Source organism: Marmota flaviventris, chromosome X, assembly GCF_047511675.1.
Source record: "Marmota flaviventris isolate mMarFla1 chromosome X, mMarFla1.hap1, whole genome shotgun sequence".
In the NCBI taxonomy this organism is placed as follows: domain Eukaryota; kingdom Metazoa; phylum Chordata; class Mammalia; order Rodentia; family Sciuridae; genus Marmota; species Marmota flaviventris.
In genome coordinates this window covers 14884273-15028451 of record NC_092518.1, presented here as the reverse complement: position 1 = coordinate 15028451, position 144179 = coordinate 14884273, and positions in this window count along the sequence as shown.

Sequence of the window (144179 nt, the reverse complement as noted above, 5' to 3'; positions counted from 1 at the left end):
GAAAGAGTGGGCCTCACACTTGCTTTGGGATGCCTGCTCTGAGATGCAGCTATTTCTAGGCCCTATTTTTTGTCAAAAAGGTAGGGGCTACTGAATGGGGAAGGCTATGGTGATGACTGCAGTGTCCCAAGATGGAATTTCACTAGACTTAGGCTCCCAGATGGGGCGTGCGGGGGTGGGGATGGAACTCGGACCTGCCCTGGACCTGAGTCCTGCTCAAGTCAATGTGGACAGTTATGGGCTGGGACTGGGCTCCTGCAGTAGTCTGCTGGTTGGAAGAGGCAGTCCTGTGCTGGAGGCTAGGCTGTGGTGGGTGTCTACCCTATGGGTGAAAGGGTGGACCCAGGCCTACTATGAGCTGATGTGGGCAGTCTGGACTGGGTCTGGGCTCCTGCAGTTGTCTGCTGGTCAGAAGAGGTGGTCCTGTGCCAGTGGCTGGGCTCCAGTGGATGCCTGCAGGTGGAGGGGTGGACCCGAGCCTACTGTGAGCCTTGGTCTTGCATAGGCAGATATGGGCTCATTTTCACATTCTCAAAGATTACTCAAAGGCATAGACTTGGGCAGAGGACCATCTAATAATCAAATAGCACATTAACTGATTTTAAAATTCAAATATAAATTTCCCACCTCTTATTCTCTATTAATCATATTTCCACAAGCTTCTTTCTAGTTCAGAAACAATTTTATGTGTATTAAGAGGATGCCTGGGACTGCGGTTGTAGATCAGTGGTAGACTGCAAGGTAAATAAACTGAATTTGAGCAACCTAAATGCCAATTGTGAGAAAAGCCACCCAGAGAAAGATATCTTTCATAATGTCCAAAACACATGTCAAACTGAAGTGTCTTTGGGGGTAAATATGTAGATGTAGTTTAACATTACAGCAGAAATAGGGGGTGTAAGAAGTGCAAAAGACTGTATCCATAGCCAAAATTCTCCCTGTATCCATATCCTTTACCATGTAACTTTGCAACCTTTTCCGATATGGGTGGAGTGCAATTCCTCACCCCTAGGCTTACCCATGTGATAGATTTTGATAATATATAGAAAATGTGATACATAATCTTTAAAATTACCTTCATGATTGGACTAACTCATTCTCTTTTTAAATATTTGTTAGTTGTAGATGGACACAATACCTTTATTTTACTTGTTTATTTTCTATGTGGTGCTGAGGATAAAACCCAGTGCCTCACACATGCGAGGCAAGTGCTCCACCACTGAGCCACAACCCCAGCCCCTGGAATCACTCATTCTTGTACTTATGCCTTCCCCATAAGAAAGACTTGCTAAACTTAGCCTGCTGTTCCCAGAAGGAGGATGAGAAATTTGTAGAGCAGGGCTCCCTCGGCTAATGTGCCCCAACCTGCCCAGCCTAGAATAATACCTGAGCCAACAGAGATGCATGTGGAATAATCAGTAATGACTGATATTTTAAGCCACTGTTTTTTTTGGGGGGGTAGTTTGTTATTCAACAATAGCTGCCTGATATAGAGTGGTTCCTCATAGTTTAGAGCTATCTATCAATTCACAGAAGTATGCTGAGGATCACAAAAGTAATCACAAAAGTGGCTGAGGATCTTGAAAAACAAGAATAACTCTTCTCATGGGGAAACTCACAAACCCTGAATGAGCTTCCTATCTAGCAAGAAAGGTGAATTTAGGGGTAGGAAGTAGAGAAGGGGGTTCCAGTAATGACACTAATTTGATTGGACAGCTTTATTAGAGCCAAGATTTCTCTCCTGAGATCACAGGGATTGGCACAGATGGTGGAATTAGATTTTGTAAGGCTTGGCATACAGAAGGTGCTTAATGTTTTTGTGTGAGTAAATGAATGAATGATTCAATGAAAGAAACTAACATCTAAAGTAAGGTCAGACTAGTGTTTGGCAAAAAAAAAAAAGAATTGAAGCAAGAAGATATGGAAGCTAAATTATGAGTGGGCCAGGGGTGTGCTGGGAGCTTTACAAAGCTCCTAACAAGAGTAGGCACAAGCAGGATGAAGTAGTATAACTAGGAACTTGCAGGTATCTGTTAGAAAAGCATTGGTGATAAGATTATGTGACAGAATGGCATGAGGGACTATTTGAGACACTTTTCTTCTAGAGATTATTGAATATACATTATAGAACACAATAGAGATTATAAATGAAATCAAATTTTATTTCAAAAAAAAGATAATGTCTCCTTGACTGATTTTAAATAAGACTTAGAATTTGGTCCATAGATTCCATGCCTCCTAGCATTTTCCAAAAAAAGAAAAACTTGAATTGTTGTTGGGGGTGAGAAAGATGGCTTCTTGAGGATTTACATAGGGTTCACCTGCAAATGGACATCCAACTACAAATCTTGAACACTGTTCCTATATCAGTGTTTCTATATTCTTATGTTATTCCTGTATTTCTAAAGAGAGATCATCCCTTCACTTTACCTTCCTGAAAGAGAGATACTCTCCCAATCTTGAGAAAACAAATCAGTCTTTGGACAGGTCTGCAATTAGGAGGAGATGGCTTTATCATTATACATATTGCTCTGCTTCTGAAGTTACTGAGGAGAAATGGAAGGAATAAGAGCCAAGGTTGCTTATAAAAAAAAAGTGCCAGACCACTCAAGTTCATAGGTTTCACTTGGAAAGATATGGAAAGATAATTCCTTCCTAAGTAGGGCTATTGGGATCATCTCCTGCCCACACTAAGTGTCTTGAGAATATAGTGGTCAGTCAATAAAACAATAAAGAATTGATTCAACCAACGTGCCATTTGTGGTGATATAAGGAGATAATTTTTTCCTCTCACTGTTCCTTGTTGAAACACCTGAGAATGTATAACTTGCTGAAAGTAGGAATATGGAATCAGGAAGACCATAGACCATGCCCCTCCCTCAAGTTTGCAGGGAAGTGGATCTCAACTCTATTATACTCAATGCCCTTTTCCCTGTTTTATTTTTTATATAAATCATGGTATAGCATACATTATACAAAATTTGCCATATTATCCAATTTTTAAATATTTTTTAGTTGTTGATGGACCTTTATTTTATTTGCTTATTTCTATATGGTGCTGGGAATTGAACACAATGCCTCACACATATGAGGCAAGCACTCTACCACTGAGCTACAAATCCAGCCCCCATATTATCCATTTTAAGTGTACTGTTCAATAATATTTTCAAGATTCATCCATATTATAGTATGTATCATAATTTCCTTCCATGTAAAGGCTCAATAATATTCAATTGAGTCTATATATTGCATTTTATTTATTCATTCATCTATTGATGGATGTTTGGGTTGCCTCCACCTTTTGGCTACAGTGAATAATGCTGCTTTCAACATGGGTCTAGAAATATCTCTTCAACTTTGAGGGGTATATGCCCAGAAGTTGAATTGCTAGATTATATGATAATTCTATTTTTAATATTTTGAGAAATATCCACTCTGTTTTCTTAAGAAATACTTTATGTTGTCCCTCTTACTATACCCAAATGAAATATATGGATAACATATTCTATTTTTCATAAGTAATTTTTAAATATCTATGTAACATTTTGTGATCTAAAGAACAAATAAAAATAAAGTTATTCATAATACAAACTGTATTTCAAATGGAAATATTTGGGCATGATTACACTAGAAAGCATCATATGCTTATTCCCATGCATAATAAATAAATTCAAATTTTAAAGAAATAAGAAAATTCAAATGTGTATCACTAGGTGAAAGAAGCTTATATGAAAAGGCCACATACTGTATGTATTATTCAGAGTTCTGATTTCAATTATACATCATTCTGGAAAGGGCAAAACTAGGGGGACAGTAAAAAGATCAGTAGTTGCTAGGGTTTTGGAGAAATGAACACAAGAGGCTTTTAGGGCAGTGAAAGAACTCTATGGTCTTGTAATGGCAGATACATGCCATTATAAATTTGACCAAACTCATAGAATATACAACACCATGAATCCTAATGTAAACTATGAACTTTGGGGAATAATTACGAGTCCTTGGTACATTCATTATAACAAATGTACTACTCTGGTACAGGGTATTGAAGGTAGGAGAGACTGTGTACAAGTGAAGTGTATGGGGACTCTCTGTACTTTCTGCTTAATTTTGTTGTGAATGTAAAGCTACTCCAAAAAAAAAAAATAAAGTCCACATTATTAAGAATTCCCAAAAAGTCAAGAGCCAAACAAGGTAATTTTCAATTTTTAAAAAAGAAATAAGGCATACTCAATTGAATATTATTGAAACTTTTAACATTTTGGACATTTTGAAATAAATACAATCTAAATAGTTGTATTCATGTATATTCCTGGGATATCCATAATGGGACAGGTACATATGCAGACTAAGTCAGGTATATTGTGTTGGCCACACAATAAATGTAAGTGGTATTACCATTAGTGGCATGATTTTCCATATTGCTAAACATTTCTTAATAAAAGTCCAAGTAAAATTCTTTTCTAGTGTATATTATAGCAGCATCTATATTCCTGGAAATATGGTGAGTATTAAATTATGCAAGATGCTTTTTATATTAAAACAATTGAATTATTAAAATAATTTCAACCTTATGAGTTACATAATTAGTATAAAAATTCCCATGTGCTTTTTATCCAATTCACCAATTGTTAACACTCTTCCCTATTTGTTTTATCATTTTATTAATAGATAGATATCAGTATATTTCTTCTGAATCATCTAAGAGTAAATTGCAGAAATTATACCCATTTGCTCTTAGATACCTTAGTATATATTTTATAAAATTAAAAATATCCTCTTACATAACCATATTACCAAAATCAGGAAATTTAACACTGATACAATACTATTATTTAATCCATAATTCATATTTCAATTTTACCAATTAAATAATGTCCTTTATAGCAGTTCTTTTAAGATCCAGAATCTAGTTTAGCCCCAAATATTACATTAAATTGTCAGATTGCTTTAGTCTCCTTTAGTCTGAAAACATCCTGCAGCTTTTTATATTTTACAACACTGTTATTTTTGAAGAATTATTGAATAAATCTCCATTTATATTTGTCTGTTTTTTTTTCTAATGATTGTATTCAGATTATGTGCTTTGGGCGGGAATACTACAAAATAATGGTGTACCCTTCTTAGTACATCCCATGAGAAAATAAATGATACTGTTTTGTTACTAGTGATGGATCATTTTTACTGAAGTTATTCTCTAGGAAAAGCAAACTCTCATCACCCATGCTGCTCAATTTTTGTGCTTGTTCATAAGTAAGCAAAAGCATAAATTCATTTGACCTAAACACAGTATTTTATTTGAAAAGAAAATCAATCCCCAGTCAACATAACCTGTTGAATATCACCTTTGACATGAGCTGAGAGTTTTGAATTCAGATTTAAATTATGTCAAAAATTAATGTGCCTGGTGACACATCCTGTCAAAGGCTTAGATGGAACTTAGCTGGTAGCCAAAGTATATTACTTTACAGTCAGTGCGCTAGGTGACTGCATGCATCAGAAGGAAAGGGGACCACCTCATGTGACTGCATATTGGGTCTTTGCGAAGGGTTAGCTGCAAAATGCTTTCCCACAGCTCAGTGAAATAAAAAGGATGAGATTCATTTTTCTCTCATTTTGCTTTCATCTGATTTTGTTCTGCTAGCAAAGTACTTGAAGTAAAGCATCTATTAATCTTGGAACAACCACTGAATTTAATTACCATGTCTAATGTTAGCTTGTACAAAGTGTTATAGGGATATGTTTTCTTCCATAAGAAGTACAGTACAATATGTTCTTGTATTTCAAATCCATTTCACTTAATTCCAGTGCTTTGACAGGAAAAAGCAATACTGCTGCCGACCTTCATATTCAGGCTGGTATCTCTCTCTGAACTGCACACCTGAGAAAAATCGCATCCCACTTGTCTTCATCTGAACATGCTGCTATGTAGAACTATTTCCATTTGCTACCCACCCTTCAACAATAAAAAAAGGATGAGGAGAGCATGAATAAATGTTGCATTCCAAGAGACTATGATGAATTTTATTAGTGTACAAAGCATATTGCATGAATTTACCAGGGGTCTTTATTCTGAGCTCACATATGTTCTGCAAAGCTGTCATTTTAAGCTGCTCAAAGAGTGGTGCTAAGTGGGATCATTGCATCTCCTTGTATGGCTATTCACCTTTTCTGGTGGGGTGGTGGGTGGGTATTAAACTTCAGATGCTGTGATGGGAATCTATGCAAAGTTTATGCATCCCTACATTTTTAGAAGTAAGTAGAGATAAAAACAGAAAGTTATCTCAATTCTCTCTGGGAGTCTCTTGGATTAAAATGCTATTTAAAACTGGAAGGATATTTGGTGGGATGTTGGGTAAGAGGTACAAGGGGAATATGCACATAGAAATCAACTCTACTGACATGTAAAATAATGGCTCTCCATTTTTCCAAATGAGTGAAGGAAAGAATTTAATAAACAGGTAGTTAGGTTACATATTTTTAAACACCACACTAACTTGTTAAGATCTGTCAAACAGGGTGGGTGCAGTGGTGCACACCTGTACTCTCAAAGGCTTGGAGGTTGAGGCAGGAGAATTACAGATTTTAAGCCAGCCTCAGCAACTTAGTGAGACCCTATCTCAAAATAAAATATAAAAAGGGCTGGGGATGTGGCTCAGTGGTTAGCATCCCTGGGTTCAATATCTGGTACAAAAACAAAAGATCCTATTTGACGGATTTTTTGTTTATCTAGAGAATCTAAAAGGGGGATGATGATATCCATGCATATTTGAGATCCTAGTCATGAAAATGGGGTAGAAAGCCTCTCGTTTTTTTAACCTTTGAGATTTTCATGCAAAGAAATGGTCTTATGAGATCAAATCAGAAACAATTATTTGAAACAAGTATAACAATCTTGTCTTCACCATCAAAAATATTCCTCTGGGTTTTATATCATACTTGAGTCTTATTCACTATTGAAATTTATTGTATATTATAATAAAATGTATCATGCTTCAGTTTCAGTCCTCTCTAAAAGAAACCAGTGCACACTTTTGAATAGAACTATACAAACTGAAACTTTCAAAATATGATAATAAACAATAACAAAGTAATGAATCATCATCTTAAATTTGAGCTATGATGATGTCAATCATACATATCAATGTTTATATTTTTATTACTTAAATTCTCAACCCTTCACTTATACATGTATTGATTCTACTGCCTTTTAGGCCCTATTTAGGCCTTCTCACTTTCATATCTTCTACTTTCCTGCCTAAGTAACCAAACCCTCCTTTCCCCATCATGTGCTTTTCCTGCCCCTGTTCCTTCTGTCTCCTTTTCCTGACTGCCACCATTCTTTTTCCATATACACCTTCAAGTCTCTAAATCTATCTCATCCTTCTGGACTTGGTTTACATACACCCTCCTGACTGAATATAGCCTCCCTCTTAATCTTTTAATCACATCTCTTGTTCTGTGTTTTGTACCTTTTATTCATTCATTTATGCAACAGTTATTTATTAAATTTCTTTTCAGTGCTAGGTGGCATGTGCCAGAGATAGCTATAAATAAGACCTTATCGATCTGGATTTTCAGGCAGATCACATTCTCTCATGAACTATAGACATTAAGGAAAGAATTATAAAATTTATGATTTTTTTAAAGAGGGAAGAGAGAATTTTTTAATATTTATTTTTCAGTTTTTGGTGGATGCAACATCTTTATTTTATTTGTATGTGGTGCTGAGGATCGAACCCAGTGCCCCACACATGCCAGGTGAGCGCGTTACCACTTGAGCCACATCCCCAGCCCAAATTTATGAATTTTGTAAAAGAAAAAACACAATAGGATGTGGGTGTGCCTAACAAGTTATGACCCTAACCTGGTCTAATGGGTCAGCAATGCTGTCCTTGGTTCAAATGGATCAAATTATTTGACATGAGAATTGAGTTACACTTTACTTGGTTTGAATCACATGAGATGCATTGCTCTGGAATTCCCAGATCAACCCACTCACATTCATACTTGGGCTACAGAAAGCAATTGCAAATAATGTTGATAAATAGTGGGTACACAGTGTGCACATGTAAGTATTCCCCAGGGATTTACAAAGATTTGAACCTGCCCATTTCATAAGGAAAACCTTTCCTAAGCCCTTTGAGCAGGCCTGACCTAGTGCCAAGTGCTTGGGGCTACAGTGGTGCTGATGACATACTCCCTCCTTCAAAGAGCTCATTATATAACAGGAAAACATGCCTGTGAACAAATAATTGGTTATTGATCTGTGTACCCATCCGTCTGGTTTAGTGCCTCTGGCTTTGTGCTCTTGTGCTGGATCCCTTCAGTCTCAGACTCTCTTTAAGTACTTCACTAGCAAGGGAGTCATCCCGTGTCATTTCCAGGCTGATTCTTATGTGATACTCAAAAATACTTTGTAAGCAAATCTTGATGTTTCTCAGACAGCTTCCTTATAATGTTTTAATGGGGTATCAAACTATGTCTACTGAGGCCCTAACTACTTTGTGAAATGGCAGAGAAAGGGATGACCTAATTATCTATTTTGTCTTCTTATATAGTTCCTAATTTTTAGTTTCAAAGACTCATTTACAATGAAAAAAAAAACCCATTTTTGTTTCAGAGGAATTTAAAGAGTAGATAGAGGGGTAGAACTCATAACTCTTTCTCTTTGGGGATTCTGTACACACATAAGAAATAGAGAATCCTCAATAACTATAATTGCATATTCTCACCCTTTATTTTATTCAAATAGGAAACAAAGTGGATCATAGAAGAATGATGTCATTCCATCATTTTTTAAAAATATTTTTAGTTGTTGATAGACCTTTATTTATTTTACATAGTGCTGAGAATCGAACCCAGTGCCTCACACATGCCAGGCAAGTGTGCTACCGCTGAGCCATGGCCACAGCCCCATTCCATCATTTTTATTACAATAAGACTGATTAATATTTGGCCAGTATGACCCCAATATTGTTATAATTAAGATCAGGTTTATGATTTAAACATAAAAAAATGATGACTTCCTTAGGGTCTTTCTGTATACAATGAGGAAAAGAAATCATGACTACTCAGAAAATAATGAATAAGACATAGAAACAATCTAAAAGCTTCTAGCTGATATCAAATCTAAAACGGCAATAATACAAAACTAAAACAGATGATGATAATTTCCCCAAATAGGAATGGAATATGTAAATTTATTTTTTTGCAAATAAATTATCAGTGAAGGGTATGGTAAATAAGTAGGGAAAGAGGGCTGGGGTTGTGGCTCAGTGATAGAGTACTTGACTCACACACATGGAGACACTCGATTCGATCCTCAGCAACATAAAAATAAATAAACAAAATAAAGATATTGTGTCCATCTATAACTAAAAAATATTTTAAAAAATAAGTAGAGAAGGAAGCATAAAGAATATTTCCTCCAAAGAAAATATTTCTTCCTACCTAACAAAATTTTCTGTATTCAAAACCATGTTACCACTATTCTTACCCTTCAGGGTTTCCTAGTCATTTTAAAACACATGAGCAGTCTTGTCCTACTTTGCTCCTAAAAATCATGGTTCCCCAAGATGTTTATTAAGAACAGGGCTGGAGTTGTAGCTCAGTGGTAGAGCAGTTGCCTAGCATGGGTTTGATCCTCAGCACACATAAAATAAATAAATTAAATAAAGGTGTATCTACATCTAAAAATATTTTTTTTAAAAAAGAACAAATGGAAAGATGGCAACTTTACAGAGAAGAAACCCAAAAGACACCACATTAACCAAATTATCAATGTTACCATTATTAATAATGGGGCAAACTGATATCATGAACCTCTTGATATGAAACACTGAGAAGGAAACATCAGTTCTGAAGCATTCTGCCAAATAAGCTCACCTCAGTTTAATCATGAGAAATCATCAGGCAAACACAAATTAAGAAACTTTCTATAAAATGACTGATTAGCACTCTTGAAAAGTATCAAGGTCATTAAAGACAAGAAAAGAATGAAGAACTGTCACATATTGAGGAGACTAAGGAGACATAACAATTTAAAGATATGTCGGATCCTAGCATTAATCTTAGACTAGTAAAAGGACTTTAGTGGAAAAAAAAATTAGCAACATTTGAATGATATCTAAAATTTAACTAATAATATTGTATCAATGTTAATTTCCTGTTTTTTAATAATTTTACTATGGTTATATAGCATATTAATTAGGTAAAGCTGAATACTATGTTTTGAATATGTCTCCAAAAATGTTGGAAAAATATGGTTTAGATATGAGGTGTCCCCCCCCAAACTCCTGTGTTAATGCAGGAATGTTCAGAGGTGAAATGATTAGATCAGAAGAGTTGTAACCTGATCAGTCCATTTTAGTTTGAATGGACTACTGGGTGGTAACTGTAGGTAGGTTGGGCATTGCTGGAGGAGATGAGTCACTTAGGGCATACCCTGTATGGGTTCATCTTTTTGGGAGTTCCTTCCCCTCCCTTTCTCTGCTTCCAGGCCAGCCATGAAGGGATCAATGTTACTCTATCACCGTGATGCCCTCCCTGCCTCACCTTGGACCCACAGCAATAGACTTGGCCTCCTGTGTATTGAACCTCTAAATCTAAACCCCAAATATTTTTTTTTTTCTCCTCTACGTTTTCTTATTGGGTATTTTGGTCACAGTGATGGAAATCTGACCAACACAACCCCTGATGCAAATATGTTGAGAGGTAGAATCTTTAAGAGTTGTTTAGGCCCTAAGGGATGTATCTTCATGAATGGATTAATGCCATTAAGGAGGAAGTGGGTCATTGTCATGCCACTGGGTTTGTTATAAAAGCAAGTTTGATACTCTCTTGCTCTCTTGAGTGTTCTCTTGCTCTTCCTCCTATCACCATGGACTGACACAGCAAGAAGGCTCATTCCTTGATCTTATATTCCCTGTCTCAAGAACTATAAGATATAAATCTCTGTTCTTTATAAATAACCTAGTCAGTGATATTCTGTTATAGCACCACAAAATGGACAAAAACACTGTGTAAAGGATATATGGGAATACTATACACTGTTTTTGCAAATTTTCTCTAAGTCTGAAATTATTTAAAAATAAAAAGATTTTAAGAATCACATGGCACATGAATGTTAATGGGTAACTTTCACAGTATAAGTGGAGATATATTATAATGTGACCAAAATAAGATTAGTCAGGATGATATTATTTCAAGGCTGTAATTATCTGTAATACCCCTTTATCCAGTCTTAATTAATGGGGTCCACCATTAGTATCATTATATATATATATATATATATATATATATATATATATATATATATATATATAATCAGTCTGCTAGGTGCTATAGTGCTCACTATCATTATATCATCTGATTTTGGTAATTTTAATTGGTTATATTACAATAGTTTGGAAAAAGCAAAGAAAATGCTTGAAAAGTTTTAAAGGCACTACCATCTGTTCCTTAAAGTATTATGAATAATTTCCTTTTTTCTGATTTTTACCATCTACCAGACGAAAAATATGTTTGCCATCATCATGTCATTTGAACTTAAGTGGTAAAATGCTTGTCAATTATTAATTTTAAAATGCTCCAATATTTCTGGTATTGAAGTGTGAGAAATCAGTTGATCTGACTCAAAATACAAATAAAGACAAAATACACCATCTAACTACCCTACACTCATTTTCTTATCTCCATTCTCTGGAAATAGAATTTTGGAAATAGTCCTCTCATAATGTAGAAAATACTTCTGCTTTCTAATTATCAGTTGCCAACAAGTTGAGGGCTTATTCTGTCAGAACTGCCTCAGTTTTTACAAAAGCAATTAAGATTTTACCAGCTTGAGGCTAACATTCTTCAAATTGAATCAGACACCAAAGCTGAAGTTAAATTCAAGCTAAGCAAGAAGTGTTTTCATATGGACTCTACTAAATGGAGTTAAATGTATATGAAAACTTTAAATATTTTTAAAACTATAAGATATTGGTTACAGTTCTTAGAATATTAATCTCCAGGATATACAATCTGAGGTGCAGGTGGCAAAGATTTTCTCCCATTCTGTAGGCTCTCTCTTCACATTCTTGTTTGTTTCCTTTGCTATGAAGAAGCATTTTAGTTTGACACCACTCCATTTATTGACTCTTGATTTGACTTCTTGCGCTTTAGGAGTCTTGTTGAGGAATTAAGTTCCTAAGCTGGAATGGAGAGTTGGGCCTACTTATTCTTCTTGTAGGTGCAGGGTCTCTGGTCTAATGCCTAGGTCCTTGATTCATGTTAAGTTGTTTTGTGCAGGGTGAAAGATAGGGATTCAATTTCATTCTGCTAATTATGGATTTCCAGTTTTCCCAGCGCCATTTATTGAAGAGGCTATCTTTTTTCCAATGTGTGTTTATGCACCTTTGTCTAGTATGAGATAACTGTATTTAGGGGATTTATCTCTGTGTCTTCTACTCTGTTTCATTGGTCTTTGTGTATGTTTTGGTGCCAATAGTATGCTGTTTTTGTTACTATAGCTCTGTAGTATACTTTAAGGTCTGGTATTGTGATGCCTCCTGCTTCACTTTTCTCACTAAGGATTGCTTTGGCTATTCTGTGCCTCTTGTTTTTCCAAATGAATTTCATAACTAATCTTTCTATTCCTATGAAGAACATTATTGGAATTTAAATGGCAATTGTATTGAATCTGTACAACATTTTCAGTAGTATGACCATTTTGACAATATTAATTCTGCCTATCTAAGAACATGGAAGATCTTTCCATCTTCTAAGGTCTTCTTTAATTTCTTTCTTTAGTGTTCTGTAATTTTCATTGTAGAGGTCCTTCATCTCTTTTGTTAGATTGATTCCCAAATATTTTAATTTTTGACACTATTGTGAATGGGATAGTTTTTCTTATTTCTAACTATATTCATTCATCATTGGTGTATAGTAATGCAATTGATTTATGGGTGGTAATTTTATGTCCTCCTGCCTTACTGAATTTGTTTATGAGTTCTAGAATTTTTCTGGTTGTTATGGTTTGGATGTGAGGTATACCCCAAAATCTCATGTGTAAGGCAATGCAAGAGGCTCAGAGGAGAAATGAATTGGTTGTAAGAGTTTTAACCCAATCAGTGAATTCATCCCCTCATAGAAATTAACTGAGTGGTAACCGAAGTGGTAGGGTGTGGCTGGAGGAGGTGGGAATTAGAGCGTGGCTTTGGGGTATATATTTGTATCTGGGCGGTGGAGTTTTCTCTCTCTCTCTCTCTCTCTCTCTCTCTCTCTCTCTCTCTCTCTCTCTCTGCTTTCTGATCATGATGTGAGCTGCTTCCCTGTGGCCACACGTTTCTGCCATGATATCTTCCCTCATCTTGAGCCCCAAGGATTGGAACCAGTCATTTATGGACTGAGACCTCTGAAACTGTGAGCCCCTAAAAAGACTCTTACTCCTCTACAGTTGTTATGGTTGGGTCCTTTTAGTCACAGAACTGAAAAAAGCTGACTAAAACACTGGTCAAGTTTTTGGGATCTTCTAATATGGAATCATGTCATCGGCAAATAGGGATAGTTTGAGCTCTTCTTTTCCTATTTGTATCCCTTTAATTTCTTTCTTTTGTCTAATTGCTGTGGCTAGAGTGTTAATGACTAAGTTAAATAGAAGTGGGGAAAAAGGACATCCCTGTCTTGTTCCAGTTGTTAAAGGGAATGCTTTTTTTTTTCAATTTAGAATGATGTTGGCCTTGGTTTTAGTATATATAGCTTTTATAATGTTGAGGTATTTTCTTACTATCCCTAGTTTTTCTAGTGTTTTGAACATGAATAGATTTGTATTTTGTCAAATACTTTTTCTGCATCTATTGAGATTATCATGTGATTCTTTAAGTCTGTTGATGTGATGAATTACATTTATTGATTTGTGTTATGTTGAACCAAATTTGCATCCCTGGAATGAACCGTACTTGATCATGATGAACTATATATTTTTAATATGTTTTTATATGCAATTTTCCAGCATTTTATTAAGAATTTTTGCATCTATGTTCATCAGGGATATTGGTCTGAAGTTTTCTTTCCTTGATGTGTCTTTGTCTGGTTTTGGTATTAGGGTAATACTAGCTTCATATAATAAGGATGGAACCCTTCCAAATTCTTCTATTTCATGGAATAATTTGAGGAGTATTGTTAATAATTCTTCTTGGAAGGTCTGGTAGAACTCAGCTAAGAATCCATTTGGTCCTTGGCTTTTCTTTGTTGGTAGATTTTTTATGACATCTTCAATTTCATTACATGAAATTGTTTTGTTTTAAATTTTGTAAGCCTTCCTGATTCAATTTGGGTTAGTCATATGTATCTAGAAATTTGCTGATGTCTTCAAGGTTTTCTATTTTATTGGAGTATAATTTTCAAAATAGTTTTTGATTATCTTCTGTATTTCAGTAGTGTCCATCATAATATCTTCTTTTTTGCATCACAAATTTTAGTAATTTGAATTTGTTCTTCTTCTCTTTTTTAGCTTGGCTAAGGGGTTTTCAATTTTACTTAATTTTTTAAAAGAACCAATTTTTTTTGATTTTTTAATTTTTTGTTTGATTGTTTTAAATTCATTGGTTTCACCTCTGATTTTAATTATTTCCTATCTTCTGCTTTTTGTGTTGATTTGTTCTTTATCTGGGGCTTTGAGATGTAATGTTAGTTTATTTATTTGATGACTTTCTATTCTTTTAATAAATGAGCTTAATGCAATGAACTTCCCTCTTAGAACTGCCTTCATAGTGTCCAAGAGATTTTGATAAGTTTTGCCACTATTCTCATTTACCAATATGTATTTTTTAAAATTTCATCCCTGATTTCTTCTACTATTCATTGGTCATTCAATAACATAGTATTTAGTCTCAAGGTATTAGAGTAGCTTCTATATTTTATTTTATCATTGGTTTCTAATTTCATTCCATTATGATCTGATAGAATGCATGGTATTATTTCTATATTTTTATATTTGCTAATCATTGCTTTATGGCCTAAAATATGATCTATTTTAGAGTAGGACCCATGTGCTGCTGAGAAGAAAGTGGATTCAGTTATTGATGAATGAAATATTCTATATATGTTTCTGAATTCTAAATCATTAATTATATCTTTTAGTTTTTTACCTTCTTTATTTAGTCTTTGTTTGGAGGCTCCAGCAGTGAGAGAGGTATAGTTAATGTCACCCAGTATTATTCTGTTGTGGTCTATTTGATTCTTGTTTGGGGCATAAATATTTGATTGCTATGTCTTATTGATGTATAATTCCCTTAAGTACTATGAAATGACATTTTTAGTTGCTGAGGGCCATTGCTAAGTAAGAATGACACATGGCAATTTATTTGTCAGCCTACCCAATGTTGCTTAGAGGAAGGACTCTCCATATTGACCCAGGTCATTTGCAGTGTCATTGCATGTAAGGTGACCTTGCTCAAGGACCAGGGCGGATCCGGGTTTAGGGCAGATCAGGGTTTAGGGCGTTCCCGGTTTAGGACAATCCGGGTTTAGGGTGGTTCCAGGTTTAAGGTGTACCCTGCTGGGAATAAGGCGTATCCTGCTGCCTCAGGCGCGCCTGCTCGTTGAGTTCCCGTTGAGTTCTCGTGGGATTCAGAGAGTATTTGGGATTTTGCCCGGAACGTGAATTCCCCCAGAACGTGTTTGTAGAGTGCCGGTGTGAGTTCGGGAATAAAGAGTTGCTGTTTGAATCTACAAGGTGTGTGGTGGCTCGTGATTTTGTGCCCAGCCAGACTGCAGCATTTAGTCCCTTCTGATTAGCTTTGGCCTGAAGTCTACTTTATCTGATATGAGGATAGAAATCCATACTTGTTTATGAGATCCATGTGAATGACATTTTTCCTCATCCTTTTCCCTTCAGTCTGTGGATGTCTTTGCTTATGAGGTAAATCTCTTTGAGACAGCATATTGTTGGGTCTTGTTTTTTTTTTTTTTTTTTTTTTTTTTTTAATTCAGTCAGCCTGTGTGTGTGTGTGTGTGTGTGTGTGTGTCTGTGTCTCTGTGTCTCTGTATGTGTGTGTGTGTGTATACACACACACACACATATGTATACATGTGTGTGTATGTGTGTGTGTGTATATATATATGTGTGTGTGTGTATATATATATATGTGTGTATATATATGTGTGTGTGTGTATATATATATATATATATATATATATATATATATGTGATAGAATTTTATTTTTATTTATTTATATGCAGTACTGAGAATCTAACCCAATGCCTCACACAGCTAGGCAAGTGTTACACCACTGAGCTACAGCCCCAGCTCCCAGTCTTTGTCTTTTGATTGATGAATTTGGGCCATTTACATTCAATGTTATTATTGAGAAATGTTTTTTATTCCCTGTCAAATTGGTGAAACCTCTCTGGAAAGCAGTATGGAGATTCGTCAGAAAACTTGGAACAGAACCACCATTTGACCTAGTCATCCCATTCCTCAGTATATACCCAAGGGACATAAAATCAGCATAGTACAGTGACACAGCCACATCAATGTTTGTGGCAGTTCAATTCACAATAGCTAAACTATGGAAATGACTTAGGTGCCTTTCAACAGAAAAATGGATATAGAAGAATATATAATGGAATATTACTCAGCCTTAAAGAAGAATGAAATTATGGCATTTGCTGTTAAATGGATGGAACTGGAGACTATCATCTAAGTGAAATAAACCAATCCCAAAAACCAAAGGGCAAATGTTGTTTCTGATATGCAGAATAGAAGTTCACTGGATTAGACAAAGGGGAATGAAAAGAAGGAAGAAGGATGGTAATAGCAAAGACAGTAGAATGAATTGGGCTTCACTTTTCTATGTTCATATATGAATGCATGAATAGTGTAACTCCACATCATGTACAACCACAAGAATGGGAAGCTAGACTCCATGTATGTATGATATGTCAAAATATATTCTACTTTCAAAGTATCTAAAAAGAACAAACTAAAAAGTAAAATAAAATAATACATTGGTTACAGTTGTAAGAAGGCTAACATCACCTTATTTTGAGGAAAATTAGTCTCTATATTTTTTAATGAATTATGCAAACTTCAAATATCAGTTAAGAATCTGTTAATTTCCCATTGTAAGACAAATTTCCTTGAGCTCTAACCTAATCTAGAGTTCTGCTGAACTTTTTCAGGTCTCCACAAGCTCTTTAAAATGTTTGAAAATATGGGCCCCAAAACTGAAAGTTTCTCACCAGTGAGAGGTATATTCATACTGTATTATTTTCTTATAAACAAATTTATTATGACAAATGAAACATGAAACAATCCCCAAGGACATATTTCTAAAAATATTGGCACTTCCTTAAGAAGAGCCTTAGGCGGGTTCCTCAGGAGGTATTCCAGAAGAAGGTGTTGTATCATAGAGGATGACAGCTCCCTGTATTTTATTGCTCAGGAAGACCTTTCATTGGGACAAGATGTAGAGATGGAGAATAGTGATATTGATCATTCTGAACATCTGTACACCTAGGCTAACATGTGCATGTGTCTTAATTTTCATTCAAAAAGTTAAAATGATCAAAAATAGGAAAAAGCTTACAGACTAAGCAGTAAAGAAAGAAAATGTTTTGGTACAGCTACAACATGTGTTTGTACTTTAGGCTAAGTGTTATTAAAAAAAAGTCAAAAGCTTAAAAAATTAAGTTTATAAAATAAAAAGTTAAAAGCAAGCCAAGGTGTCAATTTATTATTGAAGAAAGATTTTTTTTTAAAAAAAGTGTAGCCTAAGTGTACAGTGTTCATAAAGTCTACAGTAGTTTAAGATAATGTTATAGAGTTTCACATTCATATTCACTCACCACTCACTCACTGACTCATTCAGAGCAAGTTCCTTTCCTGTTAGAGCCATTCATGGTCAATGCCCTATGTAATTATACCATTTTTATTCACTTATAGTGTTTATACTATATTTTTACTGTATCTTTTCCATAATTAGATATGTTTAGATACAAAAATATTTACCATTGTGTTACAGTTACCTTCAGTATTCAGTACAGTTACATGTTGTATAGTTTTGTAGCCTAAATACAGTAAGTGTTACCACATTGGCTTAGGTGTATAGTTTATATGATCTAGGTTTGTGTAAGTATACTCTGTGATATTCACACAATGAAATAGTCATATATAATTAATTAGAATAAATTAAAAACAAAATAGTCCAATAATACATTTCTCAGAACATATCCCTATCATTAGGTAACAGGTGACTGTATATATTCAGAAGAAGAGAAAACATTTGCACAAAAACTTGTAAATGAATATCACGGCAACATTATTCATAATAACCTAAAAGTGGAAACAACATGAATATCTATCAGCTGATGAATGGGTAAATCAAATGTGGTATATCCATACAATGGATATTATTCAGCAATTAAATGAATAAATTACTGATACATTTTATAACGTAGATGAGCTTTGAAAACATTGTAATAAATGAAAGAGGCAAGTCATCAAAGACTATCTATTGTATCACTGTGCTTATATGAAATGTCCAGAATAGACAAATTTATAGCGATGGAAAATAGATTGGTTCTTAATTAGATCTAAGGAAAATGGTGACTGACTGCTAATAGATATAGGTTTTCTTTTAAGGGGAATAAAATTGTTCTAAAATTAGATTTTAGGCCAGTGCATTGGTACAGGCTTGTAGTTCCAGATACTGGGGGAGGCTGAGGCAGGTGGATCACTTGAGTCCATGAGTTTGGGGCCAACCTGAGCAACATAGCAAGACCCTGTCTCAAAAACAAATAGATCATACTGATAGTTCTATCACACTGTGGATATATTAAAAACCACTTGTAAGTATATTGTAAGTGGGTGACATGAACTGCATATTAGTTCTATGTCAATAAAACTACTTTTTCAAGTTGCATAGAGGTACCACCTCAAATTTTCAGGATATATTCATGCTTATCCTTCCTTTCACATCATCGTCTCATTACTAAATCCCTTTTGATACTGACATGTTTATTCATCAATCAACATATTTTTCCATTTTCCATTAGTGTACTTATCATGTAATTAGAATCTATCGTGAGCAAAACTGTTGGCAATTCAAACATGATTTAAATAAGACATGCACTCCAATAAATCTAATATAATATAAAATGTAGTATATGCTATATTTACAATCTTATGAATTTTCAGAGAAGAGAGTGATTATCTGGGGGTTTGGCAGAGGCACCAGTAAAGCTTCCCAAAGAATAGAAGGTTGGTTTAGGTTTGGATTCATAGCATTTAATTGGGATACAAGAGAGACATTCTGGTGGAGGTGTCTAGGGGAATAGTTGGAAATATAGAGTAAAACGCATTTAAGAGGTCAGAGCTGAAGCTGTACATTTAGGAAATTTCACTGAGGCAAGAGCAAAAGTAAGGTGTTGTATAAGAACTGGGAAAAAACTATAGATAAAAAAAGAAGAAAGTGAACTCTATTATTGGGGAGCAGCTTTATTTAGGAAGAAATTTTTAAAATATACATCAAATAGATGGTCTGAATAGAAGGTAGAAAATCAGGAGAAGATAGATTCTGGTAAGTCAGAGTAGGAAAATTTTAAAAACAAATCAAACAGAATAAAGATACATTAAAAAGTGTACTTCTTTGTCAAGAGATGCTTAGGAGTAACAGCCAAGAAAGTTGTTGCAGCAATGTGGTCAGGATCTTTACAGGAAACTGGGAAGTAAATGGATGGAGAAGAAATAGGATTGCTAGAAATAGAAGACACTTCAAGAGACTTTAATAGCATGAAAGGAATGATATGGCATAGGGAGTGATTGGTGGTTCTGGAATGAGGAACTTGCTTATGAATGTGGTGGAGACTTGAGGGGAAATAACAAGGACATATATGGAGGGGTGAACCTTAGATCACTTAGTACAAAACAATAAATCATTCTTTTAGGTGGAAAGGAGGGGAAAATCTAAAGGTGAGTGAGAATACCAAGAAAGTGTGCTGGGAGCCATTAGCCAAGTAGGTATGACAATTTCCTTGCCAGCGTACCCCATGTTGCAGTGACATTGAATGTAGGTGACCTTGTTCAAGGACCAAGGCGGATTAGGGCGTTCCGGTTTAGGTTCCAGGTTTAAGGTTTAAGATTATTCCTGCTGGGAATAGGGCGTATCCTGCTGCCTGAGTTCCCCTTGAGTTCTCACGGGATTCAGACAGTATATTTTGGGAGACAGAAGCCCAGTGGAGGTGGATTTGGGCAGAGAACGTGGATTTCCCCAGAACGTGATTGTAGACGGCTGGTGTGAGTTCGGGAATAAAGAGTTGCTGTTTGAATCTACAAGCTGTGTGGTGGCTCGTGATTGTGTGCCCAGCCAGACTGCGGCAAAAGTGTGGTAGAGTGGAAGACAGCTGAAGAAGCTAATGGCATATGATTTTTGTCCTATTCTAATGAAGTCAGATAGAATGGATATGTTGGAAAGAACAGGAAAGCAGATGATGAGGGATTCAGGTACTGAAGGAAAAAGGTCTGGGGACTATGGAGATTGTCACTGGTATTTGTAAAAGGGCATGCTGGAAAACAGAAGGTGACAGCTCACATTAATTTGAAGTAAAATCATTGTTGGGGTTTTAAGGTTTTTCTCTAGTCATCCTGAGCATATTATTTGTAGTTTTCCTATAATTCTATTATTTCTTTTCTTTTTTTCTTATTTTTTATTCATTCTAATTAGTTATACATGACAGCTGAATGCATTTTGACATTTTATACACAAATGGAGCACAACTTCTCATTCCTCTGGCTGTACATGGTGCAGACTCACACTGGTCATGCAATCATACATGTATATAGGGCAATAATGTCCATCTCATTCCACCATCTTTCACACCCTCACACCCATTACCCTCTGCCAAATCCAAAGTTTCTCCATTCTTCCCTAGCCTCCCCCCCATCATGAATCAGCATCCACTTATCAGAGAAAACATTCAGCCTTTGGTTTGGGGAATTGGCTTATTTCACTTAGCATGATAGTCTCCAGTTCCATCCATTTATCAGCAAATGCCATAATTTCATTCTTCTTTATGGCTGAGCAATATTTTGTATGTGTACCACATTTTCTATATCCATTCATCTATTGAAGGGTACCTATGTTGTTTCCATTAGTGTTTAGCTATTGTGAATTGAACTGCTACAAACGTTGACATGGCTGTGTCACTGTAGTCCACTGACTTTAAGTCCTTGGTTATAAACTGAGTAGTGGGATAGCTACTGTTTTCTTTCTGATGACAAGTGTACATTTACTCTAAGAAATAACTATCAGCACAGGTCAAATGAAAACATTCCAGCCTAGTATGCAACTTTCCCTACCCTTGTGCTTACCATAGCTTCATAGTTCCTACCTATTCCTCCCAATTTCCTTCCTGCCAAGATGTGTGTTAATGCACTGTCTCAAGGTGTGCTACTGATTGATTCATTCATTCATCCATGCACAAAAAGGAAAGTGTTCTTTTCTCTTATGAACAGGCTTTCCTATTATTTATTTATTTGGTGCCAAGAATTGAATCCAGGAGCACATAACCATGGAGCCACATCCCCAATCTTTTTTTTTTTTTTTTTTTACTTTGTGACATGATCTCACTAAGTTACCAAGTTGCTGAGACTGACTTTGAACTTGCGATCCTCCTGCCTCAACCTCCTGCACCACTGGGATTACAGTCATGCACCATACACCAGGCTCAGGATTTCCTATGATTTGAAAGACCGTGTTGAAGAGTACATTTTAAACATTTTGTTCGTGGAGGACCTGTAATCTGGCAATGAAAGGTGGGCATGTGGTAGAGTAGATCAGGTAGTTGGATGAACAGTCAGACATGAAGAAATTACATGTCTAATTTTGTCTTTTGTTCACTTCACTATAGTTTTCCTCTGGTCCTTTGCTTTATACTGTCCTTATTGAGCTCACCATCTTTGTTGATGACTGTATTATTATTCTGTCTCTTTCATACCAGTTCCCTAACCTCAGTGATTTCCATCTACACTGCATTTAGTCATTCACAATACTTCTGAAATAGCCATTTCTCAAAGTCTCTAAGAATCTGAACTCTCAAATTCCCCACATTCCTATAATTCCCATTTCAATATCATCACACATGATGAGCCTGAACTTTCATTTCCTCATGACTGCTTCCAGGCTTTCCATCCTTTCTACTTTTTCTATCTTATCTCCCTAGTTTTAGTTAACAACTTTAGTCAAGCAAGTCATAGGTGTAAAACCCCAAATGTAGAATGTCCTATCCCTTTAATCTTCCAGATTTCTCACTGCAGTGACTGTGTTACTAAAAGGCCCAACACTTTGTCAATTGGGTTCACTACAATTTGTGCTATCTAGTCTTAGATTTATTTTCTGTCCAAAGGAAAGCTTCTAAAGTACCTTCACAAAGTTTTCATTTTACCCATTTCTATTCTCATTAGAAATCATACCTTGAGACTATGAAGTTTACTCTCTTTGAGTACAGTATCTCAACCTCCCTTCTCTCCACTTTAAACCCTCTTCACACTTCAACTTCTCTTTTTTCCTTTTTATTATTAAAAAATCAGATTGTTGCCACCCTCCTCCAATCCATCATAGAAAAAGATTGCCTAAAAGGCAACACTAATCCCTTTTTCAAAAAATTTCAATGGAATGGAATAGATTCCAAACACATTAGCCAGCCATTCAAGGCCCTCCAAAGGTGGTCAAAATTTACCATCCATAAGAGTCTTCTATTATTTCTTATATAACATGTGCTGCTATCAAACTTAACTAGTTGTTCATATCCAAAAATGCCTTGCATTCCATGCCATTATATCTGGTAGAGTCAAGGTGTGATATTCCATTTATATAATATACACTTAAATTCTGTCACTTTCCAGCTGGGTAACTTTAGTTATGGATATAGAATTAGTGATACTCAGTATCTTCCCTTGTTACTTGTGAGACTCAAGTAGAAATGATTGTTCCAATACTGGAAAACTGCATAATGCCACCAAGATGTAAAGTGGGTTTTTTTTTGCCATTCAGCAAATATTCATTTATCACACATTACTTGCCAATTATTAGTACTGTTGTTCACTTTGCAAATGAACATTATACACACCCACACACACACTTATGGAGACAACCCATTTGCATCCACTGATCAACACAAAACAAAAACATCTGTGAGAATCAAGACATAAAGAAAACACATATAAGCTTTAGATTTGGCAAAAAAAAAAAATTAAAAGCATCATTTGTAGATGGGTTGATGGTCCATTTCAGCTCAGACCCATCTTTAAATTACACATCTTCATTGCTGCTTTTGTGAATCTATAAATTAATTCAGATCAATACCTTAAATAAAGGAATTCTGAAAACTTTTTAGGAATAGGAATAGAATCTTTCATTCCTCAGGATGTGAATTTAAGATTTAAAAAAAAAAGGATTGCCTTAAATAAGCCTATGTCTTGAATCTTTTCAATCCATGCCAGATGGGATGTTCAGGAGCAGATTGTACAAGTTAGCTTGCAAGAGAACATGGCCTTATAAATACAGCTTCTCTTGATGAAGGCTGTGACTCTATTAGATATAAGAGAAGACCTTACTGAGGTCTTAAAGGGTTTTTTTCACTATAGTCACCAATATAAAAAGCCTACACTGAAAAGTACATTATCTTCAGTACTAACAGACTTCTTGTGCTAGTACCAATAAAATGAAATGTTGATTCCCAGAGAATTTGGGGGTAGGGGAAGCGATGGGCAAAAAGCTACCCCATGAACAAACTGTTTCTTTTTCCTCTCACCCCACCCCTCTTTTTTAAAAAATCCAAAATAGAAATTTCAAAGCTTAAAAAACTTCAAGGCAATTTAATTTAAGTTGCTTCCCATGACTTTAAACACTGAATGTTCACACCTACGTCAGTACTACATTGAGAACCTCCCACTCAGAGACTGTATTTAGGAAAGAAAAGATGCTGTGGTCTGAGATGAGGCCTAGATTTGAGGGATCTTAAGTTCTTAGATGAATTCTTCAGAAAGACTCTAAAGTTCAGCGGATTTAATTCTCACTCCTCTGTGGAGAGTCAGGTCAACCTTTTCAGGAGGCTTCCCTTTAGAAATAATTATAGGAATTAAAAATGTTTATTATAAGATAAACCACAGTAAAGCCTCTGATAACTTACTTCACAATTCTCATATATCCTGGTTTATGCAATAAGGTTTGTTCCTAAGAATCTGGATATACATTGAGTTTCAGCCTCAGGACTTTCCTGATACAATGCTGAAGAACAGACACTGTGATTTTTCCCTACACTTATGCACTGACAACAACTCATGACCCATCATCTTTAACAGTGTTTGCACATTTATTAGTTTTTAATATATAGTGCAGTTTTACTGATTACCCCTTTTCTGGGAAAGTAAATCTTGGTTTTAATATTTAAGCCATAACACGGCCAAATTGCATATCTGGCATGTTAATTCACACCCCACCATTTTCATGTTTTTTTAGCTTAAGCCAAGCCAGGTGAGTAGGCGTCATCTAAGATAAAATCTTGCTGACTTTTTTTTCCCCAAAGAAAAGCTAGTGAACAGGAGGTGATAAATGCTATGCTTCCTACTCAGACTCTGTCACATAAGATGTCAGTTCTTTATTTTAATTATATTCTTTGCCAGCTCAAAGAGGCAAGTAATTTTGCTACATATTATCCTACCTTTGTTAGAGTTCCTTGCAAGTAGCAGTGGAAGGTCTTTCATTTATTGTGCAAGAGCTGGTCTTAATATCCAATTCCCAGCCAATCTATCGGTATTCTGGAGAAAGAAGCAGATTATTCATTGTCAAAAAAACAGACCAGACAATTACTGAAATGCAAGTCAGGTGTGAAAAATGAAATGCCTTTCTGAAACAATATAGTGATTGGAAAGAATTTTTAGTAATGTTTTTAAGAGCAAAATCTACATGCTACTGCACTCAAATAGAGGCATTGACCAAAAGGCTTAGCACAATGCAGACATCATCAGGAAGATTCTGAACACAAAGGAGAAACTAAGAATTCATATCTTGTTTGGCTTTCCAAGAGGATTAACACGAGGATTCTATTGCTAATTGTATATTTTGAAGGCACTGAGACCACCAATGGAGTAGGGCAGGAGGAATATAGGGGCGGAAAGGCAAAATGTTCAAAGAGAGGGTACATTATAAAGCCAACCACCACAGCAGCAATTGGAACTGAATCCTGAGAAAAAGCTCTGGGAAATGGTATGAATCATATGCCTCAGCCTCATCTCACCCAAGAAGCAAGGAAGTTATACCCCAGCTTCTGACAGTCATTGGTTAAGGGCTATTGAATTAGAGGGGCAGGGATTATTTCACCAATATTTCTCATCTGCTTCTCTGGACTCAGAAAAAAAATCCTAAGGCCCAAAATGTAGTCACTGGCATCTGTAAGGGTCTCATGCATGCTGTCAGGACAACAGGAGATAGCAGCACAATGATAGCAATCTGTTATAGTAGCTCCTCTTTGTACTGGTCTCTGAATGTTGTACTGGTCTCTAGTTATGGAAGGTCCAAACAGGGTTGCCAGATTTAGCAAATAAAAAATGTAGGATGCTGAGCTCAAACTCTATCTCCAGAAATACAGAGCAGAGAGAGACAACAAGGTCAAAATATCTAGGAGGGAACATTGGTCCACTTGACCTCTCCTTCTTCTATCCTTACCTGTATCTCCCACTTGTCATTTACTCAGGTGAAACACCTTTGCCTTCCATGTTAAAAGTGAAAGTGTTGGGAACCTGTTAACTTTATTCATGGAAGGATTCAGGATAGGCATTTACTCCTGGATACAGACTGAGCTGAGTATTTTTCCATGATCATGTATAGATTATAAGCACCTTCAAATAAAAATACATTCACACATTTATTGAAACTTATTTATGCAAGGCATTATTTTACATAATTTATATGAATTATTCAATTAATCCTCACAACATTACAAGGTGGATACTATTATTAACCCTTATTTCTAGGTAGGGAACCAAAGACATGGATTAAATAGCTTGCCTAAGACCACAAACCTAGAAACCATCTCTAGAAACCAAACTCTTAACCATCATGATAATGATTGGAAGAGTGAATAATTGATGGAAAACAGGATAAGAGAATCACATAGGAAGTGAAGGTGAAAAATGTTATAAGGAAGATGGAATTGGATCTCTGAGTAGTAGATTGGACCTGAGGATTCCAGATTCTTTGAATAAACTAAAGACAACAGCACATGATAATGGGGGAAATACCTTATAATGGTCTGATCCCTTTCCCTATCAACATAGGGAAAGAAAGACAAGTTCAGAAGAGAAGGAACCAGGCCAATGGGATTAAAATAATTTCTATATATGAGCTAATGCAGCTCCAACTAGCATTATAGCCACTGCAAAGATAAGCTCAGGATCATTATTATACATATAAATTTTCACTGTTCTACAGATATGTTAGAAAAACAACTGCAGAACATATGATTAAAAACTCTACAAGCCAGTTTTTACAGAATTATTATAATAAAACAGCTGTATAACTTAGGCACTTTTGAATGTATTTTCTGTAGAATAGTTGTAGGAATATTTTTCCAATCTGAAAGAGTTGTTTTAAACACATCTTTTATAGGGTTACCAATAAGTGTACACATTTTCAATAAGAGATGCTGTTTCTGTTAGGCATTTACAGAATACTGGTAGGGAAATGTCAGAATTCTGGATATAGGAAAACCTCATCCAGATTATGTGACAGATCATTTTATGAATACTTGGCTTACATGGAAGCTTCAAAAAGCTTTCATACAGCTTCAGATAACAGTTGGGTGCTAAATAATCCTTTCCAAGTAAATCAGTTCTGAAAAAAGTTAAAAAGTTAAGATTGTTTTCAGTACTTTCCTTTAAAACTTAATGTGATGGGTTCTCAGAGAAAAGTACCAATGAACATTAAATAACTATAGACTAATAATTATGTAACTATACAAATGTTCTGAGGACGATATGACTTAAAAATACTAACAAAAAATTTATATCAGCAATTTCCATCAAAAATAGGCTCTGCTTCCAGAAAAGATGGTGACATGAACCTATCTATTCTATTCTCTGTGTGTTTCTTTCACATTTTTTCTATCATTCTTGACTTCTTTTGAATTGAGTATTTTATTATTTGCTTTATTCTATTGCGTTTCAGCAATGCATTTTCTCCTAATTTTTTAGTATTTACCCTAGAAACTATAACATGCATCCTTGATTTACCAAAGACTGATGAAAAGTGATACTAATTGTCTGAAAATAAAAAGGTCATGGAATTTATTATACCATTATGTCTTTCCCATTTTGTGTTATTGTTCTGTATTCTAATTCAAATTATTTTGAATCATATCATTGTGCTTTCATGGTTCTTTGGTTTTCAACAATTTTACTACTTTATCTCTCAGTATAGATTATTTGTATTTCTCCCAATTTGGACTTTTATAATTTCTTGAATCTATAACATTTTGTCTTTCATCAGTTTTCAAAAATTATCTCTTCAAAATTATTTCTGCTCTATCTACCCTCTTCTCTCCTTTAACGTAGATCATTCTATTTTTTCATTTTGTTCCATACGATTCTTATGTTCTTACCTGTTTTCCATCCTTCTATTTCCATGTTTTCTCTGGATATTTTATTCTCATCTTCTTTCCAGTTTATTATTTTCTTTTAAGTGTTGTCTAATATGCTATTAAATCGGTTGAGTTCATAACTTCAGACATTGCATTTTCACTTCTTGCATTTCCATTTGATAATATTTTGTATTTTTCAGTAATTCATCTTGTCATTTAAATTCTTGAAAATAGTAATCACAGCTTTTTTAAAGTTTAGGCCTAATATCTACTTTCTCAGTTTCCCTGAGTTTTGTATTTCTATTTGTTTTTGGTCAATGCATGTTTTGTACATGATTGGTGGGTTTTCACTGAATGCTACACACATGTATGAAATTTTTAGAGGTAATTTGATGTTCTGGAAGAGGATTTATTCTTGTCTCTGGTGGTCAATTGATCAAAAATTACCACATTAGTCCAATCAAATTTCAACTGATTCAAAGTTTCATTAGCTTCTGATTTTGTGACAGCTGGTACATATCTCATTCACTCTAACTCACCGGTATTCTTTTCAAGTCAAAACTGAAGACCAAAAGCATTCAAACAAGCTAAGCCTCCATAGTATGTCCTAGAGTCTATATTGTTGTCACTGAAATTGCTACAATCTCTGTCCTTTCTGGGATTCTTTTTTCTCTGGGACATTGGCCTTGTATGACTTTGCTGTCTTGGTGACTCTGATACCTTCAAAAATGTTTCTCATATTTTATAGTTTTCCTGGCTCTTCTCTTAAGGGTTGTTTTATGAAACAATCCATTCAAACATTTCTAGAAACAGAACTCCTCTCAATTAGCTTTTTAGTCTCTCTTCCTGAAAATGGGTAGACAAGTTTAACCAAATATGGAAATAACTTGAATATGGAAGAAAGACAAAAATCAGCAAACAGAAAAAATACAACCTGAAACAGCATATACTATGCAAGCAGAATAAGTGTTCAATAAATTTTCGTATCCTTAGAGAAATAAGAGAAGATATTGAATCCATGAAACAAAAAAGAATGATATGAAAATTATTCATTAAAAAGTCTTTAACTTATAAAAGACCAATTTACAGAATGAAAAGATTTTTAAAAGAAAGGACATTTAAAAGAACTTTTCAAATCAAACATCTTGGAATCCCTAAAAAAAGTAAAATATATATAATATATATTCTGAAAGCCATCTGGCTCAAAGAAAATATTCACGTTGTTTGGGTTTTTATAGCCTTGGAGGGAAAATCAGGATAAAATTAAGCAATAGTTTCAGTAGTTAAAGAATATTGATAGAAATATAAAAAAGAAGATCAGATATAAACTTATACCATATCAATCCCTTATTATAATAATTTTTAATATTATCCCCATGCTATTTAAATTTTCAAAACTATATTTTCATAAAAGGCACAAATGTATGTAGTGTATGATCAAAGCTGACAATGGAAGATCCTTTTAATCTTGCTATCCTAGCTGTGTGTTGGTCAGGGTTCTCCAGAGAAATTGAGCCAATAGGAGATGTGTGTGTGTGTGTGTGTGTGTGTGTGAGAGAGAGAGAGAGAGACAGACAGACAGACAGACATAGGTTCTTTTCCTATATGGATATATGGAAATTATCTAAGAATCTAGGAAGAGAATTATTATAAGGTATTTGCTCACATGTGATTTTAGAGTTTAAGTGATCCCATGATCATCTGTGAGCTGGAGACCCAGTGGTATGTTTTAAGAGCCTGAGAGTCAGAGATCCAATGGTGTAGATTACTGTCTGGATCTGAAAGCCAGAGAACATGGAGTACTGAAGGCTAGAGAAGACTAATGTCCTGGTTCAAGCAGACAGGCTGAGTTAATTCAACCTTCATCTTTTTGTTCAACTTGGGCCCTCAATAGATTGAATGTTGCCCACTCATATTGGGGAGAACCATTTGCTTTATTCAGTCACCAATTCAAATGTTAATCTTCTCCAGAAATAACATCACATATATACTCAGGAATTATGCTGAATTGACGATCTGGGCATCTGTGAACTGGTCCAGTTGATATAAATGTATCCCACTGTGTGTCATTTCTTGTAATAACGTTTCCAAATTTTCATCATTCTGATGTCTAAGAAAATTTAACAGTAACACAAATATTAACCTTTAGATTCCAATCCTTTAAAATAAAGACAAACTATAGAAATTTTGCTAATCATTTATATTAAATCATATAGCTTTCAATCTAATACTGTTTTACTTAATGCTGTTGTGTCACAGATAAACAAAATGTAAGCTTCTAAAAACTCATAAGATCAATGTTTTGTTTTTCCATTTAGATTTGACTATTAATCATGGAACCTGAGGTGTTCAGAAACAATGAAAAGTACTATTTGAAATATACTTTTAATCTATAACTTTATGAAACCACATGAGAGAATGTGATAACTAGTAAATGTATATTCTGAAGTCTTTACCAAACCCATGTACAAGAATTGAATTATTTCAAATATACTTGCCATTTTGTATCATGTTTCTTTTCTCATAAATGGAAAAAGAGAAGAGGAATTGTGTTATCATCATTATCTACTGCCACCCTCAACAGCCTGTAATAAGCTTTAAGACTATCTTCCTTTACTACTGAACAATGACTCACCTAGAGTTACATAAAACTCTACCCCAGGAATTCAAATCTCTTTAATCTCAAAGGCTTATTTCTTGAAGCTTTAAAAAATACAGTTTTAAGGAAATATTTAAGAAACTGCAAATGAAGAGGGAAAATTACAAGAAACTGTCAGGCTGTGCTTACTATTATGATGGCCTACCCTCTATGCATTCACTTCTTGGTTCATTCAAGTGTGGACCCTACATTTACATAACTCTGAGAATGAGAGGCTGCTTAGTTGGCACCCTAGGTGTCTTGATTGCCTCACCCTTGTCCCTGTTCTATGTAGGACAGGGCCCAGAAAATGGTATTTAAGATATAAGCAAAGGGAGAGGTCCTCACAGGGGACATTGAGAAGTAGTCAAAGAGGAAGAAGGGGAAATGAACCAATGGTGTTTTAAAAGCCAAGAAAAAAAGAGCCCAGCCATAAGAAAGTAGTGTTCATCATCATCATCCAACTTTGATCAGGAATCCTGTCAGATAATGTTCAAAAATTGTTCATTGCTAAGAACTGCCAGCTCAAAGGAAACACATTACTATTAAATATACAAAGAAGATGCTCAACTTTATTTGAATTTTTAAAATGCTGATTAAAACTTTCAGCAGCCACTTTTAATACAACATTTTAGAGAGGACATTAGGAATTTTTCTCTCAAATATTGCTGGTGGGATTGTAAATTGGCATAACTGCTATATGGCAGCATCTATCAAGTTGCTTTGACCCAGCAATTAATTCCACCTCTGCAACTATCCAATATATTCTTGACTCAAGTCTGATGAAATGTATTGCAACCTTGATTGTAAATATTCATACAACATAAGTGCTATAGAAAATATGTTAAATAAATAATGATATTTTTCCATGTCATAGGATTGATAGAATAATACATAGTTAAGGGGAAAATTTGTGCTTTATAAGTACTGATATGTAAAGGTCGGTGTCATTAAGTAAGAGCAATAAGTAGTAAAACAATATTTTTAGTATATATCAATTTATATTTTTAAAATTAAAGACCATTTATATTTATTTTTCATTAAATACCTTTATAAGGAGGCACAAAAATGATGATAGCTATTGGGTACTTGAGGAGGAAACTAACTAAAAAACAAAATTTGAAGAGAGAGTTTTCCTTTTCACTCTACTCTTATACTTTTAAAACAACATGGCAGGCATAGGAACCATACTGTAACGGGGTAAGAAGTAATACTGAAGTAAATGTACACATTCTAGTGAGAATAATTTTCTAAGCTCCTTGTCCCTGGATGGGAGAAGAGTAATAGAATAACAGCCAGAAGTGGAGCTGATGTTATGGAATAAAGAGGCTAAACCACCACATGAGTGCTAAGGTCACCAAACAAAAAAGAGTGAAGTAGGTAACTTATGTAAATAATCTCTAACCTTTATGCTTCTGCATAAAGGTTTAATGGCAAAATCAGTGCTTTGCAAACTCTAAATACACTTTCAACTGTTTCTTCACTGGAATCTCCAACCTGATTTATAATTTTGCCGTTTACTCACTGTATAAGCTTAGGAAGATATTTCACTTCTCTGTGCCTCACTTTCCTCATCTGCCTACTTTATTGTGAAGTAGATGAGATGTTGTGAAGATTAGATGAGTTAATAGTGGTAAAACATTTAGAGCCATGCCTGGCACACAGTGGATACAGATATCCCACATTATCCATGTTTTCACTCTGAAGTTTTCAGTTATCCATGGTCAGCCATGGTCTAAAAATATTAAAAGGAAAATTCCAGAAATAAATATTTCATAAGTTTTAAATTATATGCATTCTTATTGTTGAAATCTCATTCTCTCCATTCATTAGGGCATGAATCATCCCTTTGCCCAGCTAATTTGTAATGTATAAACCACCTTTCCATTATTACTTAGTACCTATCTTGTCTCAATTAACAAGCTGCCTGTCCTGGTGTCTTCAGTACTTGTGTTGAAGTAGCCCTTATTTTGCTTAATAATGGCCCCAAAGCATAATAGTAGTAAAGCAAAGGAGGCTTCAAGGCATTAACTCAGGTAGTATATAGTAACACTGTAGGACGTGGTAAAAAGCATAATATAGGCAAGGTCTGGTCTTATCTGCAGTTTCAGGCATCCACTGGAGGTCTTGAAAGGTATCCTTTGCAGATAAGGGAGGACTACTGTAGTACATTTATTAGTTTTTTTAGGACTATCATAATAAAACACCACAGTCTGGTATTTATTTTCTCACAATTCCAAAGGCTAAATGTCTGAGCTCAAGATGTTGGCACTGTTGATTTCTTCTGAGGGTTCTCCTTTAGCTTGTAGATGGTCATCTTCTCCTTGTCTCTTCACATGTTCTTCCCTCTATATGTCCTAATCCCCCTTTTAAATAAGTGTACCAGAAATACTGGACTAAGCCCCCTCAATGATGGCATTTCATCTTAATTACTTCTTCAAAGACCCTAACTTCAAATACAGTTGCATTATGAAGTATTTTGGGCTAGAGATTCATGTTTATGATTGATCAGTGGACACAATTCATCACACAACATGCATATTTATGTCTGATATAATATCCAGGATAACAGCAGGTGTCTGAATGCAGAGGAAATTAGTGATACTTATATGATATCTTCAATGAATTGGGAGTAGGGCTAAGGATGTGGTAGATGATAGCATTAAGGAAGGGAAAAAAGTAATTTATCTCACAGAAATTAAAGTGAATATATTAAAATTATATGCTTACTAATTTATACTATGTAATATATAATATGTGCCTATTAACTTGATTCATTCTGTATTAAAATTATTCATGGACTCTAAGTCCTCAGAAGCTCTTTTTTTTGAGAGAGAGAGAGAATTTTTTAATATTTATTTTTCAGTTTTTCAGCGGACACAACATCTTTATTTTTATGTGGTGCTGAGAATCGAACCCAGCACCCCGTGCATGCCAGGCGAGTGTGTTACCACTTGAGCCACATCTCTAGAACCCCTCAGAAGCTCTTAATGTAAAACTTTAAGAAGTTTTGAGGCTGGGGTTCTGGCTCAGTTAAATAGAGCACTCACCTGGCACATGTGATGCACTGGGTTTGATCCTCAGCACCACATAAAAATAAATAAGTCCTTTGGGTATAGAGTGAGGAGTGGGATAGCTGGGTCAAATGGTGGTTCTATTCCAAGTTTTCTAAGGAATCTCCATGCTACTTTCCAATTTGCAGTCCCACCAGCAATGTATGATTGTGCTTTTCCCCCCACATCCTTGCCAACATTTATTGTCTCTGTATTCTTGATAGGTATCATTCTGACTGGTGTGAAATGAAATCTTAGAGTAGTTTCAATTTGCATTTCTCTAATTACTAGAGATGTTGAACATTTTTTCATATATTTATTGATCAAGTGTATATTTTCTTCCGAGAGTGTCTATTCAGCTCCTTAGCCCATGTATTGATTGGGGTTGTTTGTTTTTTGGTGTTAAGTTTTTTGAGTTCTTTTTATATTCTGGAGAAAGTGCTCTATCTGACTTGTGTGTGGCAAAAATTTGCTCCCAAAATGTAGGCTCTCTCTTCACCTCATTGTTTCTTTTTCTGAGAAGAAGCTTTTTAGTTTTTGTTCATCCCATTTATTAATTATTGATTTTATTTCTTACCCCTTAGGAGTCTTGCTAAGAATGTCAGGGCCTAATCTGACATAATGAAGATTTGGGCCTACTCTTTCCTCTATAAGGCACAGGGTCTCTGGACTAATTCCTAGGTCCTTGATCTGCTTTGAGTTGAGTTTTATGCATGGTGAGAGATAGGGGTTTATTTATTTTGTTGCATATGGATTTCCAGTTCTCTTAGCACCATTCTTTAAAGAGTCTGTCTTTTCTCCACTGTATGTTTTTGGCACCTTTGTCTAGTATGAGATAACTGTATTTATATGGGTTTGTCTTTGTGTCTTCTATTCTATATCATTGGTCTACAAGTCTATTTTGGTGCCAATACCATGCTGTTTTTGTTACTATAGCTTTGTAGTATAGTTTAAGGTCTGGTATTGTGATGCCTTCTACTTCATTCCTCTTGATAAGGATTGCTTTGGCTATTCTGGGTCTCTTATTTTTCCAGATGAACTTAATGATTGCTTTTTCTATTTCTATAAGGAAAGGACTTAAAATCAGCATACTATAGTAACAGCCATATCAATGTTCATAGCCGCTCAATTCACAATAGCTAAACTATGGAAGCAATCTAGATGCCCTTCAGTAGATGAATGGATAAAGAAACTGTGGTATGTATACACAATGGAATATTACACAGCATTAAAAGAGAATAAAATTATGGCATTTGCAGGTAAATGTATGGAGTTAGAGAATATCATCTAAATGAAGTAAGCCAATCCTCAAAAACTAAAGGCTGAATGTTCTCTCTGATAAGTGGATGCTGATCCATAACGGGGAGGGAGGAGACATGGGAAAATGGAGAAACTTTGGGCAAAGGGGAGAGAGGGTAGGGAGGGTTCATGGGGGCAGGAAAGATGGTGGAATGAGGTGGACATCATTACCCTAGGTACATGTATGACTGCACATATGGTGCGATGCTACATTGTGTACAACCATAGAAATGTAAAGTTGTGCTGAAATTGTATGCGATAAATCAAAATGCATTTTGCTGTCATATATACCAAATTAAAATAAATAAATTAATCTTTAAAAATATATGAAAACATGCTCCTTGCTGAAAGCAGCTTCTCTCTTCATTATTCTCCCCAAGTGCCAGCAGTTGTCACTGGCTATGAGAGGCTTCCTAACTGCAAAAGGGCTCTCCTTGCTATTAAAGGAACAACCCCCCCAAAATAAATAAATAAATAAATAGATAAATAAATGTATTGTTTCTATTTACAACTAAAACTATTTTTTAAAAGGAAGTTTTTATATAAGTAGCTTGTATAGACAATGCACTAGGTTAGCCATTAGGTTTTATTTACATGCAGAAGAAGAAAGGTAAAGGACGACTTAGACTAACAAGCAGAAAATTTGAGTAAAATCTATATTTATGCACTATATTTTCATGAAGTTAAATTTCCATCTAGTTTTAATTACAAAAACTGGCAGAGACATTTTTATAACACTGAGAGATGTTTTAAATAGTTCTAAGAACCATTGACTTGTAACCTTGATATTATCAATGTTTATCATCATAAACTTACATTTGATAAGGTGTTTGTGTAGAAAGCAAGGATTTCTTTCACCTAAAATTTTGAACAATGGAGGCTGAATTGCTGTGAACTCTGGAGTCTGTACTTAACTTTGAATAACCACTGGAGGTTAAATTTACTAATCATCCTGGGATGATTAACCTGCTTATTATGACCAAACTGATGTAGCTTTAATTACTGTTGTAAAGGACCATGCAGATTCCTTAGAACTAAAACCAAGTCTAAAGGCTCCTTGAGGAAAAGTTACTTTTCATGTAAAATAAATGAGCATATAAAATAACTGAAAACAAGGCTAAATTTCAGTTTTCCATAATAAGTCAATGACATGAACATCAGTAAGATGTTTTTCTCAAAGAACATGGAGAAACAATGTCCTGAAATCAGCAAAGAGAACTGAAGAAGTGTGGGAAAAAGAGTTTTCCCCCACTTGAGAGGGTTTTAGGTGAAGCTGAATCTTTGAGGAGAGCCCTGATTTTCAGTTTCCATAATGAGGTGGAAGTAATCTCAATAGCAAGAGGGCACAGAATATTTTGGAAATGTAAGTGTGGCAGAGCATTATCAGAACACTTGAGGCCTCATGTATTAGCAGTTGACCAAGGGTAATAGAGTTATGAAGTATGTGGGCTTAGTGATCCATAATTCTACCAAATTATTGATTCTACTGGTGGATGAGGTAGGCACTTAGGCAAAACATACATGGATTGAACTTTCAAGAAAGCTCAAATCAACAGGGAAGATTCCACCTTCTGGAGAAGGGGTAAGCTGAGTTCTGCATTGGTTGTGAAGCCCCATGGGAGATAATTGAGTCCCCAGGATATTGGAAATAGGCTCTTTGTAAATGGATAGAAGCCAGGAAGATGACTCAGAGGGCCTGGCCTCTGGGAGCTATGGTGTGATTATGATCTAACTCAAGTCTTGTAAGTTCTCATTAAATCTGACTACTCCTGGTATGCCACATAGAGATGAAGGACCTTATTTAGCAGTGTAGGGAGTAAGGTGTGATCAGTTGAAATTTTAAAATTAGGAAAAAGAATAAGTTTTGGAAAGAATGATTTGATTTCTGATTATGTGGAGTTTGGCTTGAGTAGACCACTGTTCAGGGTAACTGAACAGGGAGGAGGCAAAATGATAGAAATCTGTAGAATTAACACATGAGGACACTTAGTTTTGTGAATGTGATGTCATATTTCTAGTATTTAAAGGCTTTACACATTTTTTTCTAAACTCTCAAGCTTGGCTCAAGCTATCTGGTCTGAGATCCCTTAAGTGACACTGTGTTTAGCTCTCTTATTATCTCCAACTTGCCTTATTTTCTGAGGCCACCTAACCTTTATCTCTAGCTCTGATACCAATCCTGACCTCTCTCCTACATTCCATATCCATATCTCCAAGTGCTGGTTTGAAAACTCCACATGGATATACTGCAGGCAGTTTGATTTCATTTGTAACAATCTATTTCCTACCTCCTCACACTTCATCCCCCCTAAACAATAAAAGTACACCTATATTTTTTACCTTAACAAATGGTAAGCCATCCTCCACTCCCCCTTATCTCTCTCCAACCCCACCATATATTTCCATTGATATTAACTCTGTGATATTTCTTCATCTGTCAACTCCCTCACACCCACTTCCACTGCCATAGTTTCATGCCTCATCACTTCTTGCCTGGACTTGCAATAGCCTCCAGATACTCCCCTCTCCAATCTGTCTTTTACACTTTTCTCAGAAATGTGTTCCTTAAAAAAATAAACATATCCAGACCCTAGTTTAAAAATCTCAATTGAAGTTCTGCATACACCAAAAAGTCCCATGTTATTAACCTGGCTTGCAGAGTTCATCATTATATGCCCCCCAAATAAGTTTCCCTTAAAGATTTTTTAAACTGGGGTAAAACACACACATTAGAGGTACAATTTGATTATTTTTAACAAATGTATACACACGTGTATACAAAACCTCAATAAAAATCAGATTATTTCCATCACTTTACAAAAATCCCTACCACCTCTTTTTAATGTGTACATTTCCATAGACAGTCACTGTTCTGCTTTTCATTATCTTTGATTAGGTTCATCTGTTCTAAACATAAAGCATATACTCTTTTTCACTTAACATAATGGTTTTGAGAGCATTTGTACTTTTTAATTTACCAACATTTCACTAGACTTTCTTGTTGAGAAGTATTTCACTGTATTCTGATATCACTAATTTGGATTGTTTCCTATTTGGGACTGTGATGTATGAAGCAGCTATAAAATTTCTTATAAAATGCTCTTGTGAAGCTATACTTTCATTTCTCTCAGATAATTATATAGGAGTGGGATCTCTAGGCCATATAGATGTTTAATAAACTGTATAAAAGATTATGAAATCACTTTCCAAAATGAATGTATTGTTTTCCATTCTCACCAGTAATGTGAGCTCTTCCATACACTCAACAAAATTTGGTGTTGTCATATTAGCCATTCTTGTGGCTGAATATTTGTTTTTAATAGGTTATTGTAGCTTTAGTTTCCATTTTCTTGATAACCAATAACTTAACATTTTTCTGTGTACTTATTGGTCACTTTTGTATCATCCTTTTTTTTAAGTATCTGTTCTAGTATTGCCACCATTTTAATTGGGTTGATCACCTTTAAAATATGCATTATATGCATATTAAAAACATTTTGTATACATTTACAAGTGCTTTGTCAAATATATACATTGTGGATATTTTCAATTATGATATGGCTTGCTTTTACATTTTTTATTTCTGTCTGATGAACAGAAATTTTAAATTTTTATGAAGTCTAATTTATGAATTCTTTTATGTTTATTGATTTCCATGCCCTATATAAGAAATATTTGCCTTCCTCAAATAACAGAGATATTTTCTAGTAGCTTTCTTCTGAACATTTTATAATTTTATCTTTTGTATTCATATCTATGATACAACTTGAGTTGATGTTTATATATGGTATCAATGTTCATTATTTTCCATGTATATATCCATTTGGTGAAGAATCATATACTGAGGTTTGTTTCCCCATTGAATTGTTTCGGTGGTTTATTACCAATCAATAGACTTGTAAGTATGGATATGTTTCTGCATTCTTCATTTGCTTCCATCCATCTAGGTATTTGTCTATTATTTTGCTAATTGATTAATGTAGCTTTCTAAGTCTTAAAGTTAGCTGGTGCAAGTGGTCCAATTCTTCTTTTGTAGATTGTTTATACCATTCTGTCTCTTTGCATTTCCATATAAATTTTAAAATCAGCTTGTCAAATTCTATTTTTAAAAGCCTGCTAGAATTATGATTGGAGTTGCACCAGATTTATAGATCAAATTGTTGAGAAATGGCATCTTTACAATTTCGTTACTCAATTACTTGCTATAAGTATTTAGAAATAAAGTTGGATTTTTATGTTAACCATATACACTGTACCCTTGATAAATTCATTAATTATTTCTAGTACTTGTTTTTATATTCCTTAAGAATTTTAATGAAAAATCATATTGTTTATTTTGGGACTCATGGTTTCAGAGGTCTTAGTTCATAGACAGCTGACTCCATTCCTTGGGAACTGATGCAAGGTAGGGTTAGGGTGGCTAGTATTTTGTTGAGGTTTTTTGTATCTATGATCATAAAAAATATTGATCTATAGTTTTCAATTCTTGTTGTTGTATTCTTACCTGGTTTGGGTGTCAGGGCAATGCTGGCCTTATAGCATATGTTTGAAAGAATCCCTTCCCTTTCTATTTTTTATGAAGACTCTACACATGGTGATTTAAATGAAGAATCTGAGAATGATAGTTGAAAGCATCACAATTCCAAAAATTCTCTCTATGGATCCTGTCTTATTCAATATTAACTTAAGGAGAACCATGGACTATTTCTTAAGGAGTAACTAAGGAAGATTTGGTATTAGTTATTCTTTAAATGTTTTGTAGAATTCAACTGTGATGTCATCCTGTCCTGAGGTTTCCTTTGATGGGGGCTTTTTATTACTGATTCAATTCCATTCCTTGTGATTAAACTATTCAGGTTCCTACTTATTCATGATTCAATCTTAGTAAGGTGTCCATGGATTTGTCCATTTCTTCTACAATTATAAATTTGTTGTCATATTTAAGTTGTTCATAATAATCTCTAATAATGTTTTGTATTTCTTTGGTGTCGATTGTAATGTTTCTCTTTTCAGCTCTCAAAGACATTTGAGTCTTCTCTCTCTTTTCTTAGTCTAGTTAAGGGTTTCTCTATTTTGTTTATCTTTTCCAAGAATCAACTCTTTGTTTCATTAATGTTTTGTATTTTTATAGTGTCAGTTTCATTTATTTCTGCTCAGATCTGTATAATTTCTTTTGTTCTATTAGTTTTTGGTTTAACTTGTTCTTATTTTTTCTAGTTCCTTGAGATGCATTGATAGGTTTTTTTACCTAAGATCTTGCTGACTTTTCTGATATAGACATTTATTACTATAAAATTCCCTCTTAGTACTGCTTTTGATGTATCCCATAGCTTTTGGTAGGTTGTGTCTATTGTTTAAAGACTTCTTATTTCTTTCTTGAATTATTCTGTGATCCCTTGATTGCTCAAGTGCAAGATGTTTAATTCTCATATATTTGTACAGTTTCTAAAGTTTTTCTTTTTATTGATTCCTAACTTAATTATGATCATAAAAGATACTCAGAATGATTTAATTTTTTTGACTTTTTTATTATTAGTTGTTCAAAACATTACAAAAGCTCATGACATATCATATTTCATACATTTGATTCAAGTGGATTATGAACACCCATTTTTACCCATTTTTACCCCGTATACACATTGCAGAATCACATCGGTTACACATCCACTTTTTTACATATTGCCATACTAGTGTCTGTTGTATGCTGCTGCCCTTCCTATCCTCTACTATCACCCTCCCCTCCCCTCCCCTCTTCTCTCTCTACCCCATCTACGGTAATTCATTTCTCTCTCTAATTTTTTTCCCTTTCCTCTCACTTCCTCTTATATGTAATTTTGTATAACAATGAGGGTCTCCTTCCATTTCCATGTAATTTCCTTTCTCTCTCCCTTTCCCTCCCCTGTCTCATCCCTGTTTAATGTTAATCTTCTTCTCATGCTCTTCCTCCCTGTTCTGTTCTTTGTTGCCCTCCTTATATAAAGAAGACATTTGGCATTTGATTTTAGGGATTGGCTGGCTTCACATAGCATAATCTGCTCTAATGCCATCCATTTCCCTGCAAATGCCATGATTTTTTCATTTTTTAGAGCTGAGTAATACTCCATTGTGTATAAATGCCACATTTTTTTATCCATTCATCTACTGAAGGGCATCTAGGTTGGTTCCACAGTCTAGCTATTGTGAATTGTGCTGCTATGAACATCGATGTAGATGTATCCCTATAATACGCTCTTTTAAGGTCTTTGGGGAATAGTTTGAGAAGGGGGATAGCTAGGTCAAATGGTGGTTCCATTCCCAGCTTTCTGAGGTATCTCCATACTGCTTTCCAAATTGGCCGCACCAATTTGCAGTCCCACCAGCAATGTACAAGTGTACCCTTTTCCCCACATCCTTGCCAGCACTTGTTATTGTTTGACTTCATAATGGCTGCCAGTCTTACTGGAGTGAGATGGTATCTTAGGGTGGTTTTAATTTGCATTTCTCTGAATGCTAGAGATGGTGACCATTTTTTCATGTACTTGTTGATTGATTGTATGTCCTCCTCTGAGAGGTGTCTGTTCAGGTCCTTGGCCCATTTGTTGATTGGGTTATTTGTTATCTTATTGTTTAATTTTCTGAGTTCTTTGTATACTCTGGATATTAGGGCTCTATCTGAAGTGTGAGGAGTAAAAATTTGTTCCCAGGATGTAGGCTCCCCATTTACCTCTCTTATTGTTTCTCTTGCTGAGAAAAAACTTTTTAGTTTGAGTAAGTCCCATTTGTTGATTCTTGTTTTTAACTCTTGTGCTATGGGTGTCCTATTGAGGAATTTGGAGCCCGACCCCACAGTATGTAGATCATAGCCAACTTTTTCTTCTATCAGAGTCTCTGTTTTGATATCAATCTCCTTGATCCATTTTGAGTTAACTTTTGTGCATGGCGAGAGAAAGGGATTCAGATTCATTTTGTTGCATATGGATTTCCAGTTTTCCCAGCACCATTTGTTGAAGATGCTATCTTTTCTCCATTGCATGCTTTTAGCGCCTTTGTCAAATATAAGATAGTTGTAAATTTGTGGATTGGTCTCTGTGTCCTCTATTCTGTACCCTTGGTCCACCCACCTGTTTTGGTACCAGTACCATGCTGTTTTTGTTACTGTTGCTCTGTAGTATAGTTTGAAATCTGGTATTGCTATACCTCCTGGTTCACACTTCCTGCTTAGAATTACTTTTGCTATTCTGGGTCTTTTATTTTTCCAGATGAATTTCATGATTCCTTTATTTTTTCTATAAGAAATGCTGTTGGGATTTTGATTGGCATTGCATTAAACCTTTTGGTAATATTGCCATTTTGATGATGTTAGTTCTGCCTATCCATGAACAGGGTATATTTTTCCATCTTCTAAGATCTTCTATTTCTCTCTTTAGGGTTCTGTAGTTTTCATTGTATAAATCTTTCACCTCTTTTGTTAGGTTGATTCCCAAGTATTTTATTTTTTTCAGGATATTGTGAATGGGGTGGTTGTCCTCATTTACATTTCAGAAGATTTGTCGCTGATATACAGGAATGCCTTTGATTTATGCGTGTTGATTTTATATCCTGCCACTTTGCTGAATTCATTTATTAGCTCTAATAGTCTCTTTGTAGACCCTTTTGGGTCTGCTAGGTATAGGATCATGTCATCCACAAATAGTGATAATTTAAGTTCTTCTTTTCCTATCTTTATGCCTTTAATTTCTTTTGTCTGTCTAATTGCTCTGGCCAGTATTTCTAGAACTATATTGAATAGAAGTGGTGAGAGATGGCATCCCTGTCTTGTTCCAGATTTTAGAGGGAATGCCTTCAAGTTTTTCTCTGTTCAGAATGATGCTAGTCTGGGGCTTAGCATAGATAGCTTTTACAATGTTGAGGTAAGTTCCTGTTATCCCTAGTTTTTCTAATGTTTTGAACATAAAGGGATGCTGTACTTTGTCGAATGCTTTCTCTGCGTCTATCGAGATGATCATATGGTTGTTATCTTTAAGTCTATTGATGTGGTGAATAACATTTATTGATTTCCGTATATTGAACCATCCTTGCATCCCAGGGATGAATCCTACTTGATCATGGTGCACAATTTTTTTGATGTGTTTTTGTATCCGATTCGCCAGAATTTTATTGAGGATTTTTGCATCTAGGTTCATTAGAGATATTGGTCTGTAGTTTTCTTTCTTTGAGGTGTCTTTGTCCGGTTTCGGAATCAGGGTGATGTTGGCCTCATAGAATGAATTTGGAAGAGCTCCCTCTTTTTCTATTTCCTGAAATAACTTGTAAAGTAATGGTATTAATTCTTCTTTAAAGGTTTTGTAAAACTCCGCTGTATACCCATCCGGTCCTGGGCTTTTCTTGGTTGGTAGTCTTTTGATTGCTTCTTCTATTTCATCCATTGATATTGGTCTGTTCAAATTGTGTGTATCCTCCTGACTCAATCTGGGCAAATCATATGACTTAAGGAATTTATCGATGTCTTCACTACCTTCTATTTTATTGGAATATAGGGTTTCAAAATAATTTCTAATTATCTTCTGTATTTCTGTAGCATCTGTTATGATATTGCCTTTTTCATCCCGTATGTTAGTAATTTGAGTCCTCTCTCCTCTTCGTTAGCATGGCTAAGGGTCTGTCGATCTTATTTATTTTTTCGAAGAACCAACTTTTAGTTTTGTCAATTTTTTCAATAGTTTCTTTTGTTTCAGTTTCATTGATTTCTGCTCTGATTTTAATTATTTCTTGCCTTCTGCTACATTTGCTATTGTTTTGCTCTTCCTTTTCTAGGGTTTTGAGATGAAGTGTGAGCTCATTTATTTGTTGGTATTTCTTTTTTTGAGGAATGAACTCCAGGCAATGAATTTCCCTCTTAAAACTGCTTTCATTGTGTCCCATAGATTCTGATATGTTGTGTATTTTGATTTATCTCTAAGAATTTTTTTATTTCCTCCTTGATGTCTTCTGTAACCCACTGATCATTCAGTAACATATTTTTCATTTTCCAAGTGATGTAGGATTTTTCCTTCCTTCTTTTATCATTGATTTCCAGTTTCAATCCATTATGATCAGGTAAGATGCATGGTATTATCTCCACCCCTTTATATTTACTAAGGGTTGCCCTATGGCATAATATATGGTCTATTTTTGAGAAGGATCCATGTGCTGCTGAGAAAAAAGTATATCCACTTGATGATGGTTGATATATTCTATATATGTCGGTTAAGTCTAGGTTGTTGATTGTGTTATTGAGTTCTATAGTTTCTTTATTCAGCTTTTGTCTGGAGGATCTGTCCAATGGTGAGAGAGGTGTGTTGAAGTCACCCATAATTATTGTGTTGTGGTCTATTTGATTCTTGAACTTGAGGAGAGTTTGTTTTATGAACGTTGCAGCACCATTATTTGGTGCATAAATATTGATAAAAGAAACCACTCACCAACAAGACATAACAATTAACAGTATATAATGTCCTTCCTTATCCGTTTTGATTAACTTAGTCTTGAAGTCGATTTTATTCGATATGAGGATGGCCACCCCTGCTTGCTTCTGAGGACCGTGTGCATGGTATGATTTTTCCCAACCTTTCACCTTCAGCCTGTGTATGTCTTTTCCAATCAGATGTGTCTCCTAAAGGCAGCATATTGTTGGATTTGTTTTTTAATCCATGTTACCAGCCTATGTAGCTTTATTGGTGAGTTTAAGCCATTAACGTTTAGGGTTACTATTGATATATGGTTTGTACTTCCAGTCATGTTTGATTATTTATCTTTTTTTTAAATTTTGTTTGTTTCTCGATGATTAGCTTTTTTTCCCCCCCACTCTTGCTTTACTGAGGTACTTCCCACTCTTGGTTTTGGTTGTTGTTTTTCATTTCTTCCTCATGTAGTGTTTTGCTCAAGATGCTTTGCAATGCTGGTTTTCTGGCTGCAAATTCTTTTAACTTTTGTTTATCATGAAAGATTTTTATTTCGTTGTCATACCTGAAGCTTAATTTTGCTGGATACAAAATTCTTGGTTGGCATCCATTGTCTTTCAGTGTTTGAAATATGTTGTTCCAGGATCTTCTCGATTTCAACGTCTGTGATGAAAAATCAGTCGTTAACCTTATTGGTTTACCCCTAAATGTAATCTGCCTCCGTTCTCTTGTAGCTTTTAATATTTTCTCTTTGTTCTATATATTGGATATCTTCATAACAATGTGTCTTGGCGTTGGTCTACTGTGATTTTGTATGCTCAGTGTCCTGTATGCATCTAAAATTTGTACCTCCATTTCCTTTTTTATATCTGGAAAGTTTTCTATAATTATTTCATTCAGCAGGTTGCTCATTCCCTTGGTTTGAACCTCTATACCTTCCTCTATCCTAATGACTCTTAAGTTTGTTTGTTTTTTATGTTATCCCATATCTCTTGGATGTTTTTCTCGTGTTTTTCTTACCAGCCTTTCTGAGTTGGCTAGACTCTTCAAGATGATATATTTTGTCTTCATTGTCTGACGTTCTGACTTCTACTTGCTCCACTCTGTTAGTGATACTCTCGTTTGAGTTTTTAATTTGGTTTATAGTTTTCTTCATTTCTAGGATTACTGTTTGATTTTTTTTATAATCTCTATCTCCTGGTAGAGTTGCTTATTTACTTCTTTTATCTGTTTATGTTATTCATTTTCAATGTCTTCTTTCATTGTTTGAATTTGCTGTCTCATGTCCTCTTTAAGATTCCATTCCATCTGTATAAGGTATTCCTTGAGTTCTTTATTTGACCATTTTTCTGATGCCTCTAGGTTCTCCTGTAGATTTAGGCTGTCCTGCATTGTTTGTACTCCTTTTCTTCCTTGCTTTCTCATGATGCTCATGTTACTTCTGGTTCTGTTTGACTGCTGAATTACTGTTTACTCCTATAAATTTATTTTGGTTTTGTGTATCTCCGGAGTCTCTCTTTTGTGATGGGAGACTATGACCAGAGATGATAAATTGTGTTGCACTTTAAAGCAGATTCATTCGTTTCCTAAACTGTGTACAGATTCTGATGGCATATAGCAATCTGTGGTTTGGTCTTGGCACGCATGTTTAGGTCGAGTGATGTGATGGTATAGAGGTTGGTATATCTTGGCAACCTTGGAAGATTGCTCTACTGACGAGGGATATTAACAGGAGAATGGTCTGGAGTATTTGGGGGTAGCTAGGGGATTGGTAGCACTATATAACGCCTCAGAACATTTACCTATACACATTTAGTAAATTACACATAAACAGCGTGGTGATGCTGCAGACGCCGGTTTCAATGAAACTATCCCCTCCGCCGTATTCTGGTGATGACAGTTCTCTGCCATATTGGTGTCCCATGTGAAGGGCGGCCATTCGTTCCTTTTGCCGGGTGTCCAATGTGAAGGGTGGGTCCAGACCGGCTCTCCCAGGCCCTGTCTCAATCCTGTGCTCGCTGCCTATGAAGGCTTGGTTGGTATTACCTCAGAAGGTTCACGGAGGAACCGAAGAGTTGTTTCTCTATTCAGCGGGAGCATTTGTAGCACTGAGTCACGGCTGTTTGGCTGCAAGACACAGGCGATCAGCCAGAAAATGCGTACGGGAGCCTGAATTCACCCGCTCCAGGCTTGGTGTGGGTTCTGAGGGACACAAACTGCTCACCCCAGGTCCATGTCAGCCCAGCATTGCCTAGTGATCCTGAGCAAAGAGCATTCAGTCGGTTTATGACTCCCTTTGCCCGTGCAGCATTTCCTGGCTTTCAGGATGCTTAGTGTTCCCCATATAGTTTTTTTTTCAGCTCCAGTGTAGCACAGAGACCTTAAATAACTTTTCCAAGGTCACTGAGCTACTTCGCATTACTAACAGCACAGAGTATGTTTGAACCTTTTCTCAAGAGGGCCCCAAATGGGACCAAACCACAGTAAAAATATTTAATTATTTTCCTCCCTTACATTCTTTCTTATCACCTTCATTAGGAACCTCTCATGCTGCCTCCTGCGCTGCCACTACCGCTGGCCCGGTGAGCTTATTTAATTTTTTAAAAATTTCTTGAGTCTTGTGTTTTGGCCTATTATAAGATCTGTTCTGGAGAATGTTCCATGTGCTAGTGGTAAAAAAAAAAAAAAAAAAAAAAAAGTACCTTGGGCAGCTATCAGATGGAATGTTCTGTAGATGTATGTTAAGTCCATTTGGTCTAGGGTGCAATTTAACTCTGTTTTATTATTGATTTTCTGTCTGATCATCTGCCCATTGCCAAAAGTGGGGGTGTTTACTTTCCCAACTCTTATTTGAGTCTGTCTCTTCCATTAGGTCTAATAATATTTGCTTTATATATTTATGTGCTCTCTTTTGGATGCCTGTATATTTGTTATTGTTATTTTCTTTTGGGAAACTGACCCCTTCAACATTATTATAAAGACCTTTCTTGTCTCATTTTACTGCTTTTAATTTAAAGTCAATTTTGAGGGTGAGGGTATCAGGGATTGAACCCAGGGGTGCTTAACCACTGAGCCATATCCCCAGCCCTTTGTTATGTTTTATTTAGAGACAGGGTCTTACTGAGTTGCTTAGGGCTGCTGAGTTGCTTAGGACCTTGCTCAGTTGCTGAGGCTGGGCTTTGAACTGGTGATCCTCCTGCCTCAGCCTCCTGAGCCACTGAAATTACAGGCATATGTCACTGCTCCCAGCTGCTTAGACTATTTTTAATCTGATATTAATATAGTGACTCCTGTCTTTTTGTGGATTTCATTTGCATGGAATACCTTATTTCATCCCTTCATTTTCAATCTATGTATGCTTTTAAGGCAAAGTAAGTTTCTTTTAAGGAGGATATGGGTCTTGTTTTTTTGTTAATTCATCAGTCACTATAAGCTTTCAGTTGGAAAATAGTCTAGTTACATTAAAGGTTATTATTTATTGGTAAGGTCTTACTGTGGCCATTTGTTTTCTAGTTTTGTTGTACTTCCTTTCTCCTTTACTTTAGTCTTCCTTTGTGGCTAAGTGAATTATTCTAGTAGTGTGTTTTGGTCCCTTGTTTATTATTTTTGGTTTGTCTCATAGATTTTTGTTTTGTGATTGCCATGAGGCCTATGAAAAACCTCTTTTGATGATAACAAGCTATTTTGAAATGATAGCAAGTTAAAATGATTATGAGGATAAAATAGAAATGAACAAGAAAATGAACAAAAGAACAAGAGAAAATATAAGAAAACTCACTAGTTAAATTCCATTTCTCCTTACATTTTGAATTTTGATAGACCATTTTGTATCTTTCTGTATTGTCTATTGCTTAATATATTGTCATATTTTTATCACTGCAACCACAATACCTAATAAGAACAAGTTAGAGGAATAAATGTTTATTTTGGGCTCACAGTTTCAGAGGTCAGTCCATGGTCAGCTGACTCCATTGTTCTAGATCTAAGTAAAGCAGAACATCATGGCAGAAGTGCATGGTGGAGGAAAGCTGCTCAGCTCATGACAGCCAAGAAGCAGAGAAAGAGCTTGCGAAGAGTCAGGGACAAGATATATAATCCCCAAGTTCATTCCTTCAGTGACATACTTCCTTTAGCCACACCCTTCCTGCCTATAGTTACCACCCAGTACAATAGTCCTTTCAAATTATTAATCCATCAAATGGATTAGCCCACCAATTAAGTTATAGCTTTCATAATCTATCATTTCATATCTGAACATTTCTGCATTGTCTAACATGAGCTTTTGGGGGACACCTCATATCTCAACCCTAATACATATAAATGTAGTGATTATTTTAATTGTCTTAATTTTAGTCTCCATAATATAGATATGAATGCTTTGTGTACCATTAGAGCTATTCTGAATTTGCTTGTAAAATTACTCTTACCATCAAGTTTTATACTTCCTTGTTTTCTTCTTACTCATTAACAACTCACAGTTCAAAGAACTTCCTTTAGCATTTGTGATAGAATGGATCTAGTGGAGGCATATTCTCTCAGCCTTTGTTTGTCTGGGAAAGTCTTGATCTCTTTCATTTCTAAAGTATAGCTGTGCTAGGAACAGTATTCTCAATCAACAAGTTGTTTTTTCCTTTAGTAGTGTGCAAATCTCATGCTGCTCCCTTATGGCCTGTAATTTTTTGGCTGCTGAGAAGTTGGTGGTCAAATGAATTGGGACACCCCTATGTGTTCGTTCTTTCTTTTCTCTTACAGTCTTGCAAATATTTATCTTTTATCTGTGGTAGCTTTATTATAAGATGTCTTGGGTTAGATATGATTGAATTACAGGAAAGTTGACCTGTATTGATTGGGTATTTTTTCCAGTCTTTCTAATGTAGCTTTGTTTATGCTTCTCTTTCCATAAATTCTAAGCAGGCTTCTTATCTTCTCTGAGCCTGTAGTAACTTCTACTATTTCAGCTCTAGATGGCACCTAGGTCTGGATATACCAGGTATCTATTTATGGTGTGTTATCATTATTTCAGAACTAAAGGATGATACTTGCCCAAGTTTGTCCCAAATACTCCATCCTTGTCTGGTTCAGAAAGAAATAGGAGAGTATTAGAGGGAACATTCTCTCTCCATGAGTCTCTCTCTGGGGCCAGAGTAAGTCAGGATGCCTCATCCACTTATTGAGGGATCTTGCTTGGCTCTGGGAAGAGTCATCATGGTTGGATTGGTCCCAGGTTTCCACATCACACCTGTGGCCAGGCTTCCACATTATACCTGTGGTCAATAAAGCTGCCTAGCTGTGTCATATCCTAAGCCCATAACCCACCAAGAATAGTACCCCACTGGGTTAGGACCAATGCTCACATTTCTAATGGTGGCCTATTATTGATGTGCCCCCAAAATTCCTGAAAGTAGCCTCTGGTGATGTTAACCAGAATAGAAGTCCAGTAGCCTGGAGTCACTCCAGTGTCATTCCCTGACCCTGGAACTGTTACAGAGGCCATCCAAAGAGAGGCCTGGAGAGGGGGCCATTAGTGTCTACCCATGTTTTAGATTTTTTGAGCCTAGCATTAAGCTCCATGGCCAAGTCTTGTGCTTACTACCCTGTGTTACCCTCAGTGAAATCAGTCTTCCACCATGTTCTGCTACTCAAGGTTAGCATAGTATTGGTGAAGGCAAATCCTTAGCCACCTGGACTGATGCTAAGCAAGGTTATACCTGAATGTCACAGCTGCAAGGACCTGCTCAGTCTTATGGGTACCAAAGCCCATGTTGCAGCCAGTGGTGATACAGCTAAAACATTAATCTATCCTGCTGGGGCACAGGTCTCTGCCTGGTGCTAGGGTAGTTCCAGAACCCCATCTGTGAGCACTGGCATGGCTGGGGGTGGGGGGGTGGGCAGTGGAGACAGTTCCTTGGCCACCATGGCTGATGTTAATTTGGGTTGCACCTTCACAATTCCAAGAGAATGGCAAGTGTTCCCTAGGGCCATTCCAAGGCTGGACCTGATATAAACAAAATTCATGCCTGTTCTGTGGGCACAGAGGTTTCGGCCTGATGATGAAGCTGTTCTACAGCCTCTTTCTATAAGATCTGGCCTGCATGTGAGCCTTTAGTTTCTACAGTGCTTAGTCTTACTTTGATGGGCCTGGCACTGGGCTCTGAAACAAAGCCTTGTGCTACATTTTGTGCTCTGCTCCCTAGAAGGTAGACTCCTGTTCCCTGCTCTGTTGCCAGATATGGCAGGAGGAGTGATCTTTGACCTAAAGCAGTTCAGGGGCTCAGTCCTCAGGTACTGGTCTAATGGTAGCAGGTAGTGGGGCTTTGCTTTGCTCAGAACTGGGTCTTACCATGCCTAGCCTATTACTGAGTTTCGAGTCTCAGGCCTGGATTTAATTCTCTCTCAATCTCAAGCTGAAAATGGCTTCTCCATGCTGGGCTACTTAGATTTGGGTGAGAGCTTGATATGGACAAGTCTCTCCTTCCTACCTTCTTCAATGCATCTTTTCACTTTGTTATATCAAAAGAAGGCATCATGGTCTCTCATCTGATTTCCTTAGCTTTTGTGGTGGTAGTTTGGTACCTGACTAGCTGTTCAAGTTGGTGCATCTATGGGGAAAGATTATCAGTGGCTCTTACTCAACCACCATTGTGCTCTGCTTGTACTCTTCATGTTTTCAAAAACTGCTTTAAATTCCTTGTTTGTCAATTCCAATAACTGAATCCTATCATGGTGTGTTTCTATTAAGTGGTACTTTTCTTGATTACAGAATATTTTTTCCTGCATTTTGTATACTGAATATTAGGACTAGAAAGATTGTATAAAGTCTATAATATGTAATCTTTTATATGGCATTGAGTTTTGTTCTGAAAAAATCTTTTAATTGCTGGTGGAAATCTTAGGTCCTGTTGGCCTTGGTTTTATTCTGTTAAAATGGGTCTTTTTAACTTTCTCTCACTCTAGATCATGGTCATTATTCCTGAGGTGTGGGCTTCATGGTCTCTCAACTGAATACCTGAGGTGCTCAGTGAGTTCTCTCTTCTGTGACTTGGCTAGAACACCAACATCCTCTAACAGTGCATAACCTAAAATAAGCCTAGCAAATTCAAGCCCTAACTACCTGCAGCCCAGCTCTTAGCCAAGGATCATGCGAACTTCTGATGCTACCTTTTTTCTTAGATCCATTTTCTCTAGTATTCAGTTTCACAAATTCTAGTCTCTTCAGAGATCTAGAACTCCAAATTCTGCCTCGCTTGAGCTCCACCTCATAGTGTGAGGCAAGATAGTATTCATAAACAAAATTATAGGATGGTTGTGGGGTTTACCTCCCATGTTTTCCTTCTCTTAAGGAAACTGCACTGTTGATCATTGCCTGAAAATAGTTGCTGCATATATTTAGTCAATTTGTTGATGACAGATGAGTAAGCCAAAAGCCAGTTACTTTATAATGTCTTGAAGTAGAAGTTTTACCATTTTGCTGTTTATTATTTTTTTCCATTTTTGCTGTTTAATTAAAATAGAACATTGTTTCTCTCTTGATATTAGAAACTGAACTAGCCAGGTGTGGTGGTGCAACCCTGTAATCCCAGTGGCTTGGGAGGCTGAGACAGGAGGATCATGAGTTCAAAGCCAGCCTCAGCAAAAGCAAGGTGCTAAGCAACTCAGTGAGAGCCTGTCTCTAAATAAAGTACAAAATAGGGCTGGGGATGGGGCTCAGTAGTCAAGTGCCCCTGAGTTCAATCCCCCATACCCCCTACTCACACACCAGAAAAAAGAAACTGAACTAGATTCATTGTATTGTTGGGGAAATGGAGAGCATGATGAGATAACATTGGCAAGACTGATTTAATAGACAAATCTAATTCTGAACCTGAAGATTCTGGCTCCAAATGTGTGGCTACTTGGAATTTAATAGTCAAGACACAGCATTATCAGAGAGGGATTTTCTTATCTCCCTACCTTCAATCTCTTCTTACCTATTATACTTTTTGCCTTAAAACTACCAATGATTCTTTAAGACTCCCTGAATAAATGCAAAGATCAGGTAGTTGCATCCAACCTGCCCCAAGGAATTGCCTCATCAGGTGTCTGCTGTTCTGTAATGAAGCCTTTTTCCTTCCTGTTCCTGACCTCTACTTCACACCTTTCTCTGAACTTCTGCATGGGACATCAAGGTATAAAATAAGCATCCTTCCTGTTTGCATTTACAATGTTTCTTCAAGTATAACCCTCTAAAAAGGTTTATTTTCTGAACAATTCTATTGAAGCTATTTATGTCCTCTCCCCTTAGCCTCAGCTGCTGAAAAATCTGAGACCCAAATAATAAAGGTTTTTATTACATTTAATCCCCCTCCTGGATGTACTGGGACCCTGATTCTGTCAGGTCATCCACTTCTATGATTTTTATAGCTGTTTCTCCTCCATAGCTGTTTCTTCTGGGACGACCTATCTCAGGATGTACTCTGGGCCATTGCCCCTGGGAAATGTTGCCAAGGTCTGTTAATATACTTTTTTTAAAAAAAAAAGAAAATGTCCAAGTTCAAGTCAAACTTTTATTTTTGTAGCTGCTTCTTTTGAAGAAATTAAAGAATACACAGTTCAGTGTTAAGGAAGCTTTTAGCAGTGGCCCTACTCAGGAAGAAAAGTAAAATGACACTGAGTAAGTAGCAAATGCCCCAGCATTGTGAGTAAAGACCATTCAGACATTCCCAAGAGTCTCTCTGTAGGAACAACAACCCAGCCATGATTGCCTCCTGGAGAGTTTCTTGATCTAAATATGCTGGTGTGGGTAGAAAGGTAACTAACAAAACCCCCTTGTGACTCTAATTCTTAGGAAACTTCATGTAAATTAAACCCCTATATTATGCTTCAAGAACCCTAAGATTCCACAAAGTACAGATATAAACTGGACTTGAAAATGATATTAGCTTACATGCTTGCCTCTGTTTCAGTGGTTTTTGTATATGGATTTTGAAAATCACATTCTGTCTACTAGGTTGCAATTTCCTTGAGGGCAGCAATTGAATTTATTCTTTAACTAACAGGTGCCTGTCCTCCCTGTCAGCCCTCTAGGCCCCTGATGTAAAGTTATACACCCGAGGCAATGTAATTGCCCAGCTCTGAACTGAATGATTTCTGTACAATTACTGTAAACCATCAGAAAAGCAACACATCATTCAAATTGGATTTCTAAACCAAAAAAAAAAAATGGTTTTCAAAATGAAAACATGGCTTACAGAACTATATTCTTTAAGATGGCATTTCCTCACTGCCAATCATCATTGTTATAAAAGAGAATCTAAAAAAACTCTCATAAATATACATCCCAACAGCAAAAACACATTTCTAGTGATTATCTGACACTGGTATAGAAGTATTATTCAAGTATAGAGGTAGGATTTCACTATTTCCATCTGGGTTTAAATTCCAGGTTCGTGTCTTATGAGCTAGATGTTTATAGGAATAATAAGAATATCTGGAACACCTGTTTTTCCTACCCTCAAAATGAGGAGAATGCTACTTAATTTTTAGGTTTGTTTTGAGGATAAAATAACATGATGTGCCTCAAATATACATAATTTTCAGCTTTTGTTGCTCTATAAAGTACATCACCTATAATCGCCTGATTCAGCCAGAAATTGTGAACTAGAGCTATTATATTGGGTAAAAGTGGAGAGGATGGTATGATTTAGAGATTATGTTTAAAGATTGGTTTAATAGATACCACTTTTTCTGAACCCAAAGATTCTAGAAATTGGGCATATTTTTTATTTAAAATCATTCATGAAATTTAGTCTTTAAGAAGTCAATTAATAGAATAGTTAAATTGATTTAAAATGTAATTGTGGAAAACTGCTTCTCTCAGGTTTGTAAAGCTAAATTATTTTCTTTTTTAAAAATCTGATTTCAAGGTTAGGACTTACCTTCCTTATCAATTAGTGCTAGCAAGATCATTAAATGAATTCACCTACCATGAGGTATCACCATCACAGATGTATTGTGTGAAGTAATTCACAATTCTGGACTGAAATAAATTGCAAAACACCAAAGAAAACAAATCTCTGAAACCTTGATAGAGAAAATGCTCATTTTTAAATGTGTCTATGACTACATATTTTATTTTCCCACTCAAGTATAGCTGCAATCCTCAAAAGATGGCAAATTAACATGCAGAGGCTTCACTATAAAATGGGTTTCTCCCAGTTGAACTAAAACAATAAAAGTTATTTTAACTTCTGTCTACATTAGCATTTCTGAGCTGGAAGGAATGCATGAAATTTGACAAATTCTAAGTCCACTGCAGATATCCCATCTACTGAGTTCTTAATTTCAATGTATACATTTTTCAATTTTAGAATTTCCATTTGATTCTTACAGTGTTCAGTTTTCTGCTGAAATTGCTTATTTTAACATGAAATTTATTGAACATATTAAGTTTATTTTAAAGTATATGACCAATAACTCATTATCTGGGACACAAATATGTCTGCTTCTATTTCCTGCTTTTTTCTTTTTTTAAAAAAAAAAATAGTCTTTTGCCATGTTTAGTTGGAGTTTTACTAATAGAAGACAAACATTGTGTTTGAAAATTTTAGAAGATTATTTGAGTCTCTGGTGTTATTTTCCTCTACTGATGATCTATTTTTGCTTCCTGCAAGAAGTTAGGGTAGGGAAAGATTGTCCTCATTTTGTCTGGGATTGAACTTATTTGAGACTTGATTTCAGTCTTTGGGTCTTTGGGAGAGCTTGTCCATTACTAGTTCATTCTTTTACCTTAGATGCAAGGATGGTTCAATATACGGAAATCAATAAATGCTATTCACCACATCAATAGACTTAACAATAAGAACCACATGATCATCTCGATAGACGCAGGAAAAAGCATTCGACAAAGTACAGCATCCCTTTATGTTCAAAACATTAGAAAAACTAGGGGTAACAGGAACTTACCTTAACATTGTAAAAGCTATCTATGCTAAGCCTCAGGCTAGCATCATTCTGAAGGGAGAAAAACTGCAGACATTCCCTCTAAAATCTGGAACAAGACAGGGATGCCTTCAAATAAGTAAACACTTTCTGGGCTTCAGGTAAGTCCCCTAGCCTTTCCAAGCTTCGGTTTCCCTTCCTGTAGGATAGGGATAAAATTATAGATCTGACAGTGATATTGGGGCACTTGAATGAAATAACTTTTGTAAAGCAAATGATGTAATGTTTGGTACTTAATAGAGCTTCCATGCATGTCATTTTTCTCCCATCTTTTATGGATCTAATCTTTCCTTTTAAAATGTTCAAGGCAAAACTACAATGAATGCCATATGGCAGTTGTTCTAGACAGGATTTGAAGGGAAGAAAAGCATATTATTCCAACTGCATTTTCTCAGCATCTAAAGCCCAAGTACCTTCTGCCTATCTTATATGTGGAATCCAGCATCATAGTTTATCCTTTTTTTTCTTCAAAATAAGCCATTAAAAAGCACAAATTTTTAGAAGTAAAGTACCTAATTCAGGATGCAATATTTATGAGCTAATTTGAATTTCATATGAGGAAAAATGTAGCACTTTGCTTACCCTTCAAAAATAAAAATGTGTAGCATATGCATAAATATTATTAGAGGGCAAAAGGCACAAATGGGCTGAGGGACAATTGTAATCTGTCCTTATCCCCCTGATGCACAACAATGGTATAAAAATGCAAACAGTGGACACTATTTGACAGAACCATGGGTTACAACACAGAGAATGCCTCTTGTTTACTCATTTACTTCAAAAAATATACCTCGTCTCCTTCATCAAAAGCTAGGAACTTCTTGCAATAGGTATTTGAAAAGAAATGCCATAAAGCAGAGTACTTTTCTCTTTAATACCAGTAAAATTGGCAATCTTGGTCTGCTTGATAGTGGTAAAATTGTGGCAAGGCCATTCCTACTATCATGGATAGGCATACAAAGTCAATGCCAGGCTCTTGGAAATCCTTTTAAAAAAGAGTTGTATTGAATTATAATTTACTTACAATAAGCTGTAGCCATTTAAAGTGTAACTTTTCCATGAATTTTATTTATACAATTAAATCATCACAATAATTAAGACACAGAACATTTCTTCTTCCCCACTCAAAGATTCCTGTACCTCTTTGAAGTTCATCTCTCCTTCCATATTCAGTTCCAGGAACTCAATGATCTGCTTTCTGTCATTATAGGTCAATGATAATTTCTCTATTAGTTCACATCTTCTAGAATTTTATATAAATGTCATTGTGCAGTGTCTTTTTTTTTCTTTTGGTTAGTTTCTTTCACTCACCATTGTATTTGAAGTTTGCCATATTGTTATATGTGTCAGTAGTTCATCCCTTTTTATTGCTGATTTATATTCCATTATCTAGTAATCGTTTGTGTGTGTGTGTGTGTAAAATTTGTTTTTCTGCTCACCTATTAATGGACATTTGCATTCCTGCTAGTTGTTTTCTATTTAAAAATAAATCTGGGGGCTGGGGTTGTAGCTCAGCAGTAGAGTGCTCGCCTAGCACATGTGGGGCACTAGGTTTAATCCTAAGCACCACATAAAAATAAAATAATGATATTGTGTCCAACTACAACTAAAACAAAATATTTTTTTTTAAATATAAAGCTGTGGGGGATGGGGTTCTGGCTTAGTGGTAGAATGCTCGCCTGGTGCAAGTAAGGCCCTGGGTTTGATCCTTAACACCACATAAAAATAAATACGTAAAAATAAAGGCATTGTGTCCATCTACAACTAAAACAATATTTTTAAAAAGTAAAGCTGTGAATTATACTTTTGTGATCATGTCAAAATATACCCTAATGTTATACATAACTAAAACGAATAAAAAATAAAACTTTATGAACATTTACATACAAGTAATTTTATTTTCATTTCTTTTGAGCAAATATGCAGAAGTGGAAAGGCTGGGTCATATGATAGGTGTATATTTGACTTCATAAGAAACTGACAAATCTCTTTCTGAAGTGTTTGTACTATTTTACATTCCCACCAATTTATGAGTGTTCCAGTTGTGGGGACACTTCTTAACATATGTTTTATTTGCCTAAAGAAATTAACTCAAAGCAAACAGTTCACAGTAAATATATAGTAAATTTTGGCATTGGGTTCTTCATTTATTCTGTAGTCTGTTCCTACACCTGAAAAATAAGTATAAGAATGGAACCTACCTCTGGAGTTTTAGTGTTCAAATGAAATATTCATATAAAGACCTTAATACATGGTAAGTGCTCATTTAATGTTGTCTATTATTGCTATCTATATATTATTAAGGCTGTATGCCAGGGATTTACATTTGTTTTACATTTGTCATCTCACTTAATCTTCCTGACAACATTGAATTACTCAATATATATACTTAGTGGATTAAGTGACTATGATTGACTCAGAGAGGTTAAAAGTCTTGCTCTAAAATCACACAAATAAATGATGATCTGGAATTCAAATCTAGGCATATAATTACAAAAGTCCAAGCACTTTAAACATTATGTTTGCTGGTCTTACATTTTAATAAGATTGAGTGAATATAAGTACATTATTATCATCAATCCAACCAGCTTGTCACAGAATGTATTACTTGTTCTTTGTGAGGTCACCCAACCAAGAGAGCACTTCCCTTTAGCCTTGTATTTCAGGGGCTTAAGTTCCATTCTGTTTTGTAAATTATTAGCATCTAAATATGAACAGAGGAAAATAGCCTCATATGTCCAGTACCTCACCTGTCCCCTAATTTCCATTTGGAAATGACCCCACCCATTGATCATTCCATCCTAGGATATAAGCTTTCTCCAGAATAGCTTTCTACCTATAATGCTGCTCTAAGAAGAAGGTACCTACCAAACTGGAAAACTGCCAGTGCTAAAGTTGAACAAATGTCTATTCTAACACCTGGCAATTCTACTCCTAGGTATATGCCTAGCAGAATTGAATGCATATATTTACCAAAATAGATGTACTAAAATATTCATAGCAACAATACTTATAATAGCCTCAAATTGGCAGGTGGGGGGAGAACCAAAGAATCAGCAACAGTATATAAGTAACAATATATAAGGTGGGGAATGTGAGTAATTGGAAGGGGACATGAGCAAGTTCTCTGAGGATGATGGTAATGTTCTACTTATATGGATGTGGGTTACTTTGGTATTCAATTGTGAAAATTCACCAGGCTACTTGTTTATCCTTCTACTTTCTTATGTTATGCTTCAATTCAAAATTCAAAAGAAATTAACCCTTTACTCTGGTTCCACATCAAAATACAAAACCCTTCGCCAAGACTGCTGATAATGTTCCTTCTTTCATTGGCCCTTGTTCTAAGCATCCACTCAAAGATTACTTTGTGAGAAAGTTGGATAAAACCAGTTTTTCCAACAATAAAAACAAAATTCCCTTTCCTACAACCAAATGTGTATGTCCCTTCCTTACTTTTGCCTTATATAAAAAGAGAAAATAAAAATGTGAGACTTGCACTGAACTTTAGGTAGAAATGAGTACCTCTGGCAAATTTATCCTTAGGGGGTACTCTTAGAGAATGTGTCACTCAGCAAATTCTGCAGTCAGCATAAAGTAAAGCAGCAAACAATGCAGGTATTAAAAAGGTTTTGTTTTATAATTCAGTTCGCTAAGAAAAAAGAGTCATTGATCTTGGCCTGTTTCCATTAGTAAGTAATGGTCCCCATATTGAACTACAGCTTCCCTAAGCCAGAAGCCACCACATTTATTAGAACTACCTATAAATACAGATATATCGAAACCAGACTCTAGGAGGTTAAAATAACTTGAAATGTGTTGGTCTTTGGGTACACTTTCATATTCATTAATTAAGAAACTTAAATCATAAGAGAGTAGCCAGGGAAATTGTTCTCTTTAGATGCTTTAGGCAATTTTTATTTCTTTGACTTACTTGGCCAAACAGTTTCATGTGGGATTGAACCCCAACTATCATTGTTTATCATTCACTTTGCTATTTACTGAATGTTCCTGGGTATAGCAAAAGCTGTAAAAATCTACAAAATTCCTTTGGTTACTGCCTGTCAGAAAATACATTTGTTGTTGTTTTCCCTTAGACATACATGAATTCTATATCCAATTTGAACTGTCTGATCTGAAAGCAGAGAATAAGTGGATCTAAATGGAAGAAAGACCTAGAGCCCAGCTATGCAAAGAAGGGGTCCCAGACCAGTAGCACTGGCATCCTCTGGGAGCCTGTTAGAAAGGCAGACTGTTTGTCCCTGCCCACTTTTACTGAATTAAACTCAGCATCTTAACCAGTTTCCCAGATGATGCCCATATACATCCATGTTTGAGAAGCATTGCTGTGGAGCATACATATGTGAACTTTAAGAGAAACTAAATCTCCAGAAGGATCCCAAGTGACTATCTAGGCTGAAATTCAAATGCAGTCTGAAAGCCATTTGCTGACTGTGGGTCACACGCGTATTCTGTCTTCCCGGAAGAAACACAAATTACCTTTGTAGCCCTTACTTGGGCATGTTCCTGTTTCAACTACCAGGATAAACATCCTCCAGAAAGACCCATTTTTCTACCTGGACTTGACAAATGAGCTGACCTGAGGTCAAGTTTAAAATCAACCAATCGAGACTGAGAGCTTCCTGCCTTGCATGTTTGCATCCTTCATTTGCATAGCAGTTGGGAGTGGGAATCTGGAAAAGAATTTCTCAGTACAAGACAGCCCCTATCTTCTGCCTAAGTACATTTCCTTTTTGTACCAAAGGCTACAACTCCCCAGTTTTCAAACTGCTTCTTGGAAATAAAGACTCCCTTTGGTCTTATAAATTCTTTCCTAGTGAATTTTTGTTGACACAGGAAACATTGACTTCTCTGAGTAGTTGACAAAATTTTTTCCCATTTTATATTAAATACAGCATGTTCTTTCTTATAGCATGCAAAATAGGTACCAGTTTGAAGAGTATGTTTTAACCTTCTCCAACCATAGAAAAAAGAAACTCCCAGCCCTCATGAGGTTAGGAATAGAGGTAGCCTATTAAAATTTCCTAAGTGAGAGCTTAGGATGTAGCTCAGGGGTACAGTGTTTGCCTAACATGTTGAAGGACCTTTTGGTCACAGCAAAAAAGCTGACTAAAACACTGTGTAAGATAACTGACATTCTGGAACAACTCCAACATGACTGTGAGCAACCAAAACAAACACACCCCAAAGGGAATAGGACAGAAGAAAATTTTAAACAAAAACAATAATTAAAAAAAAAAAACCAATGGGAAAGGGTAAGAGAAAAGTTTGCATCTACGAGTCATTAATAGGATATAATAACAAAGGAATAATGTAAAAATACTTAAGAGCTCTGGGAAGTTAAAGTTATCATAGCTAAAAGAAAAATTATTCAACAGATGGGTTCAAAGATAAACATGAGAAAATATCTCATAGAGAAAGACAAAAAGACCTAGAAAGCAGGAGGGAGAGATGGAAGTTGGTTGATTAACTTGGGGATATCCAATTTCTGATTTATAAGAATCTCAAAATAAAAATAGATGAAAAGGAAGTGAAGAAATTATAAAGAGTTAATAATAGAAAATCTCCCCCAAAATTAAGGAAGTGAGTTTTCAGCATGCAAACACTCATGAAATGCTAAGTTCAAAATACAACACAAAGCCTATAATTTTAAATGCTAGATTAACCAGGATAAACAGAAGAACCCTCAAAATTCCAGAGACAAATGTACACAAAGAACCAGAAATCAATTTACAATCAGACTTCTCAGCAGCAATGCCCACAACATTTTGATGAAAACTTATTTCCATTCTGGAATTTTAGTCCCAGCTGAAATAATATTCATGAGTGAAAGAAGAAGAATATTTTTAGGCATGAAAGAATTCTAAAATGTATTTCCAAGAAATTACTCTAGGCCATGTCTCCCTAACATAAGGGAATACATGTGTAAAATGCAAGACATAGGATCCAGAAAATAGGGGATTCAACACAGAGGAGAGAATGGATAATTCCCTTGTGAACAGAATAAAGAACCAACATAGGTTGAACCAGAATAACAGAAGATGCCAGGACATCTGGGCAGAAGTGGAGGTGGGAGATGAAACTGATAGTTTGATAGTATTACAAGCATCTGAAACACTATGGGAGAATATGGAAAGAATTAGTGATTGGTTCCCAGAAAACTAAGTAAATAGAAAGAAAAGGCAATTACTACTTATAGGAAAAAAGTATACAATAAAAGAAATGGAATTATTGCATACTATCTGCCTTGATTGTGAATAATTTTACATTTTTTAGACATAATGTCTAACACAAGATACTCACTTAACCAGAACTTGAGATTTAACTATATTGGGAAGATGAGGAGAGGGAAAATATGAGGGTGTGTAAGAGTATTACATTCTGATCTCCTATTGTAAGAAGTTAATCTATAATGCAAAAAAAAAAATAGATACATAAAGAATCACACATAAAATTTTGTAGATAATTATGTAGGTAAGTGGAATATATAGTGAAAATAGTTGAATGTAGTTTTCTCCAAAGAATTGTTCTTGAGGGTAGGGAGGGGTGGAGTAGCAGCTATCTTTCTTACAAGCTTTGTAGTGCTAATTTGCTTTTTAAATTAAATTCATCATTTACTAAATCTATTAGTAAAAATTAAAAGTACAGACAAGTCAACAAATTACTTCTCTCCAATTATACTATAACTTGTATTCTTTCTCCCTCTTTTTCATAGCATGAAAAGAACTGTTTCTTATTAAGAAATTTGAGGCTTTAGGGAGCAAGTGATTACTATATATGTGTGGTCTGGCCAGTAGCTCAAAGATCACATCAAAGAATTGCACCTACATGAAGACTGGTCCCAGTGGACTATTTGTATGTGCATTTGGTGACATTGCAACTGTAATTTCTAAACAGGGCTGGCATTCTTGAGCAAACAGATATGACAGGATGCTTAAATGATGAAAATCAAACCCATGGGCATTTTATTAGGAGTCATAGTCCTAAAGGTAGAAGGAGGATCAGATATGAACTTGGGCCTCTGTCCTAATCATTCAGGAATCTTACTTTTCTAGCCAAGAAACATCATCAGTTTCATTTGACAGGAGAGGCAGTCTTCCTCCAGGCAGTGCCAGATAGATGAGGTAGAATGGCACAGATCCAGAGCAGAGCCACGTGGGGCCAACAGTCGCCTGGGCATAAGAGAAGCCAGGCTGAAAAGAGCCCTTCAGTTTTGATTACTCATTATCCTGACTTAGTGGCTCCTCAGCCGTCTTTGTGACAGCCCGGAGCAGTGACCAGCGGAGCATTCAGTCAACAAATGTTATCATCACTGCAATAATAATCATGTTACCATCCATCATAATAGTGTTTGTTATGAGAAAAGACTCACAAGGCTAAGGATTTCCATTTGGGAAAAACCAAGGGGAGAAAGGAAATGTGAGTTGGACAGGTATATCAGTAGAAGGTGGAAGAGAAAAGGGCATGTGGAATCAAGAGCAGGCTAAGGGATAAAAGAGAAGTAGCAGAGAGGAAAGTAGCATGGTCTATATGAGAAGAGCTAGAAGAAACTGGTATCACAATAGTGTTGAGAGCAGGAGATGGTCTTTCTGCCACAGTCACGTTATATCCATCCTACAATGTGTTGATTTGTTAGACACACCACTGGGAAGATTTTCAGTTATGTAACAGATGCTGTCAATGTTCCTCCCACATCCTCTCTGATCTCCTTACCCTGTTGGTGCATATCAGCTATAATTCCAATGGCAAGTGTATACATCTTTGCCAGAGGGCTGACTTGGGGCTACCAGAACCAACTTTACTTCCCTAAACAATGGGGCCTACAAACCCACATTCCTCTGGGGACAGTCTTGATCCAATGGCTGATGGATATGGAAGATATAAATATCTTGGATACAGAACCTGGAATGGATTATGCTGAGATGTGTGTTTTCCCCATTTCCAAAACTTTGTAGAGGGAATAAATTTTAATTTCCCACATGGTAACTTTTCTCCTTTTTATCGGCCTATAATATTTGTACATAGTTAGAACAGAAATTAGAATGGAACTAGCTTTTAAGAGATACCTTTTATTGTCTGTATTTCCTTTTCTATATCACTTCCCCACTCCCAAAGAACCTATACCTTCATAATAGATTATATACATTCAATTCTTGTATCTTGCTGGAGGAACTCAAATAAGGCAAATGTCTACTCACTTTCATACATGGTCATCATCAAAGGTAGATCCATGATGTGTTATATCTGTTAACTACAATAAAGTAAAGGGCAGCCCTGATAACAAAGAATAACTACTAACTACAGTTTCTTCTCAGGCTTACCATTTCTAGTAAAAGAATCCTCTTTCTATCTAATGGGCCAATCAACACAGAATAAACAAGAAAATTTAATCCAAAGAAGAGGCTGTCTATACATGATAATATTTCCAAGACAGAGTCTTAAAGGGATAACAAGAATTATATTCCACCCACACAGTTTGGAAAAACATGCAGCAAGCATACTACTCATGGTATGGTATTTATCATATTATATGTGAGAACAATCGTAGAAATAATACGATTCTAGTCTATAAGGCATACAATCACAATTATGTAGATAGGTGTATTAATTCCTGTACTGCCTGTGGAGGGAGTTTCTTGTAAGTCTTTGTCCCAGGGCCTAAAGACCCTCACTCATAACAAAAAAAAAATGCTTGGAAAGTAGAACAGTTCCCACTCCTCCTGCAAAGGTATGGAAAACTGAAAACGATCCATTAAGCCCTCGGAGTGAGGAAGAAAATCTCACCTTGATGAAAGAGTTAGGTATATTCTTGGCCCATGAACAGTATGGAAGGAGAGATTGGGTGTCTTATAGCAAACTAGCCCTCAGAACTTTCTAGATTGAATCCTCCATTGGCAACCAGCCTAGGATACCACAAAAGGACATCTGAAGAAGAATTCATGAGACAAGAAAATTGATTTTCTTGTGTAATTCTATAACCCTCAGAGAAGAATGGAGACCTATTTTAAGACATAAATAAAATGTAACCTAAGTAGATGACAGCACTGGCTCCCTCTTTACCTCAATGACTGGATAAATGTAGGAGTGACTATAGCCACATATGACAACAGAAGATTTATTCTCTCAAATAATTCAATTCATATCTATTGAACTTATAATAGCATGATACTGTGCTAAATACCGTAGTGTTCAATAATGAAAAGAGCAAAGTCTCCCATGGTGCTTACAATATACAATTCACTGTTCTTCTTTGTAAGATTCACACACACGCCTATGAAATTGGCATCCTTGTCATTCCCTTTTTGGATATGAGGCACAGGGGTTAGGTGACTTGCCCAAGACTGTACAACTTGTTGGTGATAAAGATGGAATTTGAACCCTACAATTTGCTGCCTCACATTGTCTTGGAGTGCCCTATTGTCTTGGAGTTTACATTGTGGTGAACAAAACAGACCTTACATAAGACATTAGTCATATTCGCAATCATTTAATTTCAATATTAATCTAGACCTTTTAGAAAGGAGGTGCTATGTACAAGATGCCCTGAGGATGTTTATCAGCTTGTTCACTCCACAAATACATATTAATAGCATACTCTATGCCAGGTTTTGGGGGTGGGGGATGCTGGGAATTGAATGAGAATAAAACAGATTACCCCTTTTCTGTCTTGCAGGGGGAGAGGAGTGTCAGACATTATTTGAATAATGACACACATTTACATGTGATTACAAAGGTGGTAAATGCTTTGAAGGAAAGTACTGAGAGTTATAACAGCATATAATAGAAGGACTTGACATTTAAAATGAGATCAAATGAGATCTGAAGTATGAGTAACAGTTACCTTGGTGAAGAGAAGAAAACACATTTCAGAGAGACATGTGCCAAGGCTCCGAGGTGAAAAAAAAAACAAAAACCTGAGGACAGCAAAAAAAGGTCAGTGAGGCCGGCGGGAGCCCAGCAAGTCAGTAAGCATGCAAAGAGGTAGGGGTAGTCAGCAGGGGTCACATAACCCATCAGATAATCAGGACAGTTTTGAAAGTGAAACGAGTGCTGATAATTAAGTCACAACAACAGACATAAACAGGTATTGAACTAGGTGAACTGAGACAGATGGTGACCCTAATGTTTGCCTTGTAGAGGTCTCATTCTCTAGTCTAAGAACAGTAAGAATCCATTGAACAATTTTAAATGAAGAGAAGGGTAATGTATAATTGAAGTTTATTATGATTATTTTAAATAACACTCTAGCTGTAATGTGAACAATAGATAAGGCAGCAAAAGTGAATGCAGGGAGACAAATATGGATATTATGACAGTAATCCAGATGTGTCTTGAGCCAGGGTGACAATAATAGAGATGGAAAGAAGCAGATGAAGCCTAATGAGGATGAGTAGTAAAATCAACACAACTTTCAGATCAATTAAATTTAAGGAATAGAAAACAACACAGGAGCAACCTGGAAACTGCTTAATGAGGTCAGGAGAGGTAAGAAAGAACTAGCCAAAGAACGAAAGAAACAGTCAAACAAAATGGCCGACGCATCCATTTGACTCCTCATGTAGAATTTGAAGATAATTAAGAAACTTGTTATCCCAGTTTGGAGGACTACTTTTTATGTTCTTCACTGTGACTCCTAAAAATGAACCAGTTCCTGCCATCTAAACTAATGTGCATAATTAAAGAATGTGGACATATCTGAAAGACCTAGAACTAATGGAGTGGTAGGAGCAAGGAGGGCAACATGATATCAGAAAGGAAATGTATCTTGATAAATATTATGAAGGGAAGGAGCTAAACTGGCTTGTCAAAGAAACAGGTAGTCCAAATATAAGACATGGCCTAAGTGAAGAAATTCAGTTGAATTGTATATTAAGATTATTTTATTGGGTTTCCAAAAATGTTATCATTGAATGTTTAAGGAGGTCTTTGGTTTTTTGTTTTTCTTTTAAATAAAGGTAGAAAATAAGGAGTGACCATAAAGTAGTTTTCTTTCCAAATTAATCATATTTAATTTTCCAAACTACTGTCATATGCCATCTGATTCTGTCCCAACTGAAATCATCACATTGGGGAAGGAATTCCTTCAAGGGAATTGTACAAAGTGCACTGATTTTTCCATATAGATAAGTGAAGTCAGAGCATAATGTTCTCATAGGAAGTATCTCTCTTTTTGTTGTTGATTTAACTTATAACTGAGGCTAATGAAGTAAAATTGTGTTTAAAATGTCTCTCAAGCAACCTCAAGTTCTTATTATATCATTTACTTTAACCAAAATGAAAATAATACATAGTTGGATATCTTTTCAAAATTATAATCCTCATTCTCATTTAACATGGACATAGTGTAAGAGTAAAAGAAAATTGAAGTTAAAGTGTAAAAGACTGGGTATTGTAAAGCTGCTTCTAAGCTGCAAAGACTGAGTTAAAATGTAAATTCCTGAGGCAGTTAAGACAATGCTCAGTACTGACCATTTAGTTGATTAATAGCCTAGGACCCTGTGCAGTTTGGCACGTAGGCATTCAGGGCCCAAACCAATCAGTTTGAATGTATCCCCTCCTTAGGAGTGACCTATCACCCCCGCCCGACCTGTTCCCGCCAATGAATGTGCTAATCATGTTTCAGAGTTGTTGTTGGATTTTCCCACACCTCATGATGATTTGCTCTGATGTATGCAAAGCCCCCGCCCTCCCCAAAAAGTGTACTTAAGCACCGCTCAACCCCTGCTCGGGGCTCTGGGCCGCTCTCCCTTGTTGAGTGAGCACGGAGCCCCAGCGCGCTGGATTCTTCAATAAACCACCTTTTGCTGTTGCATGAGTCAGTCTCTTGGTGGTCTCTTCCTCCGTCGTTCGCCGGACCCTTACAATAGGAGTGAAAATATAAGCAAAAATTCTAATTATTATTCATGTTTCTATAATGTCTCTAGTTTCATATTCCACTGCATTGGGTGAGGCTGATATTTCACTCTATCTTCCAAAAATTCCAAAGAGGAAAAAAGACAGGTATGCTTCATAACGAGTTGTCTTTACCATATAGCAAATGAATAATTCAAAGTTAAAGATTTTTGTCTTGGGATGAAATCTAAAGATTTTCTATCTTCTTATTTTGAAGACTTAGAAAGTAAAGCTCAGAAATCACTTGCCCAAAATTGTACAGTAGAGTCAGAATAAGAACTCACCTTCCTGATCCCCAGGCCCTGCTCTTTCCACCACATTCCATAATTCTAAAAATGTATTGGGCTTCAAGATTCATGAAGTTTCTAAAAAGCTTTATGGAGTAAGAAGAAATAGTAGTTTATTTAATTAGTAATTTTCAGAAGGAAAATATTCATTACTTTTAATTCAGTATTAAATTTAACATTAGATAAATTTTCATGTTTTTAACACAAAGTCAACTGTAATTTCTTTGAGCAATTATATTGTACTGAGACTTTTCTATGGCAAAACAGAACTAATTTGATGAAACTTCACAAATTCAATCTTAGGTTACATTCTCACATTAGCCTTCACTTGGATTTGAATCTGAGGGACCAACTTTCCCTGAAGCAATAGAAGATAATAAAGAGGGTATTTGTATAAAATATAAATGCAACCAAAGAAATGGCAAGAATGCTTTGCCCTTGATTTTGTTTAAAGTTTTTGAAGAGGAATTACAACAATCCTATGTATTCAGATAAAAATCTGTGTGTCACCTCAGTTCCTCATTGTTGAAAAGTAAACACGAAGCTCTGTAATGGTCACAGATAGAAATGTTTTAATTCAATATTTTTAATATAGGAAAAAGTCAATAATCACATTTGGTTAAACATGCTCTAATAGGTCTATTTTAAAAGAAACAACACAAAAATTATTGGTACACAAATTACTTCTTCTTGAGACATGCCACTCTCAATCAGTTCCCCTTTTCCACCAGTTAAGAAATTTTTAAATTTTCAGTTACTGATTGAGCATCTGGATAATATTCATAAAGCATGATTTCAACTGTCCTTTAAAAATCTTTCAATTATGTTACTACTAACTTAATCTATCATCCTGTCTCATTTATTTTTGAACATTAAACATCTCAGAAGAATATCCTCTGCCCCTTGGCTTCTACCTCTTTACAGTCAATTTTTAACCACTACTCCATTGAAATGACACTCTTAAAGGTCACTAATGAATGGCTAGCCTTCTCATGCCACTAACCAAATCTTTTGGCCTTTTTTCAATCATCATTCTTACTGACATTTATCTGCAACATTTAACATTGTTAATGTTAATATCATCCCTTGTCATCTGGGATGCTAAACTATCCTGACTCCTCCATTCTACTGAGTCAACAGCAGTTCTGGTCACAGTAGAGAGCCATGAGGGCCTCACTTTTTGTTTTTTTTTTATTTTTTATTGGTTCATTTTGGTTATACATGAAAGTAGAATTCATCTTGATAAAATTATATAAGCATGGAATATATCTTATAATCAGGAACCCATTTTTATGGGTGAGCACAATAGTGAGATTTACTTAGGTATTTTCATATATGCACATAGGAAATTTATGTTAGACTCATTCCACTCTTTCCTATTCTTATACTCCTCCCTTCCCTTCATTCCAATTTGTCTAATCTACTGAATTCTATTCCTCTGCCCTCCACTTTGTTGTGGGTTAGCTTCCACATATCAGAGAAAACATTCAACCTTTGGGTTTTGGGGGGATTGGGCCTCACATTTTGAAGAAAGGTATAAAATGAGGTAATACAGTTCATTTAAGGGGGGATTGAGTAGTTTTGGTGAGTGAGTCATTGAGGACAAACAAACCAAAAGGAAAAAAAACAGAGTTGACCTCCTAGTGGAAGTTGAAACTGTATATGTAACAACCCAGATACCCTGTAGCCATTTGCCTTTCAATAGGCCATCAGTAATGCCCTCCTGTTGGTGTTTTTAATGCAAATGACAAAATACTTACAGGCAAAGTTGTAAGTGGTCTGGAAAGAGTTTGGGAAGGATTGATTGTGATCTTGTGATCATATAAAGGATCACAAGATTTTACAAAAGAAAAAAATCTGGGTTAAGAGCATTAGGATTACTTTGGATCTGCATACCTATAATAGCTTCTTGGAACAGCACCCATAGGTTCTGTGCTGGCAAAGTCAAGCTTGGTAAAGTATCATCTGATTGCATATTCATCTGTTTTGCACATTGCCTAGCTGCCTTTAAGGAATCTTGGTCTGGAAAAAAAAAAAAAAAAAGAGGAGTACCTTCCCAGCAGGGATCACAATAACTGGAGGACCCCCTGCACTGTTAAATCACTGTTAAATCTGCTTTGACTCACCTAGAGTAGGGTGAGGGAGAAAAATAGGAAGTATCTACTTTTCTCTTGCCCTCTCACCTCCTTTAAAAAACATTTACTGAGAAACCAATACATGGCAATTACTTTGTTAGATATTGAGGATACAAAAATTAATAAGACTAGTAACCAAAAAGTGTAGATCTTCTAGGCATCTTAAACTCAATATTAAAAGAAAATATTCCACAGCTGGGATCAGTGGCGCATGCCTAATCCCAGTGACTGGGGAGGCTGAGGCAGGAGGATCGCAAGGTCAAAGCTAGCCTCAGCAATTTAGCAAGGCCTGTTTCAAAATAAAAAATAAAAAGGGCTGGGGATGTGGCTCTGTGGTTGAGCACTCCTAGGTTCAATCCCCTATACCAAATAAATACATTAATTAATTAATTAATGCATTCTGATCTTCATATCACCTTCAACAACTACCGATTCTAGCCCTTTCTTCCTGATTTCCTTATTTCTGTTATAAGCAAGCAACATTCACCCCAGCTTTAAATTCTAGATTTATTACTCAATTTCTAAAATAATCATCGCTGTCTTCCTTTTTCACTGCCATTCCTATTGGGTCCTCATTAATTTTCTACTAAACTAATGTAGTTTCTAGCCTCCTTGCTTCTAGTTTCTCCACAGTTCAATTCATCTGGCTCAAAGCCACTAAATTAATTTTATTCAAGTAAATATAATCAGTCTTCTAGTCAATGCTATCATGGATTTCACAAAGTGGATATTCAGAGCACCTACCAGCTAACTCCAACTTATCTTTCTAGCATATTTCCACCATTCCAATACATACTCTGTTCTTCAATTACATTAGTTCAGTAGTCTGAATAATGGCACCCAAAGATATCTAAATCTCAATCCCCAGAATCTATGAATGCATTATGTATAATAGTAATGGGACTTTGGTGATATAATTAATAATCTTGAGATGAAGGTATTTATTCTGAAGAATGAAAGTACATTGGGCTGCGGTTGTGGCTCAGCAGTAGAGCACTCGCCTGGCAGGTGCAAGGCCCTGGGTTCTATCCTCAGCACAATGTAACAATAAATAAATAAAGGTATTGTGTCCAGCTACAACTAAAAAATATTTTTTTTTTTTTAAAAAGTACTGTAAGGGACCGGCGAACGACGGAGGAAGAGACCACCAAGAGACCGACTCATGCAACAGCAAAAGGGGGTTTATTGAAGATCCAGCGCGCTGGGGCTCCATGCTCACTCAAGAAGGGTTGAGCGGCCAAGAGCCCCGAGAGCAACTTGTGCAGGGTTTATATACATTTTTTTTAGAGAGGGCAGGGGCTTTACATACGTCGCAGTCCCCTTTAACAAATCATCATACACCGCGGGAAAATCAAACAACAACTCTCAAACATGATTAGTACATTCATTGGCGGGAACAGGTTGGGCAGGGGTGATAGGTTAGTCCTAAGGCGGGGTATACATTCAAATTGATTGGTTTAGGCCCCGGGGTGCATACATGCTGAGCTGCACGGGTCCAGGTTGTTAAGCAACTAAGTGGTCAGGGGGGGATTTCAACACATATCTAATGGGCAGTTCTGGGAATTGTCTTAACTGCCACAGGAATTTCAGGTTCTGAGTGCAGTTCAGAAACTTTATAATACCTGGTCCTTTACATTTTAACTTCAGTTTCTTGTATCCTTTCAGTACATTATGCAATATATACATATCCATGTTTACAGTAACAGAATTCACAATAGCCAAACTATAGAACCAACCTAGTGGCCATCAATGAATAAATAAAATATGGTATACATACAAATGGAGTATTATTCAGCCATAGAGAATTAAATTATGTCATTTGCAGGGAAAATGGATGAAATTCGAGAGCATTATGTTGAGTGAAATAAACCAAACTCAAAAAGTTCAGGGGTTGGGGCTGGGGTTGTAGCTCAGTGATGGAGTGCTTGCCTTGCATACACGAGGCCCTGGGTTTGATCCTCAGCACCACATAAAAATAAATAAATAAAAATAAAGATATTGTATTCATCTACAACTAAAAAAATATTTTTAAAAAGTCAAGGGTCATGTATTTTCTCTCATATGTGGAAGCTAGAAAGGAAAAAGGAAAGGTAGCAATAGGGAGTTGGGGGGTAGTCTCATAAACATTGAAGGGAGATCAATAGAGTAGAGAAAAGGGACCCGGGGAGGGAAGAGGAGGGCAAGGGGACATATTGGAGTATGATATTGGTCCAATTATTTGTACACACACGCAATATAATAATATGTGTAACAACAAATCCCACAATTATGTACAACTGAAATGAATCAATTAAATACAGAATAATGGAAAAAAGAACATTGGGATGGGAAGATTATCATGAATTGTCCATGCGTGTCCAATGTAATCACAAAGATCCTTATAAAAGGGAGCCAGGAGATCAAGAGGTGATGTGATAACAGAAGCAAAAAATGGAGTGAGGCAGCTGTAACAAGGAATGCCAGCAGCCTCTAACAACTTGAAGAGGCATGGAAGAGATTCTTCCCTGGAGCCTCTAGAAGGAATAAACCCTGCCAGCATCTTGATTTTATCCCTGTAATGTTCATCTAGGACTTCTGATCTCTAAAACTATAAAATAATGTTTATATTGTTTAAAGCTACTGAATTTGTGGTAATTTATCATAGCAGTAATAGGAGCCTAATACTCAATAGCTATTGCTACATAAATGATAGCTACAAAATCTCAATTGCATACAAACATAAACATTTACTTCTGGGCTCACTTGTCTACATGTTCTCTGGGCTCTGCTAATCTTGGATGCATTTCTCTGGACTTGGCTCCTGCTGTTGGTTCAGTTCACCTCTATTTCATGTCTCTCTCATTCTTCTGGAAATAGCAAGCTGCTCAGAAAATGTCCTTTTCATAGTAAAAGAAAGAGGTGCCAAAGCACAAATCTTTAGTAGGCAAGTACATTTCAAGCAATTTTTCACATCAAATCTGCTGGTATCCAATTGGTCAAAGAAACTCATCTGGCCAAACCCTTGATCAATTGGACATTAAAATATTTCCTATCTCTAGTAGGAAGAAGTTCACATCTCAGCCAAAAGACATAGATTCAGAGGGGGTTGAAGAAATGGGAAGAATAATGCAATATATCCTGTGATACATTGTTAAAGTAGTTTTCAATAAATAAACAAAAAGGACCCTGATTTGTAGAATTTGCTGATTTCCATGGTGTAAATATTTGTAGCATGTTTAGTTTTAAGCTGCCAGAATGATGTTGATGAACACAAACTTAGGAAGACATGCACATAATGGGCTCTGGTGTTCAATACCATCCAGCTCCAGCATATCATTGAATCTACATATCAAACCAGTTATTAGACATTTCTCCTGAACAATACTATAAGTGTCACCTCTCATGCCATTCTGTTTTAGTCAAGTTTTGCATTGCTGTGACCAAAATACCTAATAAGAACAACTTATAGGAGGAAAAGTTTATTTGGTGCTCACAATTTCAGAGGTCCCAGTCCACAGATGGCCAACTCCATTGCTCTGGGCCCAAGGTGAAGCAGCACATCAAGGGGGAAGGGTACTGAAGAAGGAAGCTGATTCCTAATGACAGCAATGAAGGTGGGGTGGAGGGGCTGGAGGGAAGATAAACCCTTCCAGGGCACACTCTGAGTGACCCACTTCCTCCAACCACACCCCACCTGCCCAGAGTTATTGCCCCATCCATCCATTCAAACTAGGATTAGGTTACAGCTCCCATAATCTAACCATTTTACTTATGAATATTATGACATTAATATAATATTCATGAGTAAGTAATATTTTCATTTCTATTGTTGGGGGGACATCTCACATTCACACCATGGCACTACCCTTTGAAATGCCTCCATCTTTTCAATGGTACATTTTATACAAAGTTTCCCTGCTTTCCTAATTAGAAATTTCCCTCCTAACATTTTCATAGCATTTCCTTATTGGTACTTTTAAATATTTATTGTGCATGTATGTCTTGTTCAATGGACTTCAAGATACTAAGAAGTAGGACTGTATATAATACATCTTGAAATCTTGCAGTACTCTGAACAGAGTAGGTATTAATAACCACTTGGTAGATGGATGGATGGATGAATGAATGAATGAGACACATAAAAGCAGAAAAATGTTAACTAGACTGACTTGGATAAATAGTGTTCTGGCCAAATAAATTAATCTAAAAGAAATACAACAACTAGGAATCACCAAGATAACAGTAAACTAATCCCAGTGAAATGCAAAAGCTTATGAGCATGCATAGATAAGTTTTGTCTTCCTAACCTATTCAGAACCGAGTGTTTGAAAGCCCCCACAAAAGCTAATTCTGACAAAACAAAACATTCTCTTCCCCACCGTTAACAAACAGAAGCTCCAACACCCACAGAAAATTTGGAAGCCCTCAATGACTGCAGCAACAAAAAATGAGACTGCTTCATAATCCATATCAGTTTTGCAGAAATCATCCATTTTTATTGTAAAGAGGAAGCCACAGCTGTTACCACCTGGCAACTGTCAAGACCTGGGAATTCAAATTGGTAGAACCAGGCTGATTTTTGTGGAAAATACCTTCTTCAATCCTATCATAAAACTCATCCCTGCAAATGAGGCTCCTTTCCAACTTCAGAGCAAAGTACAGAGAAGGAGTCTGTTTAGAATTGAGATCACTGCTGAGGTAATTTTTGGAGTTGGTGATTTAAACACATTCATGGGTAAGGCAAGGAAATGCACAGGTATTGTGACTGTACCCTGTTGTGATGTTTATGAAATGAAAAATAATATTTTCATCTCTATTGCTTTTGGTATTTTTAAGAAAGGGGTTTTATAAGAAAAAGAACATAGATATAGTCCTTTTCCTGTCAAACAAAGCATCTTTGGGACAGATAACAAAGTCTTGGTACATAAGATATACACAATTTGATCTGGTCCTTTATTAAGAGTCAGAGATAGCTTTATAAGTGTAGGTACAAGGTTTACATACAGATATATACAACATTCTTTCTGGAATGATGACAAATAAATCTGGCAAATAAATCCTGTGGAAAAATAAATCCATCCCTTGGTCTCCCATGTCAACAATTTCCCTTACTGAAAACTTTTAAATTCTGTTGGTGAGAATGTAAATTAATACAACAGTATGAGTTAGCAGTATGGAGGGCTGGGGATGTAGCTCAAGCAGTAACACGCTCACCTGGCATGCGCGGGGCGCTGGGTTCAATCCTCAACACCACATAAAAATAAAAAATAAAGATATTGTGTCCACCTAAAACTAAAACTAAATATTAAAAAAGAACAGTATGGAGGTTCCTCAAAAAACTAAAAATAGACCTATTATATAACATAATAGACCCACTTTGAAGTATATATTTAAAGGAAGTGAAACCAGCATGTCAAAGAGATACCTAGACCCCTATGTTTATGGCAGCACTCTGCATAATAGCCAAGATATGAAATCAACCAAAGTGTCCATCAGCAGATGAATGGATAAGGAAAATGGTTACATATACACAGCAGAATATTATTCAGCTGTATAAAGAATGAAATTCTGTTATGTGTGGCAAAACGAATGGAACTGGAGGATGTTAAGTGAAATAAGCAAGACTGAAAGACAAATACTACATATTCTCATTCATATGTGGAAGCTAAAAACATTATCTCCTGAAGGAATAAAGTAGAATAGAAATTACTAAGAGGTTAGAAGAGATAATGGATAGGGGATAGAAAGAGGCTGAAATCCAGGCATGGTGGTACACACCTGTAATCCCAGTAACTCAGGAAGCTGAGACAGGAGGATCAAAGGTTCAAAGCCAACCTGAGATATTTAGCGAGGCCCTGAGCAACTTAGGTAGAACCTATCTGAACATAAAATAATCAATTAATTATTTAAAAGGGTTGGGGATGTAAGTCCGTGGATAAGCACCTATTTAGTCAGCTTTTTCACTATTGTGACCAAAGGATCTGTCGAGAATAATTTTAACAGACAAGTTTATTTGGTGCTCATGGTTTCAGAGGAATCCATAGATAGCCAACTCTATTGGTCTGGGCCAGAAGTGAGGAAGAACATCATGGCAGGAGGATGTGGCAGAAGAAAGAAGCTCAGAACATTGCACCAGGAAGTAGACAGAGACAGTTCCACTCGTCAGAGACAAAATATATACCCCAAAGGCAAGTCCCCAATGACCCACTTCTTCTAGCCACACCCTACCTGTCCACACTTAATCCCTATCAGAGGATTAATGCTCTAATTAGGTCAAGGGTCTCATAACACAATTATCTCCCCTCAAACCCTCTTGCATTGTCCATGCATGAGCTTTTGGAGGACCGCTCATATCTAAACCATAACAGTGCCCCTGGGTTCAATCTTCGGTACAAGAAAGAAAGGAAGGAAGAAAGGGAGGAAGGGAAGAAGAAAGGGAGGAAGGGAGGAAGAAAGGAAGAAAGAAATTAGATAATGGGCACCAAAATACAATTAGATACTAGGAGAAATAAGTTCTAGTATCTAGCAGCAAAACAGAGTAACTATAATTTACAACTTGTTATGTATTTTATATGGGATAAGAATAGAGGAGTTTGTAGGCTCCAAACACAAAGAAATGATAAATGCTTAAAAATTAGAAATGCTAATTATCATCATCACATCCAATGGGACAGGAGTCCCCTGTGCTTCTCCTTTTCTAGCAGAGCAATAAAATTTCTTTTTCTTTTTTCTCAAAACTGTGTCCTTGCTATTGGATTGGCATCTGGGACAAGAACCAAGCTTTCAATAACAACCTGGTGACCCATATAGGATGGACCCAAGAGCAGCACCTGCTCCAACTTTCTTGGGCAGGCCTGGCTCTTCAAGGAACCCCACTTCTATGCTGAGGATGTAAGGCAAATTTGTTGGCAGCCAACTATGGGAGAGTTAGGAAATAGGTGAATTTGCCTCAAGTTGAACTTGAGGAGCTATTCCTGTGAGTAAAGGAAGGGACTTAGGGACAGTCCCAGCAGCTGCCAGACCTCCTTTTGCTTCAAGGAATTCCCACCTTCTCTCCCTGAATGGTATGGTTTGCTTCATCGTGGTCCACTTAGAGAAAAAGGAAATCAAGCACAGTAAAATCACAATAGCCTTGGCCATCAGTGTGTTCCCCAGTGTGTACTCCAAGACCTTTGATTCCACACATCTGGTTTCTCTTTGTGGGAATATCTGGCTCCTCTTTATGTGGACATCTGTGGACTCTTCAGACTCTTTCTCTGGTGTAGGAGTCATGGTTAAGTTGAACATGGGAATCTAGGGATATTTACTCCCTTGTGGTCTGTTCTAGGTTCTCATCTATTTGTTGGCCTTGAGTTCAGGAATTCCCTCTGGAAATCTTTTTTTGTTTGTATCTGTTACTACCCTCTTTAAGATACGAGCAATACTACATTGATCCTATAGATGGTCTCTTGATAAAGATCGTGCCTGATCTATGTTAAAGGTTCCTGTCTTTCAGCCATGGTTTTGGGTCCTCTGTCACTGTACTTCTTTTTGGTACAATCTTATAGTTGGGGTTGGTCTGTCAGAGGTAAAGTAAATGGAAGAGATTCTGAATATATAGGCATTTTTGCAGTTGTATGAGAAAGAGTCTGAAGAGTCAGGAACCAAGTTGAGAGTACAAAAAGGCACTGACTTTGGTATGCAAGAATAGCAAAACATCAGAAGAAAAGTTTTTTAAAAAATTTAAATCATTTAAACCCAGTGATGGCAGTTCCAGCACTGTTTCTCAGACTGGTCCCAGGCAGCCACCCACAGATCATCTTGCTGTGGGTCAGGGACACCAGCCCTGGGCTGGGAAAAATATTCCAGGAAAGCTGCCTGGGTTTTAAAAAAATGGACAAAGAGAACCTGGACTCTGCCTTGCCTTATGGCCTCTTTTGTCTATGGGGGGTGGAGGCTGCTGGCCACAAAGGATGTAACAACAGGTTCTAGCACTGTTTATGACCTGGGAACAGGAATAGTCTCCTCTTTTAAGATAGGACAGGACACCCCATTTGTCTAGAAGATATCCATCACTGGGGCAGAGCTATTCTTGCAATAACAGTATCCCATCAAACTAAATACACAGGGAGACTGGCAGAACAAAAACTGCACCCAGAAAAGAAACAACAGAAACTAATGCCAGGCTGCATTTTGTGTTAGCTTCTGCAAAAGGATCTTCAAGGAAATCTAAAGAAAGGATGTAAAGGGCCTTCCCCTTTGAATACCAATAGGCCTATGTAAACAAAAAGGCTGAAAAGGAATCTCTGGGTTCAATTGACAGTGGGGAACTCAAAGTTGATGGCATTGTGAAATGATAAGCATGATAGATCAGACTCAAAAATATCCTGTGCTCCAATCCCTTGAATACCACCTGAGAGGAAAAAAGATTAAGGCACAATTTTTTGTATGTGGCATATTTTCTGACCCTCTCCTGGGATGAAATTTATAATATAAATTAAATGCACAGATAACATTCATAAGGATTATCTCAGAATATGAATTTAAGAAAGGTTCTGAATCTAGAAAAGAAATACAAGAAAGCTACAGGTATAGAAATATATTTTAGTATGGAAAATTACAAAGTAAAAGAAATATTTCTGGATGAGAAGGTATTTTGTATGGTAAAGTAATATTCTTGTGCTAAAGTCTAAGATAAAAGAGAGGAAAAAAATAAGGATGTAAACAAGCTGTAGAATGTCTAAGCAAGTTGCAGAAAGTTTGTGGAATGTAAATCTCAAAGTTTGTGCATGTGATTAAATTGGCTATAATTAGCACAATCAGTTATTCAAATTTTAATGTTCTGATATGAAGCAAAGTCTGAGACATTGATCTGTTCTTATCTATCAAGATAATTTTCTTGTGTCTGTTAGGTTTTATTATTTAGGGAAACAGTATTAAAGGAATTAGGGTTTTTACCTATTTATTTAACCATTTATTTCATAAATGGTTAAATAAACAACAATTATTTTAGGTTCTTACAATATAGTTGACATTCTGATTATATGTGACTAGAGATATGTATATATCTAAGAACTATGTTTGTCTGAACCTTGTCTAAGTTGTATGTCAAAGTTTGTAAAATGAAAGCTTGTGTAGGTTTTCTGGCAAGGCAACAAATAAGTGCTCTTTTATACATTGTATCTGACACAGAAAGGCCACACTGCCATTTGAAGGACCTGGCTTTTATCTGATTACTTTAACTAAGTCTATTTCTGGTCATTAATACTGTTTCCTAAATTTATCAGAGCTTTAAGACTGTAATCCTTTGAATTTTGCTAGTACTACTAACATATACGAACCTGTGATTATTGTTTCTGCATACTATGAATTCTAAATTTTACTTTAAAAGAACAACTTCATAAATAAAACACTTTAAGATTTGTCAAGAGGCCATCCTCACATGAGTTAAAGCTTTGCCTCTCATCCTCCTCCATGTTAGAAAGGCTCCAAAGTACACTAGAAATAAGCTTGTTTTAAAGTTGTGTTCAAAAGACAGATTTGTTTTTGTTGTTGTTGTAAAGATTATCATGAGATCTCAAAATAAATGGGATGTAATACAAAACTTAAGTAAAAGTTTGGGTAAATTATAAAGGTATTTAGGTTATAAAATAGTTTTAAAAGAAAGTAAAACTTGCATGCAATTAAGTTGGTAAATATATGGTCTTTGTAGAGGCTAAATAGATGCCAAAAATACAACTATTGCCTATTAGTGTTTTGCAGAAATACTACTTCTAACAGAACAACCTGAGTTAACTTAAGATAATAAGTCATCGCCTACAGGGCAGATAGAATATAATGCTGACTTCCAGTACTAATATTGACCCCAATTAAATGAAAGAGGTAATTGTAAAAATATAGATATTCAAGTTATAACTTGTTACTCTGACTTTTAGACTGGTGGAACTGGGCGGCTGTATGTTTAAAACCAAAAACTTGGAGACCAAAGTAAAGGAAGTAAAAATGCCAAGGAAAAGCAGCCAATATTTTGGCCATTGCCCTTTAAGTTTAGACAGGACCCTTCTAAAACCCTGTAACTTTGATGAGTCACCTGATCTGCTGATCAAAGGGATTGAGAGTACCCTAGAGAACAGGAAGCCAACCAGTGCACATTCTGCAAAGAGGAAGGTCATTGGAGAACAAAATGCCCCTGTTGCTTCAAAAGGAAGCCATGTATGGTCAGCAAGACTTTGACACATCCTGGCATATGTCATGGCTTGTAGAGGCCAAAGGAGCCATGAGGCTTCCCACACATTCCCAAGAGTGATCTCTAAGGAATCTCAGCTAACTCTAAGGGTAGATAAGAACAAGGTCAGTTCTGACCAACTTGGTCTTAAACACCTGGCAGGAGAGTATGTCCAAAGCACAGTCATACATAGACTTTAAAAGCAAAGACAATTTAAAAAAAAAATATATAACTTAAGATGTACACTGTGTCAGCCCTATGAAAAGTAGGTAAAGCTGGAGGCTATAAAAGAAGTATTCTTGTGTGGGAGTGTCTAATAATAACTATCACAAGGGACTCTAGAGTCACAAATTTGTCCTGAGTCAATTTGAGACTGATTTCCCAGACCTACAAATCTTCCTGACTTCCTACATAGGTAAACTCAATCTATTTTGCATGGATATGATTATGAGTTACTGTCTTCATGGTTTTAAGATACTGGCTGAAATACTAATTTATTTTGTGCTAATTGTTTATAAAAAGTATATAATGCTGCCAAGCATCAGAGTATACACCTGTAATCCCAGCAGCTCAGGAGTCTGAGGCAGGAAGATCAGGAATTCAAAGCCAGCCTCAGCAATTTAAGGCACTAAGCAATTTAGCAAGACCCTGTCTCTAAATAAAATATTAAAAAGGGCTGGGAATGTGGCTCAGTGGTTAAGTGTCCCTGGGCTCAATCCCCAGTACTCCCTCTCAAAATATATATATATTTATTTATACGTGTGAATACAAACAGATATATATATATATTATAAATACACTTATTTGTCCTTTTTCTAAAAAAAGAAATACTAATTACCATTATATGATCATTATACATTGTATACATATATCAAAGTACCACACTGTACCCCAAAATATATACATTTATGACTCAATTAGAAATAAATAAACTATAGTTATCTTCTTTCCTGCATAGCATGAAATGTCCATGATTATAGTGACTTCTTTGAATAAAATGGCTCCAAATGGCTCCAATTAACATATATACCCATTCATTCCTTCAAATAAGAACCATTTATTGTACATGTCCTGTGTTCCTGAAACAATGTATTACACTTAGGATACCAAGAGTAATTTTAGAAAAATAGACATAAATAATCAGATGTGATGGCTCCTGTCTGTGATTCCAGCTACTTGGGGAGCTGAGGCAGGAAGGTCATAAATTCAAGGCCAGCCTAGCCAACTCAGGGAGACCTGACTCAAAATATGAAAAGGGGATGGGGATGGAGATTGGGATGGGGATGTGGCTCAGTAGTTAAACACCCCTGGGTTCAATCCCTGCTACCAAAATAAAAAGAAAAAAAAGGGACAGGGTGTAGTTCAGTGGTAGAGTGTTTGCCTATCATGACTAGATTCGACTCAAATCGATACTGAAAAAAAAAAAAGAAGACATAAATAGTTGGACTTTAGGATTTCCATATCTGATCATAAACATACAATGAAAGTATATTTTTTAAAGGGGGAGGCAAGGGTTCATGGCAGTGGGGGGGTCACATTAACAGTGATACAGATTCCACTGGCTCTTACTTCCATATGCTCATCAAAAATCTTATATTCCTGTCAAGTATGCTTTGAACATCTCTGGAAGTCCCAGTGGAGCATCTGGCATGTACTCATGAAGATACGCACTCTGACCAAGGACCATTGTGTCCTGGTGGACTGGAGTTCTCATGGGAGCTGCTCACTAGTATAGCCCATCTCTGTTTTCAAATTTTGGGTTTTCTATTATCTTATCGATATTTGGGGATTCCATTTTTAGTTACTCTACAAACCCTCTGCTCCCTATGAGTGTTATACTAATGCAAGAGACTAATCCAAATGACTACCACCATGCTATTCTTAAAATCCTAGTGTCTTTTTGTAATACCTAATCTATTACTTACTGAGCCAACTTTATTGGGCCTGTTTCCTTCTTCCTTTAAGGTTACCTGGGTCACACGAGGGCCTCCCCTCCAGCTGGGAAGTCAAGATCAGGAATATCTACAAAGTTCTAAGACTCAAACTAAGACATTTGCTACTCTCAAAATATTTAAACAGGCTGAGCACAGTGGTAAACAGCTGCAATCCCAGCAATTTGGGAGGCACAGGCAGGAGGTTCACAAATTCCAGACCAGCCTCAGCAATTTGGTGAGGCCCTAAGCAACTTAGTGAGACTCTGTCTCAAAATAAAAATGTAAAAAATGGCTGGGGATGTGGCTCAGTGGTAAAGCAGCTCTGGGTTCAACCCTGAGTACCAGTCTGAATCGTACAATCTAGGGGAAGAAGCAGAGAAAGTTTCCTATAAGAAGTCACATCCAGGCTACGAACTAAAGGGTGAATCAAGAAGTTTCCCAGTAAAGATAAGAAGTAATAATGCCAGCAATAAGGCAAAGTTCTACATTTCACTTTAACCATTGCATCATAAAAGCTATCATTGTTCTGTAGTACATATGAGTCTCATTTCTAGATAGTGTTACATTATCACACCACCAATCTAATTGGTGCCAATAAGTTGATTCAGTTTGAATGTACCAATTATGATGCTTATTTGAATAGTTCATGCAGACAGTACAAGTTATAGTGATATCTATGTAATTCATAATTGTTAATGAAATTAAAATACTTTAAATGATAATACAATTAAATTATTTTTCTAGTTGCAGAAAAAAAGTCTGGGTGATTTTTTTAAGTACTAAGTGAATGTATTTATCTGATTTAAAAATTGAGAGGAAATGCAAAACTGATTCTATAATGAGAAGAGGAAAGAAACAAATTGGAAGAAGGTATGTCACAAATTTCATGATGAATGATAATTGTAATTTGCTGCAGCAGAGCAAAATGAAAAAGATCTTCATGCATAAAAATATTTTAGAATATAATAAAGTGAACAATATTGAGATGTTTTCAGCAAGTATGACATTTTCAGCTAGCATATAGTAAATATGATAAAAATTTTGATATAATAGTCAAAAAGGAATCAATGGAATTGGCCACTTGAAATCAGAAAAAAAATATCTAACAAAATTTGTTAGCTGATTTATAACTCTGGGCAGCTATGTAATAACTTGAACTCCTTCATAGAAAAGAAAATCAATTTTAGATGGAGAAATGGTAAAATATTTATTATTTGAATTGCAGAAATTATATTAGAGAGTTGGAAGGAAAAGAATTAAAATAATATAAAAATATTGTCAATTATACTACCAAACAGTTTCCCATGGAATACCAAGACCATTCTAACAAATATCAAAGATCATTTGATTCAAAAATTTTAAAACTGCATGTACTTTCCTGTAGCTTTAGATGAGTCATGAAATATAAGTGATATTACTCAATTAATATTTTGGGTACATTTTATCTCAAAGGACTTATAAATTCACAAGGAAATGGTGTCAATTAGTGGCCTAAAAATCAAATTTATGCCATAGATATTTTTGAATATTTTACATGTGTCAAAGAAGAATTTCATCTAGATAAGAACAAAAAGTTTCTATCATAACAGATGATGCTTCAACTATGTTAGCTTCAAAAATATGAATTTATTGAATTTTTAAACAAAAGACTGATGTTTCCCTTATTGCTTTGTTTCACTGTATCATACATACTGAAAATATTTGTGCTCAGTTTTCTGAAGCAAACCTAGGAAAAGTGTGATGGATACGGTTATTAAAATGTTTCTGTACACATGCAAATGCTATGAATCATCACCAGTTTATGGAACTGTTGACAGAAATAGAAGACAATGATCTTCTGTTCTTTGCCAATGCTTATTGGCTAAATTGTGGAAGAGCTTTGCAAGGATTTATTGTACAGTATTTTAAAATCAAGTGCAAGATATTCTTAAAGCAAAAGAAATACTTGCCAAATATCCAGTAATCAAAGACAAAAATGGCAGTGGCATTTATATTTTTTCACTGACATCACACTGTATGAATAAACTAAACTTTTCACACTGACTTTATAGAGTTGTAATTCACATAACATATAATTCACCCATTCAAAAGGTACAATTCAGTGGCTTTTTAGTATATTTACAGAATTGTGTAGTCATTCCACAATCTAATTTTAGAATATTGTGATCACCCCAAAGGAAACCCCATACCCATTAGTGTTCACTTTGTATTTCCCCCCAGCTTCCCTCTCTCTACAGATTCTGGGATCCACAAGGTTATTTTATGTCCCTGTGGATTTACCATTCTAGATGTTTTGTATAATTGGAATCATATAGTATGTGGTACTTTGTTATAGGTTTCTTTCAATTATCTTAATGTTCTTCAGGTTCATCCATATTGTAGCATTTTTTCAGTCCCTCATTCCTTTATTGCTGAATACTATTCCATTGTATGGATGAACCATAGAACTTGTATTGTTTCCATTTGGGAGGCTATAAACATTCATGTACAAGTCTTTTGTTTAGAACTGTTGTCATTTATTATGTCTATTCTAGGAGTAGAATTGCTGGGTAATATGGTAATTCTATGTTTAACTTTGTGAGAAGCTGTAAATCTCTTTTCCAAAGTGGCTGCACCATTTTATATTATTACAGCAGTTTATGTGGGTTCCAGTTTCTCCATATCCTTGCCAAAACTGTTATTATTTGTCTTTTTTAGTATAGCCATCCTAGTGGGTGTAAAGTGGTATCTCATTGTGACTATGATTTGCATTCCTCTGATGCTAAAAATGTCGAGAAATGGGCTCAATTTTAACATCCAAGGAAAAGAAAAGCTTATTTTAAGTTAGACAGGTATAAGAATTTATGATGAAATTGAAATTTTTGTAATGGAAATAACTAATAGTAATTTTCCACATTTTTCGAACATGAAAAATATGCAGAGGATTTATATTGGTATCAACACCATTATGTAAGTTGACTGATAAAAAACTACTGGAAATTTTTGAAGAATTCTTTTTTATTTTGAGAAGAGTTGTTTTTCATTTTGTGCAATATTCCTTTGAACTGATTAATCATACTGAGTTAACACAAGTTTTAGTGAATTTCCTTAACTTAGACAAATGTAGTTTTAAAACTCATGTGCTTTTTATTCAAAGTCAAATCAATTTTTCTAAAAACAAACCCATTTTGTCAATGCAGAAGAAATATTAAAGAAAGATAATTTTTGGCACTGGATTCAGTCATTGGAAAACTTTTAAAGTATGTTTGGAACAATTTGGGTATGTAAGCCAAATATATATATATATATATATATATATATATATATGCGGAATGCATTACAATTTTCATTACACATATATTCACACCAATTCGTGTCTTTATACATGTACTTTGGATAATAATGTTCATCACATTCCACCATCATTTATAACCCCATGCCCCCTCCCTTCCCCTCCAACCCTTCTGCCCTATCTAGAGTTCATCTATTCCTCCCATGTTCCCCCTCCCTATCCCACTATGAATTAGCCTCCTTATATCAAAGAAAACATTCAGCATTTGGGATTTGGAGATTGAGTAAGCTAACTTTTTAAAAACTGAAAATTAAATGTAAATTCGGATCAAATATGCTCCATGAAAACTCAGACCACAAGTTGAGAAGTGTAGTAAGTTAAAACTTTTTTTCAAAGATTCAGTATGAATAAAGAATATAAAATATCTAAATAATATTTTGTAATATATTTTTCATTTTGATGACATAGTAAAATGATAATTATGATGTATTAGGTCTGATAAATTGTTATTTAAATCATTTAAATTAATTTGATCCATGATTTGCATTCCTCTGTTTTCTTTTCCTGTTCATAATGATTGATTTTATTGTTTATATAGCTAAGACAACAGAATTCTGTGTATAAAAAAAATTCTGATAAAGAGAAACAAGAAGGCAGGCTTAACAAAGATGCACTTTCAAAACTGGATCTTACCTGCTTATTTACTATTTGCTTAATCCTGGTACAGCCCTAAATAGAGAAACCCTCCTGGCAGCTAGAAGTGGATAGAATCCTTCTACCAATAGGAGAGGATTTCAAACAATTTAAGTTGTGATATTTTGGTGCTTTTGAATATTCTCAGCCATCACCATATTTCTTGATTCTCCAGGATGCCAGATCTTGTTTGAAATACAGACACACACACACACACACACACACATACACACACAATTCACACAATTATTGAAGCAAATCTTTGTAAGCAACTAAGGAATGTACATGACCAGTATGCATATCATTTCCAATTGGCAACCAGCAGGATATAACTGGAGGACGGAATGAGAATAACAATTGATACAATCAATAATTTGAAAATTTTAGTATACAAGCAAGCTGATTACTAAATAGAAGAGTACAAAACCAGACAGCAAAGAAAAATCCCTTTTTTATAACATTCTACTATTAAGTATATATTCTAAAATGTAGGTATGAAAGCATAGACATATATATGCATATATACACACACATATATATATATATATATATATATATATATATATATACACACACACACACATATGAAATGATACATTACACAATGTTCACAATATTAAGAGTGGTTATCTCTGGGAAGCAGAATTTCAGATGATTCATATTCTTTTCACTTGACTGTGTTTTATAAATTATCTACCATGAACATGTATCCCTTTTGTATTAAGAAAAAAAAATCTTTCTAAACATAATCTGAAGACCTCCTACCTAAGTAATTGAAAGCTGTAATCTTCTGAACAGAGCATAACCAGAAATGGAAGAAATTACAAAGAAATAAACAATCATCACCTCCCCTTGATACACAGCATAAAAATGAAAAGGCCTTCCAACAAATTAAGTCTCAGTGAGATTCTCCAGCAGCCACTTTTGGCTCAGCAGAAAAGTGCTTATTTTCTCTTTGTTGCTAGCCTTAAAATACCTGGTCCAAGCCTCAGTGAAGCAACGTGATACCAGATTCTTCCAGTCTTGCCTAGGACATGGTTATTTGTGCGGTGCAGTGTAGCAGGTAGTGTTAAGCTTTGCAAGACACCCCCTACTGCCTCTGCTTAGGAGAATGTCTGAAAACCCCATTAATAAATTCTGAAAGTTTCCTATTTGGTACTGACCTAGCTCATTGTTCTCATTCTCTTAAAAATACAAACATCATGAATTTCTTTGGGGGAGTAAAATGCACGAAAAATGTTTTAAGGTCGGGGTGACATGTGAGATTCATTTTAAGTGTCTGGAAAATTTAGATTTCTGTGGTGAAGTATACACTGAAGAATTTGTCCAAATGACCCTCTTGGTTATAAAGCTGTTCTCCCTCAGCTCCAAACCACTCTGCTCTGGTTTCTGAGGCAGCAAGAGCTGGGATTTGGCCCACTACAATTCTACTTGGCCAGACCCTGTTAGACCCTACCAATAGGGGGCACAAAAAGGGGGCTATATGAAGGGATAGGAAGGATTTGTTCACCCCCCATTGGCTCACTGTTTCTGTCAGTGTCACCCTATTGTGGTTTCTTCACCCTAACATGACATTCACTTTCTTAGAGATATCACAACCCACTGAGACACACCCTGTCCTCGGAGTTACTTTTCACCATTCCAACCTCTTCCCTGTGTTCCCCCTACTCTAGGGGTAATGTTGCTTCTGCGAGCTATAACTTCTGAATTGTCTTAGTGTCCCCACTTTACCTTTTTGAATATCAAATGCTAAGTTAACAATTCATTAAATTATATTCTCTCCAGTGAAACAGCTAATGTAGTTTCTATCTTGTAATTAGATCTGACAGATATGGGCAGACAATTCAGTCCCCAAAAGGTGAAGGCCATGCTATCAATAGGACATACTAAGCAACTATCTTCTTTTCCAACAGTTGGGATTGTAATTGAGGAGACCAAACAAATAATTGCAACCATGTATCTCCACAACAAGTATGTATTATGCAGGGCATCTATACAGAGATTTTAAGAATATGGGCCCACTGTGACTAGAGTAACCTATGCCATGTAGTAGGTTCAAGAAAACTTCAAGAAAAAAAATGAATTTTAGGAATGAGTGATACAATGTCTCTCAAAGAAGGAGGAAAGTCATTTCTGTTGTGGGGAATGGCATTTGCATAGATTTGAATTGGAGAACAAATGAGTAACATGTACAAGGAAAGTAGGACTGAAAGGCGAGTAACTCACCTGAGATGGAGATTCAACCAAGAGATTTTATTGAAGGGGCTGTCCGTCCGAAGGGGAAGAAAAGGAGAGGAAGAGAGCAGAGAGCAGAGAGCGGAGAGTGTGAGCTTGCAAGCTTCAGTTTAAGAAGGGTTGCTTGGCGACTTGGTGGGTGCTGATTGGTACACTGTAACTCAGGAACAGGGGAGCAGACACTGTGTCCCATGGGGATTGGTTGAGAAGACTTTTAAGTTTGGTGCCCTTTAGCTTTGGTGCCCTTTGGAGAGGAGGGGGAGGGGTAAGGGATTATGTGATGTTCTTCTCTAGAGGCAGAAACTTAACTTCAGCAGGGAAAAACCTATGGGGAAAATAAAACCAAAAAGGCAAGGTCTCCCACATACCCAACAAGGATTGTGCCTCCCTTCATTATCAACCTCTTCCCCAGCACTTAAAATAGAGCCTTGGATTTTGAAGATAACCATTAGATATTTGCTTAATTATCGAACTCATAAACTAAGTTGGTTTGTTTTGTTGGTTTGAATCTTGCCCTTAAAAGTCTTATGTGTGTGTAGCAATTCTGACTTATAGCAAGTTCACAAATAGGTCCAGCATTTCAGAAGAAGACACCCTTTTTTAGTCTGCTGCTTGGGGAATAGTAGGAGGATGCACATTTGGAGATAGCTAGGAACTATATTGCCTGAGTGCAGAAACAACCCCTAGACTTTAGCACTAACCATGGAAATGGTAAGGAAATGGAAGAAGGGGAAAAATAGAAGGAAGACTATAATACCTGGAGATCACTATAAGCATAAAGGAGAAGAGGAAAGACCATCACTCCAGAGTTATGAATCTTAGAAGGAGATAAAAATGTGTATGATGTGGGGAATTAATAAGGGATATCCAAGCCCAGTGTTTGGCTCAACATATTAGTAGAATACCCAAATGAAGATTGCATGTGGACAGGGTGAGAAAATGATGCTAAAATATTTCAGGTCTGGAAAGCAGATGTGTAGACATATACACATAAACTTCAATTGAGTGAATGGATAGTCAGCAGTATAAAGAGAGAGGGAAAGGGGACCCCCAAAACAGAAGAAACCAATTGTCTACCTAGAGGACTCATACATTATACAATGACCAGTTATTCTGTTAGTAAACTGGGAACAAGCAAAGAAAACATAGGTTTAAACTAAAGCTTGAAGGATTTAGATTAAATTCAGTATTTACTGACAATAAGAATGGTTACAAAATTGCCTTCTCTAGACTTCTTTAGAAACAAAATTGATTCTCCTATGTCTAGGGTGGTGCGACTGTGGGTCTGCATAAACTTATTGGAATAAAATTTATTGTTTGAGCTTGAGCTTCTTTCCAGTCTCATGATTTCCTAGAAGGACTTTTAGTGGTTGGTTAATTCACTCAAGGTCAAGTACAATGGAAGCCAAATAGAAATCAATTCACCAAGTCTGAAGTGGGTTTCATGTCGTATCTATTGCCTCCAAAAAATAATCAATTGAAGGAGTGCAACCTCTCAGATGTCTGGTGCTTTCCATTGTAATGCCCTATACAAAACTGTCCCCAGCCAGATCTGACTAATCTCACTGACTGGGAGCAGCAGAAAAAGTGGGCAGTTAAGATTAATGAGAGAGATGTCAACCAGCTTACTTCTTTCAAAATGACTAAAAGTTCAGTACTTTCTGACATTTCCAGTCAATAAAATGCAAACCTTCAACACTAATAAGAATAAATATCTCCGCACCATAACATTCCACAGTATTCCCATAAGATTTTTCAGACACCATTTTCTTTAATCTTCACAGTAGCCAATGAGAGACGTACTGTTATAGTATGGTACCTTCCCCCAAATTCATATGTAGAAGTCCTAATCCCCAGTGCCTCAATATGTGACCTTATTTGGAATTAGAGTTGTTGCAAGTATAATTGGTTAGGATGAGTCATAGAGTGGGCCCCAAATCCAATATGACTGTGTCCTTATGAAAAGAATACCATGCAAAGATACAAACACACAGGCAGAACACTATGTAAAAGTTGGAATATGCTGCCACAAGCCAAGAAGGAACTACCATAGTTAGGAGAGAGGACTGGAACAGATCCTTTCTAAGTACCTTTAGAGAAAGCATAATCTTTTTTTTTTTTTTTTGAAGTATCAGCAGCTCAAATTTATATCAAACATAAGATACAACAATATAGGCAGTTTGATGAAAAAATATAAATCTTTTTCCAAAATTTGGGGAAATCTCATCAGTCTAAGAAATGGGAAAAATAAGGATAATGTGATTTTTTTCACATTATAAAATTTATTCAGTTTAAAGGTCTTTTTTAAATTCTGAAGTTTAATACTTCCTACTGAAGTTACAATATTTGAAGATGAAATATTTAGAGAAAGCATAATCTTGAACTTCTGGCTTCCAGAACTATGAAACAGTAAATGTCTATTGTTTAAGCTGCTCAGTTTGTGATACTTGGTTAAGACAGCTCTGGAAAACTAACACACTATATTATCCCTAGTTTATGGATGAGGAAAATAAGGAAGCAATAGTTGGTAACTTGGCTTCAGAACTTGGGCTTGAGGAGCCTGTATGATCACTCCTCCCCACCCCCAATACCACCCGTTCAGAATTGACAATGGTGATAAGATTATGATGATAGAAATAATTCAGTTCTGAATATATCTTGAACTAACATAGAAAGTATTTTTGTAGATGCCTCATACAACACCCTTAATTGCTGTCATGCTCACGAGTGTTTTGAACCCTTCACTGAGAACTTGTAAATTTCAAGCCTCAGCACCAATACTAACTGAGACCTTCTTGTCCACTCCAGCCTCGGTTCTCTCATATGTAAAAGGTGACAAAAACTTCCTAGGGTTGAGATTTATACAAAAAAAAAAATGTATAATAAAGCACTTTGAAAACTATACAGTGCTGGGCAAACATAACTACAATTTGACTGAGCTGTGTTTTCCCCACAGATGACATAACATAAATGAAAGCATTAGCGATTTTTAGTGATATGAAACATTTCTAGTTTACATATCTCCATATTATTCCTAGTTCACATACTACAGTGCATCCTTTCATTTCCAGTGGAGTACAGTTATTATAATTAGAAATTCATGGCGGCCCCATCACTATCATCTCCAACATACACACACAAAACCTGGCTTTGAGGGTCTACCTTGTGGTTCTAATTAGAAATCACTTCTACCATATTTTGTAAGAAATTAACTCAGCTTTTTAGTTAAGAAAACAAAGGCTTTGTTTGGGATTCTTTGGGAAGCTGGGTTTTCAGACTCCTTTTCACTGCATTCCAATGACCAGCCAGCCTAGACCTGAATTGGACCTCCCACTGCCTCACACATTTCTGATGTTTTCTAATGCAGAAGGGAAAGCAAAGAAAGCAGCCCTTTTGTTAATACAGAGGAAGTTTTCCATTTTCATTGTAGGACAAAATCCAAACAGGAGAGAAAAAAATGAACTATTACTGGGCTTATCTTCCAAATGCACCTGTTTGTGACAATCTAGGGAACGTCAAGGTTGCTGGTATTGAACTGGAAACAGAATTCCCTTTGAGAGGCACTTTGAGATCTTGTAGAAGTGGAAAGAAAAAAGAATCCAGGCTGGCTTGCATTTACTTAGGAAAATGCATTGAGAGTGTCATATAGGATTTATCATGGGATCAAAATCAGGAGTATATCTTGAAGAAAAATATAAATCACAAAAATCTTTTCTCATAAAACCATAGTTCAAAATCCCTTAGGCTCATCCTCTTTCCAACAACAACAACAACAAAAATATTACAAGAAGGGAGAAGGGGCCTGGTGCAGTGGTGCTTGCCTGTAATACCAGTGGCTCAGGAGGCTGAGGCAAGAAGATCGCAAGTTCCAAGCCAGCCTCAGCAATTTAGTGAGGCCCTAAGCAACTTAGCAAGACCCTGTATTAAAATAAAAATTAGAAAGGGCTGGGGATATGGCTCACTGGTTAAGTGATCTTGGGTTTAATCCCTGGTACCAAAAGAAAAAGAAAAAAAGAAAAGGGTCAATTTATTGACTATCCCCTAATTCATAGATTCTTATTCCCTGAGGCCTCTTCTTATCTTCTGCTTAAAAGGTTTTGATACCCTGCAACATTTAGGACCCAAAACATACCCAGCAAATAAAATAGGAAAGATCGGGGTACAATTCAAGATGTTGACACTAATGGTTTCATATCCATCCTTGTCCTGCAGCATATTGAGCATCAATATATTAAACAATACCCATAATTTATACGCATACTAAGAGTGAAATAGAGAGAAAATCAAAAGAGAAAGTTTTCCAGAATATACCTATTTAACTGGTGCCTTAATAAAATTAATATCCTAACAAATAAATCCTAACATTCCAATGGTTTAGCATCCAAAAATTTGCTTCTCATTGACATGGAAGTTCAACATTGTGGTCCCTGCTAAGTATAGTAGGTACTACTCCACACAGTCACTCAGGAACCAGGTTTACATAGATGCTGACATCTCTTGCATATGGCTTTTCAGATTCCCCTGGAAAAACAACCCACTAACAGACAAAGAAAGAAAGATGTAGTCACACCTGACAGATTTTAATGATCAGACCTGGTAGAGAAATATATATTCCATTGGTTTGAAATCATCACATGGCAACATCTAACTGCAAGGCAGGATAGGAAATTGGTATTTGTGCTCAAAATAGTAAAACTAAATAACAGGAGAGAGAGAGAGAGAAAGAGACAGAATTTGAAGGAGAAAAACAGCAAAGCACTTGATTAAGCAGCAGTCTGTGCCATAATTGACAAAAAGTTGCAAGATGACAGACATGTATCTAATCTGGGAAAGCAAGATGGAAAGAAAATTAACCATTGCACACTGACTCAAAATCCCTACTCCTGAACTAGAGTTTAATACAGCACTCCTGTATCAGTTAGCTATTGCTATATGACATACTACCCCAAACCTGGCTTAAAACAACATTCATTTATTATTATAGCTCACATGATAATAGGTAGGCCAAGGGTCATCTGACCCTTGCTGGGCTTGCTCATAATGTCTGTAGGTTGGCTGGTTTGTTGATATGTCTGTAAGGTAACTGGAAACTCTGCTCTAGGATTCACTAGGCTAAGCAATTTAGGGGGCAGCCCTTTTCCACATGCTTCTCGTTTACTTCCTTGGACCAGCAATATGGCCTGGATATGTCTTGCTGACGGTGGTGGAAGAGGTGCAAGAGAGCTAGCAGAATCACACAAAGCCTCCAGAAGCCTAAACTCAGAACTAGTGCATTGGTATTACAACATCATTCTATCTATCCGTCAAGCAACTTACATTGCTAAACTGAGATACAAAGGGTAGGGAAATAGACTCTGTCTCTTTAATGGAAGGAATAGTAAAGGTGCAGAGCAAAGGACATGGGTACAAAAATGAGTGAAAAATGGGGCCATCAATGTAATCTATCTTATCTCCCAATTCTAACTGAAGCTACTCAAATAGAGATGATCTCAGAGGAAGCATTGATGGTTATATTTCTGATGAGAATGAATTAATTGACTTTTCATCACCTCCAATATGCGGTCTCCACAGTAGACATGCAAACAGGAAAACAACATTGACTGGTGGGAAGTCAAAGCTGCCTACCTATTGGCAAGCATTAGTCATCTGTGCTAACAGAAATGTTGTTGCTGGTTCGGTTCTAATTAAAAAAGGACATTTGAAATGTAGGCTTACTTTTAACCACCCACAACTTAAGGGAAAGGCTTTCTCTCATAGGACCAAAGTTTCCATAAGCAATTGCCTCTACTAGGGTGAGGGTGTGACAGTGCAATGGTTTATCTTGTGTCAAACAAACTAGGCCACAAAGTGCTCAGACATTTGTTCAAATATTGCTCTGGGTATGTCTGTGAGAGTGTTTCTGGATGAGGTTAATGTCTGAATCAGTAGACTTCAAAAAGCAGATTGTTCTCCCAATGTGGGTGGGCCTCGTTCAATTAAGAGAAGACCTGAAGAGAACAAAAAAATGGTGGCAAAACAGGGAACTCCTCCTGCCTGACTATTTGAGCTATCTTGGTCTTTCCCTGCCTTTGGAGTCAAACTGAAAAATCAGCTGCCATCTTTTAACTGGAAATTGAGCCTGCCATCTTTTGACTGGAACTTATATCATTGCCTCTCTTGAATTTCCAGTTTGCTGATCACCTATCTCGAGGCATCTCAGTCTCCATGGTCAATTCCTTATAATCAACCAATCAATCACCTATTGATTCTGTGTCTCCGGAGATCTTTGACTTGTGTAAGTGGCAAGGGGTAAGGTTCAATTACAGCTTAAGTAGCCTCTGAAAGTTGCTCAGGAAATTTAAACCATGCCCACAAAAAGTAAAGCTTCAGTTTGTTTTTCCCACATGTCTAGCTTCAAAACACCAGCGGCTATTAACATTGATCTGTCCAGACTACATTTATAAAGATCTGTAAACCGATCAGAGGGGAAATTAAATTAGACTGTAATTCTGCAGTACTCTAAAGAACATTAGCTAGCAAGAACACTCGGGAGGGCCAATTAGAATCATCATGGCCTATCTAGCTATGGAATACAAACATGTTCTCTCTCCTTCCACAAGACTTGAAGTGCTACTTGGGTAGTGCCTGTCTCATTTGGAGGGTTATTACTGCTTGTGTCTAGAGGTACTGATCACACATCAAGATTAAGAAATGCCTAAAGTAATCCTGTTAGTAGCACTGGATGGGGGAATAAAGCCAGCTCAGTGATGCAGCTAGGATTAATGTCAGAGAACTGGTGATATAAGCTCCAGTGGGGAGGAAGAGCTGAATTCTGCAAATGGCCAGTGGGAAAAGGAAAATAAGCAATACAAAAGCAGCAGGGCCAAAAACTCTCATGAGAAGGAAGAGCGCTCTTTACCTAGTTCAAGTCCAGGACTAGTTTATAAAACTTTAGGTTAGAAAAGGAAATGGACATTAATGTGTCCTGTTTTATTTCATCTATGTAACATCCCTCCCTATTCTGTAAATAAGTAAACTAAGACAGAGAGGTTAGGGAAATGCCCAACCTTACATCAGTGGAAAGTGATCCCCTGGGATTCTTGTCCACATCAGTCTGAATCCAAAGCCCATTTCTTTTTATTACATCACATAATCTATGTGTTTAAGGAAACGAGTGAGATAAACAGAAAGTAGAAATCACTTAGAGCACACACAGGGGTGAAACTCTTGCATTGCATGAAGGAAAAAGATGCTTAATTAAAATAAGGACAGTTGTCAACAAAAGTGAAAGAAAGTATGTGCCTGTCCATAACTAAGAAGTGCCCACCAGAGCCACACCCCAGGTTGGTCTCCACTGGGAAGCACAGGGTCAGAGATCGGTAGCTGATCTGGCTGATGAAGAAACACATTGAATTTGGAAGAAGGTCACTAAGGATAATAGTGGTCCTGTGCCTACTGTACTCCCTGGTAAAGAGAAATGGGTAATAGGAAGTGATATAGCAGGTTGGGATTGACAAACTTTGGATGGCCTCCAAAGATTTAACTTCTACTCCATTGTCTCCAGAAACAAGTTGACCACAGACATGCTAATGTCTAAATCCAGACTGAGTTCCCAAGATTCATCTCCTGTCTTTCTAGAATGTAAACATATCTCTTTGACCTCATGCTTTAATTAGACAAGACAGGACTATTTGTTTTGGGAAATGTCAAACCTTAAAGCCTGTTTCCCAATCTACCACAAATCACATGCTCCTTTGTTCACTCCCAACTCCAGCTCTAATAATGATTTAGGACACAGCTGTAAGTACTTCTTGGGGTGAACTCGGTGAGGTGTCACCCAGATCCTCCTTCAAGGAAATACTCTCCTTTGGTTGGCAACAACATTAGGGCCTGCTTCACATGAAGAGATCCTCCTTTCCTGAGTTCATGCTCCTTCCTACAATGGCCTATATCCAATGACTGAGCAGTGTCAGAATACTAAGGCCTGGCTATCTTTGATCAAACTGGGACAACTATGAAGGATGCCGTATCCTCTAGTCCTGCCTATGGAATTGGCTACAACTGCTCTTGGGCCTGAACTATAGTTGCCCTCTCTTTGCCTACTTCTTCTGCCTTTCTCTCTCTTTAACAGGCATTGATATTATAGTCACTGTTTGATAAATACCCTGCTCACAAAGCTCCATCTCAGGGTCTGCTTCTTCAGAATCCTAATCTGTGATACTTCAGGCCCAACAGAAGAGTGAGTTGACAAAATCAGGGATGAGAGAGGTTTGTGACTCACATATCCATCAAAATATTACATAGCTTTACAGACCACTACAAGTCCAGTAAATTGAAGAACTTCTGTGCCCATCTGGATTTAGTTAAGAAAACAAAGGCATCTCATTTATAATAAGAATAAGAAATTTAACATAGAAATCAGGACTTGGGTAAATGTGGGAGGAGTCAAGGGAGTGAAGATATTGAAAGGACTAACTGTAGCCAGAGGATAGAAAGTTTAAGAATTTCATCAGAAGCATTGAAGTGGCCAGAGAAGCAGGACATGAGGAAATCCAAGCTACTGATTTCCTCTGTCCACTGAAGTGGAAGCTTATGGAGAGATCTATGAAGGTGCTAACTGAGTAAAACCCACTTCATTTCACAAAATTGCTGTATCTAACCATCTCATTTTATTTCTATGTTTCAAATTTCACAATAATACTTCTCACTGACAAACTCTAACTTGGAGTCACATAGGAAAAAAGATTCTGGGAAATATAGTTCCCAACTTTAGATAGGCATTGTGGTGAGGTCATTTCACTCTGCATCCAAATAATTAGGCTCATCTTCCCAAATCTATGAGTCATGTCTGTCTTCTTTATCTATTCTCACTTTAGATAGCTTCAATGACTTTCTGTTCTCTACATAAGTCATTGTTGCTGAGTAGAGACTCTGTTCTCTCCATGTACAATGGATATGGCTCAACCCACAGTGATCAATGTTGATGGAAAAGAGACAAAAGCCAGCAAGTGGCTTAGGAGTGGGAGAATTTAGAGGAACTAAGAATAATATGTGACATATGGTCAGCTTTCCTTCCTTTAGTCTTAATTTCTCAGAATAATGAGCATCTATTATCCCAGACACAGCCTTCAAAGATCACAGTCATGATATAGAATTTATTCTCTAGTATCAAAATCAGAAAGCAAAATAGCTCCTATGAAAATATCTTGCAGTCCAATCCACATGAGACTTCATCTGCACAATCCTTTACCCATGTTAAAAAAGGCAAGCCTCGAGGTTTCTTTTGCATCATTCCAATTTCTGAGGCCTTGCAGATGGGTAACATGGAGACTACAAAACACCATTTGCTAAATTATAACTTTAATAACTTAGTTTGCCCATTCTGGCAGAGGACAGATTAGCAGATGGTCCACTAAGTGGCTTTTAACTTCATATATTAATGGTTCTCTGAGAACATCCTTTCTTAAAGTTCCTCTTCTTGGAAACAGGAATATCATCTCTCCCTGGTATGACTCTCCTTGAATAACTTTAAAAGAAGAGGTAGTACCAGTCTCCTTTGCATTCCTTGCTTTATAAAAAAATATTTATTTTTTAATTGTAGTTGGACACAATATCTTTATTTTATTTATTTTTTATGTGGTGCTGAGGATTGAACCCAGAGTGTCACATGTTCTAGGCAAGTGCTCTACTACTGAGCCACACCCCAACCCTTGTGTTGGTTTTTGTTGTGTTTTCACTTTAAGTATGCCTCAGGACCTTGCCATTCCAACTATGGTCCATATACAATCATGGGCTCCATCTCAGAACCACTAATCAGAATCTGCATTTTAGCATGATGATCTGTATAACCTAGGAAGTTAAATTGGCTTTAGTTAGTTATGGTAAGAGATTTCCATATATCCAGAGGCTTCCTAACAGAGATTTTTTTATGCCACAAGTCTCCTTATTCTAAGTTAGTGTTTTTTACTTTATAGGAGAGCAAGTGAATCCTTTCCCTTCAAGCTTAAGTTTAAATGAAAATGCATACATATGCTCAAGGAAAGACATTGCAAGAAGATTCATGGCAGCAATATTCATGATATTCAAAAATTGAAGAACAATACCAATCACAAATGTCTGCAACAGAAGAATAGATAAATCAACTATACCATATTCATATGACATACACACATACATGTACATTCAGCCTAGATTCAAGAAGGATTAAATTCATTAATATAATTTTGAGTGAAATGAATAATTGAGATATGACAGTATACATAATATAGGCTCCATTTTTATTAAGTTAAAAAATAGACAATAGCATTTGGGACTGGGATTCTGGCTCAGCAGTAGAATGCTTGCCTCACACGTGTGAGGCAGTGGGTTCAATCCTCAGCACCACATAAAAAGTAAATAAATCAAATAAAGGTATTGTGTCTTTTATATAATGTGTCCTTTATATATAAATGCTGTTGTTCATTTTTTTTAAAAAAAATGAACAACAGCATTTATATCAAAATTTTGTTTTTTTATATTAAAATTATTAGAGGTTTATCCTGAAATAAGATGTAGGGTGAGGGAATTCAAAGTGATTATAATTATTTTTTTTTAATTTCTAGCTTCTGTTTACACAGATGTATTTACTATGTGAAATTTTGTCAAACTGTGTATTTATGATTTGTATTTTATATGTATAGTGAACTTTAATAAAGTATTTTGTATATTTTTAAAAAACAGATTAATCAACTTTAAGCACGCTCATGATCCTATTACCCCAACTCAAGAGGCCTGATTTCATAATTGAGGGAAATATGTTACCTTCCCCATATTCAAAATGCCTTGACGGAACTTTGGCCCTATTCCTTCTACTCTTCCTGCTGCGGGTTGAGTCAGGGACATTTGATTTTGCAGTAGTGGTATATGAGTGATCCCTGGATGTTTTAAGTGATCCAGAGTCCTGAAGGAAAATTCCATGTCTAGATTTAGACAATAATCATTACAGCATGTGTTGACAGTACTATGCCAATACCATTTTTATTCACACCTGCACCTGGTGGGCATGATTTCCCTCTCAACAACTACCACCTGTATATCCTTGTTGGCTGACTGCCCTCATCTGTCAGATCCTGCTTTGCCTATGTGCATGGAAAGCCAGAAGTGCCCGAGAATTTATAACTCCATCCACAGTCCCTAACCTATGCTTGACTGGTAAAGAGAACAATATTCCAGCTACCTTTGTCACTGATTAGACAATTCTGAAGTGTACCAATACTGTTTCCAGAATGTTCCCTTTAGTATATTAATAGCATTTACTTGCTTGATCTCCCTCCCTTCCTTGTCCTGTTGCCTTGGTGTTTTTTTCTAGAAATAGTTCCTACTTAATCACTTCCATATGAATCCTTCTCTGTGGCTTTGCTTCTGAGGACACCAACCTAAGATAATACTTTATTGGCCTCCCCTGATATATACTATGGTTTGTAATTTGAGATGAAATGTATTGCTTCTATATATCTACTGAATACCCTCTCTGACCAGACAATGAGCTGAGTGTGGAAATACAGTGATCATGAGAGATATGGGCCCTGTCTTCAAGGAGCTTACAACTGAGCAGAGAAATCAACTTTAATGTCTGGTGACAGCTATAATCAATTACATGATACTAGTTACAGGAGAGGCTCTTATCTTCTGATTAATACAAGAATAATGGCTTCCTGAGGGCCTCAAACAAGAGACAGCATATTGATACATGCAATTTTTTTAAAGAGAGAGAGCGAGAGAATTTTTAATATTTATTTTTTACTTTTCAGTGGACACAACAACTTTATTTTATTTTTTATGTGGCGCTGAGGATCGAACCCAGTGCCCCGTGCATGCCAGGCAAGCACGCTACCGCTTGAGCCACATTCCCCAGCCCCAATACATGCAATTTTTTAAAAAATTCACACTTTTAGTTCATTAACTTAACAAAAAAGTTTCTTGAATACTGTCAGGCACTGTGAAAACAAAATGAATGAGACACAATCTAGGAGACAATTCACTCAGAGAATGAAGTCAGATCACAAGAAATAAAAGAAATAAGTATAAAGCAATGTGGTGAGTGCAATTATCAAAATCTGTCCAGTGTGTTTTAGAAACCCAGAGAAGTGACTGTTCCTCTGAGGATGTCAGAAAAAGGTAGGAATGTTTAGTTGAGTCTCTGGGAGTTTGCCAGGAAAGGACACTGAATACTCAAAGAACAAAGGAAAAGCCAAGCAAGGTAAATTCCTCTGCATGAAATACAACATAAGGGAGGAGTGGGAAGAAATGAGGGTAGAGATATAGACAAAAGGAATCTGAGACCAAACCTCCTACCAACAGTGTTGTTGACTAAATTTAACATAGACCAGTTAAATACTAATAATAATCTAGTTTCAAGATCATAAAGGCCTATTTCAGAGATGAGGGGAAAGGAATGAACTTGAGAAATATTTAGAAAACAACTCATTACATCCAAAAAGAAATACGATTTGCCTCTAAATATGTGATATACCAAAAATTGTAGCAGTCACATAGACCACAAAAATTGTTCCTTGGTGAACCTGAGTTCTCATCCTAAATGATACAAGGCCTACACAAAATGATCTCAAGACTTGGAAAATCTGCTAGACTTGTTTTGGTAAATGAGCCTGTAAGGACAGCCTAAGGCAGGTTATAGAGAATAATAAACATTCAGGGCCACTTTACAAGCAGGCTTACACTCCCCTGGTGAAAGAAAAAAGGACTGGAGACTAAGCTACAGCAAACAAGAAATAAGGTCAAAGCAGCTGAAATAATATGAAGTGAACAAGTGTCAAGAAGATCAGAAAATGATGTGTTAAAAGAAAAGATTATTTTCCCCAAGATTACTGCTAATTCATTTGCACTCTGAACGACCTTATTTAAAACAAAGATTTTTAAAACTGCCAGATTGCCCTCCAACTAGCAGGCATCATGAAGAGACTTCATTTCCTATCTCTTAGTCCTTAGCAGGTGGGTATTGAGCAATATTTTGCAGGAGATTTACAAATTGATTTTTCCTCACCTGTGAGTCATTGGTGCTAATACTTTCCAGTAGCATCTTAATGTCATACTAAATTTGACAGGGCCAAAGGAGTTAGAGTAGTGATTCTCAATCTTCACTGGACATTAACATTATCTGAGAGCTACCAGAAAATCCAATGCCTGTAGCCTAAACCTAGAGATTCTAATTGAACTGATCTGGGGCTTTGAACATCAAGATTTTTTAGAAACTCCTGGCTGGTTCTATTGTGCAGCTAGTGTTGAGAATCACCATATAGAACACAGCCCCAGCCAGGTGTGATGGCACATGCCTGTAATTCCAGCAGCTCAGGAGGCTGACAGGAGGATTGCAAGTTCAAAGGCAGCCTCAGCAATTTAGGGAGGCCATAGGCAACTCAACCAGACCCTGTCTCTAAATAAAATATAAGAGGCACTGGGGATGTGGTTCCATAGTTAAATATCTTTGAGTTCAATTCCCAGTACCAAAAGAAAAGAAAGAAAAACAGTAAAATAGACCACAGCCCCAAAATGGTCCTGGGGTGGAAAAGGGAAGTAACTACCCTCTTTTCCATTCTCCACAAATCCTGTAGAATCTAAGTGGAGGGTGGTACCCACCTTTTAGCATAGTCAAGCAGAAAGAAGACAGTATATCTGAATTACTTCAATTTAACCCAGATGACCTTCTTCCCAGCTCCTCAGGTGCCCTAGATGTAAATTAAAGAGACAGATACACAGCATGTGTAATTTTGTCCAACTAGGAAGTGAAATGGACATATTTCCAAACACTAGAAGGGATCTCAGTGCTCTTCTCACTGCACATTACAAGTTTAATAAAGTGAGCCACTTTATCTTGAAGAAATTACCACCTTGGTTTTTGGTAGGGAAAAAAAATCACTAAACACAAAAATGTAATGATCATACAGAAATGTAAAGTACTGTAATTAAATAGGAAATATGTAAACACATTATGGTGGAATGAGAATGTTGGAGCTAAATATAGCCTTGATAGCAGTGAGGATGATGAAATTGAGAGACAATGCATTTGATTGCACAATATTAATGAGACTGCTCTTCAAATGATTGGATATTAACATTTCAATGAGAAGAATCTGCCATGGGAGATAAAAGAGTCTAGGAATTCCAGATCTATAGTGACTCTGAACCAAAGCCAAACCAAAGTATAAGTGCTAAAATTTAAGGAGTGCTATGTGTGCAAAGCACTGTGCAAGATATGTTATTCCCACAACAACTAGAATGTAGATATTACTAATCCAATTTTGCAGATAAGTAAACAGATCCCATGTGGAAGGAAAGTGAGGAACCGGGAGACAGGTGAGCGAGAAATGAAAAATGGAGACCAGGCAGAGATACACATGAGAGTTTATTTGTCAGAGCTGACAAATAAAGGCATATCTCTCCATAGATGGAGAGAAGCAAAACAGGCTTGGGGTTCAGGACTTTTGGGGGGCTGGCTCAGGGATTAGTCAGGCAGGTCCTAATGCAGGTGGTTAAGGGTAAGTTGGTATGAGGGAGTGGTGATACACCCTAGGGTGGGAAAGAATGCTGGCATGGAGGGTTGAGTTGGTATGAGGGAGGGGTGAGCCTTTCTCAGAAATGCCCTTGTGTGGGAAAGCTAAATTTTTCTTAAAATGGCAGCTGTCACTTAAGATGGCCGTCCAGATGCTAAGCAAGGACCTTACACCATGAGTTTTAGTAAAGAAAAGAAAGTTTACAGGTTTTTGATAGTGAGCTCTGAAAATTGAACTCTAAAGAAAGGAATTCCCCTGTTCGTCCCTGATTTGGGTACAAGGGCCTAAAAGAAAAGTAGAGTAGAGTATGAGGGAAGTCCAGTTTCCCAAAACAGACATGGATACAACAAACATAGCCAAATCACTGCCTCCCAAAAGGGAAATAAATTAAATCCTTCCATGGGCCTGAGTAAATTGTCCTTCATTTGGCAAGTAGGAAGGTCCACCACAAACCAGGATGCCTGACCAAGGCCAGTAAATACATGTGAAAACTGGACATCAGGAATGATTTTCAAAGAAAATATCATTTACCCCAAACTTACACCACAAGTTATAAAAAATCTAAGTCAAAAATTTGAGAAAATTGTCAATTAAACACTAGACTTAGTTGGTTTTGCAGAGGAATATCAGGTCTAAAGAATAGGTAATTCAAGGGCTGGGTAATATAGCTCAATGGCAGAGTGCTTACCTAGCTTGCACAAAGGCCTAGGTTCAATATTTACCACCACAAAAATAATAATAATTTCAATACTATCTAAACACCTCATTACACAGCAAAACAAGGAAATTTCCCATGCTCTTTTTATAAACTGAGCCAACAATAATATCAAGATTGAACCAAATTATACAACAAAGAAAATTAGAGACCAAAGTCATATATGATTTAGTGATGAAAAATTCTAAATGAAATATGAAAAAAATCTAAATAAAATATTAGCACATGGAATTGAACAGGACAATTCTTCACCACTAATTGAGGCTTTATACTTGGGGTATGGAAAAATCTATCAAAATAACCTACCGTATTAACCATATAATTAACTCACATAATATTCCCTATGTGCTAGTTATTGGTCTCTGTGCTCTACAGGTATCAAACCATTTAATCCTCAGTGAAGCCCTATGAAGTAGGTTCTATTATTTATCACAACTTAGAGAAGAATACAAAGGCACAGAGAGCTTAAGTTATTTTCTCCAAGGTGACACAGCCAGAGAACATCAGAGTTGGAATTTAAATATAGGCAAGGTGGTTCAGAGACTGTGCACTTCTCCACAAAGCTATATCATGTTTGGAATACGGAAAAATGTCATATTACCATCTGCATGAATGCTGAAAAGACATTTGGTAAGATTCTTCTTCCATCAAGAAGTTTCTTGGCTACATTTTTTCTTGGTTAAAAAAAAATATTTATATATATATTTTTTTATATATATATATAACAAATTTTACCATTTTAACCATTTTAAGTGTGCAATTCAGTGGCATTAGTACATTCACATTATTGTACAGACATCACCACGATCCATCTTCAAAGAATTTTGAAAGATATAATCAAATATATGTGATCTCATACATGTTGGAGAACACTAGAAGCGTTGCCATTAAAGTCAAAAACAAATCAAGGGTGTCAACTGCTATGGAAGTACTATATACATAAAAATAAAGACAGTTAAAGGCATAAAATTGCAAAGAGGATAATATCATTATTTGCACCTGGTTTCAGGATATTCTTGTGAACAAAAAAAACCTGAAAACACTCATGAAACAATAAAATGCAACTGGGCATAAAATGAATGTACACCAATAATCATATTTACAAACCATAGCCAATTAGAAAAAATGAAAGAAATGGTTTAATTTATAGTAGCCATACACATTTGCAAAATATCTAAAATAAACATAACAAGAGTTGTAATAAAAGAAGTCAAAGAAGACCTTAGAAGATGGAAAGATCTACCTTGCTCTTGGATAGGCAGAATTAATATTATCAAAATGACCATACTACCAAAAGCACTATACAGGTTCAATGCAATTCTGATCAAAATCCCAATGGCATTCCTCATAGAAATAGAAAAAGCAATCATGAAATTCATCTGGAAAAATAAGAGACCCATAATAGCTAAAGCAATCCTTAGGAAGAAAAGTGAAGCAGGTGGCATTGCTGTACCAGACCTTAAAGTATACTACAGAGCAATAGTAACAAAAACAGCATGGTATTGGCACCAAAACAGACTAGTAGACCAATGGTACAGAATAGAGGACACAGAGACTAACCCACAAAATTACAACTATCTTATATTAGACAAAGGTGCCAAAAACGTACATTGGAGAAAAGATAGCCTCTTCAACAAATGGTGCTGGGAAAACTGGAAATCCATATGCAACAAGATGAAATTAAACCCCCATCTCTCACCATACCCAAAACTTAACTCAAAATGGATCAAGGACCTAGGAATAAAACCAGAGACCCTGAGTCTAATACAAGGGAAAGTAGGCCCTAATCTCCATCATGTGGGATTAGGCCCCAACTTCCTTAATAAGACTCCTTTGGTGCAAGAATGAAAATCAAGAATCAATAAATGAGATGGATTCAAACTAAGAAGTTTCTTCTCAGCAAAAGAAACAATCTGTGAGGTGAACAGAGTCTACATCTTGGGAGCAAATCTTTACCCCTCTCACATCAGAAAGAGCCCTAATCTCTAGGGTATATAAAGAACTCAAAAAGCTAAGCACCAAAAAACAAATAATCCAATCAACAAATGGGTCAAGGACCTGAACAGACATTTCTCAGAAGATGATATACAATCAATCAACAAATATTTAAAAAAATGTTCAACATCTCTAGCAATTAGAGAAATGCAAATTAAAACTACTCTAAGATATCATCTCACTCCAGTTAGAATGGCAGATATTAAGAATACAAACAATAAGTGTTGGCAAGGATGTGGGGAAAAAGGCACACTCATACACTGCTGGTGGGACTGCAAATTGGTGCAGCCAATATGGAAAGCAGTATGGAGATTTCTTGGAAAATTGGGAATGGAACCACCATTTGACCCAGCTCTCCCACTCCTTGGTCTATACCCCAAAGACTTAAAAACAGCCTACTACAGGGAAACCGCCACATCAATGTTTATAGCAGCACAATTCACAGTAGCTAAACTGTGGAACCAACCTAGATGTCCTTCAGTAGATGAATGGATAAAAAAATATGGCATATATACACAATGGAATATTACTCAGCAATAAAAGAGAATGAAATCATGGCATTTGCAGGTAAATAGATGGAGTTAGAGAAGATAATGCTAAGTGAAATTAGCCAATCCCAAAAAACTAAATGCCAAATGTTTTCTCTGATATAAGGAAGCTGATACATAGTGGGATATGGAAGGGTAGCATGGGAGGATTAGATGAACTGTAGATAGGGCAGAGAAGTAGGAAGGGAATGGAGGGAGCATGGGGTTAGAAATGATGGTTGCATGTGATGGACTTTATTATCCAAAGTACATGTATGAAGACATGAATTGGTGTGAATATACATTTAATAAACCAGAGATATGAAAAATTGTGCTCTATTTGTGTAATAAGAATTGTAATGCATTCTGCTGTCATATTTAAAAAATAATTTAAAAAAATAAAATTTCAAATGCCAGTACAAAATGCAACAGAAATGTCAGACAATTAAAGAAAAACACCATATGATCTCACCCATTCTAGCATCTAAAAAAGTTGACCTCATTGAAATTGAGAGTAGAAGAATAATTACCAGAGACTGTGGAAAGTGGAGGAGTGGGTAGAGGATGAGAAGTTGGTCAATGGGTACAATGTTACAATTAGATAGGATGAATAAGTTGTGGAGTTCCATGACAAAGTACAGTGAATGTAGTTAACAATAGTGAATTTCTATTTCAAAATAGAAGAGAGCATTTTGAATGCACTCTACATAAGAAAATGATAAAAAGTAAAGTGATGGGCATGATAATTACTGAGTTGACCATTACCCAATGTGTACATGAATCAAAACATTACATTGTACCTCATAAGTATGTACAAATACTATATGTCACGAATTAAATTAGTTTTTTAAGAATGTGAAAAGTTGAAAGATAAACCATATTCTATGATAATTTATCATAAAATTGTCTAAGTACTGTGATCTCATTAACAATAACAACAATTTTTTTCCACTCACAAGCGGATTTTAAAGTCCGTTTAGAAAAAATAGAACAAGATTATATAAAAAAAATTAGAAAGCAGACACAAGGGGTAATTAGAATTTACCAGACAATATATTATGGAGATAAAACAATTTAAACCATCAATAGAGCACAATTGAAGTAAACCAACTACATATGGAAATTTCTTTTAGATAAAGGTGACACTTTATTTCCATGGGGAGAAGATGGGTTGTTGTAAATTTTAATTAGATGATTTGTTAGACAATTTTAGGTAGCTATCTAATTTATAAAACAATATTTTATGTATATGCCACATCTTATATAATTCCAACTTGAAAAATATGTTTATTTTAAAATTAAACTGAACAGAGATTTTGAAAATACTTTCATAATCTTAGAAAAATCATAGTAATTTTATAAAATTTATATAAAAATTCCGAAGCCATAAAATAAAATACTGAGAAAAATCTATAACCTCAATTTTTGTTTTAAAGTCTGCTTAGCAAAAGGCACCAAAAACAAAACAAAAAGACAAACTCAACTTGGAAAGCTATCTACAATTCATACAATAAAGTGCTAATTTCCTTAATATGTAAAATGTTCCTACAAAACAAGAAGAAAAACACCAACAAACTAATAGGAAAGAATATGAACATAGAGTTCACAGAAAAGGAAATTTAAAAGACTCTTAAACATATTTTATAGATTCAACGAAACTCATAATGAAAAATGTAGAGCAAATGTATGCAAATATACAATAACTTTCCTGTGAGATTGGGTGTACTGAGAAGTTTGATACATACTCTGTTGAACTGATAAAAAGAATGACACTTTCATATGTTGCTGTTGAGAGTATGAACTATTAAACTTTCATGGAGATGACCTGGCAGTATTTGTCGAAATTACAAATTCTCTTCCATATATGACAGAAAACATATGACCTTTGACCTTCTGAGTTTGGCTTATTTCACTTAACCTTGTGGTCTCAATTTCTATACTTTTTACTGCAAATGACATAATTTCATCTTTCTTTATGGCTTAATAAAATTCCACTGTGTATATATAACCACATTTTCTTTATCCATTCATCTGTTGAAGGGCACCTAGGCTGGTTCCATAGTTTGGCTCTTGTAAATTGTGCTGCTATAAACATGGGTGTGCATGTATCACTATATTATGTTGAAGAAAGGTGGGGAGTGAGGATATGAAAACCACAGGGAAATCAGTAGAGGAAAGGGATCAGGGGATGGAAGGAGGAGGAGGGTATGATATTGGCCAAAATATATTGTAATATTGTGTACATATATGAACATATAACAACAAATCCCATCATTATGTACAACTATAATGCACCAAAAAAAGTGGAAAGAGAGAAAATAGGATTAAATAAAATTTTAAAATAAAATAAAAAGGACAGGGATTTCAGCTCAGTAGTAAAACACTCCTAGGTTCACTATTCAATACTCGAGTGGGAGGGGGAGACCTACTGTAGTAAAAAAAATTTAAAAAATTACAAATTTGCATGCCTGATGAACCAACAGCATGATGTTGGGGAGTTTATCCCAATTTTTATCCAATTTGTATATGCTTATTTATTGTGGCACGTTGATGACAAAAGATTGGAAGCACTTGAAATATTCCGAAATGTGGAATATTAAACAAATTAAGATACATCCATACAAAGCAATATTATATAACTATAAAATAATTGTGTCAGTCTTTCAGGTAATAATCTGGAATGTCTGTCAGGATACAATGTTAAATAAGAAATAAAATGACCATTTGTAAAAAATGAAAAAGAGAGGGGAGGGATTCTAGAAATAGTGTTTACTAGTACCTGTATGTTTAGTAATATATTCATAAAATAATACTGGAAAGATCCATATGAAAGAGATAGCAGTTATCTCTGGGAGAGCAATTGGGTGGCAGAAACAATGATGAGAGAGGTGAATTATAAATTCAGAACTCTAAGGATAGCTTCCACATAGCAATGAAAACATTCAACCTTTGGTTTTGAGGGATTGGTTTATCTCATTTAGCATATATAGGCTTCTGATCCATCCATCTACTAGCAAATGTCATAAAGTCATTCTTCTTTATGGATGAGTAATACACCATTGTGTATATATACCAAATTTTCTTTATCCATTCATCTGTTGAAGGACACCTAGTTTGGCTCCATAGCTTAACTATTGTGAGTTGATACCTAAGAATTGGGTTCTAATTATAATAAGATATATTCCATGCTTGTATAATTATATCAAAATGGACTCTACTATTGTGTATAAAAAAGAACCAACAAAAAAAAGGAATGTTAAGGATAAAAAAAAAACAACTTTGAGAAACAGTGGAATGATACTTTTAAAATTCTGAAGGAAAGTGATTAAGAATCTATTTATGCTTAACCATACTACAAGTGAAAGAATAAAATACATTTTCAGACATGCAAAGTACAGATAATTTGCATACATATGTATGAAAATGCATTACAAAATTTATTCTTACAAAAAAAGTAAAACATTATGCATGGAAACTTTAGATAGAAGAAACGATGGTGGTTGCCTATGATCTGGAAGAAGCACTGGAATCAGATGCTTGTAAAATTATCAAGATTGTATAGGAGGAACTCCCTGGAGTGAACAATATTTCCATAAATCTAATACTGCAAGTATTGTCTTATTTGTTTTAATATTTTAGAATTAATCTTAAGGCAAATCCAAAGACAATTATGTTTACAAAATAAAATCAAATAAAGCTAAATTATGTGAAAACAATACAACAAAATCAAGTTGAAGTCAAGTGGTGTAAGTGAGCCAAATTCCTCATCTTTCAGAGTGGAACATCAACATTATATATAAGGCTGATAATTCAAGTAATAAAATTACATGTTTATTACCTAAAATAATACTATTGAACTCCAGATAACTGTTTTAAAAGGAATCATTTCAAAGTGTTTACTTCTGAGTAGAAGATGTAGAAATTGGAGTAAAGGCTTTTATTTTTCATTTTAAGGTTTTTAATGTGGTTTATTTTTTACCTCATGCAGTTAATTTTTTAAATAACATACAAAAGATTAAAAGGGGTGGGCAGAAGGAGTAATTTGCTCAAGATCATACATATATTAAGTGATAGAACTGCATTCTAACCCAGATTAATCTCAGCATGCATCAGAATCCCTTGTCAGTTTATTAAAACACAGATTTCTGATTACCATACCCAGAGTTTCTGATTCAGTAGATCAGAATGGGGCCCAAGAATTTGCATTTCTAATCAGTTCCCAAGTGGTGGTGATGCTGCTGATCCAAGAACCACCCCATGAGAACAAGACATTATACTGTAACTTCCATTTTTTTGAGGTCAACAATTTGGAAAAAGAATATTTATTTTTAATGTATCATGAATTTTGACCACAGTGCTTTGGCTAGTGTCTTTTTTTTTTTTTTTTTTTTTGGATAGAAGAGAGTTTGGTCTATAAACACTAGAGAATAAATCTTTTGAATCAATGTATTATTAAAATGATTATCCCACCAGGAAAGATGGATCTGTTTCCAACTTCCTTCAGTTTTTTCATTGCCCCTTATGAGGCCCATGTAACTGCCAGGTGCAGGAGTGAGCGCTTTACCCAGCAGACCTAGAACAAGACCACTTATCTCAGGATGAACATGTATTCGTGCAAATTCAATGGCTGAGAAGTAGAGGTTACCATATCATGATGGAAATCTCTGGGCAATCTTAGTGCACTGGGTAGGAGGAAACCTCGTCCCTGAACAAAGAAGACACTAGAAAACATGATCCTACAAATAGGATATCCATCTTAGCCCTTATCCTTTCTCTTATGCCCCCACATTTCTCCCTAAACAATGAGCCATTTGGTCACTGATTTTTTGTTATGTATCTCATCACCTCCTGTGGAAAATATCACCCTTTATAAAATCCCACATCACAAAAGTAAATGCTTTAATCTGCAGTTAAAACATGCTGTAAATTACTCAATTTAAAGGGCTTACATCTAAAAGGGGTTATATAAAATGTCATTGGCACTTTAATAAAGATTAGTTCAGCATGTTTGTTCTGATTACACCAAAGGCTTCACAAACATTCACACATGGAATGCCAATAAATCAATTACTCTATAGGAACAAATCATTTTAGAAGGTGCATTAACTTCCTTGAACTACTAGGCTACTAATTAAGTAACAGATTGCTTCTTTGTGCTTATTGGTGACCCACAGGAGATAATACCATCCCTGAGGTGTTTAGTACATTCGCAAGGTAGGATCCAACAAATCATCATCATTGTTATTTATTAAATTTATAAAATTGTCCCTTTCCTAGCCCTCCACAACAGGGAGCCAGTGCAAAATTGAAAGCATTTGCAAATAAATAAATTGGAATTACAAAAAGTAATTGGTACATTTTTTGTAGTCTGTTAGTTAAGGTAATGCTACCTGCTGACAAGAAGAATTATAATGGTTGAAATAGTGTAGAAGTCATTTTTTGAAAATCCATGTTCTAAAAGAGCTGTCCCTAATCAACAGGTGGTTGTTCTTTGTGATAGTTAATTGTATATATCAACTTGGCTAGGCCATGGTACCCAGATATTTGATGAAACACTAGTCTGAATCTTGCTGTAAAGATGTTTCTTAAAAGGGATTAAATAGACTTTGAGTGCTGGGAGCCATTAGCCAAGTAGGTATGACAATTTCCTTGCCAGCGTACCCCATGTTGCTTAGTGGAAGGACTCGTGGAAATAGGACATTTTGCAGTGACATTGCATGTAGGTGACCTTGCTCAAGGACCAGGGCGGATCCGGGTTTAGGGTGTTCCCCGTTTAGGATAATCCAGGTTTAGGGCGTTCCCGGTTTAGGACAATCCAGGTTTAAGGTTATTCCTGCTGGGAATAGGGCGTATCCTGCTGCCTGAGTTCCCCTTGAGTTCTCACGGGATTCAGACAGTATTTTTTGGGAGACAGAAGCCCAGTGGGGGTGATTTTGGGCAGAGAACGTGGATTTCCCCAGAACATGATTGTAGACGGCTGGTGTGAGTTTGGGAATAAAGAGTTGCTGTTTGAATCTACAAACTGTGTGGTGTGGCTCGTGATTTTGTGCCCAGCCAGACTGCGGCATTTGAGTAAAGCATATTATCCTCCATAATGTGAGTGGGCCTCACCCAATCAGTTGAAGGTCTTAAGAGAAAAAGACCAAGGTCCTCCATGAAGAGGGAATTCTACTGCAGATTGCCTTCAGATCTTGAACTGCATCATCATGTTTTCCCTTGGTCTCTAGCCTGTGGGCCAACTCTGTGGATTTTGCATTTGTTGTCCTCTACAACTGCCTGTGCCAAATCTGTAAAATCAGTATTTCTCAGAGGAATTAGAAAAAAAGAAAAATACATGTGTACACACACACATCCTATCAGTTCTGATTCTCTGGAGAACACTGAGTAATATAATACATCCTCCAAGGCAAGATTTGGGCATTATGACAACTTGTATCCTGTGGCTCTGCAACAGAATGAGCCTTCAAGGTTTGTATGTTCATCTCCTCTATTCCTGAATAAGAAGGAGTATGAAGGAGTGTACAGAGGAATCATCCACAGGCTACTCTGTTCACATCCCATTGACTAGAATTTAGTAATACAGCTACTCTTACCTGCAAAAGAGGCTGGGAAATGTAGTTTAGTTGTGTTCCTAGGAATAAAAAGAGGATGAATTCTAGAGGGCAATGAGCACTACTTTGCTCATATCAAAGAAATTTTACAATCCCAATGCTCTGAATTCCATTGCCAGATCAATGTTATATAAGGACACACAGATCTAATGAGTACCAAAAATCACTGCTTTAGACAACAGGTCTTCACCCCCAGCAGGGGAGTCTGGTTGTCATTTTCTGAGGCCCATTCACCACCTTGTCAATTGTTGCAACATTTCTCATTTATTGCACTCAATCTCTTCTCCAAAGATCAGAGTGGCTTGCTGGAGGAAGATAAGAATGCTCTCATCCTAGTCTCCTGTAAGGCGAGGATCTCTCTTTTTCCTTACCATTGTATTTAGCATCTCTTCTCTGCAATCAACTACAAATCTGAGTACACAGAAATAATTACATCCATATGTTTAGATAAATGAGTAAATGAATGCAATATTACTTGAATTGAACAATCTTATCTTTAAAACCAATAAAAATTCTAGAAACCCACTACCAATTATTTTTATTTTACAGAGAAGGAAACAAACTCTATCCTAAAAAGCATTTTTTTTCACAAGGTGTTTTAGCTTTTAGTCATTGTGACCAAAATACCTAATAAGAACAACTTAGAAGAGGAAACATTTATTTGAAGTTCATGGTCTCAGAGGTCTCAGTCCATAGATAGCCAGTCCATTGCTCTGGGCCCAACATGAGGCAGCACATCATGATAGGGAAGGGCCCAAAAGAGGAAAGCTGCTCAAGTCACAGCAAGATCAGGAAGCAGAGAAGGGTGGTTCAGAGAAGATGTACCCCTCCAGGGCATACCTCCAGTGACCCTCCTCCTCCAGTCACACCCCACCTGCCTATAGTTACCATTGCAATCAGCCCATTCAAACTAAGATGAACTGATTAGGTTACAGCTCTCATAATCATTTTACCTATGAATTCTTCTGCATTGACAGGAGTTTTGAGGGGACATCTCACATACAAACCACAACACAAGGTCATATAACTAGTTGTCAGCAGAAAATAACAAATAAATAGATCAATTTACATCATCATATACATAATTATTACATTGTTATGTCATAAAATCATATAATTATTAGGTGATAGTTATTATATATGAGGATATATAAAAATATCATCATTTATTTCTCTCTACCCCTAAAAGTCTTTCTCCCTCTATCTCTTGGCATCAGAACTTCATCCATATTCTGTTTGATATTGTGTCCTCTATTGCCACTGACTTCTTGCACCCCCAGGCCCCATTGTGCTTCCTGCCATTCTTCTATGCAGGTCTGCTCAGAACTCCCTGTCTGTGCAACTGCTCCTAGCAGAGCTAGGAGGACAGGAGGGAGGGTTGGTGAAAAGGGGCCAATGATGCCTGCTCAAATGTACATCATCAAATGGAGGTTGACTTGGCCATGTTTTCACCTTCAGACAATTCATCTCAAGCATATTATCTGCTTTTCTAAAAGCCCAGTAAACTATTTTTCTTAACCATTGAAGGAAAAAATAAATAAAAAGGTCCTTTGTACAAGGTCTTTTTTTTTTGTACTGGGTATTGAACCCAGGGCCACTCAACCACTGAGCCCCAGTCCTATTTTGTATTTTATTTAGAGTCAGGGTCTCACTGAATTGCTTAGCTCCTCGCCATTGCTGAGGCTGGCTTAGAATTCTCGATCCTCCTATCTTAGCCTCCCTAGCCGCTGGGATTACAGGCATGTGCCACCATGCCTGGCTGTATATAAGTTCTTATACAGTCAAAATGTTAGGTGTTTGTGTTCATCTGTGCTTATGTTGTCAATGAGTGGTGATGATAATAACCGCTAGAATTTTTGAAAGCTTACTTTGTGCCAGGCATGAATAAATTCCATTGACATATAACATAGTCTCTCAGGATTACCCCAACAGTATATATTTATTGATTGGGGAATAAAGGAACAGTTTTGAAGGCAGAGAACAAAACTGGACCACATCAGAACTGATATTACAACCTTAGCCTAACTGAAGTCATAAACATTTTTGTGGATATCCAGGGGTTCTTAATTGTGTGCCAGGGTGCCCCCAAGATATGATAGAAAATTTATGGAACCACCATGGGACATTTTAAATTTTCTTGGAAAATTCTGTTGCATATGTCAGATACCATGTAAACTACTAGCTTGAGATAATTTCATTTTATCATTAGATTGCAACATCCCTTTTTATGACATATTGCTGTGGCAAAAAGCAATTACTTCATAAAAATAAATATGAAGTAAGAAATGAGGGTGGGAGTGACCAATCTGATTCCAAAGGTAGAGAAGCTGTTCAGTGCCCAGTAGACACTAAGTTATTAGAATATAAGCACTTATGTTGTTTTGGACCTAGCTACTTCATAAATAAAACTGTTAGGTAATTGTTTGGGTATGTGAAAACAAAAATCACTAAGAAGACTATCCAAGCTGATGTCTCCCCTCTACAATTAAATTCAAATAATGAAAGTAATGAGCCTCCCACAAGTCTTAAGGATCATATCTCTGATCCAAACTGTCTTAGTGCCTTCAGATCACCTTTTCAGCAGTATTCAAGCAGTGGTATGCTCAGTGACTTTGCTAATTGGCCTTTATTTTCTTTCAGCAGTGTTTTTCTCCCAAGAGTCAAACTCAATGCCTAAGAGCACCAGAGCTAACACATTCAGATTCTTTCAGCTTCCATAGTTGCATCCCTTCTCCTGCTTGAGAGCCAAACTTTTTGAAACAAGAGCAGAAGCACAATTTCTCTTCCAAGGAATTATGGAAATGGATTCTGTATCTGGCCCTTATTTTAGTATTTCAAACAACCAGAATTTAAAATTATTGTATTAATTAATGGCTTAATGCAATGTCCAGGCAAGTTTTAAAGGGATAAATTCCTGGTGATGAAAAACTTCATTAATTTTGTGTAAAGATGAGAAGAAAAAAATAGAAGCAGAAAACATTGAAAGAGATGAGACTGATTCATTTTAAGCTTCCCATCCAGTAGAACAAGTAATAAACTCCTTTAGCAATGGGCAGAGAACTTGCTAACTTATAGAACCACGAATGGTAGAGATGAAAGGAGTCTTACAGAGTTCCCAGAGTGCTTTTGATTTTGTTGTTGTTGTCATTGTTGTTGTTTTGGTTTGGTTTTGGTTTTATTTTTTTCAAATGAGGAAATTGACATTGAAGGGATACTAATGAAGCATGATGGTATAAAAGAAACATCATTTTAGCATCAGAGAAACATAAGTAGAAGGGTACTTGTGTATGTGAGTAGAATTAGCTTATTTATACTTTTATTTTAATGTCCTTGAACCAATCCTCCACAAAGGAATTGTTACACACACTATTGCACACATGCACAAACACACACAAGTAAAGAAAAGAAAAACCCTGTTGTAACCTCCAGTCTCTCAACTGGTCTCCTGTTCTTCCGTCTTGCTGCCCTAGAAAACCATAAACCAAGAGGATTCCAATTCTCCTTTTAGATAGTCCTATGTTTAGGGACCCAAATGCTGGTTAAGAATATCTCAGAAAATTGTGGGCTTGTACCATCAAAAGACTTCTGGTTAGGGGCTGGAAATATAGATCACTTGGTAGAGGGCTTGCCTTGCATGCACAAGTCCCTGGGTTTAATCTCCAGCACTGCCAAAAAAAAAAATATATATGGTTTCCAACACAGCTGGGCTAGAGTAGCCATTCAGCCATTCTTTTCCTTGACTCTGGTCAAAGTCCCTGGTGATGGCTGATTAAAGAGCTCTTAAGAACAGGGAGATCTAAAGTTCATTTTGAAGTGTTTGTGCTGCTGTAGTGTTATGACAAGAGTTCTTTTCTTATTGGGATGTGTGCATGAGTGTGTGTGCATGCACACAAGTATCTATAACAGAGTGAAAAATTCCCTATGACAAATTGGTTGAGGACATTAAAACATAAAAATAAACTCCTCTGTCCTATGTTTCTCTCAAGTGATAGTCTCAGGGCTTTCCTTTTCTTCACCAAGACTTTTAGCAAAAGGACCTATATATTTTTACTTCCCCTTCTTTCCTCCTATCCACTCCTCAGCTTATTGAATTTGACATTAACCCCTCCTCTACACTTCACTGTAACTTCTCTTACACCATCAAAGTATTTAAATTCCTAATGTTCTATCCCCAACCTATTTTAAATTATGGAGGTATTTAATTTTTTTGAAAGCTCCTTCCTTCTTGAAATTTCCACTCCTTTTTATATTACCATGCCAGTATTCTATTTTTCTTTTTCCCTTGCCTTGACTCCTCTTTCATAATCTCTGTAACAGACTTTCCTTCTTCCACTGGAACTTTAAATATTAATACTCCCCGGAGTTTCTAGAAACCATGGTGATTCATGGCTCTTTTTTTTTACACTATTGCTGGAGAGATCTTTAGAAATCATAGATCTGATTGTATTCCTTTTTTACTTAAAAGCCATCAATCTTTTCCTAGGATGAATTCCCAACTCCTTGGGAACACCAAGGAGTTCAAGAGTATTTATCATCTGTTTCCCACTTATCTCTCCTGCTTTGTCGCTCATCAATCCACAAGCCGCATTCAGCAACATTCTGCTTTAGTTGCACAGAATTACTTACAGTTCTTCAAATGTGCCTTGCTCTCTCATTTCACGCTCTGCTTATTCTGATGAGGAATCCTTTCCTTACACTGCTATCTAGCTCAGATGTTATCTTGATTGGAGGGCTTTCCAATTCCCACCCCAGAGTTAGGTGCTACACCTGAGTGAACCTGATGTTTATATCATTCATAGCACTTATTTTATTATATTGGAATTGTAAATTTATTTACTTATCTGCTACAAGAGACTGAATTCTTTACTGGGAGGAATTATCTTTTATAATCTCTCCATCCCCAATGCCTGGTTTAGTCAGGATAAGATATGTTGTGCTGCAGTATAAAATAAACACCCAAATCTCAATGGTTTAATGCAGCAAAGATTCATTTCTCACTGTCATGGAGTCTAATACAGGACAAAAGACTTTCCCTGGCAATTTCTCCACACACTAGAGGCATCTTCCATCTTTTCACTCCAACATTCCAATACATAATTGGACCCCAAGATGAGGGGAGAGGGAATCTGACAATGATACCCTGACTTTTACATGCTTCAGAGTGGAAATTTCATACATCACTTCATTCACAACCCACTGGCCAAAAATAGTTCCATGTCCCCAATTTAGAGCACATAGGCTATTTGTTGAATACTAACAACTTAGTCACTGGTTTTAAATCACTAAATCCTAATAAGAAAGGTAGAAAGTTATGGTTTGATTCTCTTATCAATGATAAAATTCCTGTTGATGCACTTTTTTAAAAAAAAAGGAGCTTTGTGAGTTACTTGAGAATTTTAAAATGAAAGAAATACCTGTCTTAAAGTTCTTAAAACATCTCTCCAACCATTAGATTTCAGCTTCAGCTTTTTATCTTGGTTTCCATTTAAAACTGTGGGTGGTGAAAAGAATAAATAAATGTCACCATCCAAAAACATGTATCTGTATAACTGGCTTCTGAAATGTAAATAAGTATAATCTGTAACCCCTTGTCATCAGCAGCCATGGTCAGCAAACACCATGGAGACACCTCTGCATTAGTGCTCCTCCCATAGCCAATGTGATGACCATCACTCCTCATTAGCCCTACATATACTCCTGTCATTTAGTCCTCATATCACAGCCAATCATTCTAAACAGACAAGATCAAATCAGTCCTAAAACAGAGGAACAGAAAACCATTTCCAATAATCCTATAAAACCAGCAGGAAAAACAATAAAACATGCCAAACGTTTCTATTTCATCTATTAACCCCTTCATTTTCTTCTGAAATCCATCTGTATCCCCAATTTTTATTATCCTTCCAAGTAAACATCAGGAATAATAAAAATTCCCCCAGTGACATTTGCCTCATAATGCAGAACTTCCAGAAAGCCAGAGTGACAGTGGTGGTACTACTGGGAGCAGAAATGTTATTATCATACAAAATAGAATTATCACAAAATTCCATAAAGTACAAAGATAATATTATAGACTCATAAAAATACATCAAAAAGATTTAATCATCATCAACATATATACATGTAAGCATAGACCCTCATGGTATATGTAAAAATAACTAGTAGAATCAAATCAATAATTCTACTTAGAATATTTTGTGGTTCAACTAAAAAATGAGCACAGATATTATCCAATTAATAAGCTCAAAAACTACACACACACACACACACACACACACACACACACATACACACATGGTTGGACAATGGTGAATGGCCAAGAACCTAAACCAATATTTGGCTAAAACCTGAAATGATTCATTATAGGATGAACTTTTGGAACGCAAGGATTATATCTTAAAATGTTTTAAATGAAATATAATTAGTATTCTACTTTTATTATTAAAAATTCATAGTCTAATATTAGATCTTTGAAATAATAATTTCTTAACCTTATTATTTACTATATCTCTACTGCAGTCACTATTATGCACATTTGTGAGATGAAATACTCATTCAATGTATTAGTTTCTTATAGTTGCTATAACAAAGTAACACATACCAAGTGGCTTAAAACAACTAAAAATTATTTTCTCACAATTGCCAGAGGCTAGAAGTCTGAAATCAAAATATGTATGGGGTTCATGCTTCCTCTGAAGGCTTTAAGGAAGAATTCTCCTTTGCCTCTGTTCCAGCTCCTGGTGATTGCTGGCAATCCTTGGCATTCCTTGGCTTGTATTATGTTACTCCAATCCCTGCCTCCATCTTCATGTGGCTGCCTTTCCTCTGTGGATGCCTTCACAGGCCTTCTTATAAGAACACCAGTTATTGGGCTACTGTAACCCAGTATGACTCTTCTTAACTAATTACATATGCAAAGAACCTATTTCCAAATTAAGTATATTCTGAGGCTCTGGATGGACATGAACTTTTAGGGGGACACTATTTAATCCAGTAGATTTAGTTATAATCAATTTTAGTGGAGAAGCAAAGTGATTTTGGGCTAGTTCATCTTGTACAGAACATTGTTGTTGATGATGTCACCCCAAGATCTTGAGATTTCCTTCCTAATAGCAACTGAATTAGAGAAAGAATTATCCCATTTTCAACTCTTTTGTTCTACCTTGTATTTTTCTTTAAAACTTTATAAACAGTTTAGCTCAAAACTCTATAATGTTTTTCCTAAAGTTATCTTATTAGTGTACTTACTTTATATATTTCACTATACTTCATATATTTTTATATACTTCACTATTTATTAAAATGTTTGAAAGGTATTAATAATTGGTTTTGTGTGTAAGATAACTAGCTTTCATAATCTCAATTATTATCACAGCAATTGGTTTTTTCAATATTAAATATATAATTATATCCCAACCGACTGTTAAAATTGCAATGTATAAAGTATGTAAGTAGATTTTTTCCATCCAAGTTCCTGTCAGTATTTGACCTGTATTTTAAGGGAACAAATTTAAAAAAAACCCAAATGATGTACCAAATTTTTATTATAGGTATTATTGTGCTGATTAGATGTGATGAGAACCCATGTAATCAGAAATCATTTATCTCAAAATTCAGTGCTGATAGAAATGATGGTTAGACAGTGTTTTAGTCAGCTTTTTCATTGCTGTGAACAAGGCACCTGACAAGAACAACTTGAAGGAGGAAAAGTTTATTGGGGGACCACAGTTTCAAAGGTCTTAGTGCATAGATAGCCAACTCCATTGCTCTGGGCCCTAGGTGAGGCAGAACATCATGGATGAAGGGCCCATGGAGGAAAGCTGCTCTGCTCAGCTCATTGCAGGGGTGAGAGGGGTGGGGGAGGGAGGGAGGGAGGGGGGAGAGGGAGGGGGGAGGGGGGAGAGGGAGAGAGGGAGAGAAGGAGAGGGAGAGAGAGAGAGGGAAAGAAAGAAAGAAAGAAAAGAGAGAAAGAAAAAGAAAGAAAGAAAATGAGAATAAAGGCCACAAGGAAGAATAACAACTCCAGGGCTGTCCCCAGGGCCCAACCTCCTCCAGTCATGCCCCACTTGCCTGCAGTTACCACCCAGCCAGTCCATTCAAACTAAGTTACCAATTAGGTCACAAATCTCATAATCCAATCATTTCACCTCAGAATATTCCTGCAAATAACACAGGAGCTTTGTGAGGACACCTCAAATCCAAACCATAATAAACATTCTACTATTTGGGCTTCACAAAGACTGAGGCCAAAGCTGAAATTGACTGTAGGATTTTGACAGAAGGTGAACTTTGGCTCACATGCAGCACTTATTTAACTTTATAGTAAGCAGAAAATACACATCCTTTTTTTCATACATAGAAGAAAATTTTACCATGTTCTAGGCCAAAGGGAAATTTTAATACATTCCAAAGAATCAATATCTTACATTCCACTTTCTCTAATCATGAAACTAGAAAGTTAATTATCAATAACAAAAGATTGTTTTGATAGATTCCATATGTCTGGTACTGAAAAAGAATATTTTTAAGTGATATCTGAATTAAGAAATCATGGGAAATCAGGAAATACTAAGTGACAACATTAAAATCACTACAGAATAAAACATGTGGTATACAGCTAAAGTGAATTATAGATGTAGTTATGGCTATGGTTTTACACACACATATATACACACATGAAGAATGTTAGAAATGAAGAAATCAATTTGAAAATTAAAAGGCACATTGTAAAAATCAAAATTGATGGAAGAGAGGAAAAAGATTGATAAAGTCAAAAACTGATCCTTTGAGAAAAATTAATACATCAAACCTATGCCAAGATTTAGAGGGAGGGAGGGAGAAGGGAGGAAGGAAAGAAGAAAGGGAGTGAGGAGGGAGGGAAAAACAAGGTGGAAAGGGGAAGTAACCATAAACATTCATGCCATTTGGGTTCTGCTTAAATCTTGCCAAAAGGAGACACTCATGCCAAATAGAAAGTAGGAAGAAGATTAAAAGAACATTCAACTGCTAGGGGAGCTTCCACACCATCAGTAGCAACAGCAAGCAAGCAGTAGTGGATTCCTGCAATAGTCTATTTGGTTCCTGTGATGGCAATTGCAGCAGCACATGACTGCAATTGTGACTCTGGATGCTTGAGCACTTCTGAAATAAAGCTGGGGCTTCCAGTGATGACAATGGCAGAAACAGGCTCCTAGAAGGGTAGCAGCTGGCAGATAACCAGGGGCTCTGGAAATGGCTACATGTCAGTGCTGGAACACAGAAGTGAAGGTGTCAAAGAGCACTGGTTCATTGGCTGTTCCACTTTCCACCTTTCCATGATCCTTCCAAACTCTTATAACCTGATTCTCTGTATTAATCCCTCTCTGTTGCCCTATTTGGAGTGGTTTCTGTTTTCCTGACCTGCTGTTAACTGATACCAAAGATGAACCTTCTAGAGCAGATATACATCAACATTTATCTTCCTGCAGCCACTTTTGTTAGGATTGTCAAGGTGATGATATGGGGAAGAATTGAAATGAGACTGAAGATGACATCATTTTAGAAAATAAAATTACCCTAAAATGTCCATTTTGTGTGGCCACTTTAGACCTGCCAATAGCTGACCCCAGTTGCTATGATGCACCTTGTAAAATCTGACAGTTTTCTTCAAACCAAAAGGTTCTCTGTTTGCTGCACTGAATGTCCAACTACTAGGGAAATACATACTGATACCAGTAGAGTCATGGTTATTTTCAAACTTACTTGTATATTGTTAACTGTATACACTTTGAAATTTTTAACTTTTATATATTCATTCATTCAGCAATAATATTTTTCATACCTACTTCTGTATTTCTCATTTTTAAATGAGAAACTTATTTCATTTTTTCTTCATTTATATTTACAAAAGAGTGGTCTGGTTTTCGTTGGATTGCTGTTAAACTTTTTATGATTTGTTCTGTTTACTTTGTATCTATGAATATAACTTTATCAAGAAACTTATAAATGTTAACATGTATTAAATTTTAGTATTTCTAAAGTTCATAACTTTATTTTGAGAGCATTTTTGATCCAAACATTTTGAGGGAAAGTTATTAATTACTCTTTGGCCTTGTTCATCCTTTATAATTGTACTAACTTTTAAACTTGTATTATATAATACTTAGAGGATGTTACCTATACAATTTCATTGGTTTTTTTGTTTTGTTTTTTGTTCTTTTTGTTTTTTGTGGTGTTGCGGATTGAACCCAGGGCCTTGTACATGCAAGGCAAGCACTCTTCCAGCTGAGCTTTATCCCCAGCCCCTGTAGTTGTTTTGTGATAAGCATTTAGTCAGTTTTTGTAAATGCATCATGGACATTTTTTTTGGTACTAGAGATTGAAACCAGGGCCACTTAACCACTGAGCCACTCCCCAGTCTCTTTTTTTAGAAGTATTGTATGATTTTTTAATACTTTTATTTTATTTTTATGTGGTGCTAAGGATCAAATCCAGTGCCTCACGTATGCCAGGCTAGAGCTCTACCACTGAACCCCAGCCCCAGCCTTCCCCAGTCCCTTTTTATGCTTTATTTTGAGACAAGGTCACTCTAAGTTGCTGAGGCTGACTTTGAACTTGCTTACATTAGCCTCACCAGCCACTGGGGATTACAGGCATGTGCCACCATGCCCAGTTCCCATGGATATTTAATAAGGAAAACAACATTGTGTCAGATAGTATCTGTTATCTTTGTAGGAAATAAAGTAAAAAAAAACTCTTTAATAAATCCTAATCTTGGTTATATTACTGAAATTTTGTACCTTTTTGGCCTACTTTGCCATACATACATTGGTAAAAGAGTATCAATGGATTATGTTCTATGAACTACCTTTATATTTACTTCTATATGTTGATGCTGTTATTCAGTACCTAAATGTTTTTTGACTATTATATCTTCATTATGGATTATATCCTTTATCAATATTAAGTCATCCTCTGCCTCTAAGGAAAGCCCCCCCCCCATACCAATTCTGTACTGATATAGTATCCTGGTTCTTTATGATAAAATTTAGGCCATTTACCTTATGAAGACATGACTATTGAGAAGAGTGTGCCACGAAACATCTGAGGTAAACCCACTTGTTTTGTATGATCACGACTTCAATGACTGTAGAAGCTGAACATATAGGACAGTCAGATAATCAAAGCAATATCCAAAGGGGTCATTTGAGCAAGTTCAAGTTCAAGATTTAGAAATAGGAAACCTTACAAGTTAAATCAGATGGGAGAGTCACTGTATGAAGGAATCCAGGCAATGAGCAATGATTAAGGCTGTAACCAAGGACTAATACACATAAATGGGGAGTAGAGTGACTGGCTCAGAGGAGGCATCAAATAAATATTTGTTGAGTGGTTAAATTAATATATGAACATTTCATAGATGACAGGATTCCAACTGTTGAGTCAGAGTAAGATTGAAGGCTTCAGTATAGCACCTATATTCTCTAGAATTCAGGATATGGATCAAGAAAAAGTACTTGACCCTAGAGCAGAGTACTTGAAACTTCAAAGTGAAAAATGATCAGAATACAGATTCCTGGCCTACTTGCTGAGTCCTGGACAGGGGTCCAAGAATCCACATTTTGTTTGTTTGTTTGTTTGTTATGACACTGGGATTTGAATCCAGGAACACAACCACTGAGCTACACTGTAGCCCTTTTTCTTTTTTATTTTGAGACAGGATCTTGCTATGTTGCTGAGCCTGGCTTTGAACTTGCAATCCTCCTGCCTCAGCCTCAGGAGTTACTGAGATTGCAGGTGTACACTATCACACTTGACTAGCATTTTAAGTATATATCCCAGGTGATACTGATTCAGGATATCACAGATTTCCCATTTTCTAAACATTAGCCTAAAGGCAGGGACAGACCTCAAAACAGGATGACAGGTTAGAACCAGAGCAACCAAAACTGGTTTCCCATAGGACTAGTCCCGCAGGTGGGCAGACATAGCCAGCTAATGGTACTGCATACTAGATGGATGAGGTTGCTAACCAAGAGTCTTAGAGGAGAAAGAAAACACAAACCAAATATTCTTCTTTTACTCAAGCCTTCACTGCCTGCTCCAGACCATGTCAACTCTGACTCACTGGACAATAAGGCAAGAAGTGTGAATCCTCATCTAAGCTGTATCATTGCAATGGTGCGGGCTTCAGCTGCTTCATATATAAAAAGAGGAGCTCAGATTATGTTGTCCAAATTCTTCTGGCACTGTGACTTTCAAAATCGAAAAGGTTGAGTTCAAATTCTAGCTTAATCCTTTACTGACCATATAACCTCATGCAAGTTACTACATTTCTCTGAAGTAGTTTTCTGGGAAAGATAATATCTCTTGGGAGGTTGGGGGGGGGGGGTACCAGGGACTGAGCTCAGGGGCACTCAACCTCTGAGACACATCCTCAGGCCTATTTTGTTATTTTTATTTAGAGACAGGTTTAGCTCCTTGCTGTGGCTGGCTTTGAACTCATGATCCTCCTGTCTCAGCCTCCTATGGGATTAGAGGTGTGCTCCACCACACCTGGCTGGAAGATAATATCTTACTCCATAGAAGATATCCAATTCTTGAATTGCCTCCCCAAGATTCAATGTTTTAAAAAACTAGTACTTTATATAACAATGATTTCTACTTATTTTGATATGTTTTTATCAGTAATATAATTTTATTTTGTTATTAAACTTTCATTGCTTATATTTATCTCCCCTAGTAGACTAGATTTCTTGAGAGTAGATTTTATGAGGCACTTTTACTTTATTTAGGGTAACTAAGCATCACAATTTGCCTGGGGCAGAGGAAGGTCTCCCAGATGGGATTTTCAGTGCTAAGTCCCAGGTAAGCCAGATATGTTGTTCACCCTGCTTCACCTCTGCCTTCATATTTAATTAAATGACTAGTAAATATAAAGTGAAAGAATGATTTTTTTATTCCTCACCTCAATTTGAATCACTGATTTCAGCTTATCATTACTTAAATAGGACAACATATTATAGGGAAGTGTAATTAATAACAGTAATAATCAAGTTACAGCTATTTTCTATGAAAGAAACATTCCATTTTTTCTATAATATATTTGCTTTATTTTACTAAAAGGGTAATCTTTGTGGTGACAGATTGCTAATAGAAAATGGTATTCTCAGTCATACAGCCCGAATGATTGTTTGCTCCTCAAGTTCAGGGATTATGTTAATTGTTTGCAAACTATATAAAGTATACTGTTAAAGACAAAGCCCCAAAGCAACAGAAGAATGAATTCTGAAAAAGAAGTGTGAATTATTGTGACTTTTTTGCATAATGTAGACTTCTGAATTCCTTCTCTCTTAAGTACTTTTTTTTGTCCTCTAAGAATACATTTCTTAAATTTTTAAAACTGGTTAGGCAATTTGGGATTCCTCTGGGATTTTGATGCCAAAGCTCCACTGACATTTTGAGGAGTTAATGGTTATAATTACTTTGCCTGTAGCAATATCACTGCCTTTAAAATAAAAGCCTTGGGACTTTTTTAATGTATTAGATTATATTCTACTGAAAAGGACAGGATTTATTATACAGAAAAATGCACTAAGAGTACACTGATCTTTCTTCCCAAAGTCTTTATTTTTCTAACATGAATTTTAAAACTGTTATCACAGATTTATGAAAAATTTTATTCTTCTCATCCTTCATTTTAAAAAAATTCAAGATTCCACTGGTATGTTAACTTTTAATTTTTATTTCTTTTTTCAATGAGTCACTATTCTTTGTGGTATACAAATCTTACCCTTGCTCTTGGCACCTATGAATATGCAACAATGAAACCTACTATTCTGTATAATTAATATGTACCACCAGGCACAGTGATGCATGCCTATAATTACAGCTACTTGGGAGGCTGAGGCAGGAGGATCCTGTGTTCAAAGCCAGCCTCAACAACTTAGTGAGACCCTAAGCAACTTGATCTCAAAATAAAAAATTGAAAGAGCTAGGGATGTGGCTCAGTGGTTAAGTGCCCTAGGTTCAATCTCCAGTATCCTCCCATAAATAATATGGACCAATAATTTTTTTGAGAAGATGATACTTAGTATACTGGGTCACAGCAGAGGAATATCAGCAGAAAGACCCAGTATTTCATCCCAGTGCCAGATGACATTGTAGAGTGGACACTATGACTGCTTCACAGAAGTGAGGCCCAAAATTGTGGAAATGTGGCCCTTACAATCAAACTGCCCTCACAAAACAAAGAAGCATAATTGAATATCCAGAAAGGGGTAATCATGAATAAAAATGGCACATCCTATGAGTATTTAAGTACTTGAATATACAGAGTTGGTCTTGGGAATGAGTTGAATAGTGACTGACATATGGGATGATGTGAAATTTCCAGAAAAAGAAAAAAAAAACAGGAAAGAACAAAGACAAATATTATATGACCATTTTTGATTGGAAGCAACACTTGTTCCAGGTCCTAGAGTAAGTTGGTCAAAACAAAAAGATAAGAGCCTAGATCTCCTGATATATATTCCAACCCTCTTACCATTACAGCACAGTGCCAAAGATTCTTCTATTAGCATTCCTTTCCTATAGAAAAGACTACTAATAAAATACAAGAATTCCTTAGAAGTATGTAAATCAAACTGAGTATTAGTTATTACAGGAAATTATATATAGGGAGTCAAGAGCTTCCTGTAAATTACTTCGTCAAGTTTTTTCTAATTACTGAACTGGGTGGTTTTGATGATGGAGAAAGTGGGTTTAAGGGCAGAGCTAGGGGCCTCCCAGGGATAAGACTCAGAGAATAAAGCTCTATGAGTCAGGGAACTTTTGGGTGTGAGGGCTGAGGACTGAACCCAGGGCCTCACACAGTTTAGTCAGACACTCTACCACAGAGCTGCATCCCCATCCCTGAGTCAGGGCATTCTAAACATCTTCCCTGTCCTGAGAGGAGATGTTACTGTAATAGTCACAGTAACTGAGTCTTTCCCACAGTTTCATCCAAGATCAGCCCTGAGCCTTACTCAGCAGAAAACGAACAAACAAAAGGACTATGAGAAAATGGGAAGCAGCCAGAGATAGCAGCCACAGAGGCTTCCTTTAGGTGAGGTTAGCCACTAGAGGAGACTGAAACTACCTCTGGTGGAGAAGGCAATCTATACTTCAGCTCTAAGACTAGTATGATTAGTACCCTGAGCTCATTCCTCCCACTCTGTAACCATAGGCTTGTTCCTTCCCCAGTTCTTTTCCTCATTCTTCCATTCTTCCAACACTTTTCTTTTCTACTAGTGGGCACTTCTTTCCCTGCCACATGTACATGCACATACATACACATATACACTCACACATACATGCACCTGTCCCCTAAAACTAACACATATGAAGGGCCTAGTATGTCCCAACTGCTCTGTGAGATGCATCATGTACACAGAACTTCATCATCACAAGTCTCAGAGGCTACTGTGCCAGAAAGCATTGAACAGATGTAGAAACTGAGACTCAGAGAAGTTATAAATTTCCCCCCAGGTCACAGAGCTAATCATTGGCAGAACTAGGATATGTATCCAAGACTATTAACTGCAAAATTGGTTTTCTTCCTTGCACAATGCACTGACACTATTAGGATCCTCATTTTTTTTTTAAAAAAAGTCCTTATTTTACCAAGACTCTGTTAAATATAAAGTACATTATTAAGTCCCAATGGATAAAGATCTTCATTCAACAATACTCATTTCATACCAGAGAAGTGGCTTTGTATAGTAGAAAGAAGGTTAGTCTGGGAGAATGAAATTCAAAGCTGTGGCCTCAGCTGGTAAATTTCAAAAGCCTTTTAAGCTCTCTGTGGCTCTAATTATTATCAGAAATATTATAATGACAATATTTTCATAATAGGACATAAGTGAAAGTAAAAAGCTTTGTAAATTGTACAGATAATATGAAAGGAAACATAATAAAAGTAAAATAAGGGCAATAACCCAAATGTCCATCAGCTGTTGAGTGGATAAACAAACTGTGGTACAACCAATACAATTAGATAATGCTAAGCAATTCAAAGGAACTGATATGTACAACAAAGATGAATCTCAAATGCATTATGCTAAGTGAAAGAAGCCAGACTCTAAAGGCTACATCCTGTATGATTCCATTTATATGACAGTCTGGAAAAAGCAAAACTGTTGAGACAGAAAGCAAATCAGTGGTTGTCAAGAACAGGAGGTAGGGGAAGGGGTTGAATACAAAAGGGTATGAGGGTGAATACAAATGTGGTAATAGAAATATTCTATATCTCCATTGCAATAGTGGTTAATGACCACATGCATTTGTCAAAATAGGTAGGACTGTACACATAAAGAGGGTGACTTATACCTCAGTGAACCAGAGTGAAAAAAAGTTTAAAAAGGATGCCAGACATTTTACTCAAATTAGTTATACAATTCTGATCATTATTACTTTGAGGAGCCATTTGCATCCTGATTCACAAGATGCTTTAGTTCCTTTGGAACAAATGTTTGCTTTAAGTTAGACAGCATCTTCGTGATCATGAATGATTAATAGGGTCTCCAGCTCAAAGATTTCTGCAAATCCTTTGCTATGAGCCATATTCCCGGTCAGCTTCTTTTTAAAGCAATCTCTATTTGGCAAGGGTTATACCTTTACTTGAAGCTATGAAAGTGTTCTGAGCAGAACTGCTTTCCAAATGCCGAATACAGTCAGCCAACCAGCACCTCCTGGCTCCTTATAATATGGGAAGACCCGACCTTGTTATCTCCCAAAGAGAATATTCAAGAGCTCAGCCACAATTACCTGACTCTAGAGTCTGGCTTGCCCTTTCTTAATGCTAAGCAGGCTGCTGCTGAATCAGAAGAAAGCCTATAGAGGCTTTTCTATTTGAAATGGCAAAAAAATTCCAGGGTAAGCATTCAGCTGACATTAGCAGGGCTTCCCATCTCAAAATCAATTTGCAACATTTCAGTTTTGAAAGGTAAAGGCCAAAGGAATAAGAGCTTGGTTTTTGACAACAGAACTATATTACCTTTCTGATCTAAAGTAAATTTATAAAAAAAAAATAACCCAAACACACTGATTGAGGATTTCCATTGTGTGTATGTGTTAACTTGGGAAAATTACTTCAATATTTTCTACATAACTTGCAAATATTTATTTTTAAAATCGTGACAATGGCAATAATGGAAGCTATGGATTTGAAATCCAGAACCATCAGACATTATTAAATGAAATAGTTGGCATTTTTATTAGATTTCTAATCTGTTCTTTTTCAGTGCAGTAAAGAAATGAAGCAGTTAGATCTTATAATATTTATAAGGAAGGTCTCAATCTTAAACCCTTGAGTCTTCTGATTAGCAACTATAACAATCTTGAACCTGAAGACAAAATTCCTTTTACTTTCTTAATCCTTTTTTAATCTCTTAAAAATACACAGAATATGCATTGACCAGTTTTTTTTTTTTTTTTGCATGTTAATTTTATGTGTTGAGGGAGCCCCATTTCTTTAGTGGAGAGAATTTCCCTTTCATTCCTGTGGAATGCTTTTCAAATAATTTTGCTAATTCCCCCGGCCACATTCCATGCAATTGGCGATCTCAGAAATGCAAAGCTTCCATCAGAGCCTTTGCCAGGCACACAGGCAGCTTTAAGATTCAACCAAGCATTGAGACAGTGTTCCCACTTTGGAGAAATGACTGATTGGATGGATTAAATGTGCTTCCGAAGTGATTTCCAAACAGCTATAAAAAAACGGAGGCTAATTAAATATAGTCATTGAAGAGCAGTACTTAACTCGTCAAGCTCCTCCTGTATTATGCATTCTTCTCAAAGAATCCATGTGCTCTGGAATTTTTTACAAAAGGGTAGAAATGAAAAAGAGTGTAATGTAAGTGTCCAGTGATAAAGCAAAGGTTTAGCAACTATGGGCAACAACCAAAAGGAATGTTATGTGGTTATTTAAAATAACCATTAGGAACACTTTAGGAATATATATATTCTTACAATACATTAAAGGCAAAAGAAGATAGTTAGCTAGTATGTACATTACAATTAAAATACTGTAAATGCATGTTTTTGAACAACTGGAATCTGATAAAATACACAGAAATTGTAATAGTCTGCTTAAATATGAGTGAGTTTTGTGGGTTTTTTCTTCAGTGCTATGATTATATCCTTTTTTAAATTTAAAGAATATTTAAATCTGTACTGCTCTTACTGGAGATAGAAATATGAATCGTGAGTTTGTGTGAGGCATTCTGATCACCATGAATTCAATTCAAACTGCAGTGTTGCCTAGCAACTGGATAACTTTTCTGCAGTGAAATACCCTAGTAGTAGCAACCTATGAAGTGTCTCCTGAGGAATTCCCTACTAAGGTGCATCCTATACCCTTATTACCTTGTCATCATATTCCACCGCTTTGGGGGAATTTCATAATCTAATCATGTGAAGATATTATAATTTAGAAGGCTGAATTTTAAAATCACATCCCTGAATATTTGCCTCTGCCTGGAAGCAGGAGAATGGAGTATAGGGCTTTTCTAGATTTCCTCCAGTCTGTAATATTCCCCAGATAAGAATAATAAGGAAGGAAAATGGTGAGAGCTTTGATTTATAAACTTTTATGGATAGTAGCTTGACATAACTCCAATTGAATATATGTTTCCCTTTTTATTATTAAGTTTCTTTTTTGAAATATAATATCATTCACCTACTATAAAATTGATTTTTTAAATTATACAATTCAGTAGATTTTAGTATACTTACAGAGTTGTGCCACCACCACCATAATCAATTTTAGAATATTTTCATCACTTCAAAAAGAAACCCCATATCCATTAGCAGTCGCTCTCTATTTCTTCCAATAACCTCCCATCCAAGTAACCACCTATCTACTCTCTCTATATATAGAAATGCCTAATCTGGAAACTTAATACAATTTTAGGTCCTTTGTGTCTAGCTTCTTTCACCTAGAATGTTTTCAAATACATGTTGTAGCATGTATCAGTACTTCATTCCTTTTCATGGTCAAACAGTATTCCGTTATAAATATAATACTACATTGTGTTTATCAAACATCCATGGACATTTGCACTGATTCCACTTTTACCTATTATAAATAATGCTGCTATGAAAATTTATTCACAAGGTTTGGTATGAACAGACATTTTCATTTCTCCTGAAAATATACCTAGAAGTAGAATTTCTGGATCATTGAGTAATTTAGCTCTATGATTAACACTTTGAAAAAATGTCAAACTGTTTTCCAGTTTTGTATCATTTTATAGTCCTACCAAGGGTGCATGAGGGTTCCAATTTCCCCACATCTTCACCAACACTTGCTCTAGACTGTCTTTTTTAATATGGCCATCCCAGTGAGTGTGAAGTGTTATTCTCATGGTTTTAATTTGTGTTTCCCTGATGACTAGTGATGTTGAGCATCTTGTTATATACTTAATGGCCATTTCTGTATCTTCTTAGGAGAAACATCTGTTCAAATTATTTGCCCATTTCTAAATTGGGTCATTTATCTTTCTATTTTTGAGTTGCTTTTTCTCTCTTTATTTTTTCTCTTGGATTCATTGTGGAGATACATTGACATCAAGGCTTTCACAGGCCCCAAAACACTCAGCCCAAGACAGTTACCACCAGTTAGGAAGGAAGAAGGAAGGGCAGTCACTATACATCAGTGTCAAAGAATGGAGACACAGAATGCCCCAGGGGATGCTCCCTCTGAATACACTCAGTTCTGTCTGATATCCTCACATCACCCCTGAAATCAGAATCCTGCTGCTCTCTCTCCACAGAGCACAATGCCTGCTCTTGCTCTTAAACAGCACTGAGGTATAGGGTAGAAACTCTCTACTATATAAAGTAAAGAATAGCTATTAACACCTCCCACTATCCCCTGCCCACAACCATGGTCAGGTTCTATGCCTCTATGCCTATGATATTACAACTATTTACTTACTATGTACAACACAGAGGTGTGACTATTGGCAAAAAAAAAATGAATGTAAAGTCTCCTTTCTTAATTTAAGTAACAGTGGATTGGAACAGGGTGCCTATAGTTTCTAATCCTGCTTGGAAGTTTCCAATATGTCACAATCTTGTTTAACATGTATTTAGCACTTATTGCTCGAAGAATTTTACAAATATTAATGAATTAAATCTTCACAACAATTTTGTGAAATAGGCATTATTATTATTATTATTATTATTATTATTAATATTATTATTATTTTCACTTTACAGATGAAGAATCTAAGGTATAGAGGTAAACTAGCCTGTTCAAGGCCAACAGCTGGTAAATGGTGAAGTCAGATTCTTACTACCACTGGCTCAGATGGTTCTGTACCAATTCTACTTCGGTTTTTTGTTTGTTTGTTTGTTTGTTTGTTTTTTTTTTTTGGTACCAGGGATTGAACTCAGGGGCACTCAACCACTGAGCCATATCCCCAGCCCCATTTTGTATTTTATTTAGAAACAGGGTCTCACTGAGTTCCTTAGTGCCGTGCTTTTGCTCAGGCTGGCTTTGAACTCATGATCCTCCTGCCTCAGCCTCCAGAGCTGCTGGGATTACAGGTGTGCACCACTATGCCTGGCTCTAATTCTGTTTCAATATATGCCCATTACTGCATTGTGGGGCAGAGGGCATAATGATAAGCTTATTTCATGCAAAAGGCATCTCTTCTTAATAAGTCAGTTCAAAAAAGTCACCCAAAACATGTTTTGGGATTTGTTTGTTTTTTAGTTTTGTTTTTGTTTGTGTTTTTTGGTAAATCAGATCATATTAAACGCAACTTGTTTGAAGTGTTAAGGGAATCCTGCCATGAATCCATTCCCCAAATAAAGAATATTGTGATAACGCAATGTTGAATTTCTCTTCCATATTTTAGCACTTGTTTTCCTTAAGGCAGGTCACCCATTTATTGTTTTTTTTTTTTAATTTTTTATTGTTGGTTGTTCAAAACATTACAAATTTCTTGATATATCATATTTCACACTTTGATTCAAGTGGGTTATGAACTCCCATTTTTACCCCATATACAGATTGCAGAATTACATCAGTTACACATCCATTGATTTACATATTGCCATACTAGTGTCTGTTGTGTTCTGCTGCCTTTCCTATCCTCTACTATCCCCCTCCCCTCCCCTCCCCTCCCCTACCCTCTTCTCTCTCTACCCCCTCTACTGTCATTCATTTCTCCCCCTTGTATTATTTTTCCCCTTCCCCTCACTTCCTCTTGTATGTTCTTTTGTATAACCCTGAGGGTCTCCTTCCATTTCCATGCAATTTCCCTTCTCTCTCCCTTTCCCTCCCACCTCTCATCCCTGTTTAATGTTAATCTTCTTCTCCTGCTCTTCGTCCCTACTCTGTTCTTAGTTACTCTCCTTATATCAAAGAAGACATTTGGCATTTGTTTTTTAGGGATTGGCTAGCTTCACTTAGCATAATCTGCTCTAATGCCATCCATTTCCCTGCAAATTCTATGATTTTGTCATTTTTTAATGCAGAGTAATACTCCATTGTGTATAAATGCCACATTTTTTTATCCATTCGTCTATTGAAGGGCATCTAGGTTGGTTCCACAGTCTTGCTATTGTGAATTGTGCTGCTATGAACATCAATGTAGCGGTGTCCCTGTAGCATGCTCTTTTTAGGTCTTTAGGGAATAGACCGAGAAGGGGAATAGCTGGGTCAAATGGTGGCTCCATTCCCAGCTTTCCAAGAAATCTCGATACTGCTTTCCAAATTGGCTGCACCAATTTACAGTCCCACCAGCAATGTACAAGTGTAACCTTTTCCCCACATCCTCGCCAGCACTTGTTGTTGTTTGACTTCATAATGGCTGCCAATCTTACTGGAGTGAGATGGTATCTTAGGGTGGTTTTGATTAACATTTCTCTGACAGCTAGAGATGGTGAGCATTTTTTCATGTACTTGTTGATTGACTGTATGTCCTCCTCTGAGAAGTGTCTGTTCAGGTCCTTGGCCCATTTGTTGATTGGGTTGTTTGTTTTCTTATTGTCTAATTTTTTGAGTTCTTTGTATACTCTGGATATTAGGGCTCTATCTGAAGTGTGAGGAGTAAAGATTTGTTCCCAGGGTGTAGGCTCCCTATTTACCTCTCTTATTGTTTCTTTTGCTGAGAAAAAACTTTTTAGTTTGAGTAAGTCCCATTTGTTGATTCTAGTTATTAACTTTTGTGCTATGGGTGTCCTATTGAGGAATTTGGAGCCCGACCCCACCATATGTAGATCGTAGCCAACTTTTTCATCTATCAGACGGCGTGTCTCTGATTTGATATCAAGCTCCTTGATTCATTTTGAATTAACTTTTGTGCATGGTGAGAGAAAGGGATTCAGTTTCATTTTGTTGCATATGGATTTCCAGTTTTCCTAGCACCATTTGTTGAAGATGCTATCCTTCCTCCATTGCATGCTTTTAGCCCGTTTATCAAATATAAGATAGTTGTAGTTTTGTGGATTGGTTTCTGTGTCCTCTATTCTGTTCCATTGGTCCACCCACCTGTTTTGGTACCAGTACCATGCTGTTTTTGTTACTATTGCTCTGTAGTATAGTTTGAAGTCTGGTATCGCTATACCGCCTGATTCACACTTCCTGCTTAGCACTGTTTTTGCTATTCTGGGTCTTTTATTTTTCCATAAGAATTTCATGATTGCTTTCTCTATTTCTACAAGAAATGCCGTTGAGATTTTGATTGGCATTGCATTAAACCTATAGAGAACTTTTGGTAATATCGCCATGTTGATGATGTTAGTTCTGCCTATCCATGAACAGGGTATATTTTTCCATCTTCTAAGATCTTCCTCTATTTCTCTCTTTAGGGTTCTGTAGTTTTCATTGTATAAGTCTTTCACCTCTTTTGTTAGGTTGATTTCCAAGTATTTTTTTTTTAAGATATTGTGAATGGAGTGGTTGTCCTCATTTCCATTTCAGAGGATTTGTCGCTGATATACTGGAATGCATTTGATTTATGCGTGTTGATTTTATATCCTGCCAATTTGCTGAATTCATTTATTAGCTCTAATAGTTTCTTTGTAGACCCTTTTGGGTCTGCTAGGTATAGAATCATGTCACCTGCAAATAGTGATAATTTAAGTTCTTCTTTTCCTATTTTTATGCCTTTAATTTCTTTCGTCTGTCTAATTGCTCTGGCCAGTGTTTCGAGAACTATGTTGAACACAAGTGGAGAGAGAGGGCATCCCTGTCTTGTTCCAGATTTTAGAGGGAATGCCTTCAATTTTTCTCCATTCAGAATGATGCTAGCCTGAGGCTTAGCATAGATTGCTTTTACAATATTCAGGTATGTTCCTGTTTTCCCTAGTTTTTCTAGAGTTTTGAACATAAAGGGATGCTGTACTTTGTCGAATGCTTTTTCCACATCTATCGAGATGATCATATGGTTCTTATTTTTAAGTCTATTGATGTTGTGAATAACATTTATTGATTTCCGTATATTGAACCAGCCTTGCATCCCAGGGATGAATCCTACTTGATCATGGTGCACAGTTTTTTTGATATGTTTTTGTATCCGATTCGCCAGAATTTTATTGAGGATTTTTGCATCTAGGTTCATTAGAGATATTGGTCTGTAGTTTTCTTTCTTTGAAGTGTCTTTGTCTGGTTTAGGTATCAGGGTGATGTTGGCCTTGTAGAATGAATTTGGAAGTTCTCCCTCTTTTTCTATTTCCTGAAGTAGCTTGAAAAGTATTGGTATTAGTTCCTCTTTAAAGGTTTTGTAAAACTCTGCTGTATACCCATCCGGTCCTGGGCTTTTCTTAGTTGGTAGTCTTTTGATGGTTTCTTCTATTTCCTCAATTGATATTGGTCTGTTTAGGTTGTCTATATCCTCCTCCTGACTCAATCTGGGCAGATCATATGACTTAAGAAATTTATCGATGCCTTCACTATCTTCTAATTTATTGGAGTATAAGGATTCAAAATAGTTTTTGATTATCTTCTGTATTTCTGAAGTGTCTGTTGTGATATTGCCTTTTTCATCCCGTATGCTAGTAATTTGAGTTCTCTCTCTTCTTCTCTTCGCTAGCATGGCTAAGGGTCTGTCGATTTTGTTTATTTTTTCAAAGAACCAACTTTTAGTTTTGTCAATTTTTTCAATTGTTTCTTTTGTTTCGATTTCATTAATTTCAGCTCTGATTTTAATTATTTCTTGCCTTCTACTTCTTTTGCTGTTGTTTTGCTCTTCTTTTTCTAGGATTTTGAGATGAAGTATGAGATCATTTATTTGTTGGTTTTTTCGTTTTTTAAGGAATGAACTCCAAGCAGTGAATTTTCCTCTTAGAACTGCTTTCAATGTGTCCCATAGATTCCGATATGTTGTGTCTGTGTTTTCATTAATCTCTAAGAATTTTTTAATTTCCTCCTTGATGTCTTCTATAACCCATTGATCATTCAGTAACCTATTGTTCATTCTCCAAGTGATGTATTCTTTTTCCTTCCTTCTTTTATCGTTGATTTTCAGTTTCATTCCATTATGATCAGATAAGATGCATGGTATTATCTCTACTCCTTTATATTGTCTAAGAGTTGCCCTGTGACATAATATATGATCTATTTTTGAGAAGGATCCATGTGCTGCTGAGAAAAAAGTGTAACTGCTTGATGTTGGGTGGTATATTCTATATATGTCAATTAAGTCTAGGTTATTAATTGTGTTATTGAGTTCTATAGTTTCCTTATTCAACTTTTGTTTGGAAGATCTGTCCAGTGGCGAGAGAGGTGTGTTGAAGTCTCCCATGATTATTGTATGGTGGTCTATTAGACTCTGGAACTTGAGAAGAGTTTGTTAGATGAACATAGCTGCACCATTGTTTGGGGCATATATATTTATGATTGTTATGTCTTGTTGGTGTATGGTTCCCTTAAGCAGTATGTAGTGTCCCTCTTTATCCCTTTTGATTAACTTTGGCTTGAAATCTATTTTATTTGATATGAGTATGGACACTCCTGCTTGTTTCCGAAGTCCATATGAGTGATATGATTTTTCCCAACCTTTCACCTTCAGCCTATGTATGTCTTTTCCTATCAAATGCGTCTCCTATAGGCAGCATATTGTTGGGTCTTGTTTTGTGATCCATTCTACTAGCCTGTGTCTCTTAATTGGTGAGTTTAAGCCATTAATATTTAGCGTTATTTTTGAGATATGGGTTGTTCTTCCAGCCATATTTGTTTATTTATGTTACTAAACATGGTTTGTTTTCCTCTTTGATTATTTTCGCTCCCTTTACTGTCCTACCTCCCACTGTTGGTTTTCATTGTTATTTTCCATTTCCTCTTCCTGTAATGTTTTGCTGAGGATGTTTTGAAGAGATGGTTTTCTAGCTGCAAATTCTTTTAACTTTTGTTTATTGTGGAAGGTTTTAATTTCATATTCCATCCTGAAGCTTAATTTCGCTGGATACACAATTCTTGGTTGGAACCCATTTTCTTTCAGTGTTTGAAATATGTTATTCCAGGATCTTCTAGCTTTCAGAGTCTGTGTTGAAAGATCAGCTGTTATCCTGATTGGCTTACCCCTAAATGTAATCTGCTTCCTTTCTCTTGTAGCTTTTAAAATTCTCTCCTTATTCTGTATGTTGGGCATCTTCATTATAATGTGTCTAGGTGTGGATCTCTTATGATTTTGCACATTCGGCGTCCTGTAGGCTTCTAGGATTTGGTATTCTGTCTCATTCTTCAAGTCTGGGAAGTTTTCTCATATTATTTCATTGAATAGATTGCTCATTCCTTTGGTTTGGAGTTCTGTACCTTCCTGTATCCCAATGACTCTTAAGTTTGGTCTCTTAATGTTATCCCATATTTCTTGTATGTTCTGCTCATGGTTTCTTAACAGTCTTGCTGAGCTGTCTATGTTCTTTTCAAGTTGAAATACTTTGTCTTCATTGTCTGATGTTCTATCTTCTAAGTGTTCTACTCTGCTGGTAGTATTCTCAATTGAGTTTTTAAGTTGGTTTATTGCTTCCTGCATTTCTAGGATTTCTGTTTGTTTGTTTTTTATAACCTCTATCTCCCTGTATAGTTGATCCTTTGCTTCCTGGATTTGTTTGTGTAATTCATTGTCAAAGTGATCTTTCATTGTCTGATTTTGCTGTCTAATGTCTTCCTTGATACTCCAGATCATCTGAAGCATGTATATCCTGAATTCTTTATCTGACATTCCATCTGCTGCAGCTGTTACCTCTTCTAAAGTTGAGTTGACCTGCATTGCTTGTGGTCCTTTCTTTCCTTGTCTTTTCATACTGCTTGCATTTCTTTCTGCTTGGTGAAACTGTTGTGTTTTTGAAATGTTTTTTTCCCCTATATATTTATATTGCTCTTGTATAGTTGAAAAGTCTCCCTTGCAGGGTCGGGCGGCGGTCTGCCTACCTTGCAGGTGCGGGCGGCGGCTCTGCTCTCTCCTTACTCCAATTGGGGTGTCGTGACTACCATGCCGGCAGGTCACTGGGCCTGTTCCGGGCGCGGGCGGCGGCTCTGTTCTGCCCCTACTCCAATTGGGGTGACGAGTGTACCACGCCGGCAGGCCACCGGGCCTGATCCGCCGGTCGGTTGTAGGTCTGCCTACCCTGCAGGCGCGGGCGGCGGCTCTGCTCTGCCCCCCCTCCAATTGGTGTGACTTGTCTACCACACCCGCGGACCGCTGGGCCTGTTCCGGGCGCGGGCGAAGGCTCTGTTCTGTTCCTACTCAAATTGGGGTGACGTGCCTACCACCCCGGCCGGCCGCTGGGCCTGTCCACCGGTCGGTCGCAGGTCTGCCCACCTTTCAGGCACGGGTGGCGGCTCTGCTCTGCCCCTACTCCAATTGGGGTGTCGTGACTACCCCGCCTGCAGGTCGCTGGGCCTGTTCCTGGCACGGGTGGCGACTCTCCTCTGCTCCTACTCCAATTAGGGTGGTGTGTGTACCACGCCGGCAGGCTCCTGGGCCTGATCCGCCGGTCTGTCGCAGGTCTGCCTACCTTGCAGGCGCAGGCGGTGGCTCTGCCCTGCCCCTCCTACCACACCTGCGGACCGCTGGGCCTGATCTGCAGGTTGGTCGCAGGTCTGCTCACCCTGCGGGCACGGGTGGCAGTTCTGCTCCACCCCCACTCCAATTGGGGTCACGTGACCACCACACTGGTGGGGCCTGATCCGAGCTCGGGCAAAGGCTCTGCTCTGCCCCTACTCCAGTTGGGGTGACGTGTGTACCACGCTGGCAGGCCGCTGGGCCTGACCCGCCAGTCTGTCGCAGGTCTGCTTACCTTGCAGGCACGGGCGGCGGCTCTGCCCTGCCCCTCCTACCATGCCCGTGTACCACTGGGTCGCGGGTCTGCCCACCTTGCGGGCGCGGGTGGCGGCTCTGCTCCACCCCCTCTCCAATTGGGGTCATGCGACCACCATGCCGGCGAGCCGCTGGGCCTGCTCCAGGTGCGGGCGGCGGCCCGGCTCCTCCCCTCTGGCTCCATGACAAATTGAGAGAGACTCGGGTGTCTGTGCCTCACCCTCCCTACCAGGAGACCAACTGTTTCTGTCGCTGCTGGTATTGATGAAGTTCTCTCCTCTGCCGCTTTCTGATAACATCAGATCTCTGCCATGTTGGTATCCTATGCGAATGGCAGCATTCCGTTCCCTTTGCCGGGTAACCAAAGCAACAGGTGATTCCTGACCGGCCCTCAGCAGGACCCAGACCGAGAAGCAGTTTCCGCGGGCTCCTTAGCCCTGGGCCAGAGCAGTTCCGGGAGCTGGAACTCGGCCTTTCCGTGCTCGGTATATGCTCTGATAAGAGCAGGCTCCAAGCAGCAGTTTCCGCGGGCTCCTTCACCCTGGGCCAGGGCAGCTCCGGGAGCCGGAACTCGGCCGCTCCGTGCTCGGTGTATGCTCTGATAAGAGCAGGCTCCAAGAAGCACTCAGGCACTGAGCCTGAGTAATCTGTCTGCAAGCCGCAGGCGACTGGCAGCCTGAAATTACCTGTTCTATGGCTGAATGAGCTGCGGTCAGTCGAAAACAGGGATGGTGACGTCAGCTCTCCAAGATGGTTGCCGCTGGCCTCCTCTGTGGTCTGACCGGTGTGGAGAACCGAAATGGCCCGCTTCCTTCCCCCGTCTCGAACCCAGAATTCAGCACTGAGTACGGTGCTTGCATGGCTGGCAGAAACTGCTACCCATTTATTGTTGACAAAATAGTAGACCCTACCCAGTTTTATACTTGGCCAGCATTCTCAAAATGTTGAGTGGCATTGAATGAATCAATGAATTAATTAATGTGCAGTGTACAAGATTGCAGGCTACTTGCCTGAAGCAGGCCTCTTTCAGAGAAAGAATCCATTCAGGCCTGCAACTCAAGGACATTGTCCTTGTCCCACCCCCATCTCCAGAGGACTGCTAAGCTTCCCTCACATCCTTGTTATCCAAGGGCTTCACCAAAATAGAAACTTTCTGGTCATTTGTACTCAATATTTTCAACTCCAACTATAAGTGCTCCTTTCCCTAGTACAACCTCCCACTGCTCCCTGTCCTTCCCAAACTCCTCCCCCATTATCACAACAAAGGCACTCCCCTTCATCTCCTACTGTCTTCTTTCCTCAACCTACCCTCAGGAGACATGTCTGCTCTTAGACTCTCTTTATTGGAGGCTGACCATCTTCCTCCTCTTGCTCTTCCCATACCCCTCCTCCTTCACCTTCCTACAAAAATGGCAGAAATCACGAGCACATTTTTCCAACCCACAGTTACTGACATGTCATCTGTCCACAACACCCTCTTACTCCTTACATTGCATTTACTCAATGCCTTTCTCAATTTTTCTATCCCATCCTTCATTTAATTTAGACTTCATCCCTGGTCACAGTTTTTTCTGTCTACCTACCCCAAGTCCTATCTGTGTTCTACATTACCTCAGAGTCCCAGAGTTCAAACACCAAACTTCCAGTCCTCCCAGTTCCCATGTTTTCTTCTCCAAGCACCTTCTCCATGTTAACCAAATGATCAGTTAATTGCTGTGGACATACCATACACTACCCTGTGCATCAACACCATCAAGAATGATATATTCTTTCTCTTTCTCTCTTACTCTCTCTCTTCCTAAATTCAAACTCTCTGAAAAAGAAAAATCTTGACCTTTCTGTTCTCATCATCTTCAGTTGCCCCCACTACATTATATTTTTATTCCATTATTATCCACTTCTATTTTGATGCAACTCCATTATTTATTTCCCTTCTTGTTATCAATTCAGCCACTCTTGGCAATATCATTACCTTTATTCCATCTACTACAATCCATCTATCCCACTCTTTCCTCTGTATCCTTTCTTTTTTTATTTTTTTATTGGTTGTTCAAAACATTACAAAGCTCTTGACATATCATATTTCATACTTTAGATTCAAGTGGGTTATGAACTCCCATTTTTACCCCGTATACAGATTGCAGAATCACATCGGTTACACATCCACATTTTTACATAATGCCATATTAGTAACAGTTGTATTCTGCTACCTTTTCCTCTGTATCCTTTCAACACACTTTGTATCAACCTTCCAGCCTCCAATCTTGTTCTCCAACCCAGCCAGGGTGAGGTTTTTGTGTTTTTTTTTTTAAATGTAAATCTAGCCCCGATACTCCCAAGATTAAATGCTCCAGTTAAAAGTCTCCAATGATGTCTTATCATTTTCAGGATAAAGTCCAAATCCTTCATATGGCTTTAGAGTCCTTCCTAATTGGCTTCTTCTTATATCTGCAGACCATACCACAGCCCCCCAATACACAACTTTCTATACTGTAACTGGGTTTCAACAATGTGCCATTCTCCCTTTGCCTGAAATTCTATTTCCTTCTCTCCTTTTACCTGAATAACTATCATTCTCATATCTTAGTTGTTTCTTCCTCCAGAAAAACTTTCTTGACCATCTTGTATGTTTCCCCTGCCAAAACAAAACTGTACTCACCATATCCTGTACATCAGGCTTAATGAGATCAAGGATTATGTCTGGTTCATCATTCTATTCTAGCACAATTTTTGGCACAGGTCAGTTCCTCAAAAAAAAAAAAAATACATGAATGAGTTCCTAAATGAAGGAAGAGCTTCACCTTTAGGGATATGATTTAAATCACAGTGCTTCTCAATTACAGGATTAGCATCAACTTTTCTCTGCTATCATCTAGGACCACTTCAAAAACTAGTACTCATATTCCACCAACCCCTACTATAAGTACCAAGTTTGCGATTGTTCTGAAAATTTTTTCTGATTATAGAAACATACCCATATTTAGAAGGGTCAGGGAATTAATGCCTCTCTGAGGGCAATCTTCAACTAAGGAAAAGAGGAAGTTGGTAGACAGATGTCCTGGCTTTCCTCTCCCTTGGGTAAAATAATTTTGATACATGTTTTGTACAGTGTCCTAAAGGTGTCCAGCAAGACCAAGCCCAGTTTTCTCACAGCAGTAAACTGCTTATTAATGCACCTTGTATTGTTTTTTTCTCTGCTCATATCCTTATTGATTTTTACAAGGATTATCCATTACATAAACTGTTGCACTAATATTCTTTTCAGAATCTGCTTCTGAGAGAATCCAAACTTATAGACATTCATGTATTTCCTTGATGTAGTCTTCAACTCCAGTTTATCAAACTGCAAGCTTAGAAATACACTATGTCTCATTGTGTGAAATTGGGATAGCTACTACATCTAAAACTCTCCATCTGTGGCCATAATCATCTATCCTTCCATTTCTCCTACTCTTTTTTTTTTCAGTTGTCAGTGGACCTTTATTTATATGTGGTGCTAAGAATCGAACCCAGTGCCTCCCACATGCTAGGCAAGTGCTCTACCACTGAGCTACGATCCCAGTCCCTCTCCTACTCTTTAATGAAAACTAAATCAGCATTTTTCTATGATCATCATACTGTTAATAATAAGTATAAAATTAATAAAATATTTGCTATGTGCTAGAAGCTGTTCTAAGTCATTAACTAGATTAATTCAGGAATCCTATGCCTTTTTTCATCCCTATGCTTCTATTATGTCAAATGTATCCTGAATTTATTTAACTATTTAGTGAGTGCATTTCTAGGGCTCTGGAAAACAGAATGATAGGATAAACCTTGGATCTCTAATTCAGAATAGTGTTTTCTCAAGACAGCCTAGGGTAGCACAGGTAAGGTCAACATGAGACTCATGGCCCAAAGGAGCCAAGACTAGAATGAAAAAGCAATTTCATTCAATTCAAAAACCACGGGAACACACCTATAGGTGAATATGCTGGATTTACTACTTATTGCAGTACAAGGGAGCACTTATCTAAGGAACCATGGTGCATCATAGTAAGAGGATGTTAGCAAAAATCTTAAAATGAGGGTTGTAGTAGATACTTTGGAAAGAGTTTAAGGAAGAAGTATTTTACTCTAAATTGGATACTGTTAGGAGGCAGGGGTAGTTGAATAGATCTCTTAATAAAACCTACATAGAAGGAGAGAAGACTAGAACAAAGCTAAATCTATGGTTAGTAAAGAAATAATAGTTATTCATATTAGCTGATACATATTGTATCATTTCTTGTGGATTGGACAATGATTATATTTTGTCTGTGTTCAAATGTGGTTATTAAGTTGTTTTGGTTTTGTCTTGATCCACTGTCCTCACCTGTGAGTGAGTGCCTGGGCAGATCAGCAATACTAAGGACTAGATGATGGTGCTGGGCCAGCTCCCAGAACGTGTACATCCTACATGTACACAAATCTTTAAAGTCATAGATATATATACCCATACAAACACACAGTTTGGGCAGGTCATATTTTCAAAAAAAAAAAAGACATACCAATCACATTATTCTGCAATTTAATCTTGGGACTACATATTAATATCTATCTGCACTACCATCTAAGACAGGTCTCCAATATACATTGGATCCTATTGTGGTGATGTGCTACATTTTTTCTGAAAAAGTATTTATGTTATTTCCAATCTGGTATTTGTTTTAAACAATTCTTCAGTGATCAAGTTCACAAACTCATTTGTGCACATATATGACATATGTAGATTTCTAGATGACAAATTCTTATCTGCATCAAAGTTAATGCACTGAGTAAATTTCAGTAGCCAATACCAAATTGGCCTCCAATGTTACTTTAGCATTTTAC